This window comes from Amblyomma americanum, chromosome 9, assembly GCF_052857255.1.
Source record: "Amblyomma americanum isolate KBUSLIRL-KWMA chromosome 9, ASM5285725v1, whole genome shotgun sequence".
Classification (NCBI taxonomy): Eukaryota; Metazoa; Arthropoda; class Arachnida; order Ixodida; family Ixodidae; genus Amblyomma; species Amblyomma americanum.
Window position 1 is genome coordinate 133,311,066 of NC_135505.1, and position 144,179 is coordinate 133,455,244.

Below are 144,179 nucleotides of genomic sequence, written 5' to 3' on the forward strand. Positions count from 1 at the left end.
TAAAGCCGAAGGGCTTGTTGTTTCATTCCCTGTAATATCTACATGAATACAGCAGTGCAAGCAAGGACTCCGGCTACTTAATTCGTAAAAAAAAACACTTTCTCACAGAAAAGTACTGACGCTAAAATCACGGCTATTTGCAACATTTTCACTTAATATACAACAACACAAAGGCTTCTTCTCTACCCAATGCATGCGAACCTGCGACTGGCCGCACTGCCACTTTTTAAAAAAACAAAAGCACTTTTTTATTTTCGCGTTAGTTTATGATCATTTTAGGACAATGCAACGGATGAAAAAGTAGGCTGGCCTGAAAAGGTATGTTTAATTGGGTGAACAGTGCCTACAGTTAAAAGGACTGTCATACGTTGTGCGATGGCGGAGAAGAATGATTCTTTTTTGCAACAACTCCCGCTTCCTATTGGAGAACCGCGACAACATGCGACAGTCATTTCAAGAATAAACCGGCACTGTTCTCATTTTTGTTTTACATTTTAATATATCGATGTGGTGTGTAAATATCATTGGCGAAAAAAAGGCCGAAAGGAGGGGGAGGAGGTACATCGGGGAAGGGGGGGGGGGGGTCTGCCACTGAAACAGCACCCCTGGCTACGCCCCTGGCTCTCACACACACAAGATGAGACGCGCAAGGTGCACACAAGGTACAAGGTGACAGCTGTAGAGCTGCCGAAGTGAACACAAATTATACATTACAAAGACATTTAGCGCCACTTTACGTGCGCCTATGAATTTTTGTCATGTCCAACATTCTTGGAAAAATTTTTGAATGTTAGAAAATTGTAAGGCATTGATTTAGAAATATTGAGGGCAAGGGTCCATTCTACGCTTTCCATCACTCGCATCCAGCAGTTAGGACTGTTATAGAAAACTAATGGGGAACGCTTTTGACAATAGCAGAAACGTATATAGCAAAAAAATGAAAGCCTGCCGACAGGAGATCTCTTGATATATTATTCATTGTTTTAGTGAAATCTTACGATATATGAAAAAAAAATGCTTTCGTAAACTCTTTCCTGTTCAAAAATCCTTTTGTCCTGATTTGTTGAGTATGTCCCATATCGGTGCCCCCAAAAGATTTTTTTTTTACCTCCGCTGTCTAAAACTGAAACTGTTTTGTTAAGGAGCCACGAGCAGCCGGGGAATGGAACACACTAACAAATAGTACAGTCAGCAGCCGTCACTCTAAATATTTCTATTCCGGCTAAGTTGTCTAAGTTCTTCTTGCTTCTTGCCATGCCTTGTTTCTTTTAGCGTCTTTACAAGTGCGATACTTTGTCTTGTAAGGTAGGTTTATTCGGGGAAGCTTCTTAACAGGAGCGGGGCCAACAGCAGTCCGAGGTCAGCTAGTCCAGACAGGATCGTGCACCAGGCGATGGCCATGTGGCTCGCGCGTATGCCCGTCGTCTTCCTTACAATGGCCCCGGACAGAAGAGCTGCCTGGCGACTTAAGGGGAGGAAAAGACAGCGGGGTCGTAGTTTGCCTTACGGCGCTGGATTTGGACAGTCTCACGGCCGCGGCATCTGAGATCGGGTGACGACGTGAGGGGCTCAACAATATAGTTGACTGCAGATGTTTGCTCCAAGATGCGATAGGGCCCTTGATATTTAGCGAGCAGTTTCCGGGAGAGGCCCAGAGTACGGGGAGGTATCCACAGCCAGACAAGAGAGCCGGGCGAGAAATGCTGAGGAGGCTGATCTTCATCGTGTCGGGTTTTTGAAGGGACTGGGTAGCTGTCGTGAGCGATCGAGCGATCTGGCGGCAATCTTCGGCGTGCCTGGCGGCTTCGGAAACGGTGGTGCACTCAGATGTGTCAGGGTGGCAGGGGAGAACAGTATCAATGGGAACAGAGGGATGTCGACCATAAAGGAGGAAGAAAGGAGAAAATCCTGTTGTAGACTGCGTAGCAGCATTGTACGCGAACGTAATATACGGGAGAATAAGGTCCCAAGTCGTGTGGTTCGAACCGACGTACATAGCCAGCATGTCGCTCAGAGTGCGGTAAAGCGTTCAGTGGGGTCGTTGGTCTGAGGGTGGTAAGCGGTGCAAGTCCGATGGATGACGTTGCACTCACGGAGCAGAGCTTTGATGACATCAGATAGGAAGACGCGGCCTCTGTCGCTGAGGGGTTCACGAGGGGCACCGTGTCGGTGGATGAACCGACGCAGAAGAATGGGTGCCCCATCCTGTGCCGTGGCAGCAGAGAGCGCGGCGGTTTCAGCATACCTCGTGAGGTGACCGACGGCAACAATGATCCATCGTTTGCCAGAAGCAGTATACGGGAGGGGCCCATATAAATCAATGCCAACGCGGTCGAAAGGGCGAGGCGGACAAGATAGCGGCTGCAACTCGCCAGCAGTACAGTTAGTGGGTGTCTTGCGGCGTTGGCAGTCAAGGCACGAGCGTACGTATTTCAAAACGAAATTGTACATGCCACGCCAGTAGTAGCGGAGGCGCGTGTATGTCTTGAAAAGGCCCGCGTGACCGCATTGTAAGTCAGCATGAAAACATGAGCAGATGTAGGACCGGAGGTGGTGAGGAATGACAAGGAGCCATTTTCGTCCATCAGAATGATAATTACGGAGATAAAAACACTTTCTCACAGAAAAGTACTGACGCTAAAATCACGGCTATTTGCAACATTTTCACTTAATATACAACAACACAAAGGCTTCTTCTCTACCCAATGCATGCGAACCTGCGACTGGCCGCACTGCCACTTTTTAAAAAAACAAAAGCACTTTTTTATTTTCGCGTTAGTTTATGATCATTTTAGGACAATGCAACGGATGAAAAAGTAGGCTGGCCTGAAAAGGTATGTTTAATTGGGTGAACAGTGCCTACAGTTAAAAGGAGTGTCATACGTTGTGCGATGGCGGAGAAGAATGATTCTTTTTTGCAACAACTCCCGCTTCCTATTGGAGAACCGCGACAACATGCGACAGTCATTTCAAGAATAAACCGGCACTGTTCTCATTTTTGTTTTACATTTTAATATATCGATGTGGTGTGTAAATATCATTGGCGAAAAAAAGGCCGAAAGGAGGGGGAGGAGGTACATCGGGGAAGGGGGGGGGGGGGGGGTCTGCCACTGAAACAGCACCCCTGGCTACGCCCCTGGCTCTCACACACACAAGATGAGACGCGCAAGGTGCACACAAGGTACAAGGTGACAGCTGTAGAGCTGCCGAAGTGAACACAAATTATACATTACAAAGACATTTAGCGCCACTTTACGTGCGCCTATGAATTTTTGTCATGTCCAACATTCTTGGAAAAATTTTTGAATGTTAGAAAATTGTAAGGCATTGATTTAGAAATATTGAGGGCAAGGGTCCATTCTACGCTTTCCATCACTCGCATCCAGCAGTTAGGACTGTTATAGAAAACTAATGGGGAACGCTTTTGACAATAGCAGAAACGTATATAGCAAAAAAATGAAAGCCTGCCGACAGGAGATCTCTTGATATATTATTCATTGTTTTAGTGAAATCTTACGATATATGAAAAAAAAATGCTTTCGTAAACTCTTTCCTGTTCAAAAATCCTTTTGTCCTGATTTGTTGAGTATGTCCCATATCGGTGCCCCCAAAAGATTTTTTTTTTTACCTCCGCTGTCTAAAACTGAAACTGTTTTGTTAAGGAGCCACGAGCAGCCGGGGAATGGAACACACTAACAAATAGTACAGTCAGCAGCCGTCACTCTAAATATTTCTATTCCGGCTAAGTTGTCTAAGTTCTTCTTGCTTCTTGCCATGCCTTGTTTCTTTTAGCGTCTTTACAAGTGCGATACTTTGTCTTGTAAGGTAGGTTTATTCGGGGAAGCTTCTTAACAGGAGCGGGGCCAACAGCAGTCCGAGGTCAGCTAGTCCAGACAGGATCGTGCACCAGGCGATGGCCATGTGGCTCGCGCGTATGCCCGTCGTCTTCCTTACAATGGCCCCGGACAGAAGAGCTGCCTGGCGACTTAAGGGGAGGAAAAGACAGCGGGGTCGTAGTTTGCCTTACGGCGCTGGATTTGGACAGTCTCACGGCCGCGGCATCTGAGATCGGGTGACGACGTGAGGGGCTCAACAATATAGTTGACTGCAGATGTTTGCTCCAAGATGCGATAGGGCCCTTGATATTTAGCGAGCAGTTTCCGGGAGAGGCCCAGAGTACGGGGAGGTATCCACAGCCAGACAAGAGAGCCGGGCGAGAAATGCTGAGGAGGCTGATCTTCATCGTGTCGGGTTTTTGAAGGGACTGGGTAGCTGTCGTGAGCGATCGGGCGATCTGGCGGCAATCTTCGGCGTGCCTGGCGGCTTAGGAAACGGTGGTGCACTCAGATGTGTCAGGGTGGCAGGGGAGAACAGTGTCAATGGGAACGGAGGGATGTCGGCCAAAAAGGAGGAAGAAAGGAGAAAATCCTGTTGTAGACTGCGTAGCAGTATTGTACGCGAACGTAATATACGGGAGAATAAGGTCCCAAGTCGTGTGGTTCGAACCGACGTACATAGCCAGCATGTCGCTCAGAGTGCGGTAAAGCGTTCAGTGGGGTCGTTGGTCTGAGGGTGGTAAGCGGTGCAAGTCCGATGGATGACGTTGCACTCACGGAGCAGAGCTTTGATGACATCAGATAGGAAGACGCGGCCTCTGTCGCTGAGGGGTTCACGAGGGGCACCGTGTCGGTGGATGAACCGACGCAGAAGAATGGGTGCCACATCCTGTGCCGTGGCAGCAGAGAGCGCGGCGGTTTCAGCATACCTCGTGAGGTGATCGACGGCAACAATGATCCATCGCTTGCCAGAAGCAGTATACGGGAGGGGCCCATATAAATGAATGCCAACGCGGTCGAAAGGGCGAGGCAGACAAGATAGCGGCTGCAACTCGCCAGCAGTACGGTTAGTGGGTGTCTTGCGGCGTTGGCAGTCAAGGCACGAGCGTACGTATTTCAAAACGAAATTGTACATGCCACGCCAGTAGTAGCGGAGGTGGAGGCGCGCGTGTATGTCTTGAAAAGGCCCGCGTGACCGCATTGTAAGTCAGCATGAAAACACGAGCAGATGTAGGACCGGAGGTGGTGAGGAATGACAAGGAGCCATTTTCGTCCATCAGAATGATAATTACGGTGATAAAGCAGGTTATTTCTGATCTCAAAATGAGAAGCTTGACGGCGCAGCGCGCGGAATGGTGTAACCGCCGATGAGTCGGAGAGAAAGTCTAGAAGAGCACGAATCCAGGGATACTTGCGCTGTTCAGAAGGAAGGCCACTGATGGTGAGAGACGGCGCAGGGGCTTCGATTTCGCAGAGGCTGGCAAGTTCGGCAAAGAGCGGGGAGCGAGACAAGGCGTCGGTGTCCTGATGCTTGCGGTCCGACCGGTAGACGACTCGGATGCTATATTCTTGAAGACGCAGCGCCCATCACGCCAGGCGGCAGGAAGGAGCTTTCAGTGAAGAAACCCAACAAAGGGCGTGGTGATCCGTAACGACGTCGAAAGGACGGCAGTACACCTAAGGGAGAAACTCCCTTAAAGGCCCACAGAAAGGGGTGTTTGAGCTTGGCTTTAAAATGTTTGCACTATGTAGAGTACAGGCCATCGAGCGTTCATGCCGACTTCTCCACGATAAAGCAAGGCCGCACACTGCTCTCAGCGTGACAAAATTTCGCGTCAAGCACAGCATTAGTGTACTTACCCCGTCCGCTATACTCGCCTGACCTCTCCCCATGCGATTTTTTCCTGTTTCCTCGTCTGAAGAGAGCCCTAAAAGGTCGCTGGATAGGAAGCGTAGAGGCCATTCAAGACGCCACGACAAAGAAGCTGACACCCCTGCCAAAAGAAGCGTTTTCCAACTGTTTCCAAGACCTCAAGAAACGTTTGAAGCTGTGTATAGACTGCGAGGGAGACTATTTCGAAGGGGTGCTGCACAAATGATTTCAATGTTAAACGCATTTCTTTTATGAACTCAGTCTCGGAACTTTACGGACAAATGTATATATGGTGACGACGTCCGCGACGGTGCGCAGGTCTCGCGCCAACATCTGAAAGGCGTCGTCGTCAATACCCTAAAGAATATGCCTGATCTCGGGTTCAGACATCTGTGCGTTCACCCTCTTGCACAGATCGACGACATCCTCTATGTAACTCGTAAACTTCTCTCCTACCTGCTGCGACCGCGCACGCAAGCGCTGTTCGGCACGGAGTTTTCCGACAGCAGGACGGCCGAATACCTCTGAGAAGTTTGCCTCGGAAACAGACCACGATGTAATGTCCGCTTCGTGCTTCTGATATCACAGATTCGCCATGCCTGTCAGATAGAAAATCACAATGTTCAGTTTGCTTTCCGCGTTCCACTTTGTATGCGCTCCCCCGCTCTAACGATGTGAGCCAATCCTCAACATCATGGCCGTCCATGCCGCTGAAGATAGCGGGGTCTCGCTGGCGTAGAGAACCAGCACAGACGACGGCGGCCGGGCTCACTTGTATGGCTTGGTGCTTGGGATTCGGAGGCATCGGGGTAGGGGGTAGTGTTCGGCTGCGGAGTTCCAGGGCGAGAGGATATCACCCCGCACCTCCACCAAATGTAGGGTGCACGGGGTTTATTCGGAGATGCTTCTTAACGGGAGCAGGGCCAACAGCAGTCCGAGGTCAGCTAGTCCAGCCAGGAGCGTGCACTAGGTGATGGCCATGCGGCTCACGCGTATGTCCGTCGGCTTCCTTACAGTTTGAATATTTTCTAGAAACAGCATCTTTTCTTCCCAATTTGCAACCTTGCGCAATTCTGATATAGCGCGTTTTCTATTTTTATACATAAACGCTTGCTAGAATGTTTCATCATTGCTGGCGTTCAAAATGCCAACTTTTTTCATGGAGGCAATCTTTTTACTTTATACATGTCAATGTGCCATATATTTCCGTGCTTCAATTTCGCTCTTTCCTATAAAAGCCTCCGAGAGGCAAACAGTATGATCTAAATAAATAACTATATCGAAAGAACATTCGGTTCAACTGGCCGTCTAACTTGACAACATTGATCCCAACAATAATGACATTTTGCAGTCCACGTCCTGCCATCGTGGTCTGCCAAAGATGCGCTCCGGCCACCTAAACAACGCCAATGAGAATAAAATCGGAAGAAATGACGCAAAGAAAAAATCTATTCTTTTTGGACAGCGCATACGATCGAAATTTATGTGAACCTGAAGCATGCTGTTGGACTTGACGGTCCCAGGTAGCACAGAAACAATGTTTCTTTAGAACGTTAAAATAGCGATTTTTATATAGCACACAATTTTATATATTCATTTATAGCATTAATATAACATTACAATGGAGCATTACTGCAACTTACATAACATTATTATAGCACTATAGTAATGTTCGGTGCTACCTTGGTTGTTCACTGGTGATAACTGCTGATTCCTGCATGTTAGTGCGAAAACACTACTTCACAAGGTCTAACTGGTTCACCGAGTTTGTGTGAAGCTTGACCTTGAGGATGACTTTAATCAAACCTTAATAAATAAATATTGCCGTGACTGGGATTCAAACCCGCGGTGGAGTGAACAGATCAGCTTCGCTGGCCACTGCACGAGAGCACTGTGCTACCGCCACAGCCGATCACACCTCATGTTAACCTGCAACACACTCTCGCACTGTGCATTGCACATCGTCTTCTTCAACTAATACTACTATTGAACTGATATCATCGCCAGACGTGCCGACGACCCAGCGAAGCAAAACTATCAGTCAACCGGGCTGAACACGTACAGTTGCACGTCTATTCGGTTTAACTACGTTAAAAACCTATCATTTTTTTGTCTCCCAAAAACTGTGTATTTATTATTTCTCGCTATATAAAAATGACATGCGGTAATGCTTTTGTTAATCTGCATGTCACCTAGCAGATAAGCGCTGCTTATTGCTCTAATTTTTTAATTGGCTTACTTTAATCGAATTAACTGGGTTTTACGCTCCAAAGCTACACTATGAAATCTCAGCCACACCATAGTGGATGACTCCAGAAAATGTTCGACCACCTGGGGGATCCTTGGACGTGCGCTCTGAACACGCGCAGTCTCAGTAAAAGGTCATATGCTCATTTCCCTTGCACAAAATGTGGTTTCAGAAGCCGAAATCTAGTCTGTGTACTGCTCCCCTGGAGCCAGATATATTGACATTCGACCTTTCTACAAGAAAAATAACTTTCTTTTTTCTTGCCGATTCCTCGAATGTCCCTCCACAAATCTGTAACATAACAATTCAAATTTTTGGCCGTTTCTATTGTCGCGAAATTCAAGAGGCAGGAATGACGAATGTCCTTTCCCTTGTTTTCAATGTGCGCTTATTCTTACTGGCCCAGGCCAATATATCACAACATGCATTTCCTGCGCCTTGACAGCAGAGTGCTGCAACTCTCGAAGGCTATGGGCAGCGTGGCCTGACAGTCTACGCCTCATAAGATTGAGAATGTGTGTCAGTGCCGAGATGTTTTGACCTTTAGGTATCGTTTTCACCTCCGATTACCCGCAGCTTGTGCAGTGCACACAATTTTAAACGTTAGTTCAGTATTCCTCTTAAAGGTCTCAAATGTCCTGAACCCTGAACCCAAATGCGCACAGCCGACGCTGTCAGCGTTGTGAGAGTTCATGTTCCTTGGCAGAGTAAAAATTTAAAGGACACTTAAGGTCCACCATAAGGGCTTGACGCGACAGCTTAATGGCTCAATGCCTATATATACAGAACTTGTCATTCTCTGCTTAACATTCGTAGATCTCTGGGAGTCCTATCACCCCTGGCGCAGTCGTTAAGCGATGCGCTTCCATCGGTGTGGTTTGTGCGACCCAGGTCGGTTGCCCTTGCTGAGAAACCGCTGGTGAGCAATCAGCAATTTAACTGCCACGGCGCTCACTTTACTCAAAATCCGAAGGGTTAGTGATGACACCGCAAGGTTACGAGATCTTTGTCGCCAACCAGCCTCATATAGGCTGCTTCTCTGGAGATTTTTTGTGGATTTTTTGCTGACTGTCAACGAATTTTCTGCGAAAGGCACTCCTTGACACTGTCGAGTTAGACTCTCTGGTAAATGGGCATTGTTCCTACGAAACTGCAAAACCATTGAGCCGCATTCAATATCCACAAGAAATCATGCAGTCATTAAGCAAATTTCCAATATCTGGCCTCTTTGTAGATTTCAGAGCTCTTGAAAAGTTTTTAAAATGCGTGTCAACGATAATAACACCCGAAAATAGAAAAGAAACGTCTTTATTATCACATTGCCACCAAGCAGCACTTGTACACAAGAAAGACCAGACAAAAGTTGTACACAATCTTCTGACAAGTGACGAGATATACGACCCTGCGTAGCCAGTACACAGGTCAAATGGCACTGCTACCACTCCTAGGCATGGCCATGACCACACTACAACGTTCCCGGGTGGAACGAAAAATTAAAAAAATCAACAGAAATCTGCCCTGCTTCCTCAGAAATGCTTGCTGAACTTGTCACACACACATTCAGTGGTGCGCAAAACGCCGAAATGCGCTTCACACCTCCATAGTTTGACACGGCAACAGTGAACAGCTCATGCAAACAGCAACAAACAAACCCACAACATTACACAAGCGCCAAGCTTGGCCGTGCAAATTTACATGGCAATGACTGAGTTTGTGCCCTGAGGTTTGTTGTACCTGAATGGCTGCCAAACTTAATTACCGCCCTCATTACAAGCTATGGAAGCCATTCAAATGCACAGCACTCGCTGGGAGTTATGGCAGAGCAGATGTTGTGAGGCAAATAAATGTGGAATTGTTCTAGCATGCTTCAAAGATGTACCTAGGCAGGAATCTGGAAAAAATAAATCCAAACGAAAATATTCTTGGGAGGGGGGTAAACAGGCGTGCCTGACCCCACCGTCACTTGGGGAAGTTTTGGTGCACAAATTCTACCTCTCGCTGATAACTAGCACAACATGCTCAAAGAGTGGCAAAAGTGATGCAAGCAGTTCTTGATTTTTTATACAGCAAATCAATGTGCTGGTGCACATGTCGATATAATTATGCACGAAAAAGATAAATACTGCCATCAAATTTGGCCAATGAAAACTTTTGGAGAAGTCAAGCTTGCTTTGTTTTACTCAAGGAGCACATAACTTGGTAAATAGCAAGTTTAATATTAAATTCTCGGTTGTCGTGGTAACCACTTACACAGATAGCCTTGCCAAGCAGCTCCTGTGTTCTTGTACTGCACTGCTAAAAACCGGTGCTCAACACACCTGGCAATGCACGTTTTAATATACAGTAAGCTAAACACTTTTCCCAACTTGAAGCTTTGATGTCAATTTCAAGTTCTGGCAGGCTTTCCAACCGTGCACACATAATTGCAGAGAGCCGCCACAAACAAAGAAAAGCTTGAATAAGTAAGGACTTCCAGCATAGGCATGAGCAGAAGCTTGGCTTGGCAGTTACGCGGTAAAAGGTGAAAAAGAGCTGACAAGCACAAAACTTGCTTCCCAAGCTGTCATGTTACCAGCACTCCAAATGTTAAAATGCACAAGAATTTCATCAGCAAAGTGTTTACGAGATATGTGCTACCAGGGACAAAATTCACCAGACGAGTGAAAGGTGGCCTCAGCACACAGATGGCATGTTTTTTCGGCGACCATTTCATTACCGCGTACAAAAGCATGCAAGTCTAACTTGCACATTAATAAGTGAGGACATCACTCCGGTGTCGCAATGACTTTTTGTCCCCGATAGAAAATTCGGCAACTTCTATTTTGCTTTTCATGGCATGAACCTTCCCAGCTGGAACAATGGCTAGAACTGCTCAGTTCAAGCAGTCTGAAAATAAAGAACATATTGTTTTGCATGCCAAACAACTACTGTTTTTAACATGCATGTGAAAAACTTGGGAGAGACATGTTTGTCCTACAAAAAAAAGGGCCAACAGCTTTGAACTCAACAGCAGATGTGGTTGCGACAAGGAGCTCTGCACAGCTAATTTTGTGAGCCAGGGAGCAAGTAATTACAACAAATATTTGCATGTGCAAATTGTGCATTTATGCAAAGAAAGAAACAAACCCAACAAACACCACTACATGCACCATGTTCGTGTAAAACTAAACACATCTCTGTACAAGATAGCCTTTCTAAACATCAGGTAACAAAATGATATATTGTCATTTAAGTTCAGCACTGAGGTCTATTCAAAGATTTAAACTCAACATTGCGCGCAAAATTTTGACACAGATCGCTTGCAAGACATTTACAGCAAAGGAATACACATGCAATGAACCCAGAGTAGACTAGATCCATGAATCGAAGTGCCATTTGCTAAAGATTATAGAAAATATTTTTACAAATTTTTCTGGCACACAACTTCTTCCATCAGCACGATGTTTTAAGAGCAGAACACTTTCCAACAAAATAATTTTACAAGCAGAACTAATCAATAACACTTTTCTCTTGCCCAGAAAAGCTGATGTGGTTATCTTTAAACCACAAAAGATTTCAAATTTATAAATTCAGCACACCATCCCTAGCTCAAAAAGCTTTCGCACTGCCTCTGTGAACTGTTCAACAAGGCGCTAAACTTTGCACCCATGCATGCCATACACCCAAAACAGCAGTAGCTTAGTCAAACTACCACCTTACTAACTTCATTTTTCATAACCGTGACACCCAGGGTCCTTCAACGAACTTCACATTTCGAAAAACTTTGAGAACCAACTCTTCAGAAACACTTCTTACAAGCACACATTTTACCCACATCATGGTTAGTCAAAACTGCAACTCAACTGCTCTTTGGAAAACCCTTGACATAAAAGGCTTAACAGCTCCTTTCAGCTTCACGCTTCAATACAGCTCACGAGAGGGAGGCAAAATCTCTTTTTATTTCTAATGTACACGATGCAGCTCTAAGCGTTGGCTTCACTCATGGCGAGCAGTGCATTCACGGCCGCATCTTTGTTCCCTCGATGGGTCTCGAGAACTCCCTTGACCACCTCAGCATCCATTTCTGGAAACATTTCTTGGACCTGCAATGAGCATGCAGTTGACAGCATATGTTAAGGAATCCATCACATGGCTGTATCTGCCGCCGTGGCGACTCAGTGGTTATGGCGCTCGGCTGCTGACCCGAAAGATGCGGGTTCGATCCCGGCCGCAGCGGTTGAATTTTGATGGAGGCGAAATTCTAGAAGCCCATGTACTGTGCGATGTCAGTGCACGTTAAAGAACTCCAGGTGGTCGAAATTTCCGGAGCCCTTCACTCCGGCGTTCCTCATGGCCTGAGTCGCTTTGGGACGTTAAACGCCCATAAACCAAACCAAGCATGGCTGTATCTAATGTACTGCTAGAACGGCACCATGGCCAGCTTTTTAAGACAAAAGTTTCGAATATGCCTTGCCAGGAAAAATACATCGAGAACATGAAATTTATTTAGACAATATCAGCAGTGCCCCACTAGGGAATGAACTTTCAAAAAGCAGCGCCACAGTTATGAGGCAAGCCACATATTACACCCAGAAACGGCTCACAACAAAATTTCGCGTTTATATGGAATTGTTTAACAGTACAGTACACCCTCGTTAACTCGAAGCCGTAAAATCCGGAAAAAATTTAGAGATAAGCGGAGTTTCGAGTTAAACCAAATGCCGAAAATTTGAGTGCTCGGGTCACTGAAAGAGCCAGTAACGACCAGTACTGCTAACCAACGCTCCACTGCACAATGGGAGCTTTTGTAATAAACGCAAAAGAATTCGCAAGAAAAACAATTTCATTATTTTGGAAAGAAGAACTGGGTGATGCTTGCCTGCTCCACGTTCGCATTCAGCTCGAGAAAAGCGTCTTCGAGCTGCTGAACGCATCACATGAGCCATTGGTCGTCGCCACTGCATTCAACTTAATTGCAGAGCAAGCGTAGCAAGTTTGTTTCAGCTGTTGATGGCACTTCCAGAGGCTCTTCGTAGTCAACACGATTATCTCCGTCATTCACTGCCATTTCAACGACATGGCATCGGACAGCATTCCAGTAATGGGCACATGTAGCTCGTATAGAGCGTACTCTTCAAAAGTGACCTCGCCGTCTTAGGCATCGCTGGTGCAGCCAGTTGCCTTGCGAACTTAGTCACAAAGTTCGTCACAACCACTGAACTCGTCAATGTCTGGTTCAAGCGATTTCATGGCCCAAGAAAATCCTGCATGCACGAAACAATTCGCAATTGTCAATGGACGGACTTGTCGCCAGGCTTCGGCGATGAAGTGGACTGCACTCAGCAAATCTATCTCATAGTTCTTAACACTGTCTTAACAACACCAAATTCTGTGCAGCAGGCTCTTCCTATAGAACTTGCAAGCAATCTCACTGACTCCATGGTCTATCAGCTGGAGCACGGACGTCATATCAGCCGGCAGAAAGTCCAGTGTGACTGCCTCCAAGTTGTCAATTTTCCCGTGGCCGGGACAGCTGTCCACAATGAACAACACTTTCCAATCGTCCTTTGCCATTTTGCGATCAAGAGCATGCACGTACCGTATTTACACAATTGCAAGTTGACTCTAATGTAAGTTGACCCCCCCACATCACATTGCTGAAAAAAAAAAAAAAAAACTAGGAGGTCGTTTACACTTGGCCTTTAATAATAGAATGCGATAGCACTATCTGCCACCTCCGCTTATCGCCAGCTGCTATCGGCTGCCGCACGCGGGAGCGCCCATGGGCACATTCAAAACGAAAATGTATTAGTCACTCGACTACTCGTCCACACTTGCGCCATCATCCTCACTAGCGCTGCCGTTGTGATCGCTGCTGCGGTCCCACAGCTCGTCGTTCTAACATCGTCGTGCAGCAAAACCCGCACTTCGCAAACAGCATCACATGGAACAGCTGAAAATTTTGCCTCGCTGCAGCTGCCACACCTGTATCACCCATTGCCTTTGCGGCCCAGCCCGCAGTTAGTTTCTTCGGCGTAAAGAATGACAGCCATCTTGAATGTGGCAGTCAACGGGCGCCGGTCGCTTACCAGACCCGGAGCACAAATGACGAACGATGAAGCAGTAAATTAAAAACTTGTGAAACGTGGCCGGCAGTAGTCAAATGTGTCAGAGCCAAAGAGAAACTATGCGTGAGCGGCCTCGGCTCTTCCGTCAGCCATCGACACTCCCCGGCGCCGCTGCGGTTCCGAGTGGGGATACCGCTGCGATTGGAACAGCAGCCCTTCCATCAACTATCGGCGCTCCCTTCAGCGTCAAGTGTGCGGTTGAAAGTAAACAAAAAAAACTTGGACGATGCCTATTAAGGGTAGAACGCGAATGCGTTATTGGGCCACCACTGCTTATCAGCAGGCGCAATCTGCGGCTGCGTGTGGGGAGTGGGCTGGTGTTGGTTTGCTGCTTATCGACAGCCACCATCGCCGCCTTGTGCGGGGTGGGGATGCTGGTTCTGTGCGTAGACGGACCAGCTGCTCAAGGCCAGCACCAAGAGCGATGCAATGGAGCCGCGCAGCAAAAATGCAACCACACTGTAGCATGCCTGATATCTCGTTTGTCTCGCCTTTATTTATGGTGCGATGCTTTGGTTTTGATTTTAAGTCGACCGCCCCACTTCGAATTTTCAAATTTTGAAAAATAGGTCGACTTACAGTCAAAGAGCGTTGCAGTCACCCACACCGTTTTATTGGCGTGGGAAGTCAAATCTCTCGGGATCTGTGCATTCCGAAAGCACCTCGGGTTGAGCAACTTGCCGATAACAAGCAACGGCAGCTTTTCATCACCAGTGGAGTTGGATCCGAAAAATATTGTCACTCTGTATTTGCGCTGTTTAGCGCCTGAGCATGCTTCTCCCTTCGGCATGAATGTGCGGCTAGGCAGCATCTTATAGAATAGAGCTGCTTCATCGAGGTTGAAAATGTTTGTCTGCATCAGCCTTTTGCAGCTCGGCAAGGTGGTGAATGCGTCAGATGTCTGCAGCTCCTTCATCGACGGCCCTGCTTTTGCCGTGGATCGGCTTAGAGGCCACATTATTTTTTTTCTTAAATCATTCAAACCAGCCATTGCTGCAGCTGAACTCTGTGTCTCTATCATCATTTGTGTGGTCACAAGAATGCTGGCTGCCCTGACATTCTGGAGTCACAACATGAGTGCTGCTTCGAAGTCCAAATCTGCTTCCGCTTGCTGGAGAAGCTTTGCTCGAAGCCATCGAAGACCTTCTAGCTGTTCTTCAACATTGTCAAGAGTGTCGACAAAGGAATGCCGACTTCTTAGGCGATGCTTGTCTTGGACCTTACTGCTTTGTCCACTTCCTTGATCAAGGAGACTTTTTCTCCAGCGTCAGGGATTTGCACTGCTTGGGGCGGGACATCGTCGTCCGTTGTGCACACCACACACACACGCAAGAAAATCGAAGTCAACGCGTTGTGCGCATAGCGCGACAAAACACAACTGCATAACTGCACATGCGAAGAGTAGTGGACTGGACTGACCACCCGATAAGACCCATGAGCACTCACGTGCAAGCGGCGCACACGTGACTGCTTTCAACGTTGCTTGACGTGGTTGATTGAAAACCACTGCGTCCATGGGAATTTTTTATGCGCCCTTCGATCGTGACCGCGTTGAGTGCTTAGCACGAAACAAGCACTTGCTCGGAGCCCGTATCACCTTTTGGTATTGGCCTTTGCCTTCAGTCCTCCCAGTCATAATTTCGAGACCCTATCCGTATTACGCCCGAAAAATACTTCGAGTCAAAGGGGAGCAAATACATAGAAGCTATGGGAGGTGAAGGCGCGGTGTAGAAAACTACTTAACCGACATTTCAAGATATGCGAGTTCGAGTTAATGAGGGTTTACTGTACTAGTACGCTCATACCTTAAGTTTACGATCACTAGCGAGATGTGTGAATGGTTACAAAGTTCACTAGGCCTGAATTATGCCACACCCATGCCAAACTTACAACTCACTCGTGCTTCACGAGAGATTTAATCCCGATATGCAGCAACTTGAAACACGGCCCGCAAGGCACACACTGTTCAGGATTTGTTTAATTCACCTGCTTCACGTCGTTTTCGGTTATGGGAACAGGCGGTGGCTGCTGAGCAGCCGGCTGCAAAGCTGGATTGTAGCCGGGAGTAGCTGCCACCATGCCAGGTCGTGCCACAGGAACAGTGTAAGGCGGGTACACATAGCCTGTAGAGAGAAAAAAAAAAAGGAAAACAAGTGTTCACAGTTATCCCTGAAAAGAAAAAAAGTGGTAGGCTTTTAACATAGCTAAACTGAGTAGACGTATGAAAGCATATATTTAGACTGCTTGACTCAGTTTTACTTTGCTGGCACCGACATTAGACTCGGATTAAGTTGATCTGATCTGTTTGCATTGCGCCGCCACAAGTTCAAAACCCAGTCGCGGCCACATTCATTTTATTTCTGCATGGGCTGTCGCTATGCTAAGTTTTGCCAAGGTCACCTTCAAGGTCAAGCTTCACACAAACTCAGTGAGCTGGTTAGACCACATGAAGTAGTGCTTTCGTACTAAAGATTGAAGGGTTAGTGAACGGAATGATGTGCATATACAGCCGCTGCGGTGGCTCAGTGGTTATGAAGCACGGCTGAAAACCCGAAAGATGTTGGTTCGATCCTGACCACGGCGGTCGCATTTCGATGGAGAATTGCTAGAGGCCTGTGTACTATGCAATGCCAGTGCAAAGATCCCCAGGTGGTCGGAATTATCTGGAGCCCCCCACTACGGCATCCTTTAGAGCCTGAGCTGCTTTGGGACGTAAAGCCCCATAAACCAAAGCAACCAAGTGCATATATTTAGGCTTTCACTTATCTAAAATTTATTCTCCTAAGCTGCTGGCTTCTTCACAGTGAAATTTGCTATAAAGGTCGCACTTTGTGATTTATCCTGTACAGCAATCATTTGACAGTAGTAGTTGGCGTGATGGTTAATTGCTGTCACCTACGAGGCCAACCCATGAATGAACAGCCCAAGGATCGAGCAAACTTAACTGTACCATGCAAGTTTGGCCAAAACCCATGGCCGCCACCCCCTTGAGCAGCAAGGCTCCACTGTCCCCTCCCAGCAGATGGCAACAGTGCCCAGCACAGCTTGCTACCGGTGCTTTTTTGAGTTGGTCTAGTGGAAAATGCTGGCATTTCATTTGCTACCAAACGAATCGAGCAAGCACCAATACGAAATGCAATGCTATGCAAGACAGACCCCAAAATGCAACCTTTAAAGAGAATTTCGATGCCAGAAAGCCAGCAGTACTTGAAGAAAAATTTCACACAAGAGTGAAGAATAGAAATGCAGCTAGCCTAATACAGTTCGCTTCCGATAATTCAAACATGAATGGAAAATTCATTCAAATTAAGGGGGACAAGAAAGTCGTAAAAAATTTTTATTAAACAAATCACAGTTGCGAAACCTTCAGGAAACATGTATTTTTGTGTGCCAATTCCAAATATGTCATTCAATTTCATTTAAAACGAGTCCTTGTGTAGTTTTGTAATATGTTAGGTAAGTTTTTTGTTCTGAGCTTTTAAGAAATTTTGCGGGTAGGAACTTCCTGAAATGCACACCATTGGTTTCTCGACATAAAGCAATGAAATAACGGTAAAATTATCCCTCCGCCTACAATAGAACTTGAGTTACAGGGTTTCGAAGAAGCTAATTGATAAACGGGAATACAAACTTCTCTTCCCATTCCTAAAGTGCCAACTTCAAAGCCCACCCTGCTCCCTTCCTGCCTGTTAAAGGTACCCCTGTCATTTTCCATTTCACAGTTTCCTGCGCAGTTTTCAATTTCAACAGTTTTCGTTAGCCTCCAAGTTTCAACCTCGTACAGGATACCGGTAAGTACTACACATTTTCTTCACGACGGATAGTGGTGACCTATATTATTCGTGACCTAAGAGTGCCTGCCAAACGTACTCCACTTCGTTGCTATTCACTTAGCCATTTCACTCTTGCGGTTAGGATTTGCAGTCGCTACTGGCCCTAAGTAGCTATATATCCTGGCAACTTCCAATGCTTCACTACCTCCTAAACTGTTGTGCCATTCTGGGACTGTAAACGTAATTAATATCTCTATGGTAAAAAGACGACAAAGACTGGTACTAAAGATATGAATATAACGGCAAACTACCAACTAGCCCAACAGTTAAAGGGGGAAGAGGGTCTTAGAAAAATATTTTTATTAATGAAGTCACAATTATGAAACCTTCGGGGAACATGTATTTTTGCGTGCTGATTCCAAATATTGAATTTAATTTCATGAGCAACAATTTCTTGAGCACTTATGCAATATGTTGCATAACATTTTGTGCAGAGCTTTCAAGAAATCCTGCTGCAGGGAACTTGCTAGAATGCATGCCATTGGTTGCTCTTGACATTAAGCTATGCAATAAAGCTAAAATTATCATCCTGCCTGCCATAGAAGTTGAGTTATAGAATTTTGAAGTTCTCACTTCAGAAACAGGAAGACAAATTTTTCTTCCCGTTTGTGAAGTACGAAGTTCAAAACCCTGTAACTCAACTTCTGTGATAGGCAGGATAATAATTTTACCCTTATTGCATAGCTTGTTGTCAAGACAAGTGGACGGCATACATTCTAGAAAGTTCCCTGTAGCAAAATTTCGTTAAAGCTCTCCACAAAAAGTTACACAACATATTGCATCAAGTCCACAAGGACTTGTTGTACATTAAATTAAATTCCATATTTGGAATCAGCATGCAAAAATACATGTTCCCTGAAGATTTCATAATTGTGAGTTCGTTAATAAAAATTTTTTTTTCTAAGATCAGCTTCCCCCTTAACACCTCTGTTGTACCCGAAACCTTCTTTTCCGTGTTAATTTTTGGGCCCATTGTCCTGCTTTGCCTATGAAGGTCCCCAGACATTCTCCACAATCCAACCCTTGAGTTACTTAACAGAGTAATGTCATCGGCAAATCAGACAGTACTGAGGCTTTTATCCTTAACGATCCCCAATCCAATTCTCTGAACAATTCCCGCAAACACATGATGAATAGCAGAGGACAGATAGTGCCTTTCTGCATGGCACCCTTCCCAACTGTAATTTTATCATTTCCCCTGTGAAAGACTATGATCACTGTGCAGTCCCTACAGATCTTTCCCAGCACCTCTGCACATGCCTCTTCTACACCCTGGTTGTGCAATGCTTGCCCGACTGCTGATGTTCAACTGAATCAAATGCTTCCTCACAATTTCTGAAGGGGTTGGTTTCATGCTGTGTCTTTATCACTTGAATGATGCAGTGAAAATCGGAAGATAATGCCATACCTTCATAACAAGCAGCTGATTGTGGGCTGGTAGAATAGCAATGTTCAATGTGACGAGCCACCAGGCAAATAAAAAGGCTCAAAAGGCACGAATGCATGCCAGCCAGATTCTGAATTTGCCAAAGACGTTCATGTGTGTGTGGCCACCTCTCGACATAAAGGATCGGAACAACAGACGCAAGCACTTTTGAACTGCCCCTTGGAAGATACATTCTGTTCCGCATTCAGGATTGAATGGGAGATGCCCGGCTTAACATCAATATCACCATGTCACCATCTTATCACTATCATAACTGTCCGCATATTGACATACCAGCAGCTGCCGGGTACTGCACCACGCCTGGCATCATGTATGGGGTGTTGACAAGTACCACCGGGGGCGCAGCAAGGGATCCAGGTGGAATTGCCTGCAGTGACATGCATGAGGTGAGAATGTGACAAACACCACCCAGGTGGGATGCCATCTTCAGGGGAATCGACAATGATATGCCACACAAAGCACATCACATCAAACCATTACTTGGCATCAGCAGCCCAAAGTTGTTGCATCATCAACAAGCAGCGTACATATGCCTGCACTGACCGCAAAATGACAAGTTAGGTAAAAGACAGTGGTGCAAGACATACACCACTACTTCCAAGCAACGCCTTTCAAGTTCCTGCACTGTCTGCAAGCACAACAGTTTACGAGACACAAACAAACACAGTGTTCACTGCTAGCAACTCAAAGTGCTTTTGCAAAGTGCCTTATTTAAAATCAAAAAAATGCGCAGAAACAGTGCCACAGAAGAATTACATCAAGCACGAGAAGTGCTTGCTGATTAAATGGACGCTTTTACTATATCACAGACATTCAGTTTTCTAGTGCATAATGAAAGATAACCTTCACGACCAACAATATACAGTATACTGAAAGCCCAGTCTTACGCTATGCAGCAAATCCTTGAAATAAAAAAAAAAGGTGCACAAGTGCGTAAGTTAAACACCAAACACCACCAGCGACAAAAACATTTCATGGGCCAACAAACTCTCAAGTGTGCTTTGTTCCTTGGATGTGAAACTTCACCCTACATACCACTACCCTTACAAAAATTTCTCTAGACAGCCCACAGGCAATCAGAATTCTCGTAACGGCATGCCAGATAACTCGGAAATTACAATGTAACAGATAAAACAGACCAGTTGCTGCACCGCCCATTCTTGTAGGCTGCTGGGAATAAGTGCAATGATACAGCAGGCTTGGGAGCCCACATGAACGATGAATAAATTAAGAACACAGAAGGCGACACTCGATGAAGCATTGATACTCGCAACACACCAAAGCTAAATGAGAACTACTCATATCAAAGGATTTTCAAAGAGAAGAAAATGCATTATTTTCTGAAAATTCGTATGCCTTTTCATCCCAATCCTTTAATCGTTCTGAGTAAACAAATACATTTGTTATTGTGTAACTAGTTTGTGTATATTACCTCTCCCCCATCCTCTCTTCGTGCCCCCTCACCTCTTTCATTTCATTTCTCCATTCTGCCTGCTATCCTTTATTTCCGCTGCCCCAGCTCAGGTGCTTCAGTATATGCCGGGGCTAGCAAAAATCTTTTCCTTCCTTTTTATTATTATTTTAATAAAACCACTTACTACTTCGCAGTAAACAAAAACCCAAACCAAATTTAACGGTTCCATCTTTGTCACTCAATAACGAGTTTCATAGCACAAAACCATGTCACTTCAATATGCTGGACAATTCCTGCCAAGGTTGGCATTATGCTAAATGATCGTAGGACAGTACACAGATATGTTTTACAGACAACACCTGAAAGTATCAGGAGCCAGATTTCAATTCTAAAGAAGCTGAAAATCATAACGCAGCGACTACGACAACTTTTGTGCTTAAAAGTTCTCAATTCCAGGAAACAAAGTCCTGCTTTATCATTAAGCGGATTTTATACCAAATTTTTATTTACAGATTTAAAGGATGCTTGTGTCGCTACAAGGACATCACCACATGCAGGACAGTATTAGAAGAACAACCTGACAAACTACTTTCACACAAAAATAAACAATAAAGAACACAAAGCAAATTTAACACACAACTCAAACAAAACAAAGTCTTACTGCATTAGCTCTCTGCACATAAAATCAATGCTGACTGGTCAGCTGGTGTTATTAACTCTGACCTGCTACCCAAGCAAGTTTTAGCAAGGGCCTTCAACAAGAATGCACTACAAACTCCTGCAACTATGTTGTCATTCATGTAGCGCAGTACTGGCAGAGACAGAAACTGTTACCAGTGCTGAAAAGTTCTTTCAATAAGTTGACTTTACAAGCAACTGGAAACACAAATCTTAACTAATGCCTTATGAACAACATGGTTTGACAATAGGTTGCTCATCAGGCATGCAACACATCAGTGTACGAACCAAACATGAAAATATGCGGGGTGAAGGAAGAACTTACAAGAGGGCATGAGTAATGCTGAAACATAAATAAAAGCAAGAAAAGAAACGCATCAGGTGCAAGACGAGATGAAACAGGCACAATACGACGTGAACACAAGGCTAAGAGCGAAACAATGTATCAAGCCAAAAAAATTGAAGTGGCGCCAAATTTCCAAGCCTCGAGAGAAATGTGCTCATATACAGATTTCTTGCATCCCACAAGTTTAAACGAAGGAAACTAATTATACCTGCACCTTTGATTCCAGACAGCTGCCATCACTGGCATTACTATGCTGCACGAGATATTTATATACACCAAAAAGCCTTGTTTTAAAAATTGTTGGAAGGCTTTGCTAAAGCACCCTATAAAACCACATGAAATGGAACGCACGTGAAAATACTCGCCAAGCAAACGTTTGCAAAGGCAAATGATCAAGCACCTTCCTTCCAACTCCCATGGCTGCGGTTATAACTACAGTCCAATGAGCCAACCTGAACTCCGCTCAGTGAGTTTGCACTCAAACGAGTGGCTATGCCAATGGGCCAATGTCGAGGGTAAAGCACCAGAGTATACTGATACGGAAAACACCTGACCCTTTAGTAAGAGGACTGAAAATGACAGTAATAAGTGCAAAACCTGTTGGGCAAGTAAGGATGCTCTGATTACTAGCCATTTTACACTTAGTCTTACCTGAGGCTACACAACAGTGGCATCATTCAAATCAATCACCACTACGTGATTACGTGCAACATGCAGAGCCGACGGCTCAAACTGCCACCTGGCGCACCTGGTAGGACAGGACGAGGTTAATGTTGCCCTCCTTGCCTTCGCCCTGTCGGCCTGAGAGAGGGTGCCAGATGTCGACTGTCTGTCCCGAGAAGACCGTCTCCGGGACGACCACGTGCGCCCAGGCTATCTTTTCATTCACAGTGAATGCACACTTGAAAGAGAAATACAAGCAAAGTTTTAGAAAACGCTAAACAAAATTTCAGTGGAAAAGGAGTGCACAAGTACAAAGTAATAGTAGGACTCCACTAGAGTAAGATCGGATATCGTAAAGTGAAACGGTGGTCCCATTTCGCCTCCCATAGAAGACTGTACTTTTTTCTTCGGTTATAGTAACTATTTTTATCAAAAAAAAAAAACGGCTGCAGTAAAGAGTGTCTGACCGTGGTGGCGTACCTCCCGCGGAATGATGACAATGTGGCACGCGCGAGGCCGACATACGAAGGTAAATTGCATGAATAATAATTAATAATTGGTTTTTGGGGAAAACCAAATGGCGCAGTATCTGTCCCACATATCAGCAGACACCTGAACCTCACCGTAAGGGAATGGATAAAGGAGGGAGTGAAAGAAAGGAAGAGGTGCCGTAGTGGAAGGCTCCGGAATAATTTCGACCACCTGGGGATCTTTAACAGGCATTAACATTGCACAGCACACAAGTGCCTTAGCGTTTTTCCTCCATAAAAACGCAGCTGCCGCGGTCGGGTTCGAACCCGGGAACTCCGGATCAGTAGTCGAGCGCCCTAACCACTGAGCCACCGCGGCGGGTGTAAATGCATGGCAAAAACGATAAAACGGTGCTCTTTGAGATAGCTTCACCACCAAGCTCGGAAACTGTGAGGAGGAGCCAATTTCTTAAATTCCTTCGGTTGTGAGGCAAAGCGTGCGGTGTGCGCGGAAGAAAAGTAAAGCTGGCTATGAACGCAGACAGAAGGAGGCGCGGGTCGCTGAGAAAGGAGGGACAGTAAAAATGCAATGAAAAATAGGGGAGGGAAGAAAAGGGCGAACATTCACAGCACAGCAGTGCGAAGCACAGGTAAGCGGCGGCAAGAAACGGAGAGGTGGCAACACTGCGTGAGCGGTACCGCCGCGCCTCGACTGTGTCACACGTAACTATTGCCTCTTAAACGACGCTGAGGCTGCGGAAAATGACGCCGTGTTCAGGGAAAACTTTTGTTTTCACATGAAATCAAACTCACATTATATTCATAGCAGCATCGTAATTGTGCAAATGTGGTACCTCCTCAAGGTATAAACAAAACCGAAAATGTAATAACATGAAATGTGATAACTGAAAATATTTATCACATAAAATAAGAGCAGGCTGGTAGGCATTTGTGAGTGTTTTCTTTTACAAAACAACAGTGTGTTTAGTAGGCAGCGAATTAATTACCAGAGAGCATGCTCAGAACCACGCCATCACCAACAACTGATGTAGTAAAGACCCTGATATAGTGAAGATTTTTGCTGGTAAGAGTCACTACAATAGAGGGGCTCTACTGTACAGTAGAAAGTGCGGATTTTTCGCACATGGACAACGACGCCGATGACACCGGACTTTCTGCAACACGAGATCTTTAACACTATTGCGTTCAAATTGACGAGGCCCGTTGCAACTCAGCCCCAAGTAATTTTTCATGTTACTTTCACTCAAGGAATGGCGCTTGTTTGGTACAAGATCTCTATAGCAACTCGAATGGAAGTGTTGGGGCCACTTCTTCCATTCCAGCCCAGAAAAATGGGACATCAAAATCTTCGCCTTGTTAGTCTCGTTTAGGAAGAAACGGTGCGGGGTTTCTGTTACTGGATTTCAGTTTTCAAGCAGTTCACTCAGCAGCTAGAACTGGCAATTCTTGACTAGGTACAGGCACGCTTGCTAACTCCAACCTTTTTTTTTTTTTTTGGTAGAAACCTGACTTACAGCAAATCCTCCTTCGGCCATGGCTAACCTGAATGGTTTGGGATTTCATTATAATCGTAGTAATAATACTTTACAAAATTTTCCACAGGTCTCAAACTCCCCCTCGTGTTGCATTCATAAAAATTAAGTACATCAGTCATTTCCCCGCAGTTCTGCCGTTCCTACTGATGCCCGTAACAACTGTATACAATAACAAAAATTTGGCTGCCAACATAAAATTGCACAAAAAAATGCTTAAATCTGATTTTTAACAGAATCTGGTAAACTAGAGACCTTCGCCATGATTCTGAAAACAAAATTTTAACTGAGCTTGCCTGCCCCATCTTTTGCAGCACTGCTGAAAATTTTCCTCAAGGAACCACTTTCAGTACATACCGTAAACACCCGCGTATAGTACGAACCCGAATATAATACGAGGTGAAGTTTTAGAGACGCGAAATGAAAAAAAAAAAGTTTTACCCGCCTAAAATATGAGTGTTGAAAGCTCAGGGAAGACATTTATTCAAATCGCATCCTGCACTTCACTTCAATCACTTTCATCTTCAGCAGCGCTTTCTTCGGACATTTCTTTGTCCGACAAATCATCCCAAATGTACTCATCTTCCGTGCCATCGAGGGCGTTCGAGATGCCGCACTTCTTAAAAGAACGACGCACAAGACTTTCTGGGATAGCCGCCCACGTGTCCACGATCCATTTGCACAGCGTGATTGGCGAAGCCCGCTTCAGCCGCCCGGGTGGAGTCACTGCAGGCTCACCTGAGCGCATCCACTCTGTATAGCACCGCTTGCCTGATTCCTTGAAGGGTTTGTTTACCCAAACATCAAGGGGCTGTAGTTGTGACGTCATTCCAGTCGGAATCACAAAGAGTTCAGTGCCGCAGTCGCGTAGCAGCCTCTTCACCGAGTCGGCCAAATGGCAACAAAACGCATCCAGCACAAGGATGGACGGCAGAGACAACAGTGCACCAGGTCGCCTACACCAAACGGACTTTACCTAGTCCAAGACTAGATCCTAATTCATCCACACTTTCTCATGACATCTCATGATGACATTTTTCGGTAGCTCCTCGCCTTTCGGCATTGTTTTCCCCTTGAAGATCACATAAGGGGGAGCTTGCGGCCATCTGCCGTGCACGATATGACTGTAACTCGCGTCTTCTTGTTGCCAGTGGACCGGACGCTAACTTGTTTAGACCCCTTCTCGTGCACGGTGAGGGGCGATGGCATGTCCAAGTAAACCGGAGTCTGATTGGCATTGCCTATTTGGCCCACCAGAAAGTTCTTTGACTTGCGCAAAGAAATAACATGGCGCTGAAAACTCACAAGAAGCTCTTCGAACGCTTCAGGCAGCTTCTGTGAAATCGAGGTCCGCTGGCGTAGTGAAAAGCCAGCACGGCACATGTAGCGATGGATCCAGTGCTTGCCCGCTTTGAAGGCAGAGCGCAGTATCCCTTTTGTTTTGCAAGCTCTCTAGCTTTTGCCTGCATAACCTCCACGCTCACAGCTAGATGTGCGGCTCGCTGTTGCCGTACGAGCTCCGTCAGGCCAAGTTCAGTTTCTGGGAATGCGCCATTCTTCGGTCCGCGAAAGCTCCGTCACGTTCGCTGCACGCAAAAAGGGCTTCGTTCTGTCGTCGCCATCCACGAATGCTTCCCTCTACGACACCAAACTGCCTCCCGGCCGCACTGTTGCCGATGTTCTCCGTAGCTAAAATCACTTTTCGCTTGAAAGCAGCTGAGTACTGTTTTCGAGACTCTGACATTTTGTTCCCAAAAAAACATCCACTTCACGAAGTGTGGCTTATGCGAGCATGTGCGTGTCAACGGGCACACGGCACACCCAACGGATCAACAACAAAGAAATGACATCATCGTGACGTTGTTTGTCAAGAGTAACGAAGCCAAGCCGTAGCTATGCACCAATAGCAAAGCCAAGCCGCAGCCACACAGCAATAACGAAACCAAAACTTCGAGCAACTTCGAAAATCTTTGTTCTGATCCGCAAATAGCACGAGACGGAAATTTAGGATGCTAACTATGGGAAAAAAGACGTATTATACGCAGGTTTTTACGGACTTGATAAGCTTTACTGTTGCCCAAATCTGCACTTCAATTCCTTTGCTCCCGAAGAAGCACAAACTAACATCCTCGGCAACGTTTCGAACACTGTGGATGTGCAATCTTGCTACAGTGTTAAAAAGCATTTTTCTTCGAAGTGTGTCCACTATTCATTCCTCCTCATAATGCTGTGGCTCCCAGGCCAGTAAAATACACAGAGAAACCGTTACCCCCTGCATAACATTCACAAACAAAGCCTATCTTAAATAGATGTGTGGACCATTCACTTCGTTCTTGGCGGTCCCACCACAGTAGCCCTTGTGCCAAAAAAATCCACTGCCATCATTAAGGATTCAAAAGAAGAGCACAGACTCACCTCATCGTAAATTTCTACAAGGAATGTAGTCACACCCGGGGACAGGAAGCTGCAAGTGCACAAAAACAAATAAGAGAAATTTTATTATCATTTCAAGATACTGTACTTACATGTGTACATTAAAGGCAAGTTAATTCAAAGTTCAAAAGGTCTGAAAAAATGGTTGAACTGTCCGAACCTCGAATTATTGAATGACCTCAAAAAACTGACAAGCACCCCTTGTGTCGTAGCAAATTTATTTGGTGAAGGATCGGGCAACGGTAGCCAGCTCTGGCAGCAGCAATGCCTCCAACACTTCAATACATACATGCAATCCCCCAATCCGCAGTGCTAGTGCTGCTACATGTTTCATGCCGCCCAGCTATGTGCCCATTCGCCCTTCTTTCCTTTCCCTACCCCACTCAACTCTTTCAATGCTTTCTCTTTCTCAACAGCCCTTGCCACCTGTCCACAATCATAGCCACCCTCTTGTTTGCCTATGTGCACAACCTCTAAGTCGTTTCAAGGTCATTGAAAAGTAGGCTTATCCTAGCAGCCTGAGAATCTAGTGGTGGAGGCCGTTTTCGCTATCCTGACCAATGAGAAAAAAATAGCATACAGTAGTTGTACCTTGGTTTGGATCTAATGAGAGATGCCTTCTGAAACCCATGAATTTAAAAAAAAAAACATTATATTTGTGTAAAGAAAGGGCAAGTCCCCAAAGACTTTAGAGCATGCCAACAAAAACAAATATTCATGCTCGCCATCAAGTGCTACCAGAAGCATTTCAAGTTTCAACGCAACTGACCATAAAATAACACGAAGTCTCTAACCCTCTTAAGACAACTGAAAAATCAAATTTTTGTGATGGTTACGAGAGGCAATTAAGGCAGCATTACCTGCGATGAACAAGCAGCTACAGAGGAATATCGTTAGTTCCCGCTTTATTACGGACTGAGAGTCAACCCAGATAAAGTACAGTTTTTAATTTCATTCTAATTCAGCTCATCCGCTGCCATACAAGAGCACTGTTGCACAGCTGCCTATCAAGGCCAAGACACAAAACTGAGAAAGCAGCCTCACCAATGAAACAATTTGTTCCAGTGAGGGTTCTTGGCACCGTTGTAGTCCGTATGAGTCTCGTACACATTGTGACCAATGCGGATCCGCACATAAGGGTCCATGCGCGTGACGCCGTAGTTTTTCACCAATTTGGCCTGCGAAAATAGAAAGCACACAACTCGTGTAAAGGTCCATGGCAAGACAAAAGCCACAATTGAGAGCAGTGCTCCAAAAAAATAAAAAGACACCCAACAGTAACATGTCTACGAGCTAGACTGCTAATGAAAGGAAGCCATTGTGCCGCCCCTTTTGAGTGTCAATATTTGCACATTGAGCAACCAGCTATCCCGAATATGGTCGTTCACAAAGGCTGGCAAATCAGGCTGCAAGTTATCTAATCAATGGAGCTGCTTGGAGAAGATATAAATGTTGGTGGGCTGGGTTTAAGGGGTTTAACATCCAAAAGGGACTCGGGCTATGAGGGACGGCGTAGTGAAGGGCTCCGCACAATTTCGGCCACCTGGGGTTCCTTAAAGTGCACCGACATCGTACAGTACATGTGTCTCAAGCATTTCGCCTCCATCGAAATGCGACCGCTGCAGCAGGAATCGAACCCGAATCTTTCGGCTTAGCAGCCGAGCACCATAACCACTTGGCCACCACGGTGGCCGAAAATAAAATTTTAAACTTAAAAACAACAGCCCAGCACACATCGAAAAACAAAAATCTCGCATTACATGCAGCTCAGTACAACGACTTGCTTTCAAGTCCCTTTTCTCTCCAACACTCAAACAGATTGAGCATGGCTAAAAATATGATAAAGTGCAAACAAGAAACACCAACACACAAATATACACACCAGGCGAAGAAAAAAACTTTCGGCACAGATCACAGAAAGGAGGGTGCCATGCAGAGTCAAGTTCACTGGCAATAAATATCAAAGCCACTCCATGACTGTACCTGCTTTTCCCAGAGACATATATACCTTTGTTCTTCACAAAAAGTCATAAACATTAAATCCACACACAATGAACACAAATGTACAGTCATGGATAAAAGTTTGCAGGATGCGGATTCACGGCAAAAAATTTATTTCTAAGTTGCCTCGCTAACCAGTCAGATGGTATTTTTGTAGCAGATGGAGCACACCTGTCTTGTCATGCTTCTATGTATTTCATTCATCTGATATGCCTAACTGTGCCATAATAAATTTTTTCCCGTGAATCCGCATCCTGCAAACTTTTGTCCACGACTGTACACTCTGTTCATTAAAACTTACTCAGTAAGATGACACATCTTTTCCTATTAGGCGGTATTTTATGTAATAAAACTCAAATTACATCCTGTTTAATTCAAACATTTACAGAATATTATTCATCAGGCACTAAAGACCATGAGCAGACCGAAAGCAGATAGGGCGCTACCAAAGAAACAAACAAGTAAATGAAAAAGAAAGCGGCGTAAGTCCCACAAAACAGTGTCATTCTGTGCGAGGTGTACGATTCTAGTGAACAACTCCACTCCACTATTGCGCGGGAAAGAAAAAGCTGTGTTAAGCGCTAGCAAATCAGGGCTGCAGCAGCAAGTACATGCGCGTCAATGATGGAGGCAACTACGACGAATTTAATGGCAGTTGTTGGTTAAAGTCTCCGTGAAATGCTCACTGTTGTAGATTAAGCAGATAAATATTGTTGGTTTGTTACTTCACAGAATCCACCAGTGAGAGCTTTCAGTGAACAAACCTGATCATTTTTTTATTCTTTAAAGATTAACAACGTATACAGGTAAAGACAGCTTTGATATTTGCAAACAACCCTAGCTTCTGATGATAATAGCAAGCCCCAAAACCCTTCCGGCTGACAAATTTCCAGTCAGGACGGCGCCACATTTGAATTTGTGCTGGGGTAGAGGGAACAATGCTTGCTGCCTTTCTTTTTCCTATATTTATCAATGGCCTAAATATCAAGCAAGTACTCTAAGCAGCTTACCTTAAATATAAGAGTGTGTGAACGTTCAAACTTTTCTAATAACGAATCGAACATCCATTAGATTCACTGAGCGAATCAAATATTGCGTGTTCGAAATGATTCGAAACGAATTGAATTCAATTTCAAATTTATTAATAGTTCTCGGATAATTGGCAAGCAGTTTTTTTCGGCGACTGTTATGGAAACGGGGCCCACTCTGACACTGCTCAGCCCACTACTGCGAGCTATCTGTGCAGGAAGGAGGGTTCAGCACCACGATGCAGTCCATTCGTGAAGCATCGTTCATAATGCTCATACATATATGTTCTCTACGACTGGACAATGCAACAGGGCTCAGACATGTTTAGCAAACCCTGCCTTCTTGCTCGGTACCAGAAGCAATGGCTCAGACCCTCGTCCCTTGCATCAATTGAGATTTAGCGCTAGTTTGTCTGCTGCCGTCATCAGAAGCAAAAAGTAATTTTCCTATGCGTGTGACATCATGGTTAGAGAATTCGTATGCTAACTTCATGTTGCATGCTCCCTAATGAAGACCAATATAGAGTCTTTCGACAGCTACAGCGTCAACTCCATGCCTTATAGCGCTTCATGAATATTTGTTCTCTACAATTTGATTTATATTAGATTCGGTAGCAAAGCTAGCCAATTTGCATTCGATTTTGCACACCCCTACTTAACAGCAAAAGAGCAGAGATGCTGCCACGAGCACAAATACACAGGAATGCTTCCATAGCCCAATAACACTACACTGAACCAAAAGTACAAAATTGTAGAGAGAACAGTGTTGGTGCAAAGATTGCTGCCTGTGATGCGAACGGCACTGCTTTAGCCTTGCAGGCCAGAATTCCTTGGTGGTCATGAGCAGTTAGGCGAAGCATTGAAGCAGAGTGTATATAAGGCTTGCACCTCGAGGCTTCTTGCTTGCACTTTTCTAGCAGCAATTCCAAAAAGTGTTTGCATTTTGAGCCCAGATGAAATAAAAGTGCACTTAAGTAATGAAGATTACTACTAGTATCCTTTTTAAAAATCGGCCTGTTAGCTGCCAAATTACACTTGGTTCAGTTAATAACACTTGACAAGGGGGTTGGTTTGGTTTATGGGGGTTTAACGCCCCGAAGCAACTCAGGCTATGAGGGACCCCGTAGTGAAGGGCTCCAGAAATTTCAACCACCCGGGGTTCTTCAATGTGCACCGACATCGCATAGAACACTGGCCTCTAGAATTTCGTCTCCGCCAAAATTTGACCGCTGTGGCCCGGATCGAACCTACGCCTTTTCGGTCAGCAAACGAGCGCCATAACCACAAAGCCACCATGATGGCGCTGACAGGGGGGTGGCTTAACAGGATTATTAAGACAAGTTTTTCAGGCAGAAAATTTTTAAATTGTCTGCACTTTTAACAGTTTACAATAAATGGGGAAAAAAAAAATGCATCTCGGAGGTCATAACTGACACCTTTGTCAAATTCAACCTGTGCTATTACCTAAAGATGCACTTTGTAAGTTGCTATGTACACTGCCATTACTATAATGGGCTATTAAGGCAATGTGATAGCAGCGAAAATGTGTGTTACCACCTTTCGCTGCACTTCTGTCCTGTCTGTCTCTCACCGTTCAGTGGCTCGCAGCACACCATGGGCGTGGGCCATGTATCAGGCGCATTACCTGTTCGAGATTCTGCCTACTCTGTGGCAGACAGATTCAATAGGAGTGAATCCGACAGCAAGGTTTTCATTTCACTGGGCTGAATATCCGCACTGGATCTGACCTTACTACACATAAATGAAATTGCAGGGTCTGGCTGGCAGAGCACGTACTGCTATGCAAAGTAGCAACGTTGCGCATGCTGTCTGAATTGCAAGTCACCAGCATGATGGGAGTATGTGTTCAACAGAGAACTTAATGAATAATAATAATAATTGGTTTTTGGGGAAAGGAAGTGGCGCAGTATCTGTCTCATATATCATTGGACACCTGAACCGCGAGGGAGTGAAAGAAGAAAAGAAGAGAGAGGTGCCCTAGTGGAGGGCTCCGGAATAATTTCGACCACCTGGGGATCTTTAACGTGCACTGACATCGCAGAGCACACGGGCGCCTTAGCGTTTTTCTTCCATAAAAACGCAGCCGCCGCGGTCGGGTTCGAACCCGGGAACTCCAGATCAGTAGTCGAGCGCCCTAACCACTGAGCCACCGCGGCGGGGCGAGAACTTAATGCAGAATGCATTTTTAATCTAGCAGACATTACATCTGCTGCTGTACCCAGTTATACTCATCGTCACACCGGAAGCCATTTAAGCCACAGTTGCAGTGTTGCCACAAGACACAAGGCGTTTGTCAAAACTACCGAGGACTTATACAGGGTGTAGCGGCGTTACACATACTAAAAACTGTGCTTAAACCCTCCTTCCTGACAAGCGTTCACTACAAACCGAGACTAGCAAGCACCATTTCATGCGGCCAGCCTTACTTGGATGACGGAGATGCTGAGTCGGCCGACAGCTTGGGCAGTGGTGAAGGCCGCACCCGACAGCTGGTGCTGGAGAGCAAGGGCTGCCTGCTCATCGGCAGCGATCTGGCTCTGGGGTCCGCTGCTGCCACCATTGGGTGTCGTGTCTACTCGCAGGAAGTCGCCGGGAAGCTCGCCAACGAGTAGCTGCACTCCCGGGGTCCAGTCAACCGCATTAAAACATCGCCACCACTTTGGACAGCAGTTTCACCATACCACAGAGAAGCAGGCTTGTTCAAATACACTTGTTTTCTTAGGAGGCAACAAATGACAGCAACTAAAAGCTCGAATCGCAGCAGAGTTTTAGGAGCCTCCTGAAATTGTTGTCCCACACATGGCTTCCCTGAATCACTGAGTCGGTGCCATTTTTGACCTACAACATGGCCGTCAAGTAAACACAGAGTGCAGTGGCAACCTGTATCTCATGCCACACTGCCGAAAGTCTTTCAGCACAGTGGAACCTTGAGTAAAGTTCAACCCCTGACAAACAAAGCACACTTCAAGAGTCTGCCAGCCCATAAATGATTAGAACAAAAAAAGTGGAATATTCTATATCTTTTGCATTTATTGCACATTTTGTTTCTTACATTTGTTGAGCCACTGGCATTCTCCCAGTAGTCATCTGTGAGCAAACACGGGGCACGACAGCTGGTTTGCCAAGTCACACCATCCCCAGATACCCCGTAATCGCAAAAACAAGGGAAAAGTCACACCATCCCCAGATACCCCGTAATCGCAAAAACAAGGGAATAATTACCATTAACCTCCACGAAGTACGGCCTGTCACTAGAAAGGAAAGCTATACACACCCTCTTCATGTTGTGCGACTTTCATATGCATTCATATGGCAGCACACAGGCGGCTGTTAAAAGACTACAGACACCAAATTTTTGCTTGTGTTTTCTTCTTCCAAATGATGCATTGGACATTAATATACATGAATCACTCTGCGATATCCAGTACGACCGCTAAGTAACTTGTAATTGAATTTCTTCTAGATGCTGTTTCGGTTTTATCAACCAAATGATGGCTGCGATGTGTAGTTGGTCTTCAGGCCAAATGAGGCATGAAAAAAAAAATGGCAATATAACTCCTGACACATCGCCTGTTCTTATTTTAGCTCTTGAACCAGGCTGGTTTAAGTGTTGTAGTGAATTAAAACTGTTAAAGCTATGTACCAGCATTTATGTTGCAGTTTCTTTCATGCTTCATGTGACCTAAAGGCTAAGTACACATCACAGCCATCGTTCGGTTGCTGAAAGCGAAACTGAAACACCATGAGAGGAGAAAATCAACTATAAAATATTTAGCGGTCGTAGATGAACACCACGCGGTGATCATATTGTAATGTTTAATGCATCACTTCAATAAAGAAAACATGCAGCCAAAATTTGGCATCGGTTGTCCTTTAATAGTAATTAATCCCTTGTTTGGACTGTTGCTACACAGTGGTCACATCCATGGAACAAGCACGTCATGAGAGCTTTGGTGGCTTATTGACAGCCAGGAATATACCCATCCGCTGTTTCAAAGGAAGCGACCGACTGGCCCAAAAGTATGGAAATGTTTGCAACTCATCTGGAACAACCAACTAATTCTTCATGCCAGACAATGATGGCAAGGTTAACAAAAGCCCCCTCAGGAGGCTTTTCAATGATAAAAATGAGTGGTGAAGGTCCATCTCGCTGCCCTTCAATGTAAGTGACATCACGGCTGCCATGACGGAGCACAGTGCACAGCTTCCGCAGTCAGTGCCCATTGGAGCAGGTTGCGATAACCATACAAGAAAATGTGCCAATCTTTCGCCAACACTCCAGTGTAAATGACCAGCTGCCATTACGACGTCGACGAATGCCAACTGTAGTCCTAGCAAAGCTGGCCGTGCTGCAACAAGGTAACCATGTGGGCTAGTTGGTATGTTGCAGACATAACTTCATCAGCGAGAAGCGTTGTCTTGTGTTCTTCGCCTGGTGCTCTCGCACTTTTGCTGGTGAAGTTACATCTGGTCTTGTTGCCAATCGGTTTCCCCAAGGGGCCACGTGGGGGCGCGCACCTCTGCCAGAGCGCATGCGCAGTAGACGACCGCCACATTCACCTCACGACCATGCTTCCGCGCGATGCTAAAAAACACTATTGTACGCGATAACGTCCCCACGTGACAATATGATAACCCCGCCGCAAAGTTGCACACACAATGCGACCGTATGGCAGAGGGTAGATTCTCGTCCTTACAAACTCGCAGGCACACACACACATACAACACTCCTCTCAGCATCCGCATAGACCGCTATCGCCCTCAGACTAAGTGCAAGGTTTCATGCCGTGTCGCTGATAAAAAAACTCGTCGCGTGGCCACAGCGTTGCTGCAGATAGGACCGTTAAAGAACGAATGAACAAAAGGAAATGGCCAACACACGTGGACTACACGTGTCAACGATGAGGAAGACGCGACTTTGTTGTTTTTTTTTGCTTTCTGTCTAGGCGCGATTAAACTGTCGCTAAGTGTGCACCGTTCCCTCTACCCGGTTATCTACTACGCATAATGTCTACGCGACGGCCTCTGCGCAGTATCAAACGGAATGCGGGGGTACTCAAAGCAGCTTTCAAAGCGACACCGGAAAGGCGCACAGTTTATCAGAATCGCGACGACATGCGAAAATCGCGAGAGCAGACGAAACGGCGCTGTCACGGTGAATAACCCGCCTTCGGAGAGGTGATCGAGATCGATCGAGGTATGAAAACAAGTAAAGCGACTTGGCTTCCGGATCATTCAAGACAATTAACGGAAGCGAACGACAGAGCCAAAAGTGGCAACGCGCGGGCGGTTCGACGATCAGCGATGCGTCACTGTTGAGGCGACGCCCCGAGGTTAGCCAACGGCGAGGGAACCGTAAAGAATCGAGGGAGCCATGTAAACACAGGCGGCGACGAAAGCTTACGAAAGCTGCCAAACGAGCTCCGTCTATCGACGCAGTTTCTGGTTCGACAACGCGTGAACCGTCTGGGGGTTGTCGCAAAAAGCAGCACAAAAAGGGAGACCTTTCTGGAGCAACTGCGCGATGGGCGAAACTCTACACGACGTAGTAGTTGCGCAAAGCTGGTACGTACTACGTGCGGACAAACGATACTTTGTCCCTGGCGACGTTGGGACTAGGCTCTGTTTTCTCGCCGAATGCCTGCAGCAACGAACAGCTCGGCTCACTTCCATACGCTTCAGGAACTTTCGCGCGCTACAGCATCACAGCTGATGCGACCGGCTGTCCGCTTGGCGCAGTGCCATATTTGTAACCACCGCTGGTGCCATTCCGTTTCCTACCGCGTTCGGTGGGAAGTGGTACACGTTGTAAGTCGTCACCCGAGTCCTCTCCGAGTAGGGCCACATTCGCCGGACGGATGTGCAGCCGCCGAACGGAACCACGAACGGGATGAAAATCATGTCCATACGCTCGTCGTCGCGCACACAAGCTCAAACGTTGAATGACACGGGCAGCTTTGAAATGTGTAGGTGTGTGTGCGCTGCGCAAACTGCTCCGCCGACGCACAATGACGCACACGTTACACCAGCGTGCCGCAAGATCTCGCTCGGAACGATTTAAAAATAATCGCCGCCCGAGACTTCGAAGTAAACATCATCTCCAACCGTTTTTTTAAAGACGTGTTGCGGAGCGGATTTCATGAAGACAAAAAAAAAGTGAAATTCTCGAAGCCCGGGACATGTGATCAGGGACGATGACATCACGTCGTTGCCTTACGGCAACGGCTGGGGCGTTTTATTCGGCGGTGTAACGGTAAAATAATTAATCCAGATGAGATCAGGACTTAGCGCAACAGGTCTCAAGCCTCACAGCTATGTTTTAACAAAAGAAGTCACGAAATAAAAGTAATATTTACCTGTTTTCTCCGTTCCGCGTTCCGCGCATCCGCTGAAGCAGACGCCATGTTTGTTTATATCGGTAAGATCTGAAAAAAGCTTAAAGCCGTATTTTCGTATCTTAATTGAATTAGTTTTGGTACAAATATTTTTGCATTTTTTAAAACCACACATTGCCCAGTTTTTAGACATAATTGTAGTGTGAGTTCGCTTGAACAATTTTTTAGTCCAAAAAGTACGACGCTGAGTCTAGAGGAGTCATTTTGTCGCTTTGTCGTGTGCCTCGCTGAGCGAACGTGGTGTGTTGCCCTAATCACCGGTAAGTTTTTGTCTTGTACGATGAAAAAGAAGTTTTGGGCCGCTGGCTGGTTTCCGGGGGCCTTTTTTGGTGCCGAACACACAATCATTAGGGTCCATATAGGCTGCGTTTCGTCATGGATTGCGACGGTAGTGTTTCATCAAGCACGTGTGACTTGCTCAGGTTGGGAGTTGATAAACGCCCTAGTCGGTTTTCGTTTTCAGCTAGCGATATGAGCTCCGCGATGTGTAGATTTGATATGATTAAATTAGGCATTAATTAGAACTACGTATCGTGCCCATCGGCATGCGTCTGTCATTCGTGCGGCTCGCATAGCTTCGAAGATCCGTCATGCCGGTGTCAGTCCATTCATAGTTCGCTGTCCGGAGAAAGTTCGCGAATGTTGCTCGCACGGAAATCGCTCTTTTGCGTCCTCAAACCGATGTCGTTCGGGTGCATTCAGTGTCCGAATTTAACGCATTGTTGCAGCAAGTAGATGTTAGCTTCGAAGAGGTGTGCGTGGGTGTGTGACGCCAACCTAAGCGGTGGAGTCCTTTTATGGCCATTTTTTTCATGGCCGCCAGTTCAGTTTTCGGACAGGCACACTGGTCGGGTACACCTTTACCATTGATTGCTACGGTGTTTTTAGCTTTTTGCGTCACAGAGCAGGTAATGAAAGATGTTAAGGTGGGAATAACTCCAGAGGGAAGCCTCGGAAGTGGCATGACTGCACAAATTGAAATTGGATCAAAGGGAACTTCGGTGAGCCGCATACAACCAACCCATTCCAGTGCTAATGATCCCTACGGAACGTGGACAGGTAGTATGTATACGTACTGTACGTAGTCTACAAGGCTTAAGAGGTCATTTTTAAAGTTCTGAACTTGATAGTTCAATTTTTTTTTTCTGCCATGAGCGTCTTTATTACCTGTTGTCGTCGTTTAAGTCAACATTGAAAACATTGCGGCTAGCTGCAGCGTCATTTTTTTTTTTACATGCTTTCGGGGCAGTTGTATAATAATGTACCGGGCTTATTGTTTGCATGCTCAGGTTATGGAAATGTTAGGTGCTTAAATCTATTTTACATTGTTACCACATCTGTTTTTCTCGGCTACTGTTCTTGCAGTTATTCAGAGTACCTTGTGTACTACCTGTGCTAGTGAACTGTATTTTTTTTTCATCCACACCAGTTTTCTTCATATTGGAATTTGTACTATATTCTTGTTTCTGTATTCACTTACGCGTACAAGACCCTTTGCACTGGCTCTTTTCTGTTTGTGAGCAGCTGTGATGGCTCAGTGGTTATGGCGCTCGGCTGCTGACCCGAAAGACACAGGTTCGATCTCGGTCGCGGGGGTCGAATTTCGATGAAGGTGAAATTCTAGAGGCCCATGTACTGTGCGAAGTCAGTGCACGTTAAAGAACCCCAGGTGGTCGAAATTTCCGGAGCCCTGCACTACGGCGCCCCTCAAAGCCTGAGCCGCTTTGGAACGTAAAACCCCAATAAACTTTTCTGTTCGTCAACTTGCAAGCATTATTCTATTCCTTCAGAGTTATGGAATTCGGATATGTGCATTACGATGGGCAAGTCGAGTATGAATTTGTAACGGTAATGGTAATTTAGTGGACTTTCATGCAAGCTGGAAGCATTCACTTGACTGATACAAACGCATGACAACAGAGCCAATTCTTTTCAGCAGGACTGCTTGTAATAGCACTTGCAGCCATTGCACTCGCACCCGACTTGTTCTGGCGGCACATGCGTATTGTTCATGTTTGTGAAATACTTGTCCGTTCTAAAGCGTATATACCAAGAATAAAAAGGAGAGCACTTGTTGCCAGATGCCGAGCTTAATTTTTTTTTTATCACAATGAACTCGTTAATCACTTGCTCACTCACTTTGAATGAACATGAGTTCATCGAAATCGGTGTTTTGGCCTTATCAGCATCAAGTTTTTTGAAAAGGACCCTTGATTCAAACTTCACATAGTTCAGCCAAGTTCTACTTTCCCTTCCTGTTTGATTTAGAATCCCCATTTTTCTGCTGTAATGCTTCTATATATCAGACACCCATCGTTTTCGGCTCGCTTCAACTGTGGCCACGGATAGGATGCCACGGATCCATAACACTGTTTCGCGTGATGTGCTGTCTGATAGCCAAACCAGTGATTCTGTCTGCTGCACGAGTTTCCATTCAATGATATGTTAAAGCTTGCGTGGTGGTGGCCTTTGCAGACTCACAATGGCGCACTTTGACAACCTGAATGCCGTGCGGATCCTCAAGGGTGAGGCTGAGGAGGAGAAAGCGGAGACTGCACGGCTCTCGTCATTCGTTGGGGCCATCGCCATTGGCGACCTCATGAAGAGCACGTTGGGACCTAAAGGCATGGTGAGGAGTGGTTGTGTTCTATGTATACAATAAGCTGCCCTGCTCAGGTCGTGCGCCTTTCGTTTTTAAGCACCTTGAAAAGACGATCCTGAGCAGCATCAAATCGCTGGGGCGGTGAAGCACATTAATTTTGCATTCAACCTGGGCTTTTTGCTTTCGGTGTGAAATAAAAACTTATTGCTGTGTGTTTCACTGAGTTGGAACAGTCATATGACTAAAGTGAAGGGATGGCAGCATAATAATGTTCAGTTGTTTCAATTTCACTAAAGCATTATTAACAGTATCTTAAATATGAAGGGTATAAGAATGATTGTGTAGATTAATTAGTAGCTGTGAGGTTGATGGAACAGAAGCAAACTTCTCTGCATAACAGCCTTCCCATTACTGCTATCAGTCTCTTTAAACTGACTTCTAACTAAATGCACATAATTTCTGTCGGCTAGGAGATGGAGTGGCATTCCCCCCCTTCCATCTTACTTTTCAGGACAAGATTCTTATGTGTCAAGGTCGCCAGGAGGGCAAGGTCGAGGTCACCAACGATGGCGCCACCATCCTGAAGGCAGTGGGCGTCGACAACCCCGCTGCCAAGATCTTGGTTGGTAAGTGGCGGGGCAGGTGCCGTGCAAAGAGTGTTGCAAAGCAGCACGCTGGCCAAATGAGTGGTTATGGCACTTGGCTGCTGACCCGAATGACGCGAGTTCGATCCCGGCCACTGTGGCCGAATTTCGATACAGGCGAAATTCTAGAGGCCCATGTACTGTGCGAGGTCAGTGCACATTAAAGAACCCCAGGTGGTCGAAATTTCCGGGGGCCTCCGCTACAGTGTCCCTCATAGCCTGAGTTGCTTTGGGACATTAAACCCCCATAAACCATAAACCGGCTGTGCAGTATCGTTTCAAGCACGGCTGCAGCAGATTTCAGCGGGAAGGAGGGCGGGCTGGTGGGCGTACAAGCATTGGTCACTCAGCTCGTAAATTGGGGCTTGTTTTTATCGTTATTTTTGAAAGGGTGCACTAAGCAGTATTGCACCATTTCATTTTGCAATGTCTTGCTTGTGTTGGTGTTTCTTCATTGCAAGGCTAGACATTTAAACATTGGCTGTTTTACTGTGCAGGTTCCGAACTAGGGATTTACTCGGTTCATGTGGGGGGCTTGAATAATGGCGGCCAAAATGTGTAGGAGACTCCACTGAAAAGCAGCAGCTTTGAATATCTTAGAAGTGTTTCCAAGGATCCCAAAAGCATGTCTGCCTCTTAACTTAAGAACCACTGCTGTGTCTTTTAAAACATTCAGATTCTGGCATTGGGTCCAAACATCACCCCTGTTTTTTGGTTGCTTCGTTCCATTGTTTGGTTCATTGATAATTAACTGCGGCACAGTTTGATCAGTCTCCATGCTCTCGTTTTGAAGTGCATGCAGTGGTGACTCGGTGCCTTCTGTCGTTGCACTGGCTGGCATCATTTCTCAGATGGCGCAATCCTCATCTGCACATGCCCCCATCTTTCCCTTGTTTGCGCTTTCCCCTGCAGTGCAGCTAACTTCCTTTCTCTGTGATGCTTCAAGGACACAGAACTCGCAGTTCTCCTTCTCTTCAAATTGTCGAAATTGATTCTGTGTCAATGTGATTTAACTTGACCTGGCCCATGCTTTCTTGTGCAGACATCTCCAAGGTGCAGGATGACGAGGTGGGCGATGGCACCACCTCGGTGACGGTGCTTGCGGCCGAGCTGCTCAAGGAGGCCGAGCGGCTGGTCAGCATGAAGATCCACCCGCAGACCGTCATCTCTGGATGGCGCCAGGCGGCCGCCGTGGCCCGCCAGGCCCTCGAGAGCTTTGCAGAAGACCACAGGTGCGTGTGTGTACGCAGGTCCTGGTTTCCCCAAAGGGCAGTGTGATGGGTGTGCGCGACATGTGGGAATACCTGCTTGCAGTGCCAATCTTGAAATGAACCGAGTTTAATGAGAGTTCATCACTGGGCCTCTCAGAACTACTAGTGTATTTTTGAACACATTAATGGGGGACACTGGTCTTTGGGACCAAAAAATGACCCAAAAATAAATTTTTTAAAACTGATCTGTTTGGATTTGGAGCCTATAGCTATTATTTTGCAACTCTACCAGTTTTCTCCTCCAGAAAATCGGTATTTTAACCATAGTATTAAATTAAGATCACTGTGTGGGCTTATTTTGTGCAGGAGCAGGCGATTTAACACCACGAAAATTTCGGACACGTGGCTGTCTTAGTACGTCTATATCTCAATGTCTAAGAAAGATAGACATGCCATATTGTTTGCTAAGGGAAGCTGAAGGCACAATGTATGCAATAATTGAAGCTCATTTGTTCAATCATACTTCAAGAATTTGTAATTTTGCAAAGTTTATCTATGCATGATGTTCACACTTTGAATGATGCTATTCTAAGTGCTGTAAAATTACTAATGAGGGTAAAATGAAAAAACTGCTTTGATTTTTGCACTCTTCACCCACCATACTATGTAGCCATGGGTTAAAAATTATTTTTTATTGAGCCATTTTTTTGTGCTGAGGTACTAATAAATGACTAATTTAAAATTAATTTCGTAGGAACTAACAGATTAATTAAAAAATCATTTTCATATTTGAGATCAGTATAAAAATTTGAGCAAGATGATACAGTGTCATTAGGATTGGACTAAAAATAAGGAAAATAGGTCTAAGACCAGTGTCCCCCCTTAATGGCGCAGTACTGTATGGAATTGCAGGGATAGGGTTGTGCAGGAATTTCTCCTCGGGGCACAGGCAAGCTCATTTTCGATTATTCAATCATAATTGTTGGAGTGGGACTGCTTGGCATTCACTTGCGAGGTCACTGCACTATTTTGCTTGCTTAGATACTGGGTTACTTCTTTCTCTTGTGGCAGGCAAAAGTGAGCATGTTTTTTCTTTTATTCATTATGTTAATTAGTGTGCCACTTTTGGGGGCAGGGGTTTGGCTTCGCCCTTTTAGCACCATTGTAGTCACAGTGGGAGTGGTCGTTGTCTCTGTTCAGTGCTGATGAGGCCCGTTTCCGGGAGGATGTGCTGAACATTGCCCGCACCACACTGGGCTCCAAGATCCTGGCACAGCACAAGGAATTCTTTGCAAAGCTGGCCATGGACGCCGTCATGCGGCTCAAGGGCTCGGGCAACCTGGACGCCATCCAGATCCTCAAGAAGCTGGGCGGCAGCCTCACCGACTCCTTCCTGGCCGAAGGTCGGTGCTCCCTCCCCGCAGTCGGGGTGTAATCAAGGCTTTGACGGCATCCCGTACGCTTGCAGAGATGCGCAGTTCAATATTGTGCAGTCCTTCCTGTTGTACAGGTGTCCTAGGCCTGTCAGAGGATATCGCTTAGCTGAATGACCTCTTTTTTTTTTTTTTTTATCCCCTTTGCGACATGGCATCTACGATTGTGCATGCGGCTTTACCCCCTTGAAGTGCCTAGCATTGTTGACACGAAGTCAGTGATGCTGGCTACATTCGAAGTACCTGCTTGACTTACAGTAAATACAGGTCCCTTTTTTTTGTCTAGGAAAAAGACTTCCAGAGCAAGGAATAAAGCTGTCACTCCTTTCTTTTTTTGATGCCATGGAATGTTTTTGTAACGGGCAGTGTAGCTGAGTTTTCATTGTGGAAATAGCTTGGAATGAGAGGGCAAGTAATTATTTGGACAAAAATGTGTTTAATAGCAGATTAAGGGTGCGAGTGTGGAAGCATGCGGCTTGCTTGAATATCTAAGGTCTTTGTGCCCACACAGTTTACCCACACACAATTTCGGACTTTTCTCAGTGGCAGAACACACTGCGTGTCGGAAAGGTTTGGGTCACTTAGGTTTATTGGTCTCTTGGATTTGGCCGCCACTCCTTACTGTATACTTGGAGCGCACTATGTGCCATGTTAACTTCAACCACCTGTGTTTGATCTGGCCTAAGATTGCTGTATGTGCATGTTCTTACACTTCGTTTGGATTGAAATGTGGCTGCCTTAATTGGGGTGGTGCCTGCCAGCTTGATCTTTGCAACTAAATGCCACTTGAACCGAGCCATCGCAGCGGGTAGGAGTGCTGTTGTTTCAGGCTTGTCTGGATGGTAGCAGCACTCAACATGAGGCATGTCCTGCTTCTTTCAAATTAATTTTCTTTGCGTGGTGACGTGCTGCGCAGGCTTCCTGCTGGACAAGAAGCCTGGCGTGCACCAGCCCAAACGGGTGGAGAAGGCCCGCATCCTTATCGCCAACACGCCCATGGATGCCGACAAGGTCAAGGTGTTCGGCAGCCGCGTGCGCGTCGAGTCGGTGGCCCAGATTGCCGACATGGAGCTTGCTGAGAAGGTCAAGATGAAGGAGAAGGTGAGTGTCTGTTGTCCTGCACTAATGTGAAGGAGCTCCCACAGTGCTGTCGAGGAATGGAGGCATGCGGCAGTGTTTTTGCTTAGAAGTTGATCGTGAATAACGCCGACCTTTGACTTGCTTCTGTGGTCCCTTTTTTGTCTGCATTGTTGGGGCTGGATTTGCACTTGCGTAGCTGGGTACGAAGGCGGGTGATTCACAGGCTTCCAGCTGAATAGTTGCGAGTAATGCTGGTTCGTTTTTGCGTTGCCTGAACCGTTGAAAGCGCAATCAGATGCCTTCACTTTTGCCGGTAGATGCTAGCCTGCAGAATAACTACAGAAGCTTGGTGCAAATACAGCATAGACCGCTTATAACGCATACCGCGGGAGTCTGGAAAATCCGCATTATAAGCGGTACTGCACTGTAACCAAAACGTAGTCAATGCATCAGACGCATAACACTGCAATCACAGGCAACAAAGACGTTTATTTGATCTTTTTGTCGAGGGGTCGTAATGATTGAAAGAACATTATTTTAGTCTGGCGCTGCGACTGAACTGCGTCGCTAGTGGCTTCATTTTCAGAAACGGTGAAGCACTTACTCGCTGAGCTTTCTCTGAGCGCAGTAGAGGCGCAGTTTGTTTGCAACAGTCAAGCGCGTCTTTGCACGAAACTTCTGCACTTTCACTCACTTCGTCGGGCTCATCCTCGGATATAAACTTCACACACAACGCCGTCAGAGTCGGCGACGACGATGACGAGCTTATCGTGTCAGTCCTTGAAACGCTAAATGCAACCGTTGAACGGGCTGAAACCATCACGCCACAACATGTTTACAAGCCACCTGGCCTTGGCTTGCAACATCGAGCCACTCACAGGAAAGCTCTCGGCTCGGATTTCGCGAAACCGTTCAAACAAAGCAGCGACATCTTTGTACTTTGACGCACGAATCCGCTTCCTTGCAAGCGACGCGCGGTCTTCCTGCAGCTGTTGTCGCAACTTGTTGCTGTTCTTCCAAATGGAGGACAGAGTAACGTCGGTGACACCATACTTTTTTGCCACTCTAGCCTTTTTCAAACCACTCTCGGCGCCCCTCAAAATGCTCTGCTTGCTTTCGAGAGCTTGCCGTTTCCTGGCTTTTGGACGAGCAGACGCCGTCGGAACTGAAGACAGCCGAGGCTGGTAGACTTGCTCACATTGTCAACTTATCGCTACACGCGACGACACATCTCGCTCATGGGCTCAGGCGTGACAAGACTGACAAGACGCTGCCGCACGTGCGCTTGGCACGAGCAGCGCTTGCAGCGTCGTGCCTTGCGCTCGCCGCTCTGGCCGCTCCAGCATGCTCGTCTGGCCGCGCCATCACGTGCTTTCAAGTTCTGTCCAATCAATGTGCCCAATGGAGGCGCATCAGTGAGAGAGGAAAAACGCCTGCTTTACGGCTTCTTTTTTTTTTTTTTTCTATCCTCTCCCGCCTTCAGCCTTGCCTTGAACTACACTCCCCCGCCCCGCCAGTTGCCCCCACCTTGCGTAAATCTAGGAAGTGCGCTCCTCGCGCCCGCCGGTATGTGCGCCTCCAGGCTTTCGAGAAACCGCACTATATGCGGTCTTCGTTTACGCGCTGCCGCTTATTAAGGGGGGGGACACTGGTCTTTGGGACCAAAAAAACGACCCAAAAATCAATTTTTTAAAAATGACATTTTTGGAGCCTATAGCTATTATTCTTCAAGTCTACCAGTTTTCTCCTCCAGGAAGTCGGTATTTTGACCATAATATTAAATTTAGATCACTGTGTGGGCTCAATTTGTTGAGAAGCAGGCGATTTAACACCGTGAAAATTTTGGACACCTGGCTGTCTTAGTATGTCAATATATCTTAACGTCTAGGACAGATAGACGTGTCATACTGTTTGCTAAGGGAAGCTGAAGGCACAATGTATGCAATAATCGAAGCAAAGTTGTTCAAGAATTTATAATTTTGCAAAATTTATCGATGCATGATATTCACGCTTTGAATGCTGCTATTCTAAGTGCTGTAAACATACTAATGGGGGCAAAATGTAAAAACTGCTTTGATTATTGCACTCTTTATTCACCATGCTATGCAGCCATGGGTTAAAAATTGTTTTTTATTGAACCATTTTTTTGTACCGAGGTACTGATAAATGACTAACTAAAATTGATTATCTTAGGAACTAATGAATTAATTGAAAAGAAATTTCATATTTGAAATCAGTATAAAAAACTGTGCAATGTGATACAGTTTCATTAAGGCTGGACTAAAAATAAGTAAAATATGTCTAAGAACAGTGTCCCCCCTTAAGCGGTGTCCCCCCAATACATTGAACTCTATGGGAAGTGAAGCAGTTGTCACTAGAGGCTGCGTGGAATGCGGTCCCGCATTATAAGCGGTTACGTTATAAATGGTCCGAGCTGTATGCGAGAGTCTCTAGTAAAATGCTTTGATGAATGCACAACTTAATCACTTCGTCGTTAGCTTTCAGCTGTGCGTAAATTTGTTGCAATTCAGTGAAAAGAAAACAGTGTAGTCAGGCTTGCCTGTGGCTGCGGTGTTTGATAGACTGTTTGTTGGTTTCATATCTTTTTCTTGAAAGCAGGGGAGCAGAGTTGGTCTGCTCTTGCCCCTGCTGATTGCTGAGTAACAAGTTGCACTCCCTCATGTGTTGTAACTGCAGGTGGATCAGATCCTGAAGCACAACATCAACGTGTTCATCAACCGCCAGCTCATCTACAACTACCCAGAGCAGCTATTCGCCGATGCTGGTGTCATGGCCATTGAGCATGCCGATTTTGACGGCATTGAGCGCCTGGCCCTGGTGACAGGTGAGTGCAGTTGTAACGATGTCAGCAGTCCCAAGCAATCCAAGTAGCACGTGTATGGGCTCACTTGGATTTTGAAACAAAAATGGAGATGCAGGGCAGTAAAGAGGATATTCGACGTTTCGGTGCCCAGCACGGTGGGGAGATGCAGGATCATGACTTACAGGTGGCACATGTGCCATCTGTTATATGTAGCATTAGTAAGCATGAAGGACAAGTTGCCGAAGGAATGATTCTTTGGAGTTGTTTATGTAATCAGATGCGCAGACTGCGAAGGGGTTTACATCGGTAAAACGGGAAGCTTCAAATACAGTCGAACCTCGTTATAACGAACACTGATATAGCGAATTATCGGTTATAGCGAACTAATTACGAATTTTGGTTGGTCATGCTTCATTTCAGTGACATTTATTCTTTTATAACGAAACCGAAAACGCGAGATCCGCCGCGATATCGGCTGTAACGAAGAAATATTTGGTTTACACGAGGCTCAGAACTTGAAAGTAGCATAAAAAAAAAAAAACCAAAATGAAAATCGAAGGCCGATACACAGCTGAATTTTTTTTTTATCGTTTGAAAAAGTTTTGCCGTCTGGCACAAAAATCGCGTTTGGATGGTCGCGCCACCTGTGAACAGAGCGCGAAAACTCTGAAAGCTCATGACATGACAGAGGGCCGAAAGGCGGCGCCACTTGTCCAGCGGTAAAGAAAGGCAAGCGCAGCAACATTGGCAACTTTGAGGCCGGCGTTCTGACATCAGCACAGCGGCCAGTCTTGTTGTTGCAGCGCTCGAAATGGCATCGAAGAGGAAAGCGATCTCGCTCCACACAAAGCTGCAGATACTGAGAGCTGTGGACAGTGGCCGCAAGAAAAAGGATATTGCTTCGGAATTCGGCGTTCCTCCAAGTACGTTATCCACCATTTTGGCCACTAGAAAGAAGATTGAGGGCAACACCGAGGACGCCATAAAAGCCGACCGTAAACGAGTTAGGCCTTGCCATCACCCGGACGTGGAAGCGGCTTTGCTTTCTTGGTTTAAAGATGTGAGGGCGCGAAATTTGCCGGTGTCGGGAGCACTTCTTCAACGGAAGGCCCACAGCCTGGCCTGCGTACTGGGGCATGACGATTTCTGTGCAAGCAGCGGTTGGCTGCAACGTTTCAAAGATAGGCACGAGATCGCGTGCCACACTTTGTCTGGCGAAGGGTCCGCTGTCGACATGGAGACATGTCAAACGTGGCTGGAGAATTTTCGTCCTCTGCTCCAGGAGTACGACGAGTGCGACGTATACAACGTCGACGAAACCGGCGTGTTTTTCAAGTTGTTGCCAGAGCGGTCACTGGCGATGAAGAACGAGACCTGCCATGGGGGCAAGAAAAACAAAGACCGGGTGACTGTCGTCGTTGCCGTGAACATGGACGGCTCCGACAAAAGACGGCTCACCGTCATCGGCAAGTCGGCACATCCGAGGTGCCTGAAAGGCGTCCGGAATTTGCAGGTTCAATACACGTCGAACAAAAAAGCGTGGATGACGACCAAGCTTTTCGAGGACTGGCTGAGAGCGTTCGACCAGGACATGGAGAGGCAGCACAGGAAGGTCCTGTTGCTTTTGGACAACTGTTCAGCGCATAAAGTTTCGATCGTGCTGAAGGCAGTTCGCTTGCAGTTTTTGCCACCGAACGCAACTTCTGCTTTGCAGCCTTTAGACAAAGGCATTATTCGTTCGCTTAAGTGCAATTATAGGAAGCGTTTGGTGACGCAACTGGTGTTTGACATCGATCGACATAGATCGACAACAATAAACATCAAGACGACACTCGAAATGTTGTACGGGTCGTGGAATGAGGTGAGGCAGTCGACAATAAGGAACTGTTTCGCGGATGCCGGTTTTGTTCTGCCTGCCGACGAAGAAGAAGTGCAGCCCGAAGACCAGGCAGAGCTGGACAGAACTTGGGATCGGCTGGCAGTCCCAGGCGTCGAATTCGACGATTTCGTTTCGGCCGATGAGAACTTGGCCGTGGCGCCCGAGCTGACGGATCAAGAAATTGTGGATCGCGTTTTGTTGCCCGAGGATGACAGCAGCAGCGACAGCGGTGAGAGTGAACGGGATGAACCAACGATGAGCAGTGCGGATGCCGCGGACATGGCCAGGAGGCTGAAAGGATATTTGGAAAAACTCCCGACGACGAAAACTGCTGACGTAGAAAAGGCCCTCTTGAGCATCGACAATGTAGAAAACTTCATTCTGCGCAGCGCTGTGAAAAGCCACCAGACGAAGATAACATCTTTCTTCAAATGAACGAATGCAAACCTGTTTGGCTGATCCCGGGCTGGCGTTGCATATGTCTCCTCGCCCAACGCCGCCTCTCCTCCTTCTCTTCTCGCCCAACGCCCCCTCTCCTCCTCTTCTCTCAAAGCTGCTTTGGCAGCTTTTTTTTTTCAACGGTCCCTCTCGGGGCCACCAATCGCGCTTCGGCAGAGCACGCAGGCGCGATGGTTCCCGCTGTGTCTCACTCGAGTTCCTCTCTCTACACCAAGTCGCCTATGCGCAGACACATGGTGCAGTCGTTTCGCGCCACGCACTTTCACGTGCGCGGCGACGTAAGAACAGTCGTGTCAACCTTCCCATATTCCGGCCTATTTTGATTGAATGCCACAAGGAGACAGGTAAGGATTACCACGTTTGTAGTGGGTTCAAAGCCAAGTATATAATGCATTTTAGTGTCTAGAATATTTGCGCGAGCCAAATTACGAATTTGTCACAGCCGATATTTATGTCTACTGTTACAACGAATATCGGATATAACGAACTGATTTACGGTCCCGATGCTACTTCGTTATAACGAGGTTCGACTGTAGCGACTTCAGCAGCACGCTCGGTATGCAAAACACGAAAATGTTTGTAATAACGCTTTAGCAGACCGCTGAGTTGTGAAGGGCCGCAAGATTGATTAGGACAAGACGAGCATTGTCGCAGCCGAAAAAGTGACGGCGTTGCGGCTGCACCTGAAACCCCTAATCACGCAGACCACATCGCACACGGCGAAACGAAGTGAAAGAAATCTAAACCCGATATACGTACGATCTTCGCAGCAATTATTCAAGCCTGTTTCAAAGCAAGCACTTCTGGTGATGCTTTCATTGTGACCAAGTCTCCAGTGCTTGGTGCTAAAACTTCAAAAATATTTTTTACTGGTTGGCGTCTGTTTTTGTTTCAAATATACCCACCCAACCAGACGGTATTCTGTCACTGTCAGCTTCATCACTTTGATCTTGCAGTCCAAACCGAGCATTGTTTTGTTTTGCGAAGCTCATTGTGATTTCATTGCAAGAGCATACACACTCAGTCTGAACATCCTGTCAGATTATTGAGAAATTCGTAAATTCGCTGCAGCAGTTATGGTGCTGGTGCAGGCCGATAGAGCTGGGCACATAGACATGTGCAGACTTCACTCTGAGTAGCTTGCAGGCATACGTCAGGGGACCTAAATGTTTTTATCCTTGGAAAACCTAAACAGCTTTCAATAAGGTAGTGTGCAGTTGTGGGTGCTGGCTCCTGCCTTACATGCATAAAAAGAGGAGACCCTAAGATGCATGGCGTTTCGCCTCCATCGAAATGCGTCCGCCGCGGTCGGGTTCGAACCCGGATACTCCGAATCAGCAGCCGAGCGCCCTAACCACTGAGCCACGCGTGGCGGGTCTCATACTTTCGCCATTCGGCGTTTCCTCACTTGGGTTAATCCGACCGCGTTGACCGAGTGGCACTCGGTCTTCACGAAGTTACATCCGTTCGCCGTTTGGTGATGCGTCCTGCGGTTCCACCACTTGAACAAAAAGTTCCTCGTCTTTACGCGTGTTTGAAGATTGGTGTGGTGCACACTCATGTTGTGGACAACATGGTGCCTCCGGGTCCGTCAAAGAATTGTGGGAAGTATTCAACTAAACGCCGTGACCTTGCTGTCTAGCGTGTACAGCGAAAGTACAACTTTGGCGCAAATACAGGCGCAAATCGTCGTCAGCAAGAGAAATTTTCCGCAAGGTAAAATCGGTGACATTTTTAAGCCGATTTCATCAATAATGTGATTTTTCGGATTTTCCTGACTTTGATTATTCGGACCATTTTTCGGGTCCCTTCAAGTCCGAAAAATCTGTCAGCGGACTGTATATGGAGGTCCGTTACATCCAGGTTTAACTGTACAACGAGTCGCTAAATAAAGTCAGTAAAGCAGGGGTTTTGAGACTGGGTTCGTTTGTGCATTCCTTGGGTCCCCCAAGCACCCGGATTCCTGCTTGCCTCAACCCCTACTCTTTTTCCCCGCTTTGGGGAGCAATTGTAGTGTAGTTACATGTGGCAGGTTACCCTTATATAAAGCCAGTCATTATTGATTGAGCATATTTTGAGTACCAATGCACTTTCTGCATGCATATCAGGCAGCAAAGTATAGGAGCTGAGACACGGTGTTTCTCAGCATCTTTTGGAGGCCATCGATTTCTCTGGTGCTAAGAAACTGAGGACTTCTGGTGCAAAGGACAGTGCTTGAAAATTCCAAGGATTTGATCGCTCGTGGAACCCAATTGTTCCATGGAACAGTATTTCGGAACGCCTGATACATATTGTGCAAAATCTTCAAGCAGCGTTGGTGCGTGTGTGCGCATGCATGCAGGGGGTGAGATTGTGTCCACCTTTGGCCACCCCGAGCTGGTGAAGCTGGGCACATGCGAGCTCATCGAGGAGGTGATGGTGGGAGAGGACAAGCTGCTCAAGTTCTCCGGTGTGCCCCTGGGTGAGGCCTGCACCGTGGTACTCCGTGGCGCCACTCAGCAGATCCTGGATGAAGCGGAGCGTTCCCTGCATGACGCCCTCTGCGTGCTCTCACAGGTTGGTGGCCGGCATTGTGCTATGTGCATTTTTTTTGTTGTTCAAGCTCAGAGGGTGCCCGAAATTTGTTTAAGGGGAGTCTTTTTTTTATTATGCACCGGATGTTGTTGGGACGAAGGTGTCACTAGCCACAATGAAGTATAGCAAATGCCAAGCCGATCCGTCCCACTGAATCCAAGGTAGCACCTTCCATAGTGGGTTTAAAGGCGAAGACTTGGCTGTTTATGGCAGCGACGTTCGCTCTCATTTTTACCAAGTCGAAGAATCACTTTTGGACCCCACGAGGTCCGAAATATTGGTTGTGATATGTATGAGTTCTCATGAGGTACATGCCTGTTCCTCAATAAAGTCTGAATTGTAGGAGTCCATTAAATTAGTTGGGTACTGTATGCTGCACAGGCTAATAAGCTGCAGGGTAGAATGTGCAAGTCCTGATTGCGGCTAAACGTTGCACCGCCATTGTTGCATGAGCTTGATTTTGGCGCTCAAAACTGACGTTGTTGACCAGATTTTAAAGTTCACTGATGGGACCGTTTCGTTGGTTACTGTCGGTGATCGAGCACATAATTCCTGTATCCTGTGTGTCTTCATCTTTGGGCCGTACATTGATTCTTTCTTGTTCACTTGGTGCATGCATTGGAGCCTGGTCACGAAGGCTGCCCTGTGACTCCCCTCTCCTTCACAATGGGTTTACAGGTTGTGAAGGACAAGCGTGTGGTGTTCGGTGGCGGCAGCTCGGAGATGCTGATGGCAGGGGCTGTGTGCAAACTGGCCGAGACCACCGCCGGAAAGGAGTCGCTGGCCATGGAGGCGTTCGCCAGGGCACTCAGACAGGTATGTGCATCCTGTCGTCATCATACCTTTCATTGTTAAACAAGACATTTTTAGTTTTTAATTTCTCTTTAAGTCTTTGCTCACTTTAGAGATTTCTGGCATGAGTGTGTCTTCGATGTGGCCTAGAAGTGCGTCCGTTGATGGTGTAACCAAAAGGATGCATTGAAGAACACAAGTGCGCCTTCCGAGGCAAGCCATGCAAGCTTCCCGAACTGGAAGAGCTACTCTCCTAAGTGATGGAAGCGCAGAACAACGGCTACGCGTTGTCCGCTGCATGTCCGCAGCATGTCCGCTGTCTTCTGCACAGCATGTCCGCTGGATGAGCATGCACCAGAGCACAGCACCAGCTTGGAGTCTGAATACTCCGCGAGTGACGATTGAACGTAGAATAATTGCCGCTCATTGTCTGATTGGTGTTTTTTTCTTAAAAAATTTTTTCGCACATCGCGTGTATTGGCCACGCTCCAAAAATTGGCCCTCAAATCTGGAAAAAAAAAAGTGCGGCCTTTACACGTGTTTATGCGGTATGCTGGCCCGTGTTATACTCGGGTTTTTATGGTACACATTTCGAGCAGGCGAAAGTAGCAAATTCCTTGTGAACCATGCTTCCCGTAAAATTTGCGCAAAAGCAGGATGCAGCTGAAGAATTTGAATGAGTAGCCTCTGGAGATGCTGACTGCTCTGCTGTCTGGAGCTGCAGAGGCTGTACAGTAAAAGCTCTTTAATTCGACCCCTATTAATCCGGATAATTCAAACTACTGGCTTGGTCCCGGCCAACGCTGGCACTGGACGCTCGCTAATTCAGACTCTGCGGGTCCCGCACCAATTAATTCTAATGTGCCCCTGAAGTTAGGTCATGTCCAGGTATTACTGGGGTGGCAAGAGATTGTCGTGATAGCCCTGCTCAAAACCTAAATTGCATGCTGCCAAGTCACTCTCACACCTCGGACATGTGCGAGAGATGGCAGGAGTGACGACAAATGTACTGTGGCACCCCCGAGAAGTCTGACCGCTTAGTTTTGGTTTCGCTTTTCTGAGCTTCACGCCAGCCCTCAGCGACGACGGCTCGACTAGCCAGCATCAGCCAGCCAACCTAACCCAGCTGAGCACCGTTTTGGGCACCAGTTTGGCCGGCGCTGGTGTTGTCTTTGCCCCCTCCCCACACCTTTTTTGCCTTTTTTTCTTGTTCTTTAACGCCACTGAGCCATTTCCTTTGCTTCCATCCATGTGATTCCCTTCTTCCAGTGCACGAAAACCACATGCTCATTACGTGCTTTTGTTTATGTGGTGAAGCCTCCCCAAATTCTATGGTTCCGCTTTGGTATGTGTGACGCAGTAACGCTGGAGCACTGTGAAGGGTGCAGGAGGCCCTTACAATTATGGAGGAGTTCTGCTTCGGTGGTCTGGACAGTATGCACGCAATAAAGCATTGATGGAAACGTGAAAATAGTCACTACTGCACTGTTCTCATCTCGTATAAGGCATCCATTGCCCCGCCTTTCACCAAATACTTTTACAGAGACGCTAGTAGTTGAGTTTTTCGGGGCCATTTGATAATTCGAACATTGTTTTCTAGTCCCTTGGAAGTTCAAACTAACGGGCTGTACTGTAGAATGTTGTGAGGGAAACCAGATGCGAGACATGCCTTTTTTGTGTAGTGCTGTTAGGTGTTGTTAGGCTGTGACTGGCTGAATTTGTTTGAGTGACACTAGATGATGGCTAAGTTATGCTGTGCAATACATATCTCACATCCTTTTCGGCAGTTCGGTGAATTAGCATCTTGCAAAGTAAGGCTGAGCATTGTGCACCACTGCCACGGCTGTCTTGTGCTGCTATTCAGGACGGAATTTCATTTTTATGTGCTGCTTGTGTTTTGTTTGCAGATTCCAACGATCATTGCTGACAATGCTGGTTTCGACAGTGCGCAATTGGTGTCTGAGCTGCGGGCGGCTCACTCAGAGGGCAAGAAGACTGCAGGCATCAGTAAGGCACTCTTTGCAGCTACATATTTTTCTTTTCACATTTTTTCTACTTGTGTTTAATTAGTGACAGAGGATGTCATTCTAGTTTTGCTAGATACGTACTTAGTCTTGAGGACACTGGGCATGGTAGCACCAAACTCAAGCTTCCCGCAGTAGCCATACTGCTTGAATTTCATTGAGCCAGGTTGGCTTCAGTGTATGATCAGTTTGTCAGGCCTAGCGAGGCCTGATCCAATCAGCTAGTGTTTTAGTCTCAGCCTCACCTAACCAGCTAGGCCTGGGCTCTTTGTTGGATTTGTGTGTAACAAAATGCTTTGTGTGTGGGTCAAGACGTGTAATTCCGCACTTATTTTTGTTGTCATGGGAGGGTCTTGCTTTTTCCTTAAGGGGGGATGAGGGTCTTGAAAACTTTTTTTTTATTTCTTAACATATCTTCCTGAAAATTGGCATGCAGATATATCTTTGAGTGCTAATCCCAAATATATATTCAGATTTTATATATCTCATCTAGAAATGAAGATATGGCAAAATAATTTATGCCACTTAGGTCTTTTCTTACGGGCCATTATGGTGGTTTCTTAATTAAAAAAACTAGTTTTAAAGTAATGCTGTCATTCTTAAGGGCCCATTGCACATCCTAAAGCTAAAGAAATTTTAAAAAGTCATCACATAGGTCATGAATGAATAACAAAGTAGGAAAGAAAAAAACAATGTGGGAGTAATTAGCTTAGATCTGACCTAATTGCTAGTCTATTGGGTTTAATGAAAATTGGAAAGCTTTAGGATGTAGCTGAGGTGTTGCTGAAAAAAATGATACCTACTTCAATAAAATCAGTCGATGCAAACATTATGAAAAGTTCCGTAAGGCAAAGGCATTTGATCGAAAAAGCAAAGCTGAGAAAATTGCATTCAAAGTTTTGCTTACTCTGCCATTTTTGCTTACTGATCATATGGAAAAATTTAATGCTTTAGCATGCCGCCCAGTCATTGCTGAACACAATAACACCAAATTTACAGAAATCTGTTCATGTAAAGATTATGAAAACCTCTGTATTGCATTGGCACTTGACAAAAAAAAAGCTCCGAAAATCACTTGCTATTTTCTTTGAATCTGCCACACATTCACAAAAGTCCTGGGCAGTAGTCCTGGGTGCTGTCAGGCTTGTGCTTCTTGGCCATCCTCTTCTTCACCTTTTCAGCATTGGTGTGACCCTTATCAGACCTGCACAGCCTTTGTTTATCTTTTTCAAGGCTCCTGCCAATGAGGCAGCTCCCAGGCCTGTAACCAAGCTGTGCTGCAACAGCTCTGCTGGTTGTTGCCATTCCTTGGTTGAAGCGAGAAACTGCTTCTTGCGAGGTTAAAAACAGGACAGTGAGGAGTGTCTAATGCGAATGTTCAAATGTTCAAGCTTCAGCTTAGAGCGCACAACGTCTTGGCGCTCTGCCAAGTTCGCCGAGCGCCCCCCCCCCCCCGAGCTCTCCTCAAAATATATATATATATTAAAAAAAACAAATAAAACAAATGACGTTATCAGCGGCGGCAGCGGCTTGGCGCGCTGCCAAGGTCCGCGCTGCGCGTGCTTGTCGAAGCGTTGAGCACGCGAGCTCGGTTCAGCCGCGTCCGTCGGCACGAAGCGGCGTGCGCGAACGCCGAAGTCGACGTTAGGCTTAGGTCAGCCGGCTCGGCCGCTTCCGACGACACGGAATTCGAAGCGGCTTGCAGCGTATCAAAAGTCGATATTTTCCACGGGCTTAGTCCAGGCACATCCACCGGCACTGCAGAGACTTGCGGTAACACCGAAGTTGACGGCGATCGGCATTGTCTAGCCGCGTCCACCGGCGATGCTGGCGTCAACAGGGTTTGTTCAGCCGCGTCCACCGGCGAAGCTGTTGTTGGCGAGCTCAGTCCAGCCGCATCCACCGAGGGTACAGCAGCTTGCGGCATCACCGAAGCTGCAGTTCTCGACGATGCAGCGCTCTACTTATTCCATGCGCGTCTCTTTTTGCCGACTGTTTTTCGCGTGCTTGCTTTCAAGCGCGCGTCTCGGGCCATCGTGACACACGGAACAAAGACACCAGGCAGGCAAATACACGCAAATGCACGAAATTCGGGGCTAAAAGAAGCGATGCAATAGCCAAAATGTCTACAATAACGATAAGGAAAACGGCAGAACGAAAAATACTAGGAAACAAAGAGGAGCGCGAAAAATGACGGGCGTTCAGGCGAAAGCAGACGACGGGAAGGAGCCGTACAACGCGGCCGCGGGGGGGCAAAGCATGCGTCACGGCCAATCAGAGGGCTGCGCCTCGAGGAGCGCCCGTTTTACCCAATCGGCGGCTGTCTCGCGACGCTTTCCCCCCTTGCGAACGGGTGCTGATAGCTTCGCTGTGCGAGGGTCTACAGCTTGCCGTAAGGCGCCAAATTGGAGAGCGGGAAACCAGCTTTCAAACGAGACCAAGATGGCGCCGATCGGTTCGCGTCGCGCGGAGCTACGGCAGCTTGAAAATGGGGGCAAACCTTCGCGCTTGGCGTTCAATTTCGGCTCACCGACGTTTCTAAATTCCCGTTTTTTTCATACTTTGAGTTGGAATTCAGCTAAAATATTTTGTAGAGGCATAGTTGGGACATTAAAGACTTCAAAATCGCAATTTTTGAAAATTGCCATTTTTGACCATTTTTCGCGATTTCAAGACCCGCGTCCCCCCTTAAGTGTTGGCTGACTGAGTGTGCTTTTGTTTGCATCCACTTGTGTGATATTTGCTCATATTTGTCTCATTTGCCCTTTGTTTCCTCTTGATTTTAGCACGTTTGAAATACATCATGTTCGATATCAAAAGCCGACCTCCTTTTTATTTCCCTTGGCTGTTCTTGTTTAGTTCTGATGAAAAGCACAATCTTTGTTGCAAGCCTTAAGCCCAATGGGGATGGGGTGTCTCGTCCTTAGCCTTGTAAAAAGTGGGTTGGACTTCCATGGATGCTACAGGTACCCCGCTGCATGGCTTAAAAGCAAATGTCTTGAGCTCTCTTCTTTTGACAAAGGAGGTACTCTGCTTGCACAAATTTATTTGTGACCATCTTGCTTTGCAACTGCAGACATGACAGAGGCTAAGGTGGACGACATGGCCAAGCTAGGCGTCACCGAGGCCTTTGTGGTCAAGCGCCAAGTGCTGCTGAGCGCAGCAGAGGCGGCGGAGATGATCCTGCGGGTGGACAACATTATTAAGGCTGCACCGCGCCAGCGCCACCCGGACAGGAGCCACTAAGCAATCGTTTTTTTTTTTGCCTCTCTGCGCAGCGTAACTTAACCGAGAAAAGGCGAAGGAGTTTTTTTTTGTTTCAGTTATTGTTTTTATGTTCCATGGCTGTCATCACTTGTAATAAAAATGAGTTCCCTGCTTTTTTGTCCTTTTTATTGAGGCGTACGTACAGTGTTGGAGGCTGCACATATAAATTTTATAAGTGCAGGAAAACTGTCTACTCCCATGCCTTTCTGTTGCTTGCCATGGCACCCGCAAGTAACGTTACAGGTGATGTGAAGTCAGCATCAATGTGTAAAAAAATCTCTTAAAAGGGAACTCGCCCACATTGTTCTGCAACTTGCGCTAAATCCCAATAAGTGTTGCGTTTTGGTTTTCATTGCGACTTTATGAAAACTGTAGAGCACAAACATTTGTTCATACAGTTGAGCCTGTTTATATCGAATGTGGCAGGCACATGCTGTTTGTTATATCCTGATGCTCGTAATTAGTCTACTAAATGTAACAGACTGCACTTGCAAAAGGCAGTTTAGTGATTCGTTTTTTACGCGCTCCATCAGTTCAGCGTAGTATTGGCACTGGCACGTTTTTGCCTCTGCAGTTTCTCCGTAGAATACAAAGCAGTGCGTAGATCTCAATCAAAATGCCGATCATCATGTGCGTTTAGGCCTAGCCTAAATGCACGACTTGTTGCCTACGCAAGATGCTAACCAGAGTACAAATTTAGGTGCCTTTGATAAGTTTGAAAAAGCTGATGCAGTTCGCTGTTGTGGGTGGACAGCAAAGTAATGCAGGACGCCGTGGAGCGCGGCCCATTGTTACCTTTATTTTTCATTGCACTCTATCCTACTGCAGTAATCATTTTTTTCATCTGCGGCACTTAGTTCTAGGGCTCTGTCATTAAGCAGCGACCGGCAGCAGCCTTTCAGTAAAGAGCACGCCAACGTTGCATGCGGGTACGACAGCGGTGGCGACCTTTCCACTCGGATTACGTTTTACGTCATCCATGCTAATTCAGTCTTAACGAGGTCAAATTGGGCCAAACAAGAGGTAGGGGCACTAGGCAGTGCAAGGGGAAGTGCCTTTGTTGGATGTAACTGTCTCCGTGGCGGAAGCCAGTAGCCATGCTATGCAACCACCCCCTTTCGTGGTTTTTGGCCAAGTAGGCAGGCGTGCTTTTACAGCTCATAACGTTTAATCTTGTCTCGAAGGGACCAGTGATCGATGCCTATGGCGCTGGAGAAGGCGCGAATGACGAACCCACTCCAATGCTGGGTGAAATAGCGTCGCTTGCCTGGGATTGCATCTCCGCTGTGGCCTGACAAATCCTTGGAAGCCCCGCATCTGGGGAGGTCAGGTGGCATTTACCGTTGTTTATACGTTTACAGCCTCTTCTTTCCCTTAGTGGGCGAGTCTTTCAGTGACACTGATGCCGTAGCCTGTCCACCGGGATATGGACAGCCTGCCCGTAGGCTTTGTGGTTAACTATGCAAAACACTTCGTGGTAAAACACTTCATGGCCGCGAGTGTGTTCCGGACCCGCGGCGGCGCGAACATCAGCTTCGCTGGGCACTGCGTTAGACCAGTACATCATCGCCGCAGCCAAACATCCCGCAAGTTTAACTGTCGCGCTGTGCTTTGCATGTCATCGTGTTCGGCAGGCTCCGTCCGTGCACGATGAATCCAGGACACACAGCTGTCGCATCGGTTCGAACTGAAGTGAAAACCAAAGTGCGAGTGCACCTAACCGCGCTAAATCAACTCATCTTTTTTTCCCAATGGTAGTTCGTTACTTGCAAGTGTGCAGCGGGTCGGCTTTCAGTTGGGTAGCACTGGCGTATATAAAAGGTGGCGAGCAACGCAGATCAAAGCTGAATCGGTGGTTTGCTGTTGGAAAAATAAGACCGCGCATAGTTTTTATGTAATGTATATACACGATTAAGCGGGAACTCTGTGCAGTTGCAACTTGTGGACCGTGCAGGGCAGGTGCGGCTTTTCTGCGGAATTTACCAGAAAAATGGCTGTTTGTCAGAGATGCCACTTGTAGACCAAAAAATGCGGTACCTAATTCATTACAGGGATCTAATGCAAACGATAAAAGCATGCGGAATTAGAGTAAAACAAACAAGAAAAATTATGTACTACAGATGCAGTACTGAATTCACATTTTGCGTGTTCCTTTTTCGTTAACCACCCTTTTTCCTGACTATTAAATAAGGCAGGTGTCAAAATTTTAGAGCGTATAAGTTTTTTTTTCTTGTGATTAGCTTGTTTATACAAGAAGAAAAGTTTTAGCTACAAATTACTTCGTCGTGGAGGAATTCTGTGCGGCGGTCCTGGTGGAGCTTCACTGCAGGTGTGTCTGACTTATATAGATGGCAGTGAGTGTTAGATTAAAAGGGCTGATCGCTTCCCTCTACGGGCGGGGTTAGACCCCTCTCATCATTGTGGCGCCGCTCCCTGAATCGTCACGCTGGCAGGGTCACGGGAATCACCGACATCATTGGCTGGAAGGGAGTTCTTCAACGGTGAAAAATCGCGTTCTTGAGTTGTATCTGACTATAGACGGCTTTGATTCGCGATTGCTTGTTTGTGCTTGACAGGAACCTTAAGCATGCACCGCTTAAGGGTTTATGCATTGCCCTCGAGGCACGGATCAATAAAAGCAGCAAGAACCTCTGACGTACACTGCTTCTGTTCGCGGAAGAACATCTCACCCAACGCGCGTAAACTTTTTTTTTTCGACGCTCGTCAACGGATCCCAGCACATCGCAGCGATGCTATTCAGTCGTACCAGGTGACAATACTTTCAAAATCAAGCCACATCTGTTTTGATCAATTTTTGGAAATTATCAGATGTATAAACAGTCACGTACAAGTTTTAGCAGCAGCTATTATAAAAGATGGCTGGGGTTTATGTTATACCTAATAAGACAAGCGAAAGACCGGCCGCTATCGCTCCGCAGAGTCGAGCTCCCAACTGCTCCGACAAGCGAGCACGACTAATCGCGTGGTGCGGCGGAGGCTCGGCGAGCGGCGCAGGCGGAGCTCGGCTCCAGCCAACGCCTGTCACGTGGTAAGACCTTGTTGACCTTGAAAGTTGCAGCTCGGAAAGTGTAGCTTTCGCTCCAGTATAGCTGTATGGTTGATTATCCACTTACGTGGAGCCGAGAGGTACCGCAACGACTTGTAAAGCTCCAAATTTTGGGTTAATTACATAATTTAAAGTGAAGGGCGTGTCTGGCAAGTTTTGTAAATGGAAAGAGTCAACTGTCCCGAATGGCAGCTTCGAACATCCAAACTAGAATGAAAGCAGAATTTACGCGATGTGCTGTTCGATAATAAGTGCAATGAATCCGTGAACATGCTGCATCGATCATTCGATGCTTCCTGGAGTTCCTTCGTGCTAGACGAGGAAAAGGTCCAGGAATGGCAAGCCTGAAAGCGTGTGATGTTTGGTTCAGGCGAAGCGAAGATAGCGGCATGCTTTCTTTTGTAGACTATAATCATTCATTCCATATGCGCAGCGTTTGTATTTGCTCTGGGAGGCATTTTTGTGATTGATTATCGGTGCGAATCGTTGTGAGACTAAGTTTCGTACTTTCAGAATCGAGCAATAACAGATTGTGTAGTAATCTGTTACTACCATTACTACCCTCTCTCTGGTTGATTCCCGTGGTAACCTCTCTTGGTTACCCATTCCTACGCTCGCACCATACCGTCGTCCGTACACGGTAACCGCCTTTTGGTTTAGCAAATCTCACTCGTCATGCCCTCATCCTCTCGGAGTGCTTACCATGGCAACCACCCTCTGATTACGCAGGCTAATACTACTGCTACAACGATGCAAAACCCACGAATAGGTGCCTAAGAGCTGTTGCTGTAAATAGGAACAATTGCTGAAGTTCCTGCAGCAATTCTCTTATCTGTACAAAGTCCAGCGGCCTTGTAAAGCAAACATACCGAGTCCCGGTGGCGGGGTTCTCATTACTAATGTGTTGCAGAAAGTCTGACCTGAAAGTAAAGCTCCAACAAAGAATAGAAATGCGGATTTGTGCCGAGTAGTTGTTGTAAAACGTTTGTTGATCAATATATGTAAAGGTTGGCTCTTAAAATAATTACTGCGAAATTTAATTTCATCAACTTTAGAAATTCATCATTGGTGCGAAGGAAAGCTTCAAGAGGTCCCCATAGCAACTCCCTGGATGACGCAATAGAAAAATGCCAGCTGCTACTTGAAAAACTGCCCTAATCGAGCGAGTAAACTGTGGTCCTATTCGAAGGAGTAAAATAAATTCCCATTTGAGATAGCGATGGCGAACAAGTGATTTATTCCCGTCTGGCGGGTTTCTTGATTGCACTCCTGGGGCCGGGTTATTCAAGCACGCTGTGAGAGCAAATATCTGTAGCTGATCCGAGCGGTGAGGTTGAAATGAAAGGGCCCGATTGCAGAACAAAATCTCAGGAGAATGAAGTCCGTACCGGTGGTAGGAACTCTTTTGGTTTCCGTCGGTTCCAGTTGTGCATGCGGGTGTGTGTAAGGATGGCAGAGCACGTTGTATCGACCGCTTGCCCGCATGGCAAGCGGAAGATGTACACAACCCAAAGTTTCTGATTCGTGGATTCCTGTACCCATTTAGACGTACGAAATGGCGGTTTTTCAAAATAGCATACACTTGTCATGCATATATGCGTGTGGGATTTGACACAACTCAATGTGCTTTATAATGTGCGCCATTATTTACTTCTTTAAATATCTATCCTTTTCTTCACCATATGTCGAGTATTTCATCGTTGTAGTATGGTGCTTCTGCAGTAGCGTTTGTGGTGCCAAGAACATCTGTGAAAGAGAGAGAGAGAGAAAAAAAACAGATAAGCGCTCGAGGAGTAAGACTCCGCTATGTAAACGCCTGTCAATCATAAGGCGAAACCCAGAAACGACGCGTGTACCATGAACATGGACACAGATGATGAAGCATGGACATGGCTAGCGCTGCAAAACAACTATATACAGTTGGAATATGGCAGTTTGAAGCGAAGTACAGCAACGCAACGGCGGTGCACGCTTCACTTAACAGATATGGGGTTTAAAGTGGCAATGGTTATGAAGCGTACAAAGCGGTATGTACACTTCACGGCAGGAACACGGAACAAACAGTTCCGTGAACAATCTGAGACCTGCTTACTAAGTCACAATGGGGACTTCGTTAACAGTTGCCAGCTCATGCTCTGTGTTTCAGTGTCATTTGTTCCGTGTTTGTGCCGTAAAGTATAAAGGGCGTTGTATAAGCATCATGTAGCAACTAGGTCCTGTTCTTGCACTCTTACCACCGTTAATTCTTCTGACAACATTGACTTTCCGCAGAGGTGGCGGTAAGCTACGTCGAAAATAAGACGGCGGGCAAGAGTTGTCTTGGTTGACTTCGAGAGATCAACAGAGTTTCGAGGTTTTACTGGAATTCACATGAGTTCGTTTTACTAGAGGTCGACAGATGTATGTCAAGTATCAACTGTTAAAGCGAGTTCGGGTAGTTCCTCATTGCGTGAAAGGAAAACCAGCCACGACCGAATTCGAATTGGGGATACAGCGCTGATTAGCACGACACTATACAGCCACTGAACACTACTGTGGAAGAACTGCACATCTAACGTGTTGAACTTAGATCCCTTATACGAGCAATTATGGCGACCAATAAGCTCTCAACAACCCCCAATCCGCCCCACTAGGACGTTTCGTTGTATACAGTCGAATACTTCAGTGATAAATTCGCACAAGAACACAATACGCGCTAATGCGAGAATCTCGCTTTTTCAAATAACAGGCACTGAATGCCACGATGCACAGACAAACAGGTTGCGAGATATCGCTTTGGCATGTGATGCGATTATAAGACCGGGAAAAATGCTACTGGGGCACAGCTGTCCACCTTAAGGTTGGCATGATAACCTTCAACACCATTGCAACCTGTTCTTTCCACCAGCAACTCCTCTCATTCCTCTATTTTGTTCCACCAGCCCCTCCCATACTATCACCGTTTTGCGCACCTGCTCTGCGGGAGTAGGGAAGATTACTTATGAGTATTCTTGGTGGTTCCCTACAACGGAACATGGAAGAACTGAAGCGGCCGCATCATCATCATCCGCATGCAGCCATGGAAGAAAATTCATGCATCTTGAGAGATGGCTGCATGCGAAGAGCCGATCCTAGAGCCACTTCTAGAGTCACTCCATTTGGATAGCGCCGCATCGTGGTAACTAACTGAACTGAGGCGTCGAAAGGCTCCTTCTTCTAGTGACTCTAAAGGCTCCCATTGCAAAGCGATCGATGCGGTTGACATTGAAAGAATAGAGGGGGCGCTGGTTCCACTAAACCTTTTCAAGGGCATGGGTATACTGTCAAGGAATATTCCTGAAGTCGCGGCTATCGTTGTTACCCAGAAACAGGTAGTAGTTTGGTTATCAGAAAAGAAAAAAAACGCAGAAAGAAGACAGTTCTTAAGTACTTTCAGCGAACGCAGCCACAGAAAAAATGTTTACACCGACATTACAGCGCAGGAATGTTTTCTAAGCTTCAATAATTTTTCCCGCGAATTTATCTCGAATTTAGTCAGCCTCATTATTTCGGCTTGCTGCTTTCTTTTACATCGTTCATTATCCCAAGTGTATTTATACATGCTGCTGTGGAAACGAATATGAGACATATTCTTAGTTCTTCGCTGTCTGTGTCTCTTCCTGACTGTATTTTCTTTTTATGCGCACGCTCAGTGCGTTACTACGCAAGGCCAACAAATACATCCGTGTGCGTTAGTGAGCTCGTCTGAAGCCCGGTTAATCCCGGCCCCATGACGCTTCATGATTATAACGGTTCCAAAATAATATTAATTCAACGCAACAACACAGTTGTCGCCATTAGAGATTTGCGGCTAGCGCCTGTAATAGCGGCCATTACGCTAATATGGAAACAGCTTTTTTTCTCACTGTACAGTCGCGGACAATCTAACCTGAAACGATGGAGGGATGACCATAACTACACATGGCTTCCTCAAGCAATGATCACACGAACCAAGAGCCTTAGAAACACTGGTACGAGATTGTTACCTGCTTCTCGTTTAGAGTGAAATTATCCTGCGGTGATAGCACTCGCGTAAAAACGTTTGTGGAGCCAAGCAGCTCAAGCGAAGCGTAATAAAAAAAAATCTGCAGCAGAAGAAAGCGCTCAGGACAGATTGCATGAATTATATGATATATAACAAAAGGCGCACGCCTGCACCAATAATGCTGATCCAGGCGCATTTATCTTGTACTCTCGGGCCGGTGCTCAGTTCGTTATCGGTTCATGTTCTCAGAGCTTGATGGCGCCACTGGTACTTTTCGGCCGTCGCTCAGTCATTTCAGGCGAGCTTGTCCATGGTTGTACGTCTACCAGCAGTGTCTACCATGTTTAGAATTCATTTCGTGTTTTCAAATACCACGTTTGTGCCACTGGACAAACAAAACGATGGTCAACTTGCCGGTGCTGGTCAGTTCTTGCACAGCGCCGGCGTGCGGACCATGGTCAGCGCCGTCACTTTGACGACGTTGGTCGTGGAGATGCTGGTCGTCGTCCTTCGTACCAGTGTTGTTGTGCTCCAGCGCTTGCAGCTTAAGTCCCATGCCAGCATTTTGCCTTGCCAACGCACGATCTGCATTGAAAGAACGAGAGAGAAGAGAGAGAAGATGAAGAAGAAAATTAGGACTCCTCGTCGTCAGCTGGTAAGAAGGTACACACTCTGCAGTCGGCCAGGACACCACCTTTGTTGTGTGTCATGTTGGTGGACAGGTTTCAAGCCATGAAATGCGTACATATCGAGAGTTAGAGCGGATAGAACTAGCGAGAAAATCCTACACCAATCATCATCATCATATGAACTTACTTTCAACGTTTCAAGTTTATGGCTACGTCTGTACTCGTGCTTATGCGAATTTTAAATGTGGAGTTTGACGTCCCGAAGCGACACATGCGAAACATGGACTATAGGGGCGTTATTAAAGAATTAAGTTTGGCTAGTTGGTGCTTTTGATTCACAGACGGCGACATATTACTAGCGTTAATAAACACAAAGGACAGAGAGCAGAAACACACAGGACAGAAACACACAGGGGCACCGTAGTGGAGGACTCCGGATTAGTTTAAAGCACCTGTTATTGATGGAGAGGAAGGGATCGGATGCAAGACTCTTCGCCGTACGCCGGAAAGGAGTCAACCTGTTTACTATATATAGTGAGCAGAAGTAAGACCTAAAGTAAGAACTAAATATTTACACCGTCATTCAGTGCGGTTGTTATTTCCGGTCCTGAATTTACTTCACGTTAATACAAAATAAACATTTTTTCTGTTGCGATACTTTCGCTCGACTCTCACGTATAGAACACTAGAAAAAATAAAAACTGGATCAGAAACTTACTTCCGTAGACCAGGGTCACAGCGACGACAGCCACAGCCAAGCCCACAAGTGCGAGCGAGCAGCAAATACGCACGAAGAACTGAAGGCTGAAACAAAGGTCATAATTTTGAGCCTGACTTATGCAGAAATTTTCAATTGGGAGAGGGTGTGGAAACTTAGCTGTGATGGAGGCCATCACGGCTGGAGCATAGTCGGGATAATGAAAGATTTAGCATAGCGCGTTGTCATGTGAGGCAGTTAACTGCCGTAAAGATTGCCACATGACCAATGAAAGCTGTTTACACAATACCAGGACCCCTTTACACGCATACGTTACTCCCACGACATCCACACATAGCGTGTCATGTGTCATGAACATCCCTTCAACTTTTTTAGTGCGATCGAATAATGGAGGCCTCCCTTCGCTATTATTACATTTTATTGCTAGGCACGGAACAGTAATTTTAAGCCGATAAATTCGCAACTGAACGGACAAATTCGTATTTCGCGCGAGACTGGTCAGTCAAACTCCAAAATGTACACCATGATTGAACCAGGTGCGATCGATCACCACGCTACGAGCTTTATTTATTTTCTATATTTTTATGAATTTTTTTGCGATGAACCCTGTCAATAATAGGTAGTGTTATAAAATTTATGGTTCAAGTCATGAATAATGTCATATCATGCTCGGTGTTTTGTTTTTTTATTTTTGAGAAAACTCACACGATGTAATCCCTGAACAGTCTGTTACATTCCACAAACACGTAATGGAATGGAAATTTCTGGTATATACGAAAGGGGCAAGACACACGTCAGCTTTGTGTCAACTGTTTCGGTTCCACGCTTGAGGCATAGCTATAGAACGCGTAGACCATCCCCATACCCGGTCATCGTTTCGATAAGCACTTCGGTTGCCACGTGTAATTTGATTGCTGAGGTTTCTTACGGTTTTTTTTTGGCACTCCGGCGAAGCGTGCTGTAGAAGTTGTCGGTCTCGACCGATCTGGGACAAGGAAAAAAAAAGAAAAACGTCAGAAAAATATCTTGGACTCCAAGATATTTTTCTGACCTGCGATCGTGACAGCGGCTTCACAATGCAAGGAGGGCACTATCCTTTTCATCCGCCATTTCTGGATTGTCACGCTAGCAGGTTCAAGAGAATCAGCCGACGCCATTGGTTGGAAGTTTTTTTTCTTTTTATGGAGAAAAATGCTTTTTTTCTTCACTTGTATCTGACTGTAGAAAGTCGATGGCATATTGATGTTCAATCGAAGGACAATGGAACATCTATTACAGAACATCGGACCACGGCTTGCTGTAGGTCTGGGTCTGCCAACCAGGTGACCCAGGTAGGGGAGGGGAATTTGGAAACTTAGGGGTGAGAAGGACGGACAAGAGAAGAGCAGTATTCCATGTCGGCGTAGGAGGATGGCAGTTAGGGCAATGGGGCTGCTGTATAAGTTTGTATTAGGAGTTTGGGTTAGGAGTAATTGAACTGGAATCGAATTCTGCGGTATACGCGAGTCTGTCGGATCATGAAGGTCGAGTGCAGCGAAGTGAGTTTAAATAGGCGTGATCGCATGCGTGTGTAGTGTAGCCTGATGGCCTTCTTGATGACCACTCCTTCGTCCACTGTCGGTGGGCCTGACCATGGGATCACTGTCTCCCGGTGAAAAATTTCGCAGTGAGCTGTTGTGCGAGATCATTACCAGTGATTCCCATGTGAACAGGAATCCACCGAAGGGTTACAGGGTGTGGTTGCAATTGTGTTCATCTGGTTTGACACGCGTGTGATCGTACGCTGTCGTGTCCCTGCCGCGCGGATTGGTGCATGGGGGCTCTGTACCTGCCAGGATTTGTAAACAAGGGGCCGCGTTAGCCTACGAACCGAAGCCTACGAACTTGCACGCTGTGAGAACAGAACACTATACACCGTCGCTGAGCCTCTTCCGCGGTAGACTCAGGCAACAGAGACGTGCATGACGTAGTTCCAAAGCAAGCAAATGCTTCATGTACTCACCTCGTGTCGGAGCCGCCGAATATTGTAGCTATGAGGCCTTCGGCGTAACTTGCATGTGGGGGTGCAGGAATTTCGTCCCTCCTGAAACGAAGGTCCATTACATACTGTGAGAGAAACTGTATGGAATACTTATGGATGTTTATTGGAGGCGCTGGATGAGTGACTAGTACTACACTCTAATAGAAAGGAGTAAAAAGGGGAGTAAGCTCTCCTGTAGCGTACACCCTTTTATACACGGGAGTGCTGGAGGACAGCTCTCTTCTTCTTCACTGCCACATAGGCGCATTTGTTTTTAGAGAGAGACGAGGCACCATCGATGTTCAGATGTTGGTATAAGCAGCAACATTTCGGGACGGTTAGAGTTCGCATCAATCTCTGAATCGCTATCAGCAATGACCCGCTTACTCTGACACCTCCGGCATATAACGACGTCGGATATCGTCCACAACTTACATGTCTGCTTCAGCCGATTTCAGCAGGTCCTTGATGACATTATCCAGCTCCTCTTTCTCTCGAACCATGGACGGCGTTATCCTAGGTTGTCGTGAACGCCTTTCGCCACGCTCCAAGAAAGTGTGCGGCCTGATCCTCTGCTGCGGCAGAGACTCGATATTCAGCTGTGAGGGCACAGGGCTGGGCAGCCTGGACACGACGGGACTGTTACGCTTCGACGTCGATGGGCTGCCGGCTGGGGGCGTCATCGGCATATCCTTCGAGGGAGCCGGGCTAGGGTTCTTGGAACTTGTCCGGCTGCTCTTCTTCAATGGCCCCGGGATCACTCTTTTTGGCGTGGACTGCACGGTCCTCTTCGACGACGTAGGGCTCGGCATTTTTGACGTCACCGGGCTGGCTGGCTTTGATGCCAGCGGAGTCAGGCTGCCAACCATTTCGTTAACCATGGCCTTGGCACGGCGGCCAATGGACTCACTGGACAACGTGGGACTCCTGAAAAGAGGAGAGAGGTGCTATGAGCAGCTGAAAAGACGACAACGTCGGAGAACAAAGAAATAATAATGCCTTCGAGGGCCGAGGACAGACTCATTATATTTTCTCCTCCCCCGTATCCTAGTAATGCAAAACTATTGGTGAATTGACTGTCGTTAGTTTCGGCAGTTTTTTTTAAACTATCGGTAGAGCATAAAGACTATCGATAGTATTAGTATTTATAGAATTAGTTGATATACTTAAGTATCGATAGTGCAATGACAGGACTCGCTGTTCTCGTAGTGCGAGGACGGTGAGTCCTGTCATAATTACCGCCAGAAACTATACATAGAGTACAAAGACTACCGATAGTAGTACTATCGATAGTATTAGTATCCATAGTTCAATGACAGGACTTACTTTTCTCCTAGAGCGAGAACAGCCAGTCCTGTCATAGTTACCGCCAGCTTCATACTATGCACTCGGGAAACCAAATTTGTACTGTAGTTGAGCTCGTGTGTTTGACGTTTTGCTATTGATAGTACGAACAATCGAAAATACTACACATAATGCTATCGATAGTTTTTTTTTACCATTGATAGTTCGATGGTGACCGAACTAACGATAGTATCGATAGTACTAGCGATAGCTTTGCATCCCCACCGTATCCTGCGAACTGCGAAGTTCTGCATTAGCTTTGAAACAGCTAGCTAGAGATAAAGTTTCCTAGAATCAGGCAGTGTTGGTGGGTTGTGCTTGTAGTAGTTAATGGCACAGCGATAACAAGAGCCAAACTCAAGGTGTTACGGTTCAGTCATGGTTGATAGACACCTTTAGCATACCGTGTACCGTGTTGCCGTTACCGAAGTACCGGTAGCCCGCCCACCACCGGTGAGCACGCGCAGATTGGTTCCGATGCTGCAGGAGCGCGCTCAGCTGCAGGTTACCTGGCGCCATCTGGCGCCGGCAAGGCTAACTGCGCATGCGGATTGGCTGCGTGCGCGCTCCCGGTTCTGCGGTACCGGTAATGATAACACGGTATCCTGAAGGCGTCCATTACCACTGAGATTTAAAACTTGCGAATTTAAAACGAGGGTTTATTGACCATGTTGTTTAATAATGGAACCGCAAGGAGAAATTTAACTCGGATTGTGGAGACGGATTACCCAATTCTAATAACAGTCGCGTCAGGGTCCCTTTATCATGATAATAATAATAATAGTTGGTTTTTTGCGGAAAGGAAATGGCGCAGTATCTGTCTCATATATCGGCGGACACCTGAACCGCGCCTTAAGGGAAGGGATAAAGGAGGGAGTGAAAGAAAAAAGGAAGACTGAGGTGCCGTAGTGGAGGGCTCCGGAATAATTTCGACCACCTGGGGATCTTTAACGTGCACTGTACTTCCAAAGTATATACTTCATGCCTTGTTCTCTTACCGATGGGAGGCAGGCGAGTTGTGGGCCTTTTCCTCCATTGTGTGGGCGACGATGGCCAGGATATCCGCGTCCGGCATCTCCACGGCTGGTCCCGTGTTTGGGGCGAAGGTGCTTGCGCGCCGGAGCAAGGCGCGGCTCTCTTCGTCCTTTATCGATTCACTGTGAAAACGAAAAAAATGGAGTGGACACTTATACCCCTGTCACGTGAGCACCGCAGAGGCCTTTGAGCATCAGCTCTTTATGTTCAAAGGCGTAAGGAGTGCAGCTAGCTACACGGCATACATACCTAACCTAACCTAACCTAACCTAAAGGCGCCCGTCCGAAACCTTTCGAGCCCAAAGGCGCGGCTTTTCGAGAACCTGTGATGGCGGTTGCATCCAATGTCAAAAATGAAATTAAAGAAAACTATATGCAGTCAGAAATGTTTCAAAACATCTTGTAAATATACGAAACGTGTGTCTGGTTTATATGTTATGCTGAGATTTCAACGCAGTAAAATTGTTGCACCAACACCGAGTACCCCTGGTGGCTCAGACAATACGCAAAACCTGCTGCTGCTGATGAGAGTAGCTATTTCAGTTCCTTTAAGGAAGGGATAAGAGTAAGAAATTGCTTGAGCTCAACGAATGAACAGAATTCGCCACTTTAATTTTAAAACACCTACTTCAGCGGTCTCAAGCAAAGCAGCTGGAGCTTCAACGATTGTTTTACCTTTGGGCGGCACCGTGTAGCTGCGTCGCTGCTACTTTGAGCTTTCGCTCCCTTGGTGAAAAGAGGTGCCTTTGCTTAAAAGGCCTTCGGGGAATGCCGTGTGAGAGGGGCATTAAGCTCTGCCTTAAGGGCATGATGCGATAGCTGATAGGTTAACTCCTATATATGCACAGTTGGTGTTACTCAGCATTCTGCTTAGCGGTTAAGCCAAAGGCATTTGGGCCCTTAGGACGAAGGTATTTAGGTCAAAGGCCCCTAAATGCCTTTGACCTAAAGGACTTCCACCTAAAGGCCTTCAATCTAAACCCCTTGAACCTAATGGCCTCATCCTAAAGGCCTTTACTCTGAAGACCTTTGGAGACATTAATACTAGTTACTAGTAGTAACTAGTAAACAAATACGTATGTACTCTTAAGCGCCGTCCGTAATTTCTGCTAACAAATTTTTGCTCAATTTTTGCTAATAAACAACGCTCCCGTGGACGTAGGATGTTGAACTCAACGGCCTGAGTTCCGCAACAGCGCCTATTCCTGCGATGCTTCTTAACGAGGGGTACATGAACATTCGTTGAGCTGTAATTAAGCTTAGCGTGCTTTGAGGATAGACTTTCTCTCTGAAAATCGTATATCTCGAACTTGCCTCCCACCCCAAACGCATTAGGATTCGCTTACTCGCGGATACCGATGCCCACGTCATCTGCCGGTTGGTACGAGAACCTCTTCTCTTCTTTGGGCGAGTCCACAACGGTCACTCTCTTTTTAACCGGGGTATCCACTCTCTTTTTGTCAGGAGTCTCGGAGGCCCTTGTTTTCGCCTGGTGCTCAATGCGGAGGTTTGCGGTGTCTCTGAGCAGCCGCTGGGCGTGCGCTGCGTCCTCTGCCGACTCCTGTGACTTCTTTTTGTCCAACGCTGCCTGAAGTCTTCGCGCTTCCAGCTGAAGCACCGTCGCCCTGAAACGTTATAAGTTCGTTCCTTTCATTTAGTTTCAGCTCTTGAGTACGAACAACACGGAGTCGCAGCGCAGAGTCGCGGAAGAAAACAAACGAGTCTCACAAAGGCTAACGAGAGTGAGGAAATAGACACCGGAAACTGGAAACTAACAGGAAAGATTGACTGAGAGAGGGATGAAGTAAAGGAAAAGACGAGAAGACAACTAGGATCTTTCAGGGTGGCTACACCGCAGACAAACGGTATGCGGTGTATGGGGTTTAACGGCCCAAAGCGACACTGTCTATGAGAGACTCCGTAGTGGATGGCTCCGGATGACTTTAGGCGTTCTAGATTTAACGAGCGCTAACATCGCGTAGCACACGGGCGGTTTTGCATTTCGCCTCCATTGAAACGCAACCGCTGTGGCCGGGATTGTACCCGCCTCCCCGAGTTCAGCAGTCGAGCGCTCTAACCAGTGAGTTACCGTGGTGGGTCGCTGCACACAGAAAGGGGAAAATGGAGTCACAGAAAGAAGGAAAGCTGAGTTTGTCGTGTAAATGGAACGCCTTAACGGTTAATAAAGACAGAACATCAACAGTGTGTTTGTACGCCGGCACTCAAGGTTGTGACGCTTAAGTATTTAAGTACTGCTTTGATGCTGTTCTGAGCTGAAGAATGTTGAAGCCACAGTCTTAGTATCTTGATCTCTGACAGGGGCCGTGATTCTAAACGAACCAGCGTTGCTTTGAGAGAGACGTTCACTATAAAATGGGGAAGTTCCAAAGGAGGTATACACTGTTCTCTTGCACCTGCAGTGCAGAAACGAACAAGAGTAGCCGCAGCCAAGGGTGTTCGCATCCAGACAAGATCTGTGTTTTCCGGCGAAAGACAGAAAACCGTCGACTGTAGTTCGTGCTTTTATGGAGGAAAAACGGTAAGGCGCCCGTGTGCTGTGCGATGTCAGTGCACGTTAAAGATCCCCAGGTGGTCGAAATTATTCCGGAGCCCTCCACTACGACACCTCTCTCTTCCTTTCTTCTTTCACTCCCTCCTTTATCCCTTCCCTTACGGCGCGGTTCAGGTGTCCAACGATATATGAGACAGATACTGCGCCATTTCCTTTCCCCCCCAAATACCAATTATATTATTATTAGTTCGTGCTCATCAGACAAGGACACATAGCCCTCTCAGACTGGTGAGGTAAGAACACCATACGTCAGGCTATTGAGGACATCACTTGAACGTTTCGGTCATTAATGTCTGGGTTTTCTTCATTCGTAAGGAAATACAAGTTGACCACGCTAGCATATACTGTTAGTGAAGATTTACTGTTCGTGCAAGAGCGTCTGCAGATGATTTTGCACTCCTCGACTTCGTAACATCTTCAATACAACAATCAATATATCCGACGTGCTTAGAACATGTCATGCTTTAGCCGCTGTGCCAGCTTACTTTGAGCGTGACACGACGGACATGGTTGACATCTGCAGGACATCGTCGGCCATGTCTTGCGCCTTTCTTGCGGTCTCTCTGGCCGTCGCCTCTGCCGTGGCTTTGGCAGCTTCCTTTGGCCTTTGATGTGGGCGCAGAGAATATAAGTTACAAAGAATCTTCATTTGCACAAGGCACAAAGAGCGGGCAACAACATGAATACGACACATCCAAATGGCGCTTGACCATTCGTAAAGGAGCCCACCGCTCTCGTTCAATACTGCGCCGATAGAATGATCTTCCACAGGCTGCTAACGCACATTTTACTCAGAGTAGGCACTGCATTGCGGATCAAAGGCTTCACGCTATTGATCAACACCAGTCGAAACGACAGAGCCGGGTCAAAAATACGGCAAAATGTTAGGTCGTTTTGTCGTACAGCCATATTTTTCTGTAGTACTGTAGTTTTTCCTGTCGTACTTTTATGTGGTCCGCAATTCTGTGGTACTTTTCTGTAGTAACTACACAAAATGCTGTTGTCCCTAGAAAAACTTCTGTTGTTACTACAAATTAACACAAAAAATTACAGAAAACTTGTGACGAAAAATAATTCTCGATTGGGGTATGTGTCCCCACGAACAAGAAAGAGGCGGGCCAGGCTGTGAAGACAAATCTTGGTTATGAACCTTGAGTTAATTTTTTTTGTCAGAAAGATCACTTTGGCGATGAAAGTCGGTCTCTACTGCAGTCAGTACGGCGAGGACTCTCGTCTGAACAAGGTACAATGTATCAGGCAGAGCACAGACGACAGCGAAGAAAATAAAGAACCTAGAAAGAATTCCTAGCAAAAAAAATTGTTTGAGCGAATAAGCTGCGGCTCCTGCCTATCACGGAAAACTGCATATATTTAGCAGACCGAAGCGCTGTTCCCTTAATTGAATTTTTGTTTTCGTCAGTGTGGTGCTTGCTGCTTACTCAGTCTAGACGAGAAATGCTCCGACGGCTTACATGTCAGTTAATATGCGAAGCACTGTTTTCCGCGTTATTTTATCATTTCTTTCACGCATTAAGTGGCCACGAGATGTCAGGCCTGAGTGAAAAAGTGAAAAAACTCTGATAGTTTTGTTTTAAGCGAACTGTGAATGCATATATCCCACAAAACGTCTCAAATGCGTGAACCCTGCACGATAGGCGGCTAAGTGCGCCCCTGAAAATGTTGCTTAAATAAAATAAGCTCTTTACTGATTTCTTAGTGCGCCGTCATCCCGAACCAAACAATGTAATGAACAGGGTATTGTTGCAAACGTAGCTCATATGACGCTTTACATAACTTCGTCCGTCGATGACAGTGACGTCACCAGTGGCTAGCCTACAAAAGGAACTGCGCGACGCCGGAGCATTCAGAGGGCACGGCACCTGGACAACCGGCAACATGTCTAAGCCTCCGATCCTGCTGTTACAGGTTCGTTATTTGACTAATATTGGAAGTGTTAGGAGTGACAACCGCTTTCTGTTAGTTCTGCCGTGCCCTGGAAGATTGTTGACTGCTTTGACTGTTTTGAGTGACACTTGGTCTATGTTATTGTCTTTGTTGGTTTCTGGTGATATTGAGGAAAACCCGGGGCCAAAGACTGCTGAAATGTTGCAGTTAATTCTAGAAAACCAGGCCACGTCGGATGCTAAAATAGATAAACTGAGAACAGAAATGACCGAACTTAATGCAAAATGCGATAGGATGACTGGATTTCTTGATATTATCGAAGAAATGAACAAACGAATGCAAACTTTAGAGACCCTTGTTCGTCAGCAGGCAGATAAGTTGACTGAATATGAGAACAGGAGCAGAAGTAATAATCTTTTGGTTTTTGGTGTCAAAGAAGCAAAAGACGAATCAGATTCCGATCTGAGGGAAGCTGTGGTTCAGAAGATATTTAATGAAAAATTGGGCGTTCAGGCGAAAACTATAGACAGAATTCATCGTATAGGCAAGAAAAAAACTGGTAGCCATAGACCTGTCATTATGCACTTTTTCGACTCTAGAGAAAGAGAGTTGGTATTTAAGAATTGCGGGAAGTTGAAAGGCGGCCCGATAAGTGTAAGCCCAGACTATGCGAAGGAAACAGTAGCAGTACGAAAAAAACTGTGGCAAAGTAGTAAAGCAGAAAGAGATAACGGAACAAAGGTCAAACTGATACATGATAAACTTAAGATTAACAACACCATTTACGCATGGGATCATGAACGACAAGAGCGTTGTCTGTACCGAACCCACCAAGATAAGATAGGACGACCCAAAGTTATCGATGAGTCTGCTGGTCATAGTTCGCTATCCCCGACCAAATCAACTGCAGATTCTGATGATCATAGCGATTGCTCGCAAATATAGCTCAGAATTATTCTGTTAAACGCCCGCAGTGTAGCAAACAAAACAACTGATTTAGAACATTTGCTAATTTTCGAGAACCCTGACTTATTGTTAATAACCGAGACCTGGTTACATGAGGGAATTAGTAACGATAGCATTTTCCCACCAGGCTACCATGTTTTTAGATGGGATAGAAATTCTAGAGGAGGGGGGGTGGCTATTGTTGTGAAAAGCACAGTAGCTGCAGTCGCTCTTAACTGCAGCCTTTCTGAAATGGTGTGGTGCAAGGTTTCTTGTGGGAGCCTTGTACATTTAGTAGGTGTTGTGTACAGGCCGCCTTCTACATCTCCTGAATTTTTGGATGAATTGCTTTTGTTCCTTAACTCTCATGTAAATAAGAACACCAGACTGATAATGGCTGGCGACTTTAATTTGCCACATATTAATTGGGAAACTTTGTCAACAGGTAATGTAGAAATAAGCAGTGCGAATAAAGTAATGGAAATTATGTTTGCTCATAACCTTAAGCAAATAGTAAAGGATTTTACAAGGGTTACATCGGGGTCCCAGTCATTGTTGGACTTGGTTTTCTTATCCCCTAAAGTGGCAGACCGCACTATATCTGTCAAGCCGGGATTATCTGACCACAAGATGATCTGTTTGAATGTGCGGTTGAACACACAAGTTCGCAAAAAATCGCATGTTTTAATACGGGTCAAAGATTACAGCCGGGCAGACGATACGTCTATCTTAGACGTCTTAGAAGAAAACTTAAATCAGTTTGCAACTGCATCACACCATGAAAGTGTCGAGGAATTGTGGCAACGTTTTAAGGGCACACTAAAATATTGCATTGATAGGTTTGTTCCCACTCGCTCAAAGAAATCGAAGCAGCTCAATCCTTGGATCACTAGAGATATCATTCAGTTAAAGCGCAAGGTAAAAAGGCTGCGAAAGCAAAAAAATAGAGCGACAGAACTTTCAAACATCAAAAAGAAGCTGAAAACAGTGTTATTAGATTCGAAAAAACTTACTTCAATACAACACTGACTAATTTTCTCACAAGCTCACCACAAAAGTTCTGGCGATATTTTTCAGCGAAAAAGAACGCAATCACACAGGTAATGGATGGGGACGATGAGGTGACTGATAAAAACGATATTGCAAATCTGTTTAATGATTTCTTCCAGTCGGTCTTTAGTAGGGATGACAATGATATTGAGAGTGATCCTACAATAATTTACCCGTTGCCATACTCAATGCACGAGATTCGCATCAATAGGGAGGGCATCTGTGAGCAGCTGCTGTCTCTGGACCCGAAGAAATCGAGCGGTCCCGATGAAATACCGACGGAATTCCTTAAACGGTATGCTGAGTGGTTATCATATTATTTGCAAATTTTATTTGAAAAGTCATTGCGGGATCATTCTTTACCTCGTGACTGGCGCAGCGCAATAGTAGTTCCGGTATTTAAAGGCGGTAATCGACTTCTTGTAAAAAACTACAGGCCAATTTCACTCACTTCCGTATGTTGCAAGGTTTTTGAACACATAATAGCTAAACACATCCTTCATTTTTTGGAAATAAATGACCTATTGTGTCCATTTCAGCATGGTTTTCGGACCGGCCTTTCGACAGTAACGCAGTTAATTGAAACAGTGAACGACTTTTGCAAGGCTATAGATGAACGTCAGCAGGTAGATGTGGTCTGTGTAGACTTCTCGAAGGCTTTCGATAAAGTTCCGCATCATAAGCTTCTTTTTAAACTACGCAGATTAGGAATCGCTGAAAATATAGTACTGTGGATTCAGGCCTATCTAAGTAACCGCTGTCAAGTCGTCAAAATAGAAAGTGCAGTATCGGATAGGCGTGAAGTTCGGTCGGGGGTGCCACAGGGCTCCGTTTTAGGTCCGCTTTTGTTTTTATTGTATATAAATGATATTTCTGCTATCGTCGAATCGCCTGTCAGAATGAAACTCTTTGCCGATGATTGTTTGATTTACTCTCCTGTGGCTTCCCCGGCAGATCAGATGAACATAAATAGGTGTCTTCAGTCGTTAAACTCGTGGTGCCTGAAATGGGGTATGGAAATAAACTACAAAAAATCTAATTACATGCAAGTAACAAGGAAGCAGAATGTTATGATGTTTCGATACAATATCGGTGAAAATTCCTTAGATCAAGTAAAGTGTCTCAAGTACTTGGGAGTGACATTAACAAATAATCTTGACTGGCGCACCCATATTGAAAATGTCTATTTAAAAGCCTACCAGAAGATCTGTTTCCTGAGGAGGAAGTTGCCGAATGCGACTAGAGAAATTAAATTGATTGCGTACAAGACGTTCGTGCGGCCAATCATAGAGTACGCAAGTGCAGTGTGGAGTCCTCATCAAAAGGGTTTAAAACGGCAACTGGAAAGATTGCAAAGGATGTCAGCACGTTTTATATGCTCTAAATACCGCCGCACTGATTCAGTCACAGCAATGCTAAAAGAGTGTCAGTTAGAATCACTAGAAGTAAGAAGAACAAAGCAGAAATTGAAACTTTTTTTTTCTGATAATGAATGATAAAGTCAAAGTTAATAAACATCACTATGTTACACCTCCCCTGAAGCGTTGCCCTCGGAAAAATCACAGTAAGGTATTACAACCTATTATTACACGTACTGATGTCTATCGCTACTCCTTTTTTCCCGATGCTGTAGAAATTTGGAATCAACTACCAAGTGACGTTGTGGACCAAACAGATGTAAAAAAATTTGTGATAGGTGTGAACGCGTTCCTGGAAGATTGCTGTGCAAATCTGTAATTCTGTGCATTTGAGTGTTTCTTTTTTTTTTAGCGAAGAGAATTGCACTTGTGTCTATATATGTTTCCCTCCCTGTAATGACCCTCATGCAGAGGGTTAACAGTATGAATAAATAAAATAAAACATTCCATCACTAAGAGAACAAGACGTAAAATATACTAACGGCTGTCCAGTCATGTTTGTCGGCCTCCAGTTGGTTGAGCGAGTACCCCTTGTAGGTGTTCACCAGGCGACAACCTTAGGTTGAGGTTCGTTCCTAGGGACGAAACCCAAACATCACCACACACTACCTATCACCACACAGTACCAGTGTTTTGAACTGCACCAGTGCGTCTGAGTTTCTATAAATGGCTTGGATTTCGGATTTTGGCTCGACATTAGGAAAATCTGAGCAGCCGTAAACAGGCACACGTGGTTTGCACCGGACGGCTTGCCAACTGCACGTGAACATAGGTGAAAACGGTAGCGGGAAGCGGCGAAGAAAATACTGCTTTATATCCCGACCGAATTATTCGCTACTCTATTCACCCGTCGTGCCACTACATAGTTCCCAGAGAAGACCTGCCGGTGCGGCGGAATTAAATTTGCAGAAAAAATCGATGGAAATAATGTTAGTTATGCGAAAAGGCAGCGGGATAAGGGAGCAGAGGTTCCAGTCAGGCTGTCAGAATAAATGCCACCCAGGAGGACGCGCTATATAAACAGTTCGTTCTAAATTCGATTTCAGCCCATCAGTTCTCTTGATATAGCTTAAGCAAATGTCCGTCTGTCTGTTGATGCCAGGAAGAAAGGAATGTGCACAGGCCTGCTCACTGGCTCAAGAAGAGCCACAGTCGCTACCACGAGCAGATAGCAGGAGAGTTGAAAGATCGGATAGATAGACAGGATAGTAAAGACGCGCTAAAGACAAGGCCGATCCCGGAGGTAGTGCAATACCGGGCCAACCGGTGGCGGGAGTGAAGCATCCTTCAAACTCTCCGCCACATTTCCAAAAATAAGTCCAACTTGGACCCGTAGCAGATACTCCAAGGGGTCCGGACATTATGCAAACGCAAATGAAACTGAGCGGAAACACTTCGCGCACCATCAAAAACGGGAGGAAGTGAGAGCGTACGACGTTACCCTTTGCTGATCCGCTTCAACTTCGTCTTCTTCCGGTTGGCACGCTAATGTCGAGGGCATTTTTTTTCTTTTCTTTTTTAGGAAGATTTTATTAAGTATGTATTAATTCGTGGAATGACGCCTTTGCTGCGTCCATTGTAAGTATAGCTAGGGCGTAGAAGCTTTCAAGCCAGCTTTCCTGCTGGCTTTTTCACAACGCTCCGTGCAAGCATTCTGTACGGTGCTCAATAAAGGAATTTGAATTCGAATACATAAGGTCAGGAGTAGTAGTAATTGGTTTTGGGGGAAAGGAAATGGCGCAGTATTTGTCTCATATATCGTTGGACACCTGAACCGCGCCGTAAGGGAAGGGATAAAGAAGGAATTGAAAGAAAGGAAGAAAGAGGTGCCGTAGTGGAGGGCTCCGAAATAATTTCGACCACCTGGGGATCTTTAACGTGCGCTGACATCGCACAGCACACGGGCGCATAAGGTCAGTACAGTATGCGTTTTTTGCACAAGAGTTATTAGATGGTGAAAAAACTTTATTGGAACCCGTCTTGGAAACGTTTCTCGGTTAAAGCCATCTACCGTTAGTGAACATCATCATCTGAGCATCATTATAGTGACCTTGGAAGAATTCGAGAAAATTTAGAAAATTTGGAGCTGAGTGTAATTACTAGGAAAATAGTTTTGAAAAGTAATCTGTTCTATGTAGGAAGCCGTGATCGCGAAGAGTGGCGGACGCACCAGCGAAGAGCATTGGAAAAATCTCAAACACTTAAGAAGCACGGAATTCGGTACTACAGCGCTTTTTATGGCGACAGCTGCAGAGATAAGAGGCTAAACTGTGTCAGGGTGAAGAGGCCGACGTGGTCATGCACGTCACCGTCGAGAATTATTTAAAATAAGGATAAGATAGAGTAGATGAGACGAGATTTCTACTGCGCAAAATGGACATACTGGTGGTAAAAGCAACAAGTAAAAACATTAATTTTATCGCGGCAGCTCACCTGCTGGAATAAAGTATTTTAAAGATAGAGATACGCTCGTCAAGATGACTAGAAATGAAATGCGAGACAATACATATGACGTCACTAGCTCAGGTCTCAATGTGCTTGCTTTATTTCTAAGTTTACCTCTTAAAGACTGCAACTTCCAGGAGAAGTTATACGATAAATCACGAAACTCCACAACGTGCAGCAGTGAATAAAAATTTCTCCGATACTCCTTCAACCATTAAGCGTATTAAAGCTCTATTTTTTCGTTTCTTGGGGGGGGGGGGGGTAGCAGCCGCGTTGTAAGATGTATAAGACATTCTCTTTCAGTGCGCTGCCTTTGTACAGTTATCTAACCTTTAAACAGTTAGACAATTGTTCTCTACTAAATCACTAAGTTCCCAGAAAAAAATAATGCTGCTCACTAGACCATGCGACGCTCAACACCACTCATTTAGCTTGTCTCGTCTAAAAAGTACATTATTTTTTGAAATTTTGACACTTCATTCCTGACACCTGTGTTAAAGAAAACTAATTCGTCTTTACTAATCCATATTTATAAAGATTTCGGTTACTCTCAGCTCTTAAACTCGGTATAAAACAATTTAGCGTACTTTTGACGAGCAAAGAAGCTTCAACGTAGTTTTCTGTTTTTACCTTCTTGCCTTTCTATCCAACTGATCCGGAGTTCCCGGGTTCGAAGCCGATCGCGGCGGCTGCGTTTCGATGGAGGCGAAACGCATAGGCGCCCGAGGGCTGTGCGATGTCAGTGCACGTTAAATATTATATATTATAATTGGTTTTGGGGGAAAGGAAATGGCACAGTATCTGTCTCATATATCGTTGGGCACCTGAACCGCGCCGTAAGGGAAGGGATAAAGGAGGGAGTGAAAGAAGAAAGGAAGAAGAGGTGCCGTAGTGGAGGGCTCCGGAATAATTTCGACCACCTGGGGATCTTTAACGTGCTGTGACATTCCTTGTGTGCTACGAGGTACATTCCTTGTGTGTGCTACGAGGTTCCACGTTCGACGGCGCGGCGTAGACGGAGACCCAGATGACAGGCATCATCAATTACCCAGCCATGCTCGTTGAGAGTGACAACCAGAACGAAGGGGTTCGTCTGTCGCTCCGGGAAACCAGATTAAGGGTCGCCCCTGTCTTCCCACATTCTTGGCGAGTCTTGCCTGTCCGCCATGACAGGTGTCCGTCACGGCCATCCTGGGAATGCGCTTTTGTTCACTAGCGCCTGTCTTCCCACATTCTTGGCGAGTACTGCCTGTCCGCCATGACAGGTGTCCGTCACGGCCCTTCCGAGCACATTCCAGGACAAGGGAACTGTCAGCGATCCAGAGCGCGCCGTACCACAGCCGACGCTATGCGCTACCGCGAAGACAACATTCTTTCCCTCGGACTCAACACGTGAGGGGGGCGAGACAATAAGTGCGGTGGTATGTTTGTGCGCCCAGGTGAAAGCCCTAGCCCCCCCTCCTTCCCCTCCGGCGTGGGCGTCCTCACCCTAGGGAGTGTGGAGAAGAGCATATAAAAATCGAGAAGCAGTACGGAAGAAGCACGCTCAGGACGACATCGTTCGCCAAGAGGGCCTTCAGCGCGGAAGCCCGACGGCGTGCAGCTTCTGCCAGCAACCGCTCGAGCCCAACTCCGGAGCACTCCATCGCCCCCATGAAGTCGTCGGCACGTAAGCTCGGACGCCCCAGCCTCTGATGTAAAATCTTAATCATGTGTAATTATTGAATATATCTGTTTGTTTAAACTGAGCCATACGGTGTCTCTTTGCCTCTCCGTCCCGTGTGGACCTGCGCATTATGGGGGTCATCACAGTGCACTGACATCGCACAGAACACGGGCGCCTTAGCGTTTTTCCTCCATAAAAACGCAGCCGCCGCGGTCGGGTTCGAACCCGGGAACTCCGGATCAGTAGCCGAGCGCCCTAACCACTGAGCCACCGCGGCGGGACGTTAAAGATCCCCAGGTGGACGAAATTATTCCGGAGCCCTCCACTATTGCACCTCTTTTTTCCTTTCTTCTTTCACTCCCCCCTTTATTCCTTGCTTTACGGCGCAGTACATGTGTCCGCCTATATGTAAAACAGAGTGTGCGGCATTTCCTTTCCCTAAAAACCAATTATTATTATTATTATTATTACTACTATTATTATTATTATTATTATTATTATTATTATTATTATTATTATTATTATTATTATTATTATTATTATTATTATTATTATTATTATTATTATTATTATTATTATTATTATTATTGCTGTGAGTGATCTCCCTGCTTGACGTGCGCCTCATTCAAGCTCCCCCGCCGCGGTGGCTCAGTGGTTAGGGCGCTCGACTACTGATCCGGAGTTCCCGGGTTCGAACCCGACCGCGGCGGCTGCGTTTTTATGGAGGAAAAACGCTAAGGCGCCCGTGTGCTGTGCGATGTCAGTGCACGTTAAAGATCCCCAGGTGGTCGAAATTATTCCGGAGCCCTCCACTACGGCACCTCTTCTTTCATTTCTGCTTTCACTCCCTCCTTTATCCCTCCCCTTACGCCGCGGTTCAGGTGTCCAACGATATATGAGACAGATACTGCCCCATTTCCTTTCTCCCAAAACCAATTATTATTATTATTATCATTCAAGCTACTGAAACTCGGCCTCGATGCGGTAGCGACAATGAGCGATGCGCTTATGCAGGGGTGTTATCCTGCATTCTTTGTTTTTATCATTATTTATTGATTCGGTTTTTTTATTGCCCTCAGAAGCCTCAGGGCGTTAAGAGAAATAAATGCGTAATATTTGGTCAAAAGGTTGTACGTGTGCCTATTTTCGACCGCAGGCTGACGAAGACGAAGACAGTGCGAAGTCGCGGTATTACAAATGAAAATTGGATGAATAGATGGGCCACTGAACGGCAGCCGAAGAGGACGATCTTCTACAATGAGGTGTGTAGGAGTAATATAATAATAATAATAATAATTGGTTTTTTGGGGAAAGGAAATGGCGCAGTATCTGTCTCATATATCTTTGGACACCTGAACCGCGCCGTAAGGGAAGGGATAAGGAGGGAATGAAAGAAGAAAGGTAGAATAGGTGCCTAGTGGAGGGCTCCGGCATAATTTCGACCACCTGGGGATCTTTAACGTGCACTGACATCGCACAGCACACGGGCGCCTTAGCGTTTTTCCTCCATAAAAACGCAGCCGCCGCGGTCGGGTTCGAACCCGGGAACTCCGGATCAGTAGTCGAGCGCCCTAACCACTGAGCCACCGCGGCGGGGTAGGAGTAATAATAATTGGGTTTTTGCGGAAAGGAAATGGCGCAGTATCTGTCTCATATATCGGCAGACAGCTGATCCGCGCCGTAAGGGAAGGAATAAAGCAGGAAGTGAAAGAAGAACGGAAGAAATAGGTGCCGTAGTGGAGGGTTCCGGAATAATGACGGCCACATGGGGATCTTTAACGTGCACTGACATCGCACAGCACACGGGCGCCTTAGCCTTTTTCCTCCATAAAAACGCAGCCTCAGGGGGCGGGGGAGGGGGGGGGGGGGGGGAGGGGGGAGGGGTTAAGAGCGAGTGCATTCATTTAATTGAAAACTGCAATGAACCAAAAAGGTTGCGTTGTCACCACAGTGGATGCGGTTTTGGGTCCAGGCTTCAGGCGATGGCCGCGGCTTCGTGCCTGCAGGCGACCTCCAGTGCCCAATCCACTACCAGCCTCTGAACTTCAGGTTCCGAGCTGGTTACCGCAGTCTCCCACTGTTACTTGTTGCTAATATGCCATTCTGGCCTAGGCTGAAGCCTGGGGCATCCGTACATCATATGTGCAAGGTTGCCTTTTGGATTCTTACACATGGGGCACTGTGGTTTAAAGTTACCGGGGTACATTAGGGCTCTTCGGCGTGGGCTAGGGATTGTGCCTGTTTGAAGTTGCCTCCATACAGCCTGTTGCTGTTTATTTAGTGATTTATACGGGGCCGGGTATGTAAATCTCTGTTATTTGTAATAGTTTGTAATCTCCTGGTATGTAGTCATGCGCTCCTGAGCTATCTCCCCGGGATGAGAGCTCATGGCCCGGTTAATGAGACCTCAAGATTTTTCATCCTGAGTAGGATCGTATATATGTCGCCGTATTTAAATGTGGACCGGACTAGATAGAGAAAATTAACACCCTGATTAGGCAGGCATACAAACAAAATCGCGCTCTGCCTACCCACAACTACGCCTACGGATAAGTTGTTGGGGTTAGGAATACACAATACCATATAGAGGAACTGATTGAGGCTCACAATATCTCCCAGTTGGAAAGACTCGCTAACTCTAAAACCTGCAAAACAATCATTAGAAAACTCAAAATTGGCTATGACAACGAAAAATCCGAGAAGCATCGAATACCTAAGAACATTTACGCGATGCTTCAAGTTAAGCCGCTTCCAAAAAATATGAACCCCACAAGACATGAAACTAGAAGACTGGCTAGAGCTAAAGCTCTCGATAAATATTACGTGTCCAACGATATATGAGGTGTCCAACGATATATGAGACAGATATTGCGCCATTTCCTTTCCCCAAAAAACCAATTTAATATTATTATTATCACCGTACTTCGGTACAGCCACAACTCAGTTTTTACCGCCGTCCAAATTTTTTTAACGGAATCAAATCGGCTAGCTTGGTAATATTATTATTTTTTCAATATTATTTTTATTCTTACAATTATCATTATCATTTAACCACTCGCCTATAAATATCTATCTCGATCTCCTGCGTGCGTTATGCAATTCCCGTTTCATTTCGCAATCTCTTTAGTTTACTTCTTCCTTCCTCAGCATTCATTTTATTTTCGACCAGGAAATATTTATCTGAAAAACTCTCTGTGCCCCCCAATTCTTGGCCAATCCCCCTATGTGGGCATGTGCCATTGTATGAGGGTAACAGCAACAACAATGTGCCATTCATCCTGAGGACATCATCATCACCATCATGATCGAACGTTCTGTCTCGTGACAGCTGCGCTAGAAGAGCAGCCATCTTGAGCCGTGGTAGGATTCCAAGGCACATTGAGAACGCTTGCGGAGCAGTTACGACTCCTTCACTCGAAGCCTGGCCTAGCGACAGCGCAACTTGGAAGGGCGTAGACATGGACACGACGGCGACTGTCTCCCGAGGTCCGCATTCCATGATCCTGGACGCTGTTGCACCCCTGGGACTAAAGACTCTGCCACCGCGTCCTCTCGATTGCCTGTTCTACATCTCGTCGGAGAACAAAGAGAAGTGGCTGGGAGACTGGATCCGAATGCTCTACAGGCTGTCCGAAAGCAAAGAGGCTGGGGGCGTCCAGGCTGAAGGCACCCCAGGGGCCTTGACATTGGAAGACCTGTTCTCGAGGTGGCCCTTCACCCGCCTGTACCAGGGGAGGAAAATCACGGAGCTGGCTCAACAAGAAGCCAAGGCTGCTGGAACCAGGCGGCCTGTCTACCAACCACTGTTCGCCGCGCTGGCCCGGATGCCTGGAAGCACAGTGGCAGGCCTACTGCTGGCGTTTACCGCAGCAAGTGCCGTTACTGCTCCAGCTGGCGCACCGATCTCGGTTATTACTTCGTCCTGGCCCTCGGCAGAGACAACGCCAAATGACAGCCAGCGTGAGCCAATGGTAAGCCCGAAAGCTTCTAAAGACCGGATGTTCGCTTGAATAGACTTCGTGGTCTACTCTCTTAGATGAGGGAACTGTTATGGCCGATTTTAATGCTTCCATTCCTTTTCTGAAGCTTCACTACGCTACCTCGTAACGATTTCGCGGTGCTTGCGGTTTTGTCCTTCAAGTGAGCCACAGGTAAAACCTCTTACGGCGTTTATTGGGTGCCCACCGATGTACTTGAGACAGTTACTGCGCTATTTCCTTTCTTCAAAGCCAATTTTAAAAACCAATCCAATTTTTTTCGAAAGCAAACGAAAGGGGCATAACTGGCCCCTCTGGGACGGTGGACACCTCAGTCGCGCTAAGCTACGTGACGGTAATGACATATGTGCGCGGCATGCGTTGGCATTCACAACGTGGTAGCAGAAACGCGGCACTGAGACTATAACTTTGGCGTTCTTTGTGCTCATTGGTGTTAGCGTTGATAACGCTCTGGACTCCGATAATTTTCACGAAAGGAAGGCGCTTAACTGGCTCCCTGGGGCAGTGGACACCTCAATCACGCTTTGAGGTACGTGGCGGTGGGGAGGAGCTGGGCTTCATGCATTAGCGCTTTGGCATACACGCGTCACTTAATAAGTCGCAGCGTTCATTGAATGACGAACCTCTCGCGATCAACCATTAATTTAACCGCCACCTAGCAGGGAAGACGCGTTGCCTGTCCATTGTGCGGAACGCACTTCGTGTTTGTGCGGAACGCACTCCGCGTTAGAGGTCAAGCCGCGTCTACTTACCTGATACACCACAGCTTTCGCTTTGTAACTAGGTTCAGCACTAGTTGAAACGCAGCTAATTTTTGAAGCGAAAAGCTTCACTACGCCAGCTCTCCGACTTACTGACTGAAAAAAGCTTTATTTTACAAAATATATACAGGGAGCCAGTCGAGCGGTCCTTAAGGGGCTGTTCCTTATAAACGCTAGGTGGGCTGCTCATTACAGGAGCTCGTTGGCGGTGGCTGCTGCTTGGGCGCGCCCGACCAGGGCTTTTTGGCTCGCCAGGTCAGAGCAGCCGAGCAGGGCCGCCTCCAAGTCCTCCCGGGTAGGGTTGGGTAGGGGGAAGGCGCGGGGTTTATTGGCACGCCCACACCATGTGGTAAATTTCTGGAGTTTTCCCTAGAGTGCGGGCACTCCCCTGTACACGCAGGGTCGAAATGTTTGATTACTGCCCGTCACAGCAGTGCTTTAGTATAAGGGCGAAGGAGTAAGCGTTCCTCCGCCTTCATGAGGCCCTTGCAGGGGCTAGGAAAGATTGCTTGGCCGAATTGGTAATATTGGATGATTTCCTTGAAGGTAAAAGCCGGATTAGGTTCGAAGCCCGCATCGGGGGGAGGCGAGGGCAATGCCCGGAGAGTGAGCCTTTCGAGCCGTCAGCGGGGCTGCAAGTTTGACCGTGAATGTAGCTAGAAGTCAAACAAGGAAATGTTGCCCGTCTCAGAGCCCCGCCGCGGTGGCTCAGTGGTTAGGGCGCTCGACTACTGATCCGGAGTTCCCGGGTTCGAACCCGACCACGGCGGCTGCGTTTTTATGGAGGAAAAACGTTAAGGCGCCCGTGTGCTGTGCGATGTCAGTGCACGTTAAAGATCCCCAGGTGGTCGAAATTATGCCGGAGCCCTCCACTACGGCACCTATTCTTCCTTTCTTCTTTCACTCCCTCCTTTATCCCTTCCCTTACGGCGCGGTTAATGTGTCCAACGATATATGAGACAGATACTGCGCCATTTCCTTTCCCTAAAAACCAATTATTATATTATCATTGCCAGTCTCAGATATCTTGAACACCCGAACCGCGCCCGTAAGGGAAGGAAAATGAAATTAAAATTGTATTCAAGGAAAGGAACCTACGCCTGTCTCGCATATCTCGGTGGGCACCCGAATCGCGCCGTAAGGGAAGGAAAGTGGAATAGAGTTGGTTTTAAGGAAAGGAAATGACGCATGTCTCACATTGCGCCATTTTCTTTCCCCAAAACACCAATTTATTTTTCAGTTTGGCTTTATGAAATTATCTGCGTGGTTTGCGCTTCGTTTGGAACCGGATTTGGTTCCATATTTCCGCCTACAACGAGCAATAATGCAGTTGTAAATATCACCGAAGGTATATTAAAGATATTCTCTCTTGTGTGAGTGCCATTAATGTGATTTGGAAGAAAGCAAGATGTTGAACAAATAAAAATTGCCTATATACTACTGTGAGTGTGTCAGTATGGCTATCTGTGGAAACCGCCAGTCACTCGACCACAAACGTAGCCAGGGAGATGCAGCATTTTGCTTTCGACCAGGTTTATAACCACAGCTAAACCACCACCAATTTTTTTTTCTCCAGAGGAGCCGGAGGCCGACGGAACTTCAGCCGCTCGCTGTCCCGCCTGAAAGCTTTTTCTGCGGCGACTCAGTGGAACGAGCGATGAACGACAGCTCTTTGGACTCCTACGCCTGTGCGAGCAGCTTCACCGGTGCTTTTCGCACAGCACCCATAAGGGCTGGGCAGAGCTAGACACGGATTTGGGTGACTCGTGGGACCAGTTGGGCACGTGTCACAAGCCTGCCCGAATGATGACAGTTATTTGCTTGTCAGTACTTTTGCTCAAAAGAAAACAGCGCCTTAACACCGGTGCCGCTTACGCGCTATGCTGTTAGCTGCAGAGGGGTGCGGAGGGAACAGGAACGTATCTTTTGTACGCCTATGATCCGACGTGCGGCTTTTAACGTCATCTACTAACTGGTGTCTTTCAAATCAGTTTCTAATTATTTATTTATTTTTCTTTTAATTTTTACTTTAATTACTTTTAATGAGTACAAGGCTGCTAACGGCGCGAGAACGGGAACCATTGTGACAAAAGAAAGGCTGAAAGTGTTTTTACCCTTTGACTGTTTGTACTATTTTCTCATGGGCGACTTAAAATTGGCAAATAATGGCTCTGACTAATGTGCTTTTTAATGACCTACTGACCGGTGACTGTTCTGCATGTCGGACGCATTGCATAATTATCTCGCCTTACGTTTGGTTAGCCAATAGCTTCTGTAGCTTCTGAGGCTTATGAGCAAAAGCTACTGAGACAGCCTGAGACACTGCACTGTCCGCACTAAGATAGCCTTAATATACTATTCGTGACGCATTCTCTCTAACGTTGCCTTAGGCGGAATAATGTAGTCGCGCCGGATTATACACACTTTGGAATTACTATTTCTTAAAGGCAGTTTATTTGTAACAACGATAATATTGTCATGGTAAGCTGGTAAATTGTTTTATCTTCGACAGAGATTGAATGGATGCATTCAAGTAGCTTAGAAAGGTTGGACGAAATTCTGCACAATACCGCGTAGTGTCGTTAATGCTTTTTTGACGCTTAGTTACCCATTCTTGCACGGGTGCTGTATTGTTGAGTAGCAATACTGTGCCATCTTAGTTGTGTTCTTTATGAAGTACTTAAATACAACTTCTTTTATAAACAGGTATTAGAATAGCGGTGCCACTGTAATGATTTCGGTTATCTTTTTTTTCTGTATATTTACAGAAATGCGGATCGCCAGAGCGCATAATATTGTCCAGATGATCCTGATTTGATTTTTTTCTTAAACTCTGGGAAAAAGCCGTCCGAAAGTGTTTCTATTGCAGAGAATATGCAGATTTTTCTTCCTGTCTCAGTGCATGCTTCTCGTACCTATTTTACTCAGGTTTTAGATGCTTTCATAATTTGTAGCACATTTTTGTGTACGAGTTATTGTAAAGCGCATCCGTGATGCCTGACTGCGGATATACACAAAGATTTATCGAATGGAGGTTTCGCCTGAAAAAAGAGAAATAAATCTTTAGACTGGGTTAGCAAGCCCAGCAATTTCGGACAAAAATTATGAAAATTGAGAAATCGTAAGGTACATTTACGGTAATATTGAAGGTAATGGCCCATTCTTCTGTTCTGTAGCAAAATCTTTCTTGTCAAGCGTTTCCATCGGTTGCATCAAACAGTTAAGAAGACTCTCATAGAAAACCAATGTGGAACACTTTTGACAATAGCAAAAACGTTAATACAAGAATAAATCAAGACCGCCGTAGGGTGATTTGTATATATATTGATTGTTACAGTGAAACCTTACGTTATATGAAAAAATGGCATTCATAAATGGTTTCCCGCTCACAAGTGCTTTTGACCAGAATTGCCGCGTATGACAAACCATAAGATATTTGCAACTATGCTCGACTAAGGTATGGCCAGTTAATCAACCATTAAAAGCGCTGCTGTCTAAATACATCATTTTTCAAAATAATCCGTAATGGATAAAACGAAACTCCTCGCATGTTTGCCTATCGCGACACAGTGCCCTCAGTATGATGCATTATTTAAGTAAAAGTACCAAGAACTCGGTTTAAGTCTATCTTTCCACTTTCCAACCAGATATATGCATTTTCTTCCTCTGTTGCTTCCTTAACCGTCTTTTATGTTCCTAGACGGCGGAGGAATAAATTTATTCCTTCTCCTCATAAAATCATTTGAGTCTTCTTTGGTGCGCAGACTTATTTCTCCAAAAGCTATTTTCGTGACCAAGAAAGAATACTCTGTCTCCTAAAACACGAATGCGCTTGTGGTGCCGCAGTAATTGGGGTCGCGGTTAAATTTCCCGCCACTTTGCGAAGGTGATAAAGAAGGGTTGAGATGCGGAGAGGTCGAGGAACAAAAAAAAAAAAGACAGCGTTTTCCCGTCTTACTCATTAGAAGGCTTAATTGAAACTGGAAGGAAAAGGTCTTAATTTTGCAGCGGCGTGACGTTCCGTATTCTCCCTATGTTAACCTCTGCGTTTAATTCTATAGTCCCTATACAGGCAGAAGCTAGTGTGTTCAGAAAGCAGAGATGGTTAATCGTGTTCTACTTGGCTACCTTAGCACGGTTTTTCGTGTTCCATCCGTTCAATATGTTATTTTCAAGGTATTTTTTGAAGGATTTCTCGTCACTTCAGTTATACGTCCTCTTTGGAAACGCACATCAGCGTCTGCCCAGCGGCACTGCCCTCTGGTTAATAAGCATTTTATTTTTGCATGCCGCTATGTTCTCACTTGTTACTTCTTTTGTCATATTCGTTTGCGTTGAGTGTTTTTACTCGTCTATATGTATCGATACTTTGCGAGTAAAACACTTATCTATGTATTTAATAATAATAATATTAATAATCGGTTTTTGGGGAAAGGAAATGGTGCAGTATCTGTTTCATATATCGTCGGACACCTGAACCACGCCGTAAGGGAAGGGATAAAGGAGGGAGTGAAAGAAGAAAGGAAGAAAGAGGTGCCGTAGTGGAGGGCTCCGGAATAATTTCGACCACCTGGGGATCTTTAACGTGCACTGACATCGCACAGCACTTGGGCGCCTTAGCGTATTTACATTCCCAGATTTGCTACTGTGGACGTCTCCCTCTTGTATTAGCGCGATAGCGTTAGAGGCCACGTTACGCAGAAAATTCCGGCGCCGGCGTTGTGAGCGATAAATAGGGTGGCGTAGGGTGGTAGACTATCACTCTCTCACCAGTCCAGAGGTGGGCAACCTAATGAGGTCGATCCCAACCTCAAAATGACCTCAACCTGATGTCGTAAGGTGAGGTCGGCGACGGCTCGAAATTTTGTGAGGTCAGCAAATCAGACCTCAACCTCACGCGTGAGTTTGAGGTTGTGTGAGGTCGTCATTCAGTGAGGTCGAAATTTTGAGGAAGACACTCTTTGCAGGTGCCGCGTCTTTCTCCGCCGAGTGCCGCTTCCGAAGCGGTGGTGGTGAAAAGCATTTATTTTTTATATGTACAGAGAGGGTGCTCGGGGAGATACCCCTAGTTGGAGCGCACCACTGCAGTGTTCATGCAATGACACTTGGTGTTCGGCTTCCTCTGTCTCTTAGCTTCCGGTGCTGCGCCGTTATGTCCGCTCAGTCCGAGCCTACAGGAAGACGCACCCCTCTGGTCTTCCCGGAAGGAGTGCTGCTGTGACGGCACGCCACCCTCCCTCCCCCTTGCCCCTCTGGGCATCCGTAGTCACCCGTAGCATCCGTAGTCACCAGATGCGTTTAGTCGACATAGTTAATTTCATTTTAGTGTGAAAGCAGTAGTTAACACGATCCCAACCAAGAATATTGTGTGAAGCCTCGGAGTAACTCGGGTAAGCTCGGGTTAGTTCGGGAAAGCTCGGGTGAGTTCGGAGGATGCGAAAGATGAAGAGCGAGAAACGCGGTTGCGTACACATGCGCATGCCGCAAAGAAGAGGTGAAGAATGAACACCAGCTTTCACACGTCTAATCGGTTTAACTAGGTTAAAACCATGCTAATTTAACTAATCTCTCTTTCCCTTTCCCCCTTTACACGTTCCCTTTCCCGCAATGCGTCACGGCAAAGCGAAGCTGCTTTCCAGTTCACCTTCGCACCTTTCGTTCTGACGAAGGCGAGGGATATGTGAAGTCATCAGGCACCTCGAATGCTGCCAAGGTTGGCAGGAGCTTACGGATAGAATGCTCTTTCAACGGCGAGGCTAACCAATCACCGCAGCCAATCGCAGCCACCAAAATGACAAGCATGTCGTCGACGCTTATTCGCGAGGGGGCGACAGGCGAGCGCAACTTCCCGAGAGCCTCGTGTTTCCGACAAACGGCGCATTGTGCAAGCCGACATCTTCGGCGTCGGAGGAATCGGATTTCCGTTCTTTCGATTACGCTACACGCTCTCTGCTCCCCCCTCACACAAGCAGTAAATAACAAAGAACGGCGCCTTTTCCAGCCACGGCCGTGACTGGCACGCAGCAGAGATAGGCTCGAATGCTCCGCTTCCGTTGATGGAATACGTTTAACTTTCTAACCGGCGACGTCTGAGCGTCTGTTGAGGAGACGTAAACCAGGGCTGTGCCTAGAGACGTAAAGGACAAATTTTTCGGTGGGTGTATTTATTTTTTTTTACGCGTAGAATGGTGCTTAAGAAGTTAGTAAACATGAATCATCGCATGCATTGCGCTTGCTCCTGGTAAATATAATTCATAAGTAAATTAATTCTCCATACGAGGGATATATTTTTTGAACCTCTCATTGGCGCCGCTTAAGTTACGTATGCGTGAGAGGCAACCCATGGTCCGTGACTCACAACCATGCCGCAGCCAATGAATCATTTGGAGCTTCGCTGTGAGCCTGTCAGTATGCGATCAAGAATAGAGAATCCTTCAAAGTGTGAACTGTGTACTGGTATTCGACTTGTTCAGCTGGCGAAGCATACTGCAGCGGAAATCCACCGCTGAAGGAACCGTGTGGACTGTGAGCATTGTACCAGTGTTCCTGTAATGTGTGAGAGTGGTGCAAGAAATTCAGGGAGTAAGAACAAAATTCACGATGAATGTGTGCGAAGACATAAGCCTAATGTGCGTGAATTTGTGCATAGAGTGGATCAAGTGGTTCGCAGAAAGTGTAGGTTCACGATTTCTGAACTTATTCGACTAGTGTTCGTCATCAGCGAGCTCCCCACAACCGCCTATCTGCTACCGCACAATACCCCTGTTGGAACACAATGGCTGGCGCTCACCTTTCCCGCTCTGTGCATTGAAATAAAAGGCCCACCCTCGACGTCTAAATCGCACTTTAATAAAGTTTCTTAAGAAACTTCTAACTTAAGTTTCTTAAGAAAGCATAAAAAATATTTAATAAAGTTTCGAAAGAAACTTTCCTAAGTAAAAAAGTTAAAAAAAACGAACAAAAATTTCTGTCTTCACAAAGACTTTCTGTAATGTTTTTGCCCATTAACTGTAACGACCACAGAAAGTTCTGCAATAATAACAGAATTTTCTGGAGTGATTACAGAAAAATAATACTGAACTACAGACTACAGAAGAGTACTACAGGAAACACTACAGTAGTACAGAAAAATACTACAAAACGATAGAAAAATCTGTCGTTACGACAGAACGAAAAAACTTTTTTGTCGTATTTTTGACGTGGCTCTGTCGTTATATTCGGCTGTGTTCTCTCCGTGTGTCTTTCGTGTGCTTTCGGCAGTAAAGAAGTTGAAAATAGCGCGGCGGTTCATCTCACATGAGGAACTGTAGGATGCCGTCATGTATGGTTCAATACACAGGCGGTAACTTTCTTTGCAGACGATATCGGAACGCTAGTCTACAGTTAGAAGCGTCTCAGCCGGCACGGTTGTCATGTGGAGAACTAGGTCAGGGTAGTAACTTCGTGCTGTTAGTAAACTCTAGTTGGTATTGACTATTTTTATTTTCGGCACCAGGGCAGGAAGGCGAAACAAAAATATTCCTTCTTTCGGAGCAGGCAGAAAAGGACTGACACCAAATCAATTATTTTAGCTTTCCGCTTTCCTCCGAGGAAATCTTGGTTTCCTGAATTAAATATATTAAGTTTGATATTGACATTGATTTCGCTGTCATGTGGAGAAAGGCGGTTATGATGTCACAAGTAAAACTCAGATCACGTGAGGAGTGCAAAAACTGCAATGAAATGAGCTGTTTGCTCATTCGCCGTCATTTAGTCTCCTAGTGACACTAGCGTAAGATTAGAGTGAACTAAAACGATGGAGGCAGTGATTACACAGCAGTTTTAGAACGCCTCACGTGATCTTAACCCTGCTTGTACCCCCTAGAGCACCGTTCGGTTGCTAGTACGAAAACCCAACCTAGAAGGGGGAACGAATTAAACTGTCAGTTATTTACCAGACGTATCAGAATTGCACGAACATGCCCGTTTCTGTACCCGGCTCAGTTGTTCGCTTACAAAAATTTCTTCAGGCAGTCTATAGACTGTCCATAGACTTCAGTCTATAAAGTCTGTACACTCTCTATATAGAAACCCTAGAAAACAGCTTATCGGCAGTACAAATCCTATAGACAGTCTGCAGACAGTCTATAGATTTATGGCCATACACTTTTGGTAGACTTTTGTCCATAGACAGTCTATAGACTATGAATAGAAAAAATAAATATCTATAGGAAGGAAATGGAGTCTATAAGAAATCTATAGACTGTCTATAGACCATTTTGTAAGGTTCAGGTGTCATCAGGGACCGCTAATGACTTGGAAAGTAGTAAATCGTTCTTGTGCACAACAATCAAACTACATAGTGCAATACGTAGCTGTTACGTGTCGTACGGTGCAGCTACCATCATTACATTTAATAATAATAATAATAATTGGTTTTGGGGAAAGGAAACGGCGCAGTATCTGTCTCATACATCGTTGGACACCTGAACCGCGCCGTAAGGGAAGGGATAAAGGAGGGAGTGAAAGAAGAAAGGACGAAGAGGTGCCGTAGTGGAGGGCTCCGGAATAATTTCGACCACCTGGGGATCTTTAACGTGCACTGACATCGCACAGCGCACGGGCGCCTTAGCGTTTTTCCTCCAGAAAAACGCAGCCGCCGCGGTCGGGTTCGAACCCGGGAACTCCGGCTCAGTAGTCGAGCGCCCTAACCACTGAGCCACCGCGGCGGGTCTTACATTTGCGACGAATTGACATTTGCACTATAGTCGATTACTAGATCACGCTTCTGTGCAGTCATACGTATTGGCTTTAACTCCTTTGAACAGTTGAATGGTGAAAAGTGTGGGAGATCTTTAAAAGACTACGCAAATGCGTACGTTTGCGTGTTCGCGTAGTAATGCGCATTTCGTACCAGCGACTCTTGCCTCCAAAGTCGAGTAAGCTCCAAAATGTGATTTAGGGCCGTTCCAACAAGCATAGGTTCACTGCTGACGCTTGTCATACGATGCTACCGGTGTCGACAGAGTGATAGACAAACCATAAGTGCATTAGATCAAAGGGGCGCCCTTTTCCCGGTGACGTGTACGTACGTCGCGCTAAGCGTTCGCGTCAGTGGGCGTGCAGACCTCGGAACGAAAAACATTGGCACACTAATGCCTCGCGTAGTACGCAACAGCGAACGAACAAATGCACTCTCCGTGTCCCTGGAAATGTAACGCACTGCGGCGCTTCGGAGCCGATCCTATAATCTGATTCCACTTTTCTTCCAAGAATGGGATATTTTTCCGTACGTTCGAGTGAAAAATGCGCCTAACGTTTCTCGCAGTGCCTTTCTTCTCGTAATCTTTTAATTCCGTTTCGTCGCTTACGATATAGGTTTCAACGACATGGGCGAATTTGAATTCCTTCCGCCGCTGCTCCTACATTAATGCAACCATTGTTATCCACCCGGAATATTGCTACGCAGCTGCCAGTGAGACAAGAAGAAATACATATAAATGAACGAGGACGAAACGTGAGCGCTCGGAGAAAAACGACTTTTCGAATACGGCTTGCTGAAAAGCTTACGCGTGGGAGCGCGGGGGAGGGGTTTGGAATTACTGAAATTGGGTTTGCGTGGGAAAGGAAATGGGTTTTGGCAGCCTTTACGTTATACACAGAGAGTCGGTTCGCCTGGTGTCACATGTACCTGACATGCGCGTTACATAATACCTGTGCACGGCACATGCTTGTAAGCGGTTCATGCATTTTCGTGACGTGAACCACATTTGTAAACAATTTTCTAAACTTTGAAAGTCAGCTTTCCGGAATAACAAAAACTCATCAGACATAGCGGCGCAGCCCGAATTATTTATTTATTTATTTATTTATTTATTTATTTATTTATTTATTTATTTATTTCATAATACTGCAGGCCACTGCTTGGCCCAAGCAGGAGTGAACATATAATGATACATAACCAAAAGAATAAAGTTATTCAAGGCAGAAGCTGGGTGTAGCGCTGGAGAACTATTCCTCATAGGCACCTGGCGGGCAATAGCTTAGAGATGCTGCTTTTCAATTCCCGTCGCCGCTATAATGGGTGGCAGGTGCATGGCACATGCGTTGCACCTGCCATACAGTGGCATGGTAGAGCACCATTCAGTTCCTTTCCTGAAACTTCAAAACAACACCGAGGAGGGCAGGAAAACACTCTAGAAGTTATGACTCCAGAAGTTTTCAGCACTGTGCTTAATTGCTAGCTCCAGAACAGGCTAGGCCGCCATGGTGAAAGAGTTATCCGTCTGCGGGGTTGCTGTCTCCCTGAATTGCGCAGAGGGCCCCCTGATCAATTTTTATCGAAGTCGTACTTATAAATGACTCTTTCGTCTGCGACTTTCTTCGGATTCAGTTGCGTTGGCGTAGTGTGTAGTACTGAGCAGAAAAGCCCACCTCCGCCCCCGCTTCTCTGTTCGTGAATGAAAATGCTAATGAGGTGGGCTGAGCAGCAGATGACTTCATAAAGTATGGCGGAAAGGGGGGTAGGTGGAGAGGAGGACATGTCGCAGTTATCAACGTCACTTACCGCCTTGTATTTATAGTACCCGTTACCACTGGTTTTGTATTTCTATTCGTGCGCACCTGGCTTCCTTGTCTGCCTACTACTAATTGTTCAGTTCTTTGTGGACGCAACAAAGCCAAATAAAGAATGCGTTTAACCGTCACTTCGGTCTTCTCCTCCACTGTGCACTGAGTTGTCACCTCAACGTGAGAATATTAACGACTATTAAGCCTAGCATCGTCACACTATAAAAACACTGAATTGCCATAAAGTCATAGTCTTTTCAGTCTTGGTGTACGAATAAATTACGGAATATTCACCGCACTACTCAAGTTTTACGCTTTGGAATTTCGCACCATGAAAAATCGAATCATCACCTGGCACTCCACATCTGAATAGTGTTAAAAGTCCCTGAACTACGACATTCTTTGAACCACATTGATGAAAGATGTTGCAATACCCTTCAATTTTTCAGGACATTTCTTAGCGCACGCGTTTGCCTTCCGGAATGGTAGCCACCTGGGCTCCCATCTTCTTCTTCTCCTTCTTCTTCTTCTTTCTCTCCTTCTTTTTCTTCTTTTTCTTCTTCTTTTTCTTCTTCTTTTTCTTTTTCTTTTCCTTTTTCTTCTTCTTCTTCTTCTTCTTCTTCTTCTTCTTCTTCTTCTTCTTCTTCTTCTTCTTCTTCTTCTTCTTATTCTTCTTTTTTTTTCTTCTTTTTTCTTCTTCTTTTTTTCTTCTTTTCTTCTTCTTTTTTCCTTCTTTTTTATTCTTTTTTTCTTCTTTTTTCTTCTTCTTTTTCTTCTTCTTTTTCTTCTTCTTTTTCTTCTTCTTTTTCTCTTCCTTCTTTTCCTTCTTTTCCTTTTTCTTTTTCTTTTTCTTTTTCTTCTTTTTCTTTTGCTTCTTCTTTTTCTTCTTCTTTTTCTTTTCCTTTTTCTTTTCCTTCTTCTTCTTCTTCTTCTTCTTCTTCCATATTCGATCCGCTTCGTCTTCGTCTACATGAATTGCGTTTGCCGAAGGTGGCTTTCACTGACGAGGTGTAACTCCAGGAAGCGACAAAGGTTGATTGCGGGCGTGATCGTCGCGGCCAATACGATTTGCTCCACCGATGAATTCAATCGTCGCCTTGCAGTTGGCTACAGTTCCATAAGGCGTAGCGTATATTTGGAAAGGAATTCAATGAAGGAGAGAAAGAAAGAAGGAAAATAGGAAATGAATGACGTAAGTAGCTAAGAAGATTTGGTTTGGTTTATGGGGGTTTAACGTCCCAAAGCTACTCAGGCTATGAGAGACGCCGTAGTGAAGGGCTCCGGTAATTTCGACCACCTGGGGTTCTTTAACGCCCTATTGAAAAATGTGTACAGGTTTGAATAGAAGACAAATAGGATTATGGCACATTTCGTTTAGCATTATAGGATGAAGCTTCCAAAGCGATTCAGCCTTTGAGTGATTACTTAGCGGAGGGCTCCGTATAACTACCATTACCCGTAGTTAATTACCATGCACTTACATCACACAGTGCATGCAAGTCCTGGATTCGAACGCGCCCTCTACGGTAGCAGTTTAATGGGAGAAAAATGTGAAAATTCCGTGTACTATGCATTGTTAGTGCCCGTTAAGAACACCAGGTGGTCGAAATTATCCGGAGCCGTCCACTACGGCGTCCCTCATAGACTGAACCGCTTTGGGACGTCCATCATATAAAGCCAAACCAAATGTGCTATAATCCTATTTGCTGACCCGTTCAAACCTATATACATTTTTCAGTAGGGCGTGCACTGACATTGCACAGTGCACGGGCCTCTAGAATTTCGCCTCCATCGAAATTCTACCGTCGCGGCCGGGATCTATTACGCGTCATTCGGGCCAGCAGCTGAGCGCCATAGCCACTCAGCCACCGCGGCGGCTCATAGCTAAGAAGAAAAAAAGAAAAGACTAAAGAGCGGTATGCATAAAGAAATGAAGGAAGAGAGGCAATTTATCACTTCACGGCATGTCGTCAAAAGGACTATCTTTTGGGTACGTCCCACAGGAGACCTGTAATGACCAAAGCAGCACAGGTAATCGGCCCAATATTGGAATATATTGGCAAATGCCGGCCCACAAAAAGACCAGAGTAAAACCATCCAATTCCAATGGAGGGCCGACTACCTGTGCTGTGCTTAAAGAACGGCAGTCTGAGTAATAATTTCTTTTTCGGTGCCGCTGAGGCTGTAGGCACGTCGAAGATAATCGAGGGCGTCGGCACTTCTGACGCGTCATTACTACTTTCACTGGCAGGGACAGAAGAACGGAAATGATACACGTCACAAATTATTTGCCTTACGGCAAAACGCTTATTAGCGGGCTTGGCGACAGCGCTGCGCGTCAGTCATATCTGCCCCCAGCAGCACAGACAGTCGGTCCAACATTGGTCATATATTGGCAAATACCGGTCCTACAAAGGAACGGAGTGAAACCATCCATTTCCAATATTTGGCCGATTACCTTGCTGCCTGGGACGACAGTTTTCGTGATGGCTGCCTGTAGATAGTTCTGTTAGCGCTCCGGACAGTCCACCATCGCACCATCCATTAACTAGCTTGCATCGCGGAAATAATAGATGCACCGACAACGAAACTTGCGTCAGACAGAAGGAAAGCGACACGTTTCGAGCAGAGCGCGAGACCTTCCTTAATATAATACAGGCTGAATCGATTGGGTTTTTCAATTATTCTGTCCGGCGCAGCAGGTTTCCTCATCACATGGCGTCGGAGGCACTCCCCAAAGCGCTATTCATTTTTCAGCAACCCCAAGCCAAATTATATAGCGGCGGCCTTGTGCTTTGAGCATGCCGCCTCGCGTGCGGGAGGTAGAGTCGTGAGAAACGTGAAAGGGGAACAATGAGTGAACATTAGTTCATTGATTACTCCATATTTACTGGTGACAAGCGCAGGTTTTTTTTCTCTTTCTTAACTAGTTTACCTGCTGACGTATAATATACAAAAGTCATTCTTAAATTTAATGCAGAGCTAACCGGAAAATTCTCAATTTTCTGCTGAAAGTTTGTTCTCTTTTATATTTCTCCCGACTGCACGTCCGGTCTGTTCTTTAACAGGGTCGCGCCATCGTCGAACAAATCACTGTACAGCGCCCCGTGACAAAGCGGATCCTTAAAACAGGCTAAAGACAGCATGTGTTGCTTTGTACGCATGTGCGTACTTTCGCCGGTTTCACCGCCTGGCTTCGTCATAGCCGCTTTACAGTCATTTGTTTGATGCTTGCGTGATACTGTCAAAGAAGTACTGCCAGAAGTACGGGGTTCGATCCCCAGTGCCGCCGGGTACCCACCGGTTTTCAATTAAGCACAAGGTTTCTCCTGGTTTGATGTTCAGGATTCTTTTAAGGTGAAATGTTTGTTGGAGAATGGGTTTCATAATCATTTCATTATCATCATCATCATCATTACAAACACAAATCCACGGTGCAGGCAATCAACAAAAATCGCGATGCGGTCGCGCCCGCGAGAATGCTTCGTGTGCGTGATTGGTATGTAAGAAAAGGTTGCCCGCAAGCTTAAGGGAGAAGCGAGTTAAAGAATGATAATGACCATATAAAAACTGCCGAGTGACACATGGAATAATTCATCCAACACCGAGTACATGACTATAAATTTGCGATGTTAGTGCACTCCGTCGTAGCTTCATCCCGTGTTGCTGCAGGCAAAGGCAGGAGTGAAGGACTAAAAAATTACGAAAGGAGCTCAACATTGATTGATAGTTGGTTGCACACCACCACGGTGTACAAAAATACATAGGCTTGCAGCCCTTACAAAAATGGTTTATATAGACAGTCTATACACTTCTTAAAGACTCTATTGCCTTCGCATAGATATTTATTTTTGTCTATTCATAGCCTATAGACTCTCTATAGACTGTATATATACAAAACTCTACTCAAAGTATACGCCATAAATCTATAGCTGTCCATAGACTGCCTATAGGACTTGTATTGTCTATTGACTTCTCTGGGGTCTGTCTATACAGTCTATAGGCTTTATAGACAGAACTCAATAAACAGCCTATAGACCGTCTGAATAAATATTTGTAAGGGAGAGTATCAAGCGTAGACCTACGCAGCGTAATATTGAGTGGCCTACGTGCTTTTACTTAAGCCAGACTTAGGCACAGTAAAGCTTGCAAAATTTTTGCCTCAACATTGGGAAGGTCGGCAAAGCGGTCAGAACTGATCGCTCCTCCCCAGTGGAGGGTATCGAACCCGAATACCCTTCTGGTTAACATCCCTGTCTTCCTTCTTCCTCTTTATATCTCTCTTTATCTAAACGCGTAGTTTTTTCAAGCAATCGTGAGCGATTCACGTAACCTGGAACTGATAAAAACGAGAAGACAAATATATGAAATAAAAGCCTGACTAAAAATACCGGGTGGAACATGAGAACCGATGAAAGATGCCTGCACATGAAACGCTATAGCACAGCATATGCAAATAGTTAAAACATAATGCAGCTATTCTACTACGTGGTGCTAGCACTGACAGTTTTTCGTTTACCCCTGACTTTATAGAAGAGCAAAATAGGATTACGAAGCGTACTGTTATAAGTAGTGATCTGCATATAAGCGTCTACTTCCGAATTATTAACAATCCTAACGCGTAATGAATTTGATTTTTGTTTTACCCTCTTTAATGACCACGCGTAATTGCATAAATAATTTAACTAATAAAAGAAAAATGCTGCATAGTATCATCCGCTGCGCTGAACGAAATTTACGGTTGCTATGCTTTTGTTAGCTTGATGTGAGCCACTGCTTCAGTGTGCGCGCCGCTAATATTTTGTGCTATTCATGCTGCTAAGTCATGCCGTTGATAACTCCACCAAACTTTCCCCCCGCAAATCCCAGTACCATTCCCAAGCCGACCTGGAGGTAATGTGTTGGGAAAAAACAAAACAAAAGAAATTCACCACATTAAACATTGGTCGACGAAGACGTTCAAGTCATATCCTTTTTAATATTCAGAGCCCGGAATTCGCCGAACTTTTTCAAGGAAAGCACTGCTTGTAAATGGCCAACATCTCGTCTACAGTGTCTAGAAAGCCAGCAGGCACCGCTCAGCACCCTTAGCAAGCCTGCGCGCGAACAAATGGGCAAGAATTTCGCTTTTCATTAGAACTGCCCCAAATGCGTACCTTCCTCAGTATTACGGGGTTTCAACAAGTGTTTGCACATACCAGCGCTGGAATGCGGTTAGCGCGCAAATCTGCGCGGCTGCACTGCTGATATCGCAAGCTTTCTTCCCGGTCGTCCTGCACCGCCACCAATAAAGAGGCCGAGCGGTAAGATCTCTCGGTTTGTGCTTGAATTACCCACAGCTGTAAACGAAAACCCACCTGCCCGCAAAACTGCCCGCACTCGAACATTTATACTAAAACGGTATTGGCATTCACAAAGTGCACGTAGACAATGATACCGCGTCGATCCGCGTTCTTGCGAAATTCCCACTGTACCACATGAACTTCGATCCTTCTGTCTGTCCCAAACCAGCCGGAGCCAAGGCCTGTTCCTTTCTGTGTCTACTAGGGCGGGCACAATGAGAGAAATGCAGGACGACTGCACAAAGCGAGCAGGCGTACCCAATTTCCCCCAAGAGATTCTTGTGCAACAAGGGGTACAGAGGCGACGACCTCTGTTGGCGTGCCAGGGGTCCGTTTCCAGCCCAGACGGAGACAGGTCGGTTGTTGCGTGACTCCAATGCGGGTGCCTTGCGGGAAAAAAGGCAAACGGGAGGTTCTCCCCGGAGACCTGGGGAAGAAAGGGCGAACACTGTGTGCAAAGGTGGCTCTTACAACGTGTGCGTGCTTGTTCTAGAAGCGTAAAGCCCTCGTTCCTTCTTAGTCGACGGCCGCAGAGAGTGGTATTGAAGCGACGCCTATTTACCACGTCCGGTCAATGCAGTGGTCTGTGCTTTGTCTCCATATTCCGGTGCTTTTATTTTTTTTTCAGCCCGTAGTCGCTAAGAAAGAGTAGGGCACATCATCAAAACCGTTCTTCGCCATCTCACCCCCGCTGGCCATTCTTTTCGCTACCGCATTCGACCATACCCTATGCATTACCCGACTGCCCGAACCTCACTGTGTATTAGGAACATTCCCTATTACCCTACGCCATTGCCATGAAGTCCCTCCATTAACTATTCCCTTCTCCACCAACGTGGCGGGCCTGACTAGCCACGGACCAGCTAATGGATCATCTTGCTTTGGTGGCCCTGCTTAATGCCGTGTCGCAGTCGCAATAAAATGTCTTATTTCCCATCGTAATATCGAACAGCTGACGTCGGTTTTGCTTACTGGCAGATAACTTGGGCCTTCTAGCTCATATATACAGAGCAGCTTTGTCAAAGACCATACTAGGACCCCTTCCATCTTCCTTACGCCATTGGCATGTACTGTCTTCTTGTGAAGCAACAATCACTGAATAATTAAAACATTTTTGCAGACTAATGCTGATCGAGCGGATAAGAGGCAGGCTGTGGTTTGAGGGCTGCATGTTCAATGTGCAGCTTTTCAACGCGCTTGTAAATCTCAGTGTACACAAGCGCTTTCTATGTTGCTCAGTGACAGAGTATCATAGCCGAGGAACCATACATGCGGTCATGAATTAACCGTTTAACCTGCTTTTACTTATTTCTACACCTTGTCATTTGGTCCGTTAGTCTACATTCTCTACGTGCTTCTGGCTCCCTTGCGTAATTGGAGCTGTAGGGTATTTAGGTCATTTGTGAGAAATACCAGCTTTCCTATCAACTAGCGCCATCTGTTAACGTGTAATTAAAAACGGATATTTTCTCTTATAATTATGAGAAAACCAAAGATCCTACGCAAATACGTTGACAGTAACAGCCTATTCGTTCTATTTGCTACGAAATCTAACTTGCGAACCGGTTTCTGTATTCCTGGTGTCCACAGAATATCTATGGGCTGTACCAAGCATTCAAGATTCCCGCGGTAAATTTCGATGATCAGCGCCATGTGGTACGTGGTGGAAGCTGAGGAAACTAAAAGCGTTTGTCGAGATTTCCTGTGCTTGCAACTCTACAAACTTTTCCCCTTATGCACCACCCAGCGTCGTCAGAATGCCCTTGGATGTTTGCGAGAAACATTAAACCCTCATGCCCGCGGCGTTCGATACTGCCATTGTGGAAGCTGACGCACGTGCTCCATCGCCGTGTTGTTAGACGTTTTTTTTTTTTTAACGACACGCCTTCATTGCCGATTCTCGATGCACCTGTTGTTCCTTTGTTGGTGCGAACTTTGTAGCTATGCCATTCTTAGGAGGGAAGGGCACCTTAAGTATTATTGAAATGGCCTTTGGGACACAGCGGTGGCCTACTGTCGCCTATAGATTAGAGTTAGAAGACTCGGAAGTTATTGACGCCGATATACGCAGTTGCGGGGTCCCTGAGGGGATCAAGGCACCGTGTGGGTAGCGCTGCTGTGAATAAACCAGGGAATAAGTAAGGACCAAGAATGGCGTCTCTGTATGCGAACAAACGAACTTGGGGGCGGAGGGGAAACGTCGCTTATCCTCCAGCATTCCTCCTCAGAACCGGTAACCGGAAATGTATCCCATATATTAGAGAATAAAATTGCAGGCCGAATAGTCGTGCAAATTAGGGCAGCAAAAAACTTTTTCCAAGCTTATTTCAGGATTTGTGCGGCTATTTAGTGAATATTGCCGCGCATCTTTGTAGTCAAAGTCGTGTCGTTTCCCTTATTTTAAGAAACTCTGTGGGAGTTATAGTGGGAGTTTTACGGTGGCATTTCTGTCGTTTTGAGAAGCTCTAGTGGTAGGAGTGAATGTGGAAGCGTTTTGCGGTGGACATCGAAGAAATCGAGCAGAATTGCATGCATTTTAGCAGGCGGTGAAGCAATTTGTGCGCACTTATTGCGATTCGAAATACTGCAGCCAACACATATAAGCCCCCATTTGAAAAGAGAGGGGGCTCTAATTTTTATTTGTGCTTTGAAAATTTCATGTTTTCTTTGTACAGGACATTTCACAGCACACGGCGAAAAGTTAGAAACCTAGCAAAATATATTTTACTTATCATATGGAACTCAGTGTGATATGCCAAGAGTTCGAAAAAAAATAGGTGAGACGATTACTCCTAGACGTCAGAGGGATATCGAAAGTTGCTACACTGGCACTATAGTACAAAAGTACTACAGCCACTATCCCCGTCCATGCAGGAAGTGGATTATCCCGTTGTTTTTTTTTCTATGATTGCCTACGTTGTCACACTATCCGACTTATGAGAATCGGCCGCCGCTATTGGCTGGAAGGGGGTCTGTTGACGGGGAAAAGCCGCTTTTTCTTGACTTGATCTATAGCGCAAGCCTGGACTGAGGGCCCCACCCACAATTCGCCAATAGAATAAAATACAATACAATACAATAAAAGATTATTCTTACCCTATCTCTGCTTGTTGGCCATCGAAAAGAAAGAAAATAACAGCGCTTGTTTGTCCCTCTTTCTTCGTGCCATCCACATGTTGCTCGTTCCGCCTCCGTCTCCCCAATCGGGAAAGGGTCCTTCGCCTTCCCCACCATGTAGCGGCCGAAGGGAAGAGAAGAAGAGTGACGCGGAGTATGGCTGCAGGTGCATCGATTGGCGATACGCGTCTTTTCCGAGAGGCCCGTCAGGGCCAGCCAGGCGTCAACCGATCACCTGGGGAAATTCGTTTCCCCGAAGTGCGCCCCTGTGTTTCTGCCGTTCCGTCTCGTCGGCGAGTTCTGGCAAAGATTCGCCAGTCGATGGTGCCTGGGATCCCCCCGCTATTACCGCCCGATTGGCCGCATCCCCGTCTTCCCCTTACCTTGTTCTCTGCGCGCTATCTTTGCGAGCGCCACTCTTTTTTTCCCGAAGCTTTTACGACCAGACGCCGTTCTCGCAGGGGCGCAGGGACTGCCGGGATAGATTAGAAGGAACTCGGGGCTCTTGTAAGGTGGCTACGAACACTAACGCCGTGTGTAGGCGCCTGTTTGTTTTTATCTCTAGGCGGCACATATGGGCCTGCTTTGTGCTTTTAATTTCCGGTTGCACGCTGCGTGCAAAGTGCTCAAGCGTATTAGTATGCGGCGTCGATAACGTAAGTGCCCGCATGTATAATAATCGATTTCGGAGTTCCTTTTTCAGTTTCTATTTCTAGCGGTGTTTGATAGCGATCCCCACTACACAAGCAGGCGGCTATGAAGCGCCATGTTGGGCGCAAAAACGACTCTGGTTGCGTCATGGGGTGCACGTCTGGTGGCAAGCAGCGATTGGTAGCAGCAGTGGGTGTTATGGGTACCCGCAAGCAAACCTGGTATTACGTCATCGCTCTTTTCTGACATACCGCCTGGCCAGGTGAATAGGATACGTGACCAAATTAAACACGGTGTGACCTCTTATTGAGTATAAGTACTCGGACTCAATTTTGTACTCGGACTCAAAGTTGTTTCGATGCGTGTATTAGGTTAAGGCGTAACCCTTACAAAAATGATCTGTAGACTCTCTATAGACTGTCTACAGACAAAAGTCTACAAAAAGTGCCATGGCCCTAAAACTATAGATTGTCTGCAGACTCTCATAGGATTTGTATTGTCTATAGAGTCTACAGACTTTATAGACAGAAGTCTATGGATAGTCTATACACTGTCTAAAGAAATTTTTGTAAGAGAATTTTGTCCCGATGAAACAGTTAGGAGCGATTCCCTACAGAATGCAACGCGATTCTCTGTTCTTATGGTTAAGGTTGGCTCGGAAAGGGACGCCTTAGACTGTGAGAATTATGGGTGTTCGGTTTTCATAAAAATATTTGTGTAACACAGAGAAGAGTTACGGGCTTGCTAGAGTCACCAAAGGGCTTCAAGGGCAGTCCCTGGCAATTGGTGACAGCGCCCGTTTCATAAGGCACTCAGAGCAGCGTAGGGAAATAAAATGAGCAAAAGCAGACTGAAAAACAACTCTGAGAAGGTGGAAACAAAACAGAAAAGAACGTAAATATGTATTATAAATGGGAACTTGTGAAACTCCTGCAAACTTAACACAAACATGAATTACAAAACTCTGTTCTATGCCCACTCTTTCAAGTGCCCGTGCAATATATTTTAATGGTATGGCGTCAAGTTATTGCTCTTATACAAAACACCTATCGATTAATCATGATAAAAGCCTTCTATTGACAAGCACACACACAGTGAAAACAAATTCGATGTATTTGACAAACCGACTAGAAAGATGGGTTCTTTCGCGACAGAGGGCTAATTGAGGTAAGGAAGTAAATAACAAAATTGAAATACTCGTCTTTTATGCTCTCCTCCATGTCTATTTATGAATCATTTACCTACATGACCTACCTGAAAGTGTTTCTTATTTTTTGTAAAGCTGAATATTTCATCTTTGGTACTAGGCGCGAACACAGACAGAACACAAGGAAGGGAACGGGACAAAAAATATTTCATGTTAACCTTTTTTTCATCATTGTTATTAGTGTTATTATTATTTAGTGGTCTCGTTTATGCTGCCTTGTAAGGGTTGCCTGGTTCTCGTCAAGCTGTTTGATTTCAGCTTTTAGCCCGGGTGACCCAGCAGCCTTTCTGGTAAATAAAGATCAAGTTCAAGTTCACTTAAGAACATGATAACAACCAGCTCTATTGTTCATCGTTATGTTTCGCAATACACGGCGCGTTTGAAACTTTCTTTTAATTTTTTTAAATGTCTATTGTCTACCATGAATACTGTTTATTACTGTTGTATTATTTACTGATAATTTTTTTTAGGATACGGGTATTATGTATGTGTTAGTGCAGCGCTTATCGAGGGCCAGTCGAACTGACTAGACCAGCTTTTTTCCGAGTGACAGCACGAGCTCTGACTTACAAAACACGAGCGCTGACTTACAACTCTGTTGTAAGTCAGCGCTTTTGTTGTTGTTTCCTTTCTTCATCCCTGTATTGTGTGCGCTGTTTTTTCGGTGTGAGTACATACCAACTCGCCCAGTCTTCTACTTTGGCACATTTTTCCGAGGGTCTCCCGCCTGTGTAGATAATTTTTCTACGTGACAGCCTCAATAAAGTGCATTCATTCATTCATTCATTCATTCATTCATTCATTCATTCATTCATTCATTCATTCATTCATTCATTCATTCATTCATACAACTCTACTATTTATTATAAAATAATCTTCTGCGCCTAAGAGCGATTGTGCTGGAGGCAAACATCTTTGCAAAAACACCCACCGAGTTCCGTCTTGAAAATTTCGCAGATAAACTATTCGAATCTCCAATGATCCAATCTTCCAGTCATAAATGATCCAATTCCAATCTTCAAGGGTCGAGCCTTGCACCCATGAGCTATTTAAGAAGAAAGGCAATATTTCGACTGAAGATAAGATTCACAGACCCCTGTTTGAGTCTGGTAAATAGAATAAAACATTTAAGACAGATTTATTTTTTCAATATCCACTCAGCAACATCCAGGCGAGTTCTTTCGTAAACACTCTTGAACTTACCTTCATTTAACGGACCTTTAACGGACACTGACATCGCACAGCACACGGGCGCCTTTTGCATTTCGCCTCCGTCGAAACGCGGCCGCCGCGGTCGGGTTCGAGCCCGGGTACTCCGGCTCAGTAGACGAGCGCCTTAACCACTGAGCCAGCGCGGCGGGTAGGTCTTGACATAAAATCAGGGCGCGTTTAACACTGTCAGTCATGCTGTCATTTAAACAATTTGTCTTGCAGCCGTTGTGATCAGGGGACATTTGATTATGTGCGCAGCCTTCTGTAGCATCGCACGGCAGCAATTGTCTTTGGTTCCCTTCACTATTCAACTTCCGCTTGAAGGCACAGCTGATGGTTCGGTGTTGTTCCCGACTCTTTTTTTATCTAGCCATGCTCAAACTTGCTATCGCCTCTCTTTCATCCCATCCACTCTTTTTACGCCGACAGTTTTACCAACTGTAAGGTCACTGGCTCTTTTGGGACAAGCAAAACGTTCTGCAGAAGGTCATCGACCTCATTCGACAGCACCTGGCACCAGAAATCTTCAGTACTCGGGTTACAAGTCCGACATACCCAACAATTGTGCACTACAGCATTTTTGAGCGGGAAACCGTTTATGAACGCAATGTTTTCATATAATGTAAGATTTCATTGTAACAATCAATTCATCCGCAGATATCAGCCGACGGCAATCTTGCATTTTTTTCTATTAATGGTTTTGCTATCATCAAAAACGTTCTCCATGATATCATCAAAGACGTTCTCCATTGGTTTTCTGTGGGAGTCTTAACTGTTTGACGGGATTGGTGGAAACACTTTAAAAGAAAGATTTTTTTTGCATATCAGAAGAATTGACCATTACCTTCAACATTTCCATAAAGGTATCTTACGGTCTTCAAAATTTTTGTCCGAGAATGTTGGGCATGAAACTAACGGGGGCAGTTAAGTCTTCTTACGTGCTATGAGTGCGAAAGCACTGTGCGCTAGTTAGTGGTTTATTATGTCTGTGGTATTGTGCGTTTAAGTAACTTAGTTTGCGTTGACGACCAAACCTCACTTCATTCGGAACACCGTGGGTTAATGCCCATATATGCAAAATTGGCCATTCTCTACTTAATATTCGTAGATTGCGGTGAGTCCTCATACAACTACCGCGCAGTGGCGCAGCGGTTACGCAATGCGTCTCTGCACAAATAATAATAATAAAAATTGTTTTCTTGGGGGGGAGGGGGGAAGGAAATGGCGCAGTGTCTGTCTCATATATTGTTGGACACCAGAATCACGCCGTAATTGAAGGGATAGAGGGAATGAAAGAAGAAAGAGGTGCCGTAGTGGAGGGCTCCGGAATAATTTCGACCACCTGGGGATCTTTAACGTGGTGACTGTTCCTGTCACAGCCACCCGTAGGGATTGTGCGTCCCATGCTACTCATCCCTAGCAGCTTATCGTGCAGCTGGCCAGTGGAAAAGTACTCTAGTACTCTACGAGCACTCCGAGAGTACTCCAACAGTACTTTTAAAACAGGTCGTACATGTGGCAAATCAGCACACAGTACATTACTCGCGTTTCATAGGTTTATAGTCAGTAAGCTGCAACCAATGCAACATGCACACTTTTCTTGCAAATAAAACCGTGCTGCAACGGTTAATCATGCAAGCATGGCCTCAACACCCCTTCCGCGGCATAATCAAAAACGGAACTTAATCATAGGCCGTGTTTCTTCATATCCAATTTAAGAAAGTCTTATTTGCTCATTCAAGGAAAATTTGTACAAAATCTTTGGACCGATGGCCTCCACGCCTAGTCTCAGGTCGAATGCAAAACGAGACATTTGGGCAACCACATAAGAAATGTGTAAACTAATATTTAGGCTGAATGAAAACAGTGAAATAATACAGCGAATTAATCTGACGTTCGGTCGTATGCAAAAAGACGCTTTTACATCGACACACTATAAAATCAGTTAAACCCGTCACAATCGTTGCAGTTTGATCAAATAATTGGTTTGTCATCAGCGCAGTCAAATGCTGCGAAAATGTCAACTCTTCTTCTTTGCACGCTTGTCATTAAAGCCAATGATTTATAGCTATAACGGCCTACAGCGAATTTCGACATCAATCGCGAACCGGTCTTACGAGCGAAAAATGTTTTGAGTTCGTGCCCCACTTTAGCCAACTTAAACTCCCTAGCTTGCGGTATACTGTTCAATTTCACTGGAAGGTGTATATATATACATTGTATACATACTTAAGCGGAGGAGGCTGTAGCGAATCCAAAACTGCGTGCCATTCCCGAGAGAGGCATGGCCTTGCGGCTGAGTGATATATCACAGAGTGGGAAACGTGATAGGCTGGTCTCTGCCCATTTCCAGCAAATCAGTTTACCGAGCATCCAGCAGGAGGTGTGAGAATCGCAACCCTCCCGAACAGCGTAATCCACTTAAGCAGGAGTGATCCGGGCGGTCAATTCGGGATTTCTCGATCGATGAGCTCGACGTCGGTCTGCGCCCGCGAGATTATGAGGTCTGCGCCCGCGAGATTGAGATTAGCCAAACAGAAAATGAAACAGGTTATGCGCGCGCAAGAAATAAAAAAAATGCTAACGTTGATTGGAGTCCTGGAAAACTACTAGCCGAGAAATCTCTGCACCAATTCTCGTCCGATTTCGATTCATATCTGGTGGTGTAGGTCCGTGTCGAATTTCGCGCCGTTATAGGACGGACATTTGGATCCAAAGAGACCGGAAGTCATCTACCCGCTCGAAAAAGGGGAAGATGTACGTTGATTTTTCCGCTGGAGCACACAACACCAAAACTGAAGAATTAAGGGAAATTCACGCCGTAGTATATCCGACCATAGAAGGACATATAAGGGCGTATAGAACCATACATACGTCTCATCTAGTGAGACAACTGATTGTTTGATGTAGCAAGGGTGAAAAAGTACAAATCAAAAACACACAAAGAACTGCAAGCCACCTGCACCCTTGAGCAAATAAGGGAGGAATCTTTTATCTTTGCTTTTCCCAAGAGAAAAAAAATAGCTGATGGCCTAGCTCTGTTGGCCCAGGATATACGTAGCGAAAGCGCGGCGACTTCTGGATCGGAAGAGTGCATTCACTAGATGCGCCATTATTCATGATTAAAGTTTGAGCCGCGTCGTGGCGGAGTGGTAGCGGTGAGTGTGCGGGGGGTTTCAGTGGCTCCCATAGATGCCGCCACCGAATACGTAGGTTAGAGGTTAAGCGCAGGCTCTGTTAAGGCGCGTTTATACTCCAGCGTAACGCGCGCGCGCGCGCTGCACGGCGACGTCGCATCGGCCAAAGCGAGACCCTCTATACTCCAACTGCGCTTGACGCAACGACGAGGAACGCGGTGTGACGTCATACCAAACGGCGGCGGCTGCGAGCCGCGTGGTGTGACGTCATGCCAGATCACGTGGCAAGCGCGCGAAGCACAGTAACTGTTTCACATATCTCGGTGGACACCCGAACCACGCCGTAAAGGAAGGGATAGGGAAAGGAGGGAGGGAAAGAAGAGAAAACTGAAAATTGAAAGTTGGATTCTGAGGAAAGGAGCGGCCCTGCGAATCGGCGGAACACCTGTGGCTCGGTGCTGCTAGTGGCGCATGCGCAGTAGTGACTAGGGAGCGAGGGAGAGAGAAATACCCGCGGCGAGGCGCGTGTTGTGACGTCATGTGCCTCCTCGGAGCACCGCCACGGCGAAATCGCAAGTTTGCGGCCAGTAAAGCTTTCGCTTGAAACTCTGCATCAAAAATCGACACAATTCTTCTTTTGCACCCATCCGAACCTCACCATTTATTTATTTATTTATTCAGGTTACTTACAGGCTATTTTTACATAAGAGCATTGTGCGAGTGGGACAGTACAGAAGAATTTAGAAAACATTAGAGCAAAAACAACGATTGAAGAGAAATGTTATATAGTAGTTAGCAAGCGAAACTTAGCAGAACGGAGGTAAATTAAAAAAAAAGCATTAAACAAGTTTCGAAATGTGGCAAGATGGAAGTTGAACACAATTCTTCACTGCAGTTAACAAAATAACAATTTCTTACACATTATACAGCAGTAATATTGTTTTCTGGTAAAAACACATGAAAGCAAGACATTGGGCGACTAATGTAGTTATCACATCTCGAAACATGGCAGTATTTTCAGTGTTAGTAACATCGTCAGGAAGGCTGTTCCAATGGCTTGTGGCACGTGGGAGGGTAGACATGTTAAACTTTTTAGTACGAACAAAAATACGCGGAAAGCTGCTATGACTGCGGAGACGATGCGATGAACGACATGGCCGCGACAAAGGCAGAGTGTAACTGTGAAGATTGAAAACCGTTTTATGGAATAAGCAATACCAAGCTTGTAAATAAAATCGTCAGCGAAGTAAAATCGCTACCTATACTTCACGTGTTTCGTTTCGTTTGTCTCTCGGCCCGAACAAGTAAAGCATGTTCGCCGTTTCCTCATTTAATTCACTCATTTTAATCACAAATATCAGTATGCTCAATCGAAGAAACATGATTGTATATTTAGATAGATTGGTACATGGCCAAATAATAATTGGTTTTTTGGGGAAAGGAAATGGCGCAGTATCTGTCTCATATATCGTTGGACACCTGAACCGCGCCGTAAGGGAAGGGTAAAGAAGGGAGTGAAAGATGAAAGGAAAAGAGAGGTGCCGTAGTGGAGGGCTCCGGAATAATTTCGACCACCTGGGGATCTTTAACGTGCACTGACATCGGACAGCACACGGGCGCCTTAGCGTTTTTCCTCCATAAAAACTCAGCCGCCGCGGTCGGGTTCGAACCCGGGAACTCCGGATCAGTAGTCGAGCACCCTAACCACTGAGCCACCGCGGCGGGGTCTCTGCTTATGTTGTCATGCACAGATTTATTGTGGCCCGAAGGCGATATTCTTGCTTGATGTTCTCACTCCTGCTATAGAGCACTTGCAGCCGCAATGTAAATAAATAAATGAGTAAACTCACTAGTTAAAAATAGTATATCTCATCATATCATGTCATATACTGTATAATAAATATTTGCACAATCTTTTATGTTCAAAAATGCCTTGGTAGAGTATTGTTCGGTATGCGGGTTCCCACCGGTGCTATGAAATTTCGTGCAATTCCTCTCATTTTCGCGATTTTTTAGGCGGCAAATTACTTTCCTTTGCAAATCAATTTAAAAATTACAAGTAAGATAGGTCACCTTCTAAGAGCAGTGCTTAGTAGTGTGGCGCCAATAGTGGTACACATTAAACGCAAAGGTCGCGCTTTTTCTGACGACAGGCGTTCCTGGTTCCCTAGGTGGCGCCGCTTACCTTACCTTTCAAAAACTTCGCTTTCGGAGCTTGCGCATATTTTCCTTCCTCATAAGACTAACTGTCGCAGTCTCGGTGACTACCTTTCCAGTATCTTATAAGACCTTTAGCTCGTATATGATGACACTGACAGTGTCATTGGTTTGAGAAAACGAGGAGAAATTGGTGATGGAAACTGCTAATCTTTACCTGTACATCTGTCGAGCACTGTTACATTCATTACCTCATACCATCACTTCGAACTAACATGTCCAGCAATTTCGGAAGAAAATTTTGAAAATTGGAAAATTGTAAGATGCTTTTGCCGTGATATTGGAGGTAATTAGGGTCCACTCTTCTGAAATGTGGCACAATCTTTCTTTTAAGGTGTTTCCATCGGTCAAATCGAACAGTTAAGACTCCCTTAGAAAACCAAAGGGTTTTGACGATAGCAGAAACTTTAATAGAAAAAAAAACTCAAGACAGTCGTCTGGTGATCAGCAGGTATGTTCATTGTTATAGTGAAATCTTACATTATATGAAAAAATTGCGTTCATAAATGGTTCCTCCTTTAAAAATGATTTTGTCCAGAATTGCTGAATATAAAAAGGACGGCGGTTCCAAAGGTACGCGTTGTTTAGCTGATAGCAATGGTAGCATGCCTGGACAAATCTATTTTGCGAGTTGCCGCTGTGGCTCAGTGGTTATGGCGCTCTGCTGCTGACCCGAAAGACGTAGGTTCGATCTCGGCGGTGGAGGTGGAATTTCGATGGAGGTGAAATTCTAGAGGCGATGTCAGTGGACGTTCAAGAAGCCCAGGTGGTCGAAATTTCCGGAGCCCTTCACTACGGCGTCCCTCGTAGCCTGAGTCTTTTTGGGACGTTGAGGCCGCATAAACCTAGTCGATTTTGCAGCGATAACGGGGGTATCAGTTGCAAGCGCTTTAAGCATGAGTTTCTGCGGGTTCCTTTCAAGACAGGCTCACTTACATAGATGCCATTGCCTTGCGTTCAATATAATGAAGAACAAGGGACGCGGGAAACTCCGAGTCGGCGCAATTGATGTTCAGCGCTCTGAGTTCCGAGAAAAACTGTCCTTCCTATCCGCACTGCGTTACAATCACTTCCTTATTGTCATTTCTTTAGCGCAATCAGAAGTTGAAAGCTGTGAGGTGGTAAAATCTCCTTCCCAAAATTCAAGCTAATGGCGTGAAAATTTCCTTGTGTGTTTTTTCTGCCCCGGGAGCTTCAAGGATGAAAATGATGCAAAGAAATTTTATTTTTATCTAGCTGCATTTTAGCAGGCGTGCATTATGTCCAACGTTCTCGGACGAAAATTCTAAAAATTAGCAAAATTGTACGATCATCATCAGCCTGATTACGTCTACTGCAAAGCAAAGGGCTCTCCCATGTCTCTCCAATTAACCCTGTACAATACTGTTATGGAAATATTGAAGGTAATCGAGTAGTCTTCTAATATGTATTAAAATCTTTATTTTAAAGTGTTTTAATTGATAGTATCAAACAGTTAAGACTGTCATAGAAAACCAATGGGGAACGCTTTTAACGATATATCAAAAACGTGAATAGGGAAAAAAACTGCAACCCTACCGACGGGAGATCTGCGGTTGTATTTATTGTTATAAAGAAATCCTGCATTATATGAAAAAATTTGCCTTCATAAAAGTTTTCAGCTCAAAAATGATTTTGTCTAGAACTGTTGGGTATGCACATGTGTACACTCTGCCTCAGTCAGCACAAATTAGAAGGCGTATCTGGTGCCTCCGCCGAAGTGCGTATTTATTTAGAAACAAAACTAAATTGCCTCATCCGAAACGGCATTTGTGTGAGGCGGAACAGGACAGGAATCAAAGTTCTTTTGTAGAGAAACTCTTTGAAGTTGTCTTCCATCGCAGACAGACACAGAAACACTTGACATTTTCGGTTTCGCATCCGGTTCCTTGGATTACAATTTTTCAGGTGGCAACGCTGTCCGAATTTCCTGTAGTCATTTACTTTCAGATTAAATTGGCTTCGAGTGGATGAAATTTAACACCAGTCGAGACAATTTATTCTTCTCCTTTTCCCGACGGCATCTTATTACCCGTTGTCTACGGACTCAATATGAACTAACTGGCTGCGGTTCTGCCACTGTATCCATTTCGCACTTATCAACGTGCGGCTGGAAGGGGCAAATTATAGCGATCAACTTGCGCCATAGAGAAAATCGGAGCCAAATCAGAGGTTCTGTTACTCACAAATCAAATGGTACGTATTCCATTGTCCTCGTCGTCATAGTGAAAATAATAATAATAATAATAATAATAATAATAATAATAATAATAATAATAATAATAATAATAATAATAATTGGTTTTGGGGGAAAGGAAATGGCGCAGTATCTGTCTCATATATCTTTGGACACCTGAACCGCGCCGTAAGGGAAGGGATAAAGGAGGGAGTGAAAGAAGAAAGGAAGAGAGGGGTGCCGTAGTGGAGGGCTCCGGAATAATTTCGACCACCTGGGGATCTTTAACGTGCACTGACATCGCACAGCACACGGGCGCCTTAGCGTTTTTCCTCCATAAAAACGCAGCCGCCGCGGTCGGGTTCGAACCCGGGAACTCCGGATCAGTAGTCGAGCGCCCTAACCACTGAGCCACCGCGGCGGGTAAATGAAAATTGAAAAATTGTTTTTTTTTAGTAAAGGAAATGGCACAGTAACTGTCTCCCATATGTCGGTGGACACCTGAACCGCACCGTAAGGGAAGGAATAAAGGAGGGAGGGAAAGATTAAAGGAAGAAAGAGGTGCCGTAGTGGAAGTCTCCGGAATAATGTCGACCACCTGGAGATCTTTAACGTGCACTGACATCGTACAGCACACGGGCGCATTTTTCGTTTCGCATCCATCGAAACTCGGCCGCCGCGGTCGGGTTCGAAATCGTCGTCACAGGTGGTACTTTCAGACGTGCTGTCATTACAAATTATGTTTATCATTGTCTGAATACTGTCACTAGCCATTGAGTGTTTGGTAATTCATTGCGCCATTTTTGAGGGCTAAAAATAAATAAAATACTTCGTTTCTTCCCGTAAAAATGTGCCCCACGATAAACGCAGTTTTTTTCTTTGCGCCAATTGTGGCACATTGGACACAAAAAGTTTACACAAAAATGACTCCTTTAATGTCAGGTGCAATAATCAAATGAAATCAAATTTTATTTCTGCCTTGAAAAAGCACAGAATGTTTTTATTAAACGTTAAAACAGTCAGTATAGCGCGTATTTCACCTAAGTTTTTCCACATTTTTAAAAATAGGTTTCTTGAGTTAGAAGACCGCTTTTTTCGGCATAGCATTGTCAGTGGTGTAGTCCATCAGTATACGGCTAAGACATGCTAACAAGCAGGCTAGTTAACTAATACTAAATAGTTAACTTTTTAACTATTACTGTTAGGCTCCTTAATTATCGAGAGACGTGTAGGCCACTGTAATTAATATTCAGATCAGTTTTCAGAATTTCGAAAACGCAGTTACCCTCGGCGCAGTGTCCTAACAAATTTTAACTGTATCTAGTAGTTACGTGCACTGGAGAGCTTGCTTTACCTGCGAGCTTCTCGAAAGCGCATGCATATTGACGGGCTGTAGCCATGTAGGGTAGCCGCGTTTTCGAAATTCTAAAAACTGATATGGGTATTAGGTGGGCTACAGGCCTCTCAATAAGTAAGGAGTCTAACAGTAATAGTTACAAAGTTAACTATTCAATATTAATGAACAGGCCTGCTATTTAGCACGACTTAGCTGTATCCTCATGTACCATACGGCTGACAATACTGTGCCGAAAAATTTGCTTTTCTGGCTCGAAACCCTATTTTAAAGAATTGTGTAAAATCTTAGGTGAAACACCCTTTATGTCCCTTATCTTCTTAGGGAAGGACTAAGAAAAGGGTCGCAAGAGATCGTCAAGGGGCCTGTAATAATAATTGGTTTTTGGGGAAAGGAAATGGCGCAGTATCTGTCTCATATATCGTTGGACACCTGAACCGCGCCGTAAGGGAAGGGACAAGGAAGGGAGTGAAAGAAGAAAGGAAGAATAGGTGCCGTAGTGGAGGGCTCCGGAATAATTTCGACCACCTGGGGATCTTTAACGTGCACTGACATTGCACAGCACACGGGCGCCTTAGCGTTTTTCCTGTAAGTTTTGTTTTCTGAGCCGCTTATATACCAGACTTGCAGTAGACGGCGAGCCCCGCCGCGGTGGCTCATTGGTTAGGCGCTCGACTACTGATCCGGAGTTCCCGGGTTCGAACCCGACCGCGGCGGCTGCGTTTTTATGGAGGAAAAACGCTAAGGCGCCCGTGTGCTGTGCGATGTCAGTGCACGTTAAAGATCCCCAGGTGGTCGAAATTATTCCGGAGCCCTCCACTACGGCACCTCTCTCTTCCTTTCTTCTTTCACTCCCTCCTTTACCTTTCCCTTACGGCGCGGTTCAGGTGTCCAACGATATATGAGACAGATACTGCGCCATTTCCTTTCCCCCAAAAAACCAATTCTTCTTCTTCTTCTTCTTCTTCTTCTTCTTCTTCTTCTTCTTCTTCTTATTATTATTATTATTATTATTAGACGGCGATGACGTCAGGCATTAAACTCGCGACTTATTCTACATTTGTCATTAAGAGCTAAAATCGCACTGGTAGTCTCGTACATAAGGCTTACAGTACTGCGAACACTGCGTCTCAAGCGGGGAAAATGATTCTTTCCAAGAAAAAAATTAAAGCTTCAAATTCGCGTGCACAGATATGTAAGCCACGATTGAAGGGGATATACCTGATACGCGGAGCTAGCTAGGTTTGACTAGAAAGTGCGTGCTTCGAGTGCAAATACGCGAGTACAAACGGCGACGAGTGTCACCGAGTAATTTTGCTTAAAAGCGGTAATCAAGCTTTATTAGCGCTTTATAATTACCGGTATATTTTTCCCTGATCATGCCCTTCACCGTGGAGAACAAAGGAGGCTATATTATACGTGGTGTTTACTGTTTAAAAGCTGTTTAAAAGGTATTCATATGTGTACACTCATTCTCAAAAATTTGGAAGCCATCGCGACCGTGGCCGCGGAGCGGAGAACACGAGCGTGAACGGGCACACCTCCTCTCCAGCGGAACCCCGGTGTAGGAAAGTGCCGCCGACAGCAGCGCCACCGCCAAGCAGCGATCCCGGTCTGGTCAAGGTCGCTGTGGACTCTAAACTTTTGAGAAAGACTGTAGGCCATGATAAAAAAAAGACGTTTTCTCAGTAATGCTCACATGTTCATCCGGCATGGGTTCTTTAGGCTAGGAAATCTCTTTTAGTGAGAAAAAAAAACATACGTTGGAGTGACGCATGAAAGTTGCTCGGGACTGAGATACAGAACGCACCAAAATTTTCTCTTTGTATTCTGTTGCTTAATCGGCGGCAGGTGGCGCGGTAAGCCGCAGGTGCATCCTGTGAAAGGTGCAACAGTGGATCACTGTACAGCAGACCCAGGCACGTGGGTACATGTTGATCGCGCACAGCTGCGAATTGTAACTTCGTTGGTTGTAGCTATACTTTTGTTATCTATTAGCATGGGTTCAACTCTGGTCGGATGGAAAGCAAAATAAATAAATAAAAGGTAATGGAACTAAGTCCAGCTGCAGGAAATGAGAAACAGAATATGAAAACTCTTTACAGACGGATATACGAAGCAACTGGCAACTTTCGGTATACGGTTGGATAAGCATAAAAAGAGGGAACAGAACACTTCCCCGTATCCAGAAAAGTTTATTTATTTACATGCAGTGTTACCAGTTATTTGTCACTTCGTGGTCGGGTAACAGTTATTATTCAGACGCTGATTCTTGCAAGAAGTGAAAAGTTTGTAAGTGGTTTTAAAAATCGCATATACAAAAGCAGGTTCGATAGCCTGCGAGTGTATAGAGACCTCCTATAAATCACAAATAAAAATGTAGCATTTCAAGCAGGAAAGGCTGAAACATTGCAAAATGAAGCAAACTTGTAAAGCGATGCTACAAGAATTTTTGCGGACAATAAAGAAAACTCCAACGGAACTTTAATGAAAAAATGATCGAATAAAACCAACGGAGGTTAAAATTAGAGCACAACCGAAAAGCGTGCATAAAGTTCACAGTCATCGACATGGAACAGAATAGCAAAGAAGGAGCATAGTTGGAAGTATTTAGTACGGCCTTCATTTATTATGCCTCGTTTCGGCATCATTCGATGCTGGCTGTTTGTACTACGTGACGTCAGCCGGCTCCAAGGCAAAGAGTGCTTATCGACATGTGCGCTTTCAGACCTCTGTGGTGTGGGCTTCCCCGGAGACTTGCAAGGAGAAGGCCGGTCTCCGAGACCAGCCTTTTAACTGAACGTGAGAGAATATCATTACGGCTATCTTCGCGCTATGTTAGGTTACGCTTTCTACAGGTGTAACGAATGCGTCACGCAGAGCTGCAGTCCTGTTGTGCTATCCCCAGAGATGACTAAAAATCTACTTGAAATGAGTAATGAGCTGTGTTTTTTAGTCATGTCTCGTGTATACACCAAATCTTGAAGATCCGTGTGCCGCCTACAGACGGACTGAAAGGAGGCTTCCAATTTCACTGTGTGTAAGTCAAACAAGAAATCATAATTAACATATTTTATTTATGCGCAAGACAGCAATGTGGGCACCACATATCAAGACAGGAGGCTGAAAGGCATGCGCCACTCCAAGCACAGAATACACACTCGTATATGTCTGGAAGCATTATGGCTACATCGCTAGCGATAACTCAGCTTTGCACGGAAGGCTTATACTATTTGGGATACCCCCCAAGAAACGTTACTAACGGAACTGAAGTACAATGCTTTATTATTGGCGTTAGCCTTGAACCCTACGATTTCCAGTTAAGACATAGGCGAGCAGTTGGCGCCAAATTATAAATGTCATTATGTTCTATGTTAACTTTTATGGAATTTTTTGATGGCCCATTTGCAATGAAGGGTGTGCCTTGAACGTTCTTTATTCGATTTCGCACTGGGACATTTCCATGCGATGACATTTAACAGCAAAATGGTAAACGAACTTCTGTGGCGCACTTGAACTAACTGGTACAGACAAAGAGCTTTGTTGACCATCTTTAGATGTTTGCCGTTTAAATTCCTCTTTAACTAGCTCAAAATATCGTTTGATGGGCAAAATTGTTATACTTTGTAGGCTGAGTACAAATAATTCAGCCGATTAAAACTTCCCAATGCTTCCTACACAAAAGTCTGGGAATCTAGTCACCAAATCCTCCTTCATAAATTTTAAAGGTGATATGGGGGAAAAAAAAAACCTCGCTAAAAAGCTTCCAGCTCTTTATAGATGATCGGCATGGAGTGCCAGCCCATTGTTCTGCCGGCAGCCTTAATAGAACTGAAGGAAGTTAAGGGTAGCTCGAGATGCTCTTGAAAGCTTTCAAGTTTTAGGCTAGCGCGATTGACGAAAGCGACACTCACGAAAGAAATCTCACAAACCACATCACCGGTGCATTTCACTTACGTACCCAATCGCGCTCTAACACTTAGACATCCTCCCTTTCGGCCGACTTTCCAACTCTGCCATCGAGCCGCTGCCCAGGCGTGTTCTGGCCCTGAGCGCCTCTATCGCTCCACGGTCGTGAGCCGCTGATATTGGGGCGCCAGTCGGCGCTAACTAGGATTTCCTCCTCTCGCTCCATCTCCAAACAAACGCCGCTGCGCTGTGAGCACCGAAAGCGGCGGCCAGCTGCTGGCCAGCTTTCTACCGCACGAAAGTGAAAACAACAAATCGCCCGATGTGGCTCGAGGGGGGTGGAATGGTAGAGGGAGGAGGGAACGGGGGTGGAGAGAGGTGGAAAGGCGGCCCGCTTGAGTGTGCCGCCAAAACACTTCCCGCTCAATTCCGCGCGCGGCAACGTCGACCGGCGCAGCGCCAGCGACGCCAGCGCCGCGCAGCGCCAGCGATTAGATTCGGACGTCTCCGGCGCCACCGCCGTTCCCTTTTCCCCGGGTCGCCGTTACGTCATATTGGCGTCACCGCCCTACGTCACAGACGTCACGGGGCCGAGGCTATCCCAGCGGCCCCCGCGCTAAGCACCGCCGCCAGCCGGTGGCGCGCAAAGAGGCGGCGCGAAGTGAACGCGGGGAGGAACCTGGAGCTCCAGCAGCGGCGGCGCTTGTTTTTCCTCGCGGCTTCCGTGCTGTCCGAGAGGGGAGCGCGCCGGTTGCGCTCCTCAGCTGTTTGGCGCCGAATTGGTGCTGCGCTGCGCCGCGCCACGGCCGCTGCTGCGTCGTCGTCGTCGCTGCAACGAGTGCGCGCGGCCCTGCTATCGCCGCGCAAAAGAAAAACCGCCGCGCGTGTCTGTCGTGATCACGCCGGCTTCCCCGGCTGCTCTGTGCTGGTGCTGTGGGTGTGCGCGTGTGTTTCGGCGCCGATGCGCGCCGCTCAGCAGTGCGCCGCCTCGACCCGTTCTCGTGTGTTGCTGCACAGTGCGAGACAGTGTAAAGCGCCGGTGGTCATTGTAACCACACTACGATCACTGCACTTCGAATAAGAACCGGTGAACTACATAAACACAGGACGCCCACTTCTTGCCGACACTGTCGGCATCCTGACTCGGAGGTGTTGGCGAAGAGACGCTGGAAGGAAAGAGAGAGAGAGAGAGAGAGATAGTATTCTGACTTCACCCGCCTTCGCCATGCCGGCGGCGGAACCCGAGTTCCCCGCGCCTGGCGCGTCCGAGCCCGCCGGCGCGTGACAGTCGGGCGCGCACTCGTCGTTTCCCCGTCCGTTGTCGCCGCCCTCGACGTCTCTCCTCCGGTGAGCCATCGTCGCCGGCATGGCGACGTCCTCGGCATCCGATCACGGCGTCGGCGGCTACGTCTCTGTCTGGCTGCGACCCCCCGAGCAACAGGCCGCACCGGGCACTGCCGCCGGAAGAGCCCACAGCTACTACAGTGGATGCGGCGGCAAGTGGGCTCTGACAGCTACCCTGGGAACCATCGCGGTCGCCTCCTTGTTACCCGACGCGGCGCGATGCGTGGTGTCCAGCTTCGTCCCGCTGTGGGCGGTGCTCTGCGCCCACTACTGGTTCTGCCTTGCGACCCGAGGAAACTTCAAGGCTTCTGACGGCTTCGTCGTGGCCCTGTCGGGGATCGTCGGAGACCTGTCGGCCGGAGGAGTCGCCGGACGCCTTCCCAGTCCCGCCGGTCTTCTAGCGTCCACCGCTGTCTGGGCCGTGGTGTCTCTGTCGGCTTGCGCCGTGGCCGCTCCGCGCGCGCTGGGTGCACTTCCCTCCCTGGCCGCCCTGCGACTTGTGGCACTGGTGTCCCTGGTCGGAGGCTGGCCTTGCTGGGTGCGCGCCACCGTGGGACACCTGTGCGGACTGTGCGGACTGCTGGCGGCCCGGTTCACGGAGGCGCAGCTACGCGCAGGGCACGTGTCTTCGCTGGTGTCTCCCGACGGAAGACTGCTGGCGGTGCGGAGGCGTCGTACCGGAAGCTCGCCGGGACTGCACGGACTGGCCAAAGGTCGTCGTACGTCGCTACCCGTTCTTGGACAACGCCAATACTATGGCCCAGGGTACCAGGTGAGACGGCGGTGCATTGAATGCCGTGCGCTATGGCGGCTTCGAACGCCTGGAGTTCTCGGCTTGCAACGACGTGCTGTCGCCGAGCTAAGAGCAAGGTGATGGGTGACTCAAAAGAAATGGAAGCGATATGCGAATGACGCTCAGGTGTTCGAGATAAGATGGCACAAAGCTGCCACCTTGTCGTCGCTATAGATGTCGCTGTCAGACCCAGCACAGTCCTGCGTCGGTTTGGGAACGGGGATGTAACAGGCATGTACTTTTTGGTATCCTCAGCCTGAGGTCATAGGGGATGAAAGCTTGGTTCGGGTACTTTCCATGGACCCCGTGCACTTTGTTGCAAGCTCTGCCGTACCTTTTTTTCAGAGAACAAGAAAGAACGGGATGCAACATAGCTGTGATCGCGCTTGTATACGGTTAACATTGAACAGGTGTTGAAGCCATAATGGCATCTCCCGTTCTGCGCTCCTTGGTGGCGTAGAAATGGCCGATGACCCTTGTTCAGAAGGCATCAGTCAAGTACGGACTTTACCAAAGTTCGGCAGTTCGGGTTGCGAGGAGTACTTGAATACTCACTTTTTGCGCCAAGCCTAGTCGCCGAGTCCTGCCACACGACTTTATAAGCACCGCCAAAACTGCTTAGCGCGTGTGGTAAGTAGGATTTCTGCGAAATACTCCCGCCGCAGCTGGTGACTAGAGATGATAGGAAAGATAACGGTTGCACGGGGGACCGAACCTGGCTCTCTTTCCCTCTTTGGCTAATTGACCGCACGAAAGCATTCCGGCGGAATAGCTGGCACGTTCACAGTTACGTCAAAGCCGACGCGCTCCTGTCACGCTATGTTCGAAAACAGAGAAGTGGAAACAAGGAAGGGAAAGGGAAGGGTATCATTTTACCTTGTTCCTCGGTGCATGGCAGGATTTGAACTCATCGGATTCGGAGGGTTGTTCCAAAGCTGCCCCTCATCGGTACGTGCTGGCATAGGTTTATACAATGAAATGCCTTGAGTCATGTTGAAAGCATTGTTTTGTTGACATGGCGGGCACATATTACAAGCCCGGAATCTAACGCGAACATGGCCGGCGTAAACAGCATAAGCTCTGTAGACTTTTGATATCAAGCGATTGTTACCGGTTATCCAGATCTGTTTTCCCGCAGACAGATTTTCTTGCGAGCCGTAACACATCAACACGCTAGAAATCGGTTTCTATGTTGCACACTTGTTGGAGACAGATTGTCTTGCTGTAGTACATCAAGAGGCTGCAAAATAGGTGTCTTGGTTACACACTTGTTGAATATCGAATATTAATGTTCGCGCTTCAACTCAGTCCGGAAGCTCACTGAAGGACTAATAATAGTCTACTGAATCGCTGCATACACTTGTTGGAGACAGATTGTCTTGCTGTAGTACATCAAGAGGCTGCAAAATAGGTGTCTTGGTTACACACTTGTTGAATATCGAATATTAATGTTCGCGCTTCAACTCAGCCCGGAAGCTCACTGAAGGACTAATAACAGTCTACTGAATCGCCGCATAAGATAGCTCTTCTCTACTACGCCGCTTTCTGTCGAATGTAGGTTAGTTCAAAGCCTTGTTTGGGCTTTGCGAGGTTCTGAGGTTTTTGCGCACGTTCACGTGGCCGTGGTTTAACGCAATTTAACGGGTTCTCATAAGAAAGAACACGCGGTACAAGTGTTGACCGGGAAATGAATTTTAATACAGCGTGAGATGGAAGCAGAAATGTCCCAGCGGTCATGTGCAAGAAATATAGAGGAAGCGCCTATTGGTTACTCAGGCAACAAAAACCGGCTTTTCTAATGGTTCATTTCCCGGTCAATTCTTTTCCAATTCTATCGCAAATAGTCTGACGTCATGGATGACAGCTTAACTTGCAGTGTATGGAATACAGAGCGGAGGAATGGTAAACAAATTAACGAACACAGTCCTTTGTTTACTGTTGCTTTCGTTTCTAACTTGAAAATAAAATAAACGAATAATACACCTGTAGAGGATGACTGCTTCATAAAAAAGTAAGAACCACAAACAGGCTTCGTGCTCAGACTTGAGAAGTGATCGCTGACTTCTTTCTTATAATGTGTTCCCTTTAATGTTACTTCAGTCTGTACGCCCGCTATCTGGTTTGATTATGCTAATAAACTCGAAAGCACACGAAAAATTCTGCAAGTGCGGTTCAGCATTTCTGAAACAGTAATACGACAGGTTTACCTGGGTACGTCTTTTTGCTGTGGAATATACATTTTCTTGCCACCATCATCAGCTTACTTTGTTGCTGCTGATGTCGACGACGATACACGAGGCTTAGGCTAGCAGGTAGCAGTTGCTTGTTTTGAGCTGCGTGCCGGAACTACTCTCTGGCGTTAGTAAATTAAAACGGGCACCCGGACAAGCCACGCCGCGATGTTAGATGCGAATGTGGAGACCTTTTAATGGCTCTGTTTTCAACGGCACGACATTTAAAGTTATTCAGCCACGCCTGTTTCGTTATTTAAAAGAGAAAAAAAAAAAGGAAAAGAGTGAACAAAGAATTCCTTAAACGGCACTGTGTGCGTAGTTGATTGTAGCCTTGCCGCCTTATTTTACAGGAAAATGAGGAAAGCAGAAGATTGCTCTGAGGACACTCTAGCCTTTTTTTTTTGGCGCGAAGTTCATAGATATTCATCCTTGCTTTTTTTTTTGAAGATTTCAAGAATAAAACAAACGTTCTTTTATAAAGGTGAACAACTGTTTCGAGTGCCCCTTCGCTCTAAAGTGTGAATCACTCGTGACAATTTGTGGAACGCCATTCGTACCTCTTACAACAGTCGACAGAAATGAATAAATTTAAACGATTTGCGTTACGTCTAACACCGTTCTTGAACTGAACCCGAAAGTAGTTCGAAAACGGTTAGCCTGTACAGCTTTCGCATTATACATACTCCTAATGAATTTTCAGGTTTAATACAAGAAAATTCTATTCATGACGAAATCGGTGTGTGTAGTACTGACACTTAACTTGTTATATGTTTTGGTTTTCTGAGCGCGCGATCTACTTGTTTTTTACCGGCTGCATAACCCACGCTGAAAATATATAGTTGCATTGTGCTTGTTGGAATTGTGTAGCTAGACATTGTATTTATGGCAAAAACTTGGCTGGTTTTATTACCATCACGTTTGTTGTTGCACATAGCAATAATAATAAAGCTTTTATCGGCCATAGAAATATACCAGCCGCGGTGGCTCAGTGGTTAGGGCGCTCGGCTACTAATCTGGAGTTCCCGGGTTCGAACACGACAGCGGCGGCAGTGCTTTTATGGAGGCAAGATGCTAAGACGCCGTGCGATGTCAGTGCATGTTAGAGATCCCCAGGCTCGATCCCAGGTTCGACCACACCAGGTGGTCGAAATTTTTTCCGGAGACCTCCACTACGGCACCTCTTCATTCCTCTTCTTTCACTCCCTCCTTTATTCCTCCTTTATTACGGCGTGGTTCAGGTGTCCAACAATATATGAGACAGATACTGCGCCATTTCCGTTGCCCAAAGGCTAATTATCATTATTATTATTATTATTATTATTATTATTATTATTATTATTATTATTATTATTATTATTATTATTATTATTATTCATAGAAATATAGAGATCTATTTAGCAGGTCAGTACAAGCCGTAGAGGCTTCTCAGGCTATGCCCGGCGCTCGATGGCGGACCGCCAGCATAACAGCGTACACAAATATTACATTGATACAGATGAGATACCGCAGGCTAAAATAGAGCGCGAAGGCACTCATACGCTCAGCAACACCGACCTCAAACCTAGTCACCTTTTGATCTTGTGCCGTTGCCTAGAAATAGCGACGCCACGTTAGGTTAAAATCAAATCAATATACCAGACTGGGAGTTCAACCCGCGGCGGCGCGAACTGATCAGCTTCGCCGGCCGCTGCGCGAAAGCACGAGGCTATCACCGCATCCGAACACGCCTCCTGTTAAACTGCAACCCACTATCGCGCAATGCATTGCACACCGTCTTCTTTGTCCACTAATACTGCCCCTGCTCTCGCACTGTAATCAATTTAACCAAGTTAAAACCCTGACACTTTTTCTTCCTTACCATAACCGCGGCAGTTCCACTGCTTGACAAAGAGCTGGTTGTTCCCTGTAAGTGTGTACAGTACGGTACATCGCCTTTGCTGAGAAAGGTTAACGGTGTCACGTAAGGCGCAAAGTTCAAAAACGAACGAGAGAGAAAGTAAAGGTAGGTTATATATATATACCAAAAGTGATTTGTGGCAGCTGATTTGGTGATTATATATATATATATATAGTTGCGAAAAGTTGAGGTACTTGACTGCTTAAAATATTATACATCGAAGTATACGCTTCGTTCACGGAAACATTTTTATTTTACTCGACGTTTCGCCCGGAGGACCGATCCTTTTCAAGAAAAAGATAATTGAAAGAGATCGGTCCTCCGACCGAAACGTCGAGTAAAATAAAAATGTTTCCTTAAACGAAGCGTATACTTCGATGTATAATATATATATATATATATATATATATATATATATATATATATAGGTTCATAATAGGTAAGAAAATGTTTCTGGAACTGAACAGGTATACACTTATAAAATGGATCATGATTTAACGTTAATGAAACTTTATTTAGCGTGTGCCCATCGACTTAAAACACGCACACACACGCACGCATGTGCACACACGCGCGTGTACACACACACAAAACAAACGCATGCACACACGCGCGCGCGCACGAAGACAAGCACACGCAAACTGTCTTGCCGAAATGAATATAAAACAGTTGGGAGTCTTCTAGCTTTCGCCTCACGTGTCAGCTTGAAGGAAATTCGGCTCGCCCGGTTTTCTTCCCCCTTCTTGTGCAGAAAGATTTCGCCTGAATACACAAATTGACGCGGTCGTGGGCTTTTCTGCGCTCGAGCGACGAAAACGCGAGCGGCGACGGATCGATGTCTCCACGCACAAGACAGTCGCCAACAAACAGTTCACGGGGATTCGTCTGTCTTCGCGTTTTATCTCGAGAGGTCGCGCCCGGAACCTGCGTGTATATGCGAGACGCAGGACGCGGCTGAACCCGAGAACACCAGGACCTGTAAAAGAGAGAGAGACAGAGTGGAAATGTTCGTCGATCATGCGAGGTGCCTCCTCGAATTCAGTCATCTACGTCTTGTCGTAATGACAGACGACAAACGACAGACGACAAACGACAGACGACAAACGGCAGACGACAAACGGCAGACGACAAACGACTGAAGACAAACGACTGACGACAGACAACAAACTACAACTCCCAAGATGTTTTTTTTTTCGTTTTCTTTTGTTTTCACCGATTGTTTCCTACCATGTTTTTTCGTCGCGTTCTTAAAACTCTGTCGACATTTACGGGTGTTGAAATGAAGTTGGTTCCGCCTTTTGTTCTGTTCCCGGAAAGCTCTTGGGAGTGTCCACGAATGTCACTTGATTTTCTTCCGTACGTTTTCTGAGAAAATGTAAAGGCCGCAGCGGTGTTCTTTGGCGTGGTGTCGTTCGTGACCTCACAGTCATGATATTCACGGCTGTTCGGAATAGTATTATTTTAAATGGGAATATCGACATATTCGCCGATATTTATATTTTCTCTTCATTTTACTCAGTTATTCTCATGCGTCCATCTTGTAACAGAATGTCTTATCGGATGTTTATTTTTGCATAACTAAGACATATGTACACATTAACACAAGATGTTTACAACTTTGCTGTCAATTAACCACTCTTTATTGAATACTATTCTGGTATTTGTTTTGATCATATTTACATATGTTTATATACTTCCACTTGAAAAGAAGGAGGCGTTTATATACTTCCCTGCGCCCAGTGATGCTGGTAAGAATTTTTAGGCCTTGAACCTAACCTTGATGTATTTCGTGGAAAATAAGCTGAATTGAAAACTGAAATATGTGCAGATATTATATTTTCTTTTTGCAGTAAGGACGCCTTGAAAGGTACGCAGGAAAGAAATCTTAGAAACATTACTTAAACAGGATCTTGAGGGATCCTGTCAATAATGAGATATCCATTTATAAGCGCCGGGTTTGAGAATAGGTGGAGAAAAGACCAACTCTAATACCTTACCTGCTCCTATAGAGTGATGCACGTTGTTTATGAAGGTGTAAATTAGTCAGATGAACTATGCACAAGGTAGAAGCTTGAAAGCTACGTGCTGACTCCGTATTTAAGCTGCCCAATAAAGCCCGGTGGAAGTTATTTTCACGCAATGCCGATGATAAGGGGTTAATTTTAGTGAAGTAGTGGTTTCCGTATTGCGGATGTCTGCAAAGATTAGTGTGCATAGTTTCCGTACATAACTGCGATTTCCGAAACGTTGGTCGTATAGTGCACCAGGTTAGTTTCTGTGCCTGCCCGGCATACGTGGCCTGGACATCCCTCCTGGGAGGCTAAACATCTAACAATGCACCTCGAAATTCCCACCCAGGTTTGCGCGACGCAAATAAAAATTAAGAACTCAGACTATAGTCGGACCTTCGCCGGGAACTCCTTATAGTAACATGCAACATGACATGGTGTGTGAATTCGTCACTTTATATGATGTGACTTTAGTTTATGGCGCTCGGAAACTGAACACGCTCGATTAACGTAGAATATATATAGTTGGTTGACTTTCATTAGACTGTGAACACTCATGTCTTGAGGTTCTGTTAGAGAACGGAGAGTTGACTTGGATGCAAACCTATTTGTAACGTGAGCGTGGAGTCATTTTATGCTATGAATGGATAAATAAATATTCTTTAAAAGGAACTTAAATAAACTTTGTTGTCCTGTCTGGTCCTAAGTATACAGTACTTAGAACTGAAAAAAAGAAGGGTGAAAGTGCAGGTGTTGTTGAGGTAATTGGATTCATTGCGTCCTTACCTAGTCGAAGAGTCATTGTTTTCCCTGAAGTATGGTCTCAAAAAAGCCAGCCGGAAGTTGTGAAAAAGGGGCGGGGGACCGGTGGGTTTGGGGTGTAAGCCTTAGAATTGCAGGATGATTAGATAGATAGATAGATAAAGAGGAGGAGGGAAAGGCAGGGATGTTAACCAGAAAGGGGTTCCGGTTGGCTACCCTGCACTGGGGACGAGGGATTAGGGGACTAAAAGGAGGAAGAGAGAAGGGAAAAAAGGCATAACACACACACGCACAACGCTGTCACAATTTGTCACTCAATCCAGTCGCTCTCAAGTAGGCATTAAATTGACATTAATGCGTACAAATATGCTATGAATCGGTACCTTTACCAGCTGCTCAAAAATTACTCGATCAACTAAGGTTGCGTGTACGATTAAAGTGTTCGCTACTATATTATAGTTCTGTTTAACCAACGGTCCTTCTTAAATTCGCTCTTTTCAGTGCAGCATACCCACATTTTATGGCCGCTCCAAAAAGCAGGTCGTTGCAGTGTTCAGTGTTATTTCTTGCACATTGTTTTCTTCTTTATAAAGCTCCAGCTCGCTCTTCTGTGCACGACGGTCTGAAGTGTAGACAGCGCTTGGCAAACGCCGCTAGTACTTGAGCAATCACTCCCTCCTTGCCCTTGTAACGCTTACACTTTTATCGATATAGCGACAGGCGTTAAGGAAGAATCGTATAGTTCTAAAAAGAAACTAGCAAAGTCCTGCTTGAATGCAGTCGCGGCACATTACGCGCACTGGCGGACTCCAGACACTGGAGCGGGCTATTGCATCAAGCAATTGCAGCCGCACTTCGCGTGAGTTTGATTTTACGACCCACGCTTTGTAGTGCGCGATCCCGAAGCGCGCGGATACGCGCTTGCATCGATGATGTTCCAGGCTTGTTTTCTGTGTAAAGGCGAGCGACACGCTTGTACTGACAGCGACCCACAAGTGCGCTTTGTCGATTTAAACGCGAACAGCTTCGAACGGTGCCGTCACGCCTGTGCTTTCGAACGCGTCAACCAATAAAAGCGCGCGTAAACTAAAGCTCGGGACGCTTCGGAGATCAGATCCCGCACGCCGCCTCTCCCTCTCCTTATCTCTGGGTAACGATACATGATTGCTTTGTCGAAGATCGGTTGAATTTTAATGGCTTCTAGCGCGTTGGACGATTCCAGTGAGGATAGCTACCTGTATGCGCTGTATTGCGCTTATTTATTTATTTAGTTTATTTATTTGATACCCCGGCCGCAGCGGTGGCTGAGTGGTTATGGCGCTGGGCTGCTGGCCTGAAAGACGCGGATTCGATCCCGGCCGCGGCGGTCGAATTTCGATGGAGGCGAAATTCTAGAGGCCCGCGTACTGTGCGATGTGAGCGCACGTTAAAGAACCCCAGGCGGTCGAAATTTCCGGAGCGCCTTCACTAAGGCGTCCCTCAGAGCCTTAGTCGCTTTGGGACGTTAAACCCTCATAAACCATACACTTTATTTGATATTGTCAATCCCATCAGGGATAGTAACAGGGAGGGCATTAAAAATTATAGTGAGATACAAATACAGAAATGGTGATTAATCAAAGTGCATATCGAAACATTACGCAAAATTATACGTCAGCTAATAGGTGTAGAAGTTAAAATATATAATGAGTAGCATGTGACAAGAAATTAGCCAGACAAATAGTTGTACCACAAAAGAAACACAAGAGCGGCGGAACAAATTCGCAGTGACAAAAACACAATATTTACCGAGATATAAGTAGTTCATTTTCAGCAAGTGTGATAAAAGCATTTAATGTTGGACTACTAACACTGGACATGTTTAAGGTGTTCCATTCGCGTACAGCACGAGGACAGTACCAATATTTGAAAGAGTCAGAACGGAAGGAAAACTCGTCTAATGTGTGTATGTGGTTATTACGCGTTGCGGTTATGACTTGCGTTGTATGGCCTCTATGGCCTGTTCGGGCTGTATAACCAGCGAGGGTGGCTGCTTAGCCTGTATGTGCGCTGTTTGTGTTGGCGGGCTTGTTGTCTATCCGGTTAACGTCGGTCAGAGCTAAGCCCACTTTTGCGGAGCGGTTTCGGGCCTTCTATTCGGCACGACTTTTTTATGACGGTGGCTGTATGTGTTTTTTAAGGGGCAAGTGACGACGGCTTAGTATGTCTTCACTGAAACTTTTGGTGTTCTGCTTCTTGCGAAAAGTCTGTTTCCGACCTTGTGGGATAGAGCCATCCATACGGGAGTGCGAACAAGCCACATGGAACACATATGCCGGGCAGTGACATTTCCTTAGAATGCGTAGATAACACAGCTTGTCGGCAGAGATTTACTGGAGTGTCATAGCTGCAGTATAAATTATATGTATTATTTGTTGCAGCGTCCAAGTCTCTTGCGCTGCAGCAGTGACACTCGAGAATTTACCGTCCGTGGGCATCCAAGCCTCTTTGACGTCACGAGCGGTTGTTCCCAAACTAGCGAGCCTCCGAGACTGGCGTTTAAAAAAAATCCGCATACGCCGTCTCGGAGTCCGTACAGTAATAGATCGAGTCGCCGATTCCGGCGCGTTTCGTTAGGGACGCGTTCCTTACAATCATCACGGCTAACCCAATTACGTGCTTTCTGTTGCACGCCCGCTTCTGATTCTTCAAACGATCTGCGAGATCTTCGAGGGGCCAATCCCTCGAGGTACGGATGTCAGAACATGCACCCCCAGATATTCAGAGGGGCGAGGCTTTTCGCCGGCTCAGAGTTTTTGTTCTTTTATTTCCGTGACTTGTTCTTCCGGCATCATCAGGCCTCTTGCCTTTTGTACGAGTGAGAAGACGCACCGACGGCGCCCTTCTCGAGAGACTTGAGCAGAGCTGTCAGATCGTCGCGATTGTTCTCTCGAGTGTTGCGCGCCATCACAGCTGCCGGCTGGGACACGGAGCAAATATGCGATGGTGCGACGCTCAGCACGTCTCCTAGCGGCCCGTTCGACACTTACAAAAATTTCTTTAGACAGTCTATGGACTGTCTATAGACTTCTGTCTATAAAATCTAGTGTTTGTCTATAGAGTCTATGGACTTTATAACAAGTCTATAGACTGTCTATAGACTTCTGTCTATAGACTTTCTATAGACTTCTGTCTATAGTTTGTCTATAGACAAACAGGCCAGATATTTATTTTTCGGGCCAACCTCTCTGCCTTTACTGTCAATAAACCCTCTCTCTCTCTTGTCTATAGAGATTCTATAGACTTTATAAAGAAGCCCATAGACTATACACTGCTGTCTATAAAGCCTACAGTCTCGATAGACAAACACTAGAGAACAGTCTATAGACAAGACAAATCCTACAGTCTACAGAAAATCTATAGATTTATGGCCATACACGTTTAGTAGACTTTGGTCTATAGACAGTCTAGAGACTATGAATAAACAAAAAGTAATATCTATAGTACGGCAATAGAGTCTATAAGAAGTCTATAGACTGTCTATGGACCGTTTTTATAGGGGGAGCAGTAGGCGAGAACCCGTATTACGGATTCTTGCCTTGCTTCTCTCTTTAATGCCTTCTCTATTCGTTTATACTTCGGGGATGGCTGTTGGGTTAACGTGTTGAAATAACTTAGAAACCTATAGGGTTGCTGGTTCATTGTCCGTGAACCTGTAGTGCACAAACAGACAACGGAGGAGAGTGAATTGGCGTCAACGTCTCTTCTCCGTGACCTTTCAGCTGCTGCGTTGTTGTTTCGGGAATAAGGTGTTGCATACACACCTACTACACACTGTATAGCCTCTGCGGGGTTGGTTTGGTTTGCCGAGCTGGTGCTTCTTTTAGTGCAAAAGCACTATTGTCCTTCTTACCTGGAAGATGCCGGCTGGTGGCGAAGCTTCTGAATTTAGTCACGTGATGCGGGAAATGGCGAGAACTAGATGAGACTTTGAATAAGGGTGACCTTTTTGGCCAACCTGGATAAAGAAAATAAATACGTTTGGTTTGATTTTTGAGGAAAGGGATGACTTAGTAACTGTCTCGCATATGTCGGTGGACACACGAACCTCGCCGTAAGGGAAAGGGTAAAGGAGGGAGTGAAAGAAGAAAGAGGTGCCGTAGTGGAGGGCTCCGGAATAATTGCGACCACCTGGGGATCCTTAACGTGCACTGACAGCGCACAACGCACGGGTTGCGCTTCGTGGCAGTTGCAAGTTCTGCTAAAGACAAGGCACAGGTGCGGAAAGCTGGTTGTAAGTTATAGGTTCAGAAAGAAACCGCTTTGAATCCAAAGTTTCAATTTTTAGTAACATGGATATGTGAGAGCAGGTTGGTTCCTGACACGAAATGGCACCGACTACTTTTTATTCGTAGAACGAAAAACAGCCGTAGTACAACTGGCGACATGTAAATTACACGTCGCGTGGTGCAGAGCACACTACATTGGAAACATAGCGCTGTGGAAAATGAGTATGAAGGTTGGACCCAAACTTACGCAGTCTCAGAGCCCTATAAGTATACGCCATGTAAAGGCGACAGCAGGTTTGAAGTCTGCTGACCCACCTTTCCTTATAAGTCATCTCTGTTGACACCCCCGAACTGGTTTCCATCAGCAATTGTGTTAAAATGTGAACATTAGAAAAACTTGTTCTGTAAAGAGTCGTTTTATATTAATTCCTTCCAAAGCAGAAACAGGCGATTGAGTCTCACTCGGTGAGAGCTTCTAGCAACTAACGTAATCCAAGACGGGGCGGCGGCCATACCCAACAATTCTGGACGAAATCATTTTTCAACGGAAGAGAGTTTGCCCTTACAAAAATCTCTTGAGACAGTCGGTAGACTGTCCACAGACTTCGGTCGATAAAGTCTGAAAACTCTCTATAGACAAGCCTAGAGAACAGTCTATAGTCAATTGAAATCCTATAGACAGTGTGTAGAGAATCTATAGATTTATGGCTATACCCTTTTAGTAGACTTTTGTCAATAGGCTATGAATAGACAAAAATAAGTATCTATAGGAAGGCAATAGAGTCTATAAGAAGTGTATAGACACTTTTTCTAAGGGTATATGCGCATTTTTTATATATTGCCAGATTTCGCTATAGCAATCAATATGTGCGCAGATCTCCCGCTGACAGTATTTCATTTTTAGTGCTATTAACGTTTTTGCTATCGTCATAAGCGCTCCCCATTGGTTTTCTATGGCAGTCTTAACTGCTCGATGCGAGCGATAGAAAGAAATAAGAAAGATATTGCTATACAAAGGAAGTATGGAGCATTACCTTCAATATTTCCATAATAGTGCCTTACAATTTTTTAATGTTCGAAGCGTTTGTGCAAGAATGTTGGACATGAGCATGACAACGCACCAAATTGAACATATCCCCTTTGTGGAGATGTTCAGGTTCAGCAGATTTAGCTGATTAATCGAATTGTATTGACTTCATTATTTGCTTCGGGATTCTGGGAAACACACTAAGACTCTACATCCGTCACGTTTCGTTAACATGAAGAATACAAACAAGTTAGTCCTAGGTCGATGTCAGAAAGAGCGAGACAGATAGGACTAACGTTTAGCAGAAGTATAGGTGCAGGTGAAGGTTCAATACGCCGCGCAATGCTTAAAAAGCGAGGAGCTATAGCGTGTGCACGACCTACATTCGTGACGTCCGAAATTGCACAACAAAAACATCGCCTGTCATAGCGAGCGTAGTCTGGCTGTTGTTGGAGAAAAAAAAAAGAAAGGAAATGTGACCTCTGAGGCTAAAGAACGCCATAGCATCGAGGATTGAACGTTGGACGGGGATGCTATGGTATTAGGAGCTCTAAATGAGGCTAATGCTACTTTGCTACAGTGCACTAGGCTTAGTAGTGGTGAAGCTCTTTTCTTGCTGCCCAAAATTAAAGCAAATAGAAAGTTGGAAGAAAAGGAATCAGAGATATGACATGTGAGGCCAAAGCCGATTAGAAGACCTCTGGTCAGGGAGATGTGTACCTTACGTTTCCTCGCTTCGATTTAATACTTTGTGTTCCTTAAGATACTTCGTAGAACAAAGAATGAAACTAATTGTGCCGACCGTTGGTTTTCTTATCTTGTTGGTGAGCTTCGCGTGATTAGCTGGAGCTTACGTTGTGTCTTCCACCACTGAAACACGCGTCATTGTAATAAGAGGGAGGGGGCTGGACATACCGCGTGGGTCCGAGAGATGTACGTATGTTCGCAACAGGAAACAAGAACGATTCTTGCTTCACCAGCGCGCGCATCGGGCAGCCCAATCACAATTTCCGACGACGCTATAATAGCCAGGTTGCCAGCAATTTTAAAGCACACGTAGTCGAAAACGATTCGTAGCGTTCCACTCCGGAGCCCTTCTTGGTCAGCCCGCACTCTTCGTTCTGCGCTTGAAACTCAGTAGGTCAATCAATCAATCAATCAATCAATCAACCAATCAATCAACCAATAAATAAATAAATCAATCGATCGATCAATCAATTAGTTAACCAACCAGTAAGCATTAAGTCCTCCAATAATCTGTCACTTAATCAGTCTTTCAGTAATCAGTTAGGCAGTCGATAATCAATCAATCAGTCAGTAACCAATCAGTAAGTCAGCCAACAATCAGTCAATCAGTAAGTCAGCCAATAATCAGTCAATCAGCCAATAACTAAGTATTTCAATCAATCAATCAATTAACCAACCAGTAAGCTATAAGTGCTCCAATAATCTGGCACTTAATCTGTCTTTCAGTAATCAGTCAGGCAGCCGATAATAAATCAATCAGTCAGTAATCAGTAGTCAGTCAGTAACCAATCAGTAAGTCAGCCAACAATCAGTCAATCAGTAAGTCAGCCAATAATAAGTCAATCAGCCAATAACTAAGCATTTCAATCAATCAATCAATCAATCAATCAATCAATCAATCAATCAATCAATCAATCAATCAATCGATCGATCAATCCGTCAGTTAATGGGTACATGTTAATCCAACTAAGTTATGGCCGGAAGCAGTTTTGTAGCCTATAGGCGGCCTTCCACTGCTTCAATAAAGACATGGGCTACAGCCACGGCGTAGCGGCTCACTCGTTCGTCTTGCTTCGCTCAGGAGAGTTACTTTCTATTATCGATTCTTGGCCCTGTTGTGTGGCACGCCGGAGCCGAGCTCCGCTGTGATATATCGTCCCTCCTATCGCTCGTACACAAAGTTATCTGTGCGCTTCGGTGAGGCGCTTTATGAAAATGAATGGTCGTACGCAAGCGCCCAGTTAGCTTCGCTGCGGCGTTCGTAATACGCTCACGGAAGCAAACTGGAAGCCTGTTACGATGCCGAACTTGCGCAAGGCTTTGCGAGAAGGAAATTACGCTGCTTGTTGCGCTGTGCTTCCGTAACTGAGTAAGCCCCGCCGCGGTGGCTCAGTGGTTAGGGCGCTCGGCTACTGATCCGGAGTTCCCGGGTTCGAACCCGACCGCGGCGGCTGCGTTTTTATGGAGGAAAAACGCTAAGGCGCCCGTGTGCTGTGCGATGTCAGTGCGCGTTAAAGATCCCCAGGTGGTCGAAATTATTCCGGAGCCCTCCACTACGGCACCCCTTCTTCCTTTCTTCTTTCACTCCCTCCTTTATCCCTTCCCTTACGGCGCGGTTCAGGTGTCCAACGATATATGAGACAGATACTGCGCCATTTCCTTTCCCCAAAAAACCAATTATTATTATTATTAACTGAGTAACCGTCGCGTCGGATTCCGGGAGAAAACAGGTAATGGACGCGACGCATATTGACGGCAGTTAAGAAAGATGTCACCGTTAGAAGCACGTAAAACTGGGGCGATGCTTCTGCGTTCTGCCAGCCGTGGTGGCTCAAGTGGCTTTGGCGCGCAGGTGCTGAGACCAAGGTCGCGGGATCGAATCCCAGCCGTGGGGCCGCCCGAATTTCGACGGAGACAATGTGCGTGAACGTCTGTGTGTTGTGCAATGTTAGCGCGCGTTAAACTATTGCTAGTGGTCGAAATCATTCCGTAGGCCCCAACTACGGCGTTTGATACCATACCATACCGTACCATACCGTACCATACCGTACCATACCATACCGTACCATACCATACCATACCATACCATACCATACCATACCATACCATACCATACCATACCATACCATACCATGTTATGCCATGCTGTGCCATGCCATATCCATTTATGTGAAAAATAGGGAGAATGGAGATCATCTAAACACCAGGAACGTTTTACAGAAGTTATTTTGTGTCGACTACGCATTGGACACACACACCTTACACACAACTTCTTACTGAAAAAAAAAAAGACAAACCTATCTGCGAAATGTGTGGCGATGAACTCACGGTAAACCACATTTTAATTGTATGCACAAAACTGGAACTGAGGTAAAAATATTTCACAACATTCTACAATGAATACATCCCACTACACCCCATGTTACTTTTGGGTGATCAAGCACTGGTTGATCTTTCAAGCATTTTTAAGTTTCTCAGAGAAGCCAATGTTTTATACAAACTTTAGATATAAAAAGCGTAACCTTTAACAAAAGCTCTAACCGTGTGTTCGGCGCATCATAGCCTCAGTTGCTTTTGCGCCATTAAAATCAATATAACTAATTTATGTGAAAAATAGTTTTACGCTAAGGAAGCTTGTGTCTCCCTTGTTTTAGCTTCTTCTAGCGCACTTTTTTTCTCTGCCTTATACGGTGACAATCTCACCTATTTATGTCCCCATATATGCATTCTGTCTTGACGTGTGTGAGCGCCAGTCGCAAGCTGACTTACAGTCGGTTCATGAAAGTTTTATGCATCGCAGTGCACCACTGTTCAGCAGAACTGCTGTTTGTGGGCACTTAAAATACTCAATAAATAAATGAATGCCATGCAGTATCATGCCTTACCATACCATACCATACCATACCATACCATACCATACCATACCATACCATAACACACCATGCCATGCCATACCATGCCATGCCATAGTGTGGTTCTTTGGCGATAGGCGGCACGAACATGCCGGAGAACGCATGTATTGCCTACTGCGAAAGATTTAAGCAAATTTGGTTGACGTACTTCACATCCAGCTTCAGCGAGCGTGGGGATGCGGGTTGCTCCTTCCACAGCGAAACTCGTGTGAAGTATACTTCCTCCGGTACTTCCGGCTTCCACTACCTCTTCCGGCATCTTCGATGGTGTAGTATCTCGTTGCCGAAACATCCCGCGTTCCACAGCGGAAAGTATTTGCTGGCTTCTGTTTTCTATTAGTCTCACTAGCGCAGTGCTGCATATAGTGTCTCTTCACGACGTGTTCTCCTCTGCGAAGTTTCTGGAGCGTTTGGACTTCTCAGGTGAGGTTAGGGCGAAGTCAAGTGATTCTGATTGGATTTCGCTCACCCCCTCCTTCACTTACGGCGCGCGTAGTACGTGAATAACTTCGGAAAACGAATAGATATTGAGAAACGAAAGAGGAAGTAAAAGAGAAACTGGTCTCTATAGGGAACCTTTCGTTTACCCCAAAAGTGCCCGGGGACGTTGCGGTGATACAGGTAGGTACGTTGGCCCGCGTCTATACAGCAGCCTGCTGCGGACGAGCACAGCTGTGCTCAGCTCCTAATCACTGAGCGAGTGCTGACCTCCCGCGGAACGAAGCGATGGATGCTGTGAAAGGCACTCGCGTACGCATTCGGTGCGCTTGAAAAGGAATGAAGCAGCTGTCATTCCATTAATGCACTGGCGGATACGCACGTAGCGTTGAGCTATAGAGGAAGTTTTCTTGCATGTGGCTAAGTACGACCTTCTGGTGATTTTTTATTTGTTTGTTTACTTATACAGGAAGGTGAGAGGTTTAGAGTACTTAGTGGAGTACTTAGTAGCCTTAGAGCAGGGTATTGAGTTGTAGCGTAAGCAGAGGAACCCCTCGTTGTACGCTCAATTCGAAGGTTGATTTGCAAGCCTTTCATCCCCATTCCTCGACTGCGAATAACCAGCTTAACCCGGCGGTTAACCGGAGAGACATCTTGTTAATCTTGCCGTTTCGTCACCTACGCGCGCTACGTGCGTTAGTTTACACTTCGTTCAAGGCTGACTGGCCTATAGAATAGTTCAGGCTCAACAGCTGTTTAGTGTATTGGTTCATAGCGCGTCCCGTATCGATGCCTGTCTTTTATACATTGAAATCATCGTAATCGTCAGTTCAGTTATGCCCGATGCAGTACAAAGGTCTGTTCGAACGACTTCCAATTAAATCTGAGCCCGCCTGACTCTGGCGCCCCCTGCTTTGATTGCGTTACCGTGGAATCCACTACGTTACTCTAAGTGGCCTTGAGGTAGGAAGCCCACCTCGACGGCAAGAGGTAGCGGGTTCGACTCCCGCTATTGCCGGTTCATTCAATCGGTTTTTATTGAAATGGGTACAAGCATCACCCGCGGCCATATCCATATGCTGGGCTCTCTCAGAGGATATGAGAGGCTTGGGAAAGCAGCCCGCGCCTTCAAATCCCGTCAGCATTTGTGAGCGTTCTTTGTTGCCACAAAAGTACTTTACTGTTTATATCGGATTTGGATCTTCAAACGCATAAGCGATCCCGCGAAGGGGGTAAACCAAGGACCCTTTTCGCAAGAATTTCAGCCCTGAACAGCCGAGCACCAGGCCGAGGGAAAGCTTGTACCCATTAGTAAACCGGTGGGTACCTGGCGGCACAGGGGATCAAACCCCCCACCTCCCGCAAGCAAGGGGGAGGCTCAAACCAGACCAAATCAAAGACCAACTCGCCTTCGCATCCATGGCCTATCAAAGGTTTCAGCTAGGATATAATTAAGTGCCGGATTATGCGTTACGCTGGTCGGAAGCACCGATTACCTTAATCAACAAAGCCATTCAGCTCAGGCAACAGATGCGCATGGTGTTCGCTCTGCAAATATGTAGTTAGGGTGATGATGATGCAGATGATGACAATGATGATGCAGATGATGACAATGAAGGTGATCGGTGCGTGGTGAATTTTATAGAGGATTTCTTTCACAAGGAGAAAAAAAGCGAGCTAGCATCTAGCGGAAAAGCCAGCTTTCTGTACTTAGTGAAAAGGTGAAAGGTCCCTTTCCGGTTGTCTGCGAAATTGGCGAAACTGGTCAAATCTAGTTTCCTTCCAAAACTTTTTGGCAAAGCCCTGGCAAGGTTAGGCGAAAAACCAGTCACAAAGACGAGGGTCAGGAAGGAGGAATGCACACAGCGACGTGCTGGACTAGCAACTGCGCTTTATTGAACAAGGCACCTTCCCAGTAATAAGGCTCACAGGACATGCGCAGCAAAACCAAACCCATCACCGGACAGCGTCATCCTAGTTCAATAAAGCATCCGAGTGCCTTGTTCAATAAAGCTCAGCTGCTAGTCCAGGCGTCGTTGTGTGCATTCCTCCTTCGTGTCCGTCTTTTTGACTGCATGGTTTTAACGCGACAGCGTTAAGGAGCTCGTGTCGCAGAAAAGCCAGTGTCGTCGACGTCGGCATCTTTGGCCGTGAGCGAAAAATTGCGCATATCGGTGGACACCTGAACCGCGCCGTAAGGGAAGGGATTTTAACGCGATAGCGTTAATGATTAATTGATTGACTGATGGATGGATTGATTGATTGATGGATCCGTTGATTGATTGACCGACGGATTGATTGATCCATCGATTGGTCTATCGATTGATTGATCGATCGAATGACCAATCGATTGATTGATTGATTGATTGATTGATTGATTGATTGATCGATCGATCGCTCGATTTTTCCTTCCCTTACGGTGCGATCCGGGTGTCCAGCGAGAAATGTGAGACAGGCTTAAGCGTCCTCCAATTTTTTCGCCTGACTATGCACTAACTGGCCCTGACCTCAACTCATCTGCCAAGGCATTGTTTGTCCCAATACAAAAACTGCATTGGACTGCACAATGGGAATGGAACGTTGCTGCTGCCGTGAGATCCCAACAAGCCGGCAGACGGCACGTCGCCGCAAGAATATCGTCACTATAGCTTCGGCGCAATTCTTTCTCGCGTGTAGGTTACAGATAAGCTCGTCTATTGCAGTTTTTTTATACACCAAATTGTCGATATATCGAACTATTTAGGGATCACCTTCGAGGTCGGTATATCCGGGTTCGACTTATAAGCAAGACAGCGGCACGGTTTTTTATTTACATGAATAGTAAAGGAGAGGTTGGGGCTGCATAGCGGCTCCGGCTACTCCTTTTCACCTATTCATAGTAACCACTTGGTGCGACGATGTGCAGTTCAACGTAACATAAAACAAACACAAACGGTTCACAACATATAAAACAAAGTAACATTAATGAGCGAACATAAACGCCGTGAATGTTAAGGGAACAACACCGTGTACAATATACATAAGTATATATGAATAAACAAGGACAGAAGAACTAAATATAAGCTTATTTGCAATATACACAGCAAAAATAACAGCGCTATTGAAGCACTCACTCACACAAGAACGAAAACAAAATAAGCGGCATGGTTTGATTTTTATACTTTTCAGCAGGTAACCCGCAATTAAAACTGAATGATTTAATCTTCGACCGCATTATAATCAAGAAAGATTTCGTGAAAACAATTAGGGCAACCAACTAAAATAAACGGGCCCACTCAACGTTCGTTGCTTTATTATTGCAAGTATTGATCGTGTATTTACCCAGTCTTCGGGGCACTCCGGTTTCTCTTGTTCGCACTTTCAGCACTAACTCAGAACCGAACAATTATCTCCAAAGCCCCAGGAAAAGATAAGCAGCACAGATAACCAAGCATCCTCAACGATGTTTGGTTCATTTTTTTGTTCATACGTGTTACATACCCGTTTGTTATGCTGCTTGTAGTGACTTGTGTACTTTGGCGCCCAGGAGACCCTGTTTAAGAGGCAATAGGAGAAAAGTATGCTGGCTGTGCCGAAACTTCATTATGCCGTGTTTACCGCTCTGTCGGCTGCTGCTCGAGCGCGGTTGAAGGCGTTAAAATGAGAGCGTATTGTTTACGGTCAGGCCTGACAGCAGCTCCGGGCCTGGGTGCTGCCGTTCTCTGCAACGTCATCAACACCTCAGGAGAAGCGATGGAAGGAAATCAGAATTCAAAAAGAAAAGTTCTCGACAGACGTTGTTCAGAAACAAAATAAATATTTACCGCGTAGCTAGCGCTTTGATGGTCCCGATTTCACACCCCCTCCTCCACCTCCGCAGTCTTGTTTTCGATGGGCCTAAGTGCCTGGCGCCGGTCAGCGAAATGTCCAGGGATTAGGCGGGGAAAAGCAGATTGAGAAGATAACTGCAGACCTATGTTGTCGCGGTGTGTTGATCTGGAGCACGAAACGTCTTTCTCTTTTTATTATTTTTTTGCGGTCGGCCCGTTCCAGCGGCTGACGGAAGTAAGACTAGTCTGTATACGCACAGACCGCCGTGAAAACGGCGAAGCCGTCTGCTCCGCCCGAGTGTCGCCGCCTAAAGTGGAATCGGACACGGCAGAACTTTCT

At 45.9% G+C, this 144,179-nt stretch overlaps 4 protein-coding genes and 1 pseudogene across 7 annotated transcripts in view; 2 read left to right on the forward strand and 3 right to left on the reverse strand.

The window, feature by feature from the left end:
- Nucleotides 1–9,249: 9,249 nt before the first annotated feature.
- Nucleotides 9,250–36,398, reverse strand: LOC144104429 (toll-interacting protein B-like). Of its 2 annotated transcripts, none has more exons than XM_077637420.1 (8): nt 36,308–36,398; nt 32,378–32,563; nt 27,946–28,079; nt 26,884–26,932; nt 22,531–22,683; nt 19,618–19,711; nt 16,051–16,187; nt 9,250–12,039 (listed from the first exon to the last, which is right to left on the reverse strand). In XM_077637420.1, exons 1-8 carry the CDS (start codon nt 36,353–36,355, stop codon nt 11,920–11,922), a joined length of 921 nt encoding a protein of 306 aa, XP_077493546.1. In that variant the 5' UTR covers nt 36,356–36,398; the 3' UTR covers nt 9,250–11,919. The 2 variants fall into 2 exon arrangements, with proteins under 2 accessions (XP_077493546.1, XP_077493545.1); XM_077637419.1 differs by lacking the exon at nt 36,308–36,398 and adding an exon at nt 35,733–36,125.
- Nucleotides 36,399–36,469: 71 nt separating this feature from the next.
- On the forward strand, nt 36,470–57,248 carry CCT2 (chaperonin containing TCP1 subunit 2). Of its 3 annotated transcripts, none has more exons than XM_077637417.1 (11): nt 36,470–36,606; nt 38,822–38,975; nt 39,460–39,574; nt 40,635–40,824; nt 42,004–42,206; nt 43,153–43,337; nt 46,014–46,161; nt 50,820–51,034; nt 51,731–51,868; nt 53,752–53,851; nt 56,945–57,248. In XM_077637417.1, the coding sequence occupies exons 2-11, from the start codon at nt 38,829–38,831 to the stop codon at nt 57,112–57,114; spliced, it is 1,611 nt and encodes a 536-aa protein (XP_077493543.1). In that variant the 5' UTR covers nt 36,470–36,606; nt 38,822–38,828; the 3' UTR covers nt 57,115–57,248. The 3 variants fall into 3 exon arrangements, with proteins under 3 accessions (XP_077493543.1, XP_077493544.1, XP_077493542.1); XM_077637418.1 differs by having other exon boundaries at nt 36,579–36,606; nt 38,798–38,975; XM_077637416.1 differs by having other exon boundaries at nt 36,603–36,768.
- A 4,629-nt stretch (nt 57,249–61,877) lies between these two features.
- LOC144103693 (uncharacterized) lies at nt 61,878–119,320 on the reverse strand. Its single transcript, XM_077636351.1, has 11 exons — nt 119,232–119,320; nt 78,324–78,416; nt 73,009–73,128; nt 71,298–71,576; nt 69,915–70,073; nt 68,008–68,499; nt 67,555–67,635; nt 66,481–66,537; nt 65,553–65,638; nt 64,620–64,790; nt 61,878–61,948 (listed from the first exon to the last, which is right to left on the reverse strand). The coding sequence occupies exons 2-11, from the start codon at nt 78,335–78,337 to the stop codon at nt 61,878–61,880; spliced, it is 1,530 nt and encodes a 509-aa protein (XP_077492477.1). The 5' UTR covers nt 78,338–78,416; nt 119,232–119,320.
- On the reverse strand, nt 79,063–79,205 carry LOC144105762 (U2 spliceosomal RNA; annotated as a pseudogene).
- A 3,506-nt stretch (nt 119,321–122,826) lies between the features above and the next one.
- Nucleotides 122,827–144,179, forward strand: part of LOC144104431 (cGMP-inhibited 3',5'-cyclic phosphodiesterase 3A-like) — a gene marked incomplete in the record, with an annotated part of 296,611 nt that continues 275,258 nt past the window's right edge. The window contains 1 exon segment of the mRNA XM_077637421.1: nt 122,827–123,715. Within this exon segment, the coding sequence (XP_077493547.1) occupies nt 122,966–123,715 (750 nt within the window).

Excerpts from the sequence above, each read along its gene's own strand:
- LOC144104429 (XM_077637419.1), bottom strand. The coding sequence starts at position 35,858 with ATGGACATGATTTTCATCCCGTTCGTGGTTCCGTTCGGCGGCTGCACA. Across the intron at positions 26,933-27,945 it reads TGGAACAAATTGTTTCATTG|CTTCCTGTCCCCGGGTGTGA; the intron begins GTGAGGCTGCTT and ends GTGCACTTGCAG. Across the intron at positions 12,040-16,050 it reads CCGAAAACGACGTGAAGCAG|GTCCAAGAAATGTTTCCAGA; the intron begins GTGAATTAAACA and ends TGCTCATTGCAG.
- CCT2 (XM_077637416.1), top strand. The coding sequence starts at position 36,722 with ATGGATTGCGACGGTAGTGTTTCATCAAGCACGTGTGACTTGCTCAG. Across the intron at positions 38,976-39,459 it reads CGTTGGGACCTAAAGGCATG|GACAAGATTCTTATGTGTCA; the intron begins GTGAGGAGTGGT and ends CTTACTTTTCAG. Across the intron at positions 53,852-56,944 it reads CAAGAAGACTGCAGGCATCA|ACATGACAGAGGCTAAGGTG; the intron begins GTAAGGCACTCT and ends TTGCAACTGCAG.
- LOC144103693 (XM_077636351.1), bottom strand. Across the intron at positions 66,538-67,554 it reads TTCGGCGGCTCCGACACGAG|ATCGGTCGAGACCGACAACT; the intron begins GTGAGTACATGA and ends TCCTTGTCCCAG. Across the intron at positions 65,639-66,480 it reads CGGAGTGCCAAAAAAAAACC|CCTTCAGTTCTTCGTGCGTA; the intron begins GTAAGAAACCTC and ends CCTTTGTTTCAG.